The sequence below is a fragment of the Pecten maximus genome, chromosome 16 (genome assembly GCF_902652985.1).
Source record: "Pecten maximus chromosome 16, xPecMax1.1, whole genome shotgun sequence".
Lineage (NCBI taxonomy): Eukaryota > Metazoa > Mollusca > Bivalvia > Pectinida > Pectinidae > Pecten > Pecten maximus.
In genome coordinates this window covers 33328339-33472517 of record NC_047030.1, presented here as the reverse complement: position 1 = coordinate 33472517, position 144179 = coordinate 33328339, and the positions used below count along the sequence as shown (strand labels likewise).

General features: G+C 36.0%; 7 protein-coding genes across 9 annotated transcripts; 4 read left to right on the top strand and 3 right to left on the bottom strand.

The window, feature by feature from the left end:
- Positions 1-6192: 6192 nt before the first annotated feature.
- Positions 6193-10499, bottom strand: LOC117345311 (angiopoietin-related protein 7-like). The gene is made up of 5 exons (XM_033908379.1): positions 10046-10499; positions 8851-8975; positions 8512-8608; positions 7326-7490; positions 6193-7024 (listed from the first exon to the last, which is right to left on the bottom strand). Exons 1-5 carry the CDS (start codon positions 10341-10343, stop codon positions 6747-6749), a joined length of 963 nt encoding a protein of 320 aa, XP_033764270.1. The 5' UTR covers positions 10344-10499; the 3' UTR covers positions 6193-6746.
- A 25443-nt stretch (positions 10500-35942) lies between these two features.
- LOC117314676 (RING finger protein 207-like) lies at positions 35943-53705 on the bottom strand. The gene is made up of 16 exons (XM_033868762.1): positions 53614-53705; positions 52057-52260; positions 51114-51225; positions 50414-50558; positions 49601-49682; positions 48169-48244; positions 47343-47515; positions 46404-46545; positions 45817-45917; positions 45221-45322; positions 44420-44573; positions 43454-43639; positions 42914-42965; positions 42294-42411; positions 41431-41523; positions 35943-39109 (listed from the first exon to the last, which is right to left on the bottom strand). Exons 2-16 carry the CDS (start codon positions 52254-52256, stop codon positions 37627-37629), a joined length of 3219 nt encoding a protein of 1072 aa, XP_033724653.1. The 5' UTR covers positions 52257-52260; positions 53614-53705; the 3' UTR covers positions 35943-37626.
- A 3277-nt stretch (positions 53706-56982) lies between these two features.
- On the top strand, positions 56983-72858 carry LOC117314675. The gene is made up of 3 exons (XM_033868761.1): positions 56983-57117; positions 58517-58599; positions 65968-72858. Exon 3 carries the CDS (start codon positions 66080-66082, stop codon positions 70964-70966), a length of 4887 nt encoding a protein of 1628 aa, XP_033724652.1. The 5' UTR covers positions 56983-57117; positions 58517-58599; positions 65968-66079; the 3' UTR covers positions 70967-72858.
- A 3870-nt stretch (positions 72859-76728) lies between these two features.
- LOC117314672 (signaling mucin MSB2-like) lies at positions 76729-99731 on the top strand. 2 transcript variants are annotated; one of them, XM_033868757.1, is made up of 17 exons: positions 76729-77100; positions 81681-81904; positions 83447-83533; positions 84292-84523; positions 85410-85507; positions 86635-86671; positions 87182-87266; positions 87745-87838; positions 89402-89479; positions 89981-90126; positions 91644-91684; positions 92818-92923; positions 94785-94952; positions 95802-95925; positions 96436-96564; positions 98344-98395; positions 98746-99731. In XM_033868757.1, exons 1-17 carry the CDS (start codon positions 77007-77009, stop codon positions 99648-99650), a joined length of 2700 nt encoding a protein of 899 aa, XP_033724648.1. In that variant the 5' UTR covers positions 76729-77006; the 3' UTR covers positions 99651-99731. The 2 variants fall into 2 exon arrangements, with proteins under 2 accessions (XP_033724648.1, XP_033724647.1); XM_033868756.1 differs by having other exon boundaries at positions 76730-77118.
- A 120-nt stretch (positions 99732-99851) lies between these two features.
- Positions 99852-109376, top strand: LOC117314674 (isatin hydrolase-like). Of its 2 annotated transcripts, XM_033868759.1 has the most exons (3): positions 99852-101646; positions 103139-103322; positions 107167-109376. In XM_033868759.1, exons 2-3 carry the CDS (start codon positions 103162-103164, stop codon positions 107858-107860), a joined length of 855 nt encoding a protein of 284 aa, XP_033724650.1. In that variant the 5' UTR covers positions 99852-101646; positions 103139-103161; the 3' UTR covers positions 107861-109376. The 2 variants fall into 2 exon arrangements, with proteins under 2 accessions (XP_033724650.1, XP_033724651.1); XM_033868760.1 differs by lacking the exon at positions 103139-103322 and having other exon boundaries at positions 99852-101830.
- Positions 109377-111150: 1774 nt separating this feature from the next.
- Positions 111151-130149, top strand: LOC117314673 (isatin hydrolase-like). Its single transcript, XM_033868758.1, is given in 3 exon segments — positions 111151-111495; positions 128122-128365; positions 128367-130149. Coding segments are annotated over 3 exon segments (879 nt in total). The 5' UTR covers positions 111151-111313; the 3' UTR covers positions 128820-130149.
- A 5742-nt stretch (positions 130150-135891) lies between these two features.
- LOC117314777 (putative glycine-rich cell wall structural protein 1) lies at positions 135892-140773 on the bottom strand. Its single transcript, XM_033868875.1, has 3 exons — positions 140672-140773; positions 136940-137002; positions 135892-136695 (listed from the first exon to the last, which is right to left on the bottom strand). Exons 2-3 carry the CDS (start codon positions 136998-137000, stop codon positions 136466-136468), a joined length of 291 nt encoding a protein of 96 aa, XP_033724766.1. The 5' UTR covers positions 137001-137002; positions 140672-140773; the 3' UTR covers positions 135892-136465.
- Positions 140774-144179: the final 3406 nt, after the last annotated feature.

The window sequence follows — 144179 nt, the reverse complement described above, 5'->3', positions numbered from 1 at the left end:
GAGATTTTTTTCAACAATAACTTCTTTTCAGTATCAGTTATATTGTTACATGATTTCCGTAATGGTTTGGGTGCATTGGTATAACTGTTTGCTGATAATCAAGACTTTTCTGTAATACAAACATCAAAATGAATCCGCGGACGTTTTATATTTTCCTTACCTATGCTACGATTGTTTTAACGACACATCAATATTATCGGTAATGTGCTACTGGCTGGTTAGTTATGCTGATGTGATCAATTTCATTGAGCCTGTTTCAAATTAATTGATTTTATGACGAATGACATTAACAATACAACTTTCTTTGCTGCAAGTTGCAATATGATATATCACTTAAACTGTATTATATTATTCTGCTTTCTGATTTGAATTGTTAATTGCATTAAATTGTAAATAAAAATAAATATATATTCATCAAAATATTTGCGTGTGTTGTGATAACAAAAATCCGGGCGCTAGCAGACTAAGCATCAGCCAAAACCATTCGAAGTAATCGACGATCTTAAGTAGTTGGCAACATACTGTTAACAGATTAAGTGTGTTAACCGACCTTCTGACGCCATCTTAAGCTTAACGTAGGATGTAAAATTGCGCCTAAATAAATATCAATTTGTAAAACCATTCGAAACCACCTTAAAGTCAAAAAGGATGAATATGGCGTTGAGGGCGTTGACGATATATCAAACACCTCGGTGCCATCTTAACCGTTTCACTGTGTTTCCACGTGTGGTATAAACTGTTTGTTTATCAACATTTCTAATGGTTATTTCACGCCGTCGGAGTTGAATAAAAATAGCTTTACCGTGATATTTATAATTTTAACAAATTAATCGCTACACTTATTACAAAGTGTTCAACTCTAGCTTTCAATACGATTTATCATCAGATATCAAAAGTACAGGGGATAAGTACAGCTGATCATCTGTACACCATATTAACCATGGCCGTTAAGGCTTCTAAGCCCTTTGCGACTAACTGCGTAATTGTTTAGATAGCATCGAATGGTGTTGCAAGTAGCGAGATATCTCATGTTTAAATCACAACATCGCCCAGTTATTTAATGAAACATCCCTTTATCATTTAATACACCTTGCGCGTACATCACAAATCACAAAGCGGAAACATGTTAAAAACGTGTACAGTAATGATAATTAAACAATGTAGTGAATAGAACCTTTTTGTTTGAGTTCAATTCAATTGATCCTGTAAGTACATGCACCTTGTTGTCAGTACAAAGTAACACCCAATTCATTAAGATTGTTATTAAACGATTGTAAATTAAATGGGGCCGCTGTGGCCGAATTGTTAAGGTGTACCGACACTTTATCACTAGCCTTCCACCACTGGGCTGCGAGTTCGAAACCTACGTGGGACAGTTGCCAGGTACTGACCGTAGGCCGGTGGTTTTTCTCCGAGTACTCCGGCTTTCCTTCACCTCCAAAACCTGGCACGTCCTTAAATGATCCTGGATGTTAATAGGACGTTAAACCAAAATGAAATCAAACCAAATGTTATTTAACTCCCGTATCTTAACTGTAATTTGTTGTCCATAATGATATATCATACCTCGTCAAACACAAATGTCCGCGGGAACGATCAAAATTGTTTAACCTTTAAAACAGTATAAACTGTGTTATTAATGGAGTAACTACCTTTCCATAATATTAGAAGAACAAGGGAAGCTAATCGCACTGTATTATAGCCTGTTATAAATAAAGATTATGAAATATTAATATCAATCGATAGATAACTATACCAATCTGCTAGTCACAGTTATTTCCCTTTGTATATATACAATATCTCTCTATCATTTAACTAGTCTCAGTTACTTGCGCTATCAATTTACACATTATATGTATCAAGGAACCACTCACAATCACTTCCTCTACGAAGCAAACACCCTCTCTTTTATAGAACTAATCACAGTCATTTAGCTTTGGAAGCCATCATTTTCTCTTTCAATGAACCATTATTTTCCACTACAAACAATTAGCACAGGAATTCACGCACCCAACACAACAACGTCAATGTCTTGACATATTTGTATGATGTATTTCGAATACGATATCTGATATCATTTTTTAACAGAAAACCAACCTTGATTTTAACAATGTTTAATAAAACAGAAAATACAGTAAAATGCTATATCGAGAGCAGGGACACGTAGCTATCGAACTTTGGTTCATAATTTAAACAAATGAAGGACACAAAGTTCCGGACTTCGAATACCGCAAATTTTCAAATCAATTTTCCTCTACCACCTCAATTTCTCAAAACGCGTGTTTTTGTATATCAACATCGTTATAAACATTTTTTTCAAAACTATACTTTGTATAAACTTTGCGACGAGAGTAGCTGAATGACTGCTGTTCCACTACTGTGCACACTTGCAGGATACGTATAACAATGTTACAATGCTACGTCATACCACTGAAACCAAATTTTTGCAATCTGACGACGGAGATTTTAATTTGGTTACTTAATATAAGGATTAATCGTCACTTTTTTGCTTGTATTAACTGATGACGGGAAGTGAACCTCGCGATGGTATATGAACTGTTTTTGCAGTTTACTTCGTTTGCACGAGATTAACTTGCCGTCATCAGTCCATATCATCTCTTGCTCTGGATGCATGCGACAGACCTCCCTTATATTTTTGTAAACCAACAAACTGTAATATAATGACCTTCATCTTTTATCTTTCGTCAGTGGAAGTATTCTTCTATTTAAAGCGGAAACATGTTAAAAACGTGTACAGTAATGATAATTAAACAATGTAGTGAATAGAACCTTTTTGTTTAAGTTCAATTATATTGATCCTGTAAGTACATGCCCCTTGTTGTCAGCACAAAGTAACACCCAATTCAATAAAATTGATATTAAACTCCCGTAGCTTAACTGCAATTTGTAAAAATAATGAAATATTAATATCAATCGATAGACAACTAACACCAAGCTGCTAGTCACAGTTACTTCCCTTTGTATATATACAATAGCTCTCTATCATTTTACTAGTCACACTTACTTGCCCTATCAATGAACCACTCAAAGTCACTTCCTCTACGAAGCCGAACACCCGCAATTTTACAGAACCAACCACAGTCATATAGCTTTGGAAGCCTCACTTTCTCTTTCAATGAACCAATACTTCCCATTACAAACAATAGAATTTAAATTCACTCATCCAGCACAACAACGATATTGTCTTGACAAATACAGTAATATGCTATATCGAGCGCAGGGACACGTAGCTTTCGAAATATTGTTCATAATCTAAACAAATGAAGGACACAAAATTCCGGCCTACGAATACCGCAAATTTTCAAATCAATTTTCCTCTACATACTCTTTTTCTCCAAACGCGTGTTTTTGTATATCAACATCGTTATGAAAAAAAATATCAAAACTATACTTTGCATTAACTTGGCGACGAGAGTAGCTGATTACTGCTGTTCCACGATAGGTATAACAATGTTACAAAGTTACGTCATACCATTGTAACCGAATATTTGCAATCTGACGTCAGAGATTTTAATTTGGTTACTTTATATAAGGATTAATCGTCACTTTGTTGCTTGTATAGACTGATGACGGGAAGTGAACCTCGCAAAAATGTTATATGAACTGCTTCGCAGTTCACTTCGTTTGCACGATATTAACTTGCCGCCATCAGTCCGTATCCTTTATTGCTCTGGATGCATGCGACAGACCTCCCTTATATTTTTGTGCAGTGAGGTAGTCACTACCTGCTACAAGGATTTCCCGCCTAAACATAACACTATCTGTTCACGTGGTGATAAACCAACAAACTGTAATATAATAACCTTCATCTTTCGTCAGATGACTTATTCTTCCTTTTAGACATATTTTCCTTAATGTCACAACAAAATGTTAATAATAAAAAGCACATACTTGGCATTGACATTACACACTTGGACCCCGTGATACTGGCTTGTTTGTTTAGTTCTGACCAGCTGTGCTTCATAATAGCACAACAAAATGTTGATGAAATGACAAAAAAATTGACTATGACCTTTGACAAAATAACGTTGACCTTTTGGTCAGTTGACTCTTGACCAGCATTTCATCAAAGTGTTATACCAAAATGTTATTCAGTGCAAAGTTACAAAAAACGATATTTTCCTTTGACAAAGTGACCTTGATTTTCAGTCAATCAATTCCTTATGAAAATCCAAAACAGCATCGCTTCATGATAACAAAACAAAATGCGTATTAATGAAATAATACAAAATAATGCCCTTGACCTTAAGTCAGTAAAATCTTGACCACATTTCAAAATGTCAATTCAAAATGTCAATTCAAAATTTTCATAAGTGAAAAGCTTCAAAAAGTGATATTGTCCTTTGACCCAATAACCTAAAGCAATGACTCAATTGTAGGATATAAGCCTAGCTACATGTACATCTATTACCAAACGTCGTACGGCATTGATTGGCAAATAAGTTAGATAGTGAGGAATATTTTTGAACATTATAAAGTATCAATAGAATAAACCCAACAACGAAATAAAATTTCTATTGCAACAGACATTGTAATACCTAATATTTTGCATACTATCCTCGAGGAAATAAGTCGTCAAGTAAGTGTCCCCGATATGTATACGTACTCCATTTTCTAAGAATAAGTTATTTAACCATTGTTAAGTGGCTGGTGATTTGCTTGTCGAAGGTCGTCACCAGAACAAAAGTTAAAAAAGTCACCAAATCGAGTTAAAAGTGTTGGAAACAGAAGAAAATAGGAAACGCTGATTTCAAACCAGTCATAAAAAACATTTCATTTGTTGTTTCGTTTGTTTGTTTGTTTTTTTCTTTGCAAAGCAAATCATGAAGAAACTATCAGAATGAGTGACGATACATTTTCGTACCTCTTTAGTTACTTAAGGCTGCAATTATCAGCCGCATCGACCAGTTAATTATTGAAAACATTAGCGTTCATCAGAATAAAAAGGCATGTCGATTTGAGTGCGATTTTGGAACTTCATACCTCAGTGAATGTGAAGATGACATACGGTAGTTACCGACAAGTTTTAGATTGATCTCTCCATGAACTGATTGCTCGAATCGTATACATAAGAACTTTGCCCTGTTGGAATTAACGTTTGTATTGCTTGTCCTTTTCCCCGGTTAAGTAACATTATACCTATCGTTCTTCTGTACTGTAGATATTATTATAAACATAAACATTGTACACTATTGTCAACAGTCGACGGCTACTTATCCGATACAGTCATGCCAAAAAGGGTAAGAGAACGCAAAGGAACCGACGACTTACAAACGGATTCTAAATTACAAAGATAGATGTAAGTGATTAGGAAACCACATAGAAGATATATCGGAATGATGACAGCTTTAAATTAATTATTGTGTTCACCGAATGCCCAGCCCCCTGAGTCAAGGATGGTCTAAGCTATGGTAGTCTAAACTTTGAACTTTTCTGTACTTTTGTAAAATAATCCCTCTTGTAAACCACGCCCCAGTCTAGTAAGACTGGTTGAAGTGTTTTTTTAATGAATTTTTCCCTGGGCGTCAAACTGCAACCTGCGTATGGGATAAGATGGCGTCCATTGGTTATTAAACACTTTTTTTTTCTCCCTTGCTCCCATGCTACATGTACCCACTGCGTAAAAAATAGGATAGCTACGAAAATGTGAGACATCGCGAAAACACTCTACAATGCTACAACTTGTATAACATTTAAGATAATTTACTTTCTGACTCTTTGAGCGTCATTTTACATTCCGAGTAAGATGGCGTAAAAATGTTATGAAACACCCTTGATTTGTGAGCCACATGTTACAAACTGTCTACCATGTAAGGTATCTTTTAAAATAATTTTAGCAAATATTTATCACAATATATACAAGAACACTTTTGTTGAATAGATATTTATTCATTTCATAAAATGCAAGGCATACAACAACTAAAATCTCAAAGCAAAAGAATAACATAAAGTTACACTGATCATTCCTGTATTTTCATTACATATGGTGCATGTACATCGTCGATAAAGAGCAGGAATGATTGAGTGAAAATTGGAACTTTAAGCGAAAAAGTGATGAATAAAACCCCAAGAAATTACATTGTGTCCCGCTTATATATTTTGTTTGTAATCTTTGATATGATAAGCAGTCCTAAAAACATTGTTACTGTTATTTTTTTTTATTTTTTTTTGCATTTTCAGTTACATTTATATATCTCTATACAATGCATGCCATTGTATGTATTTTTTCAGAGAACAGTTCATACTCTGTTGGCGATGTAGTATCTTTACCATTTACATTTGAAGTTTTCCTCTCAATAAATATTTACGCATGTCCTGTTCAAATAGATCTTGTTCTTAAAAACTTTATGTCATACGTGTCTGGAATGAGGCGAAATGTTATCGGTTCGAATCAAATTTGTTCCAGACTGAAAACGATGGTACCGAATGCATAGAAGTGCATGATCACTTTTTCACTTTCATCTTCAATAGATTTCCTAATGGTTAAAACGACGGGTTAGAGATGGAAACATTTACACAAATCACGAAAAATCCATTGATACCTTTTCAAGAATTCTATAGAATCTACATCCTTGATATCCCATGGACTATGTTCACCTCTCCATTCTTCAACCATGTAACTTGTTAATGCAAAACCAAAGAAACATGTGCACTTATTCCACAAAGTCGTATTCTTACTGGAGTCAGACGCAGTGATGACTTGGGTGGCCATATAAAACTGGCGTCTATCGAATCATCATCTTGGCCTTTTCTAGTGGATATCGCGCTATGGAAGGGTCTGGAAAGTACGCCCAACGCATTGCGAAATCTCCTCCATAAGTCTGATACGATTTGTATGTATTCATGTCGGCAAGTGTATGATAAACGCCATTCAGGTTTGCCCATGCGCACTTTCTATGCCACCACCCACTTTTTGCATAGGCAGCACAATTACCAGAGCCATGGTCGTGGTCTCTATCGATCGTAGTGAACATGCGGCCGTTACTGATTTCCATGGCATTGTCTAAACAAAATCAGAAGTTTGATAAACAAAAAATATCTGTCAAGTGTTAATAATGTATGGACTACTATATTACTTAACATTTATTTCTCCATAGATATAGACGTGACATTTTAGGCAAAGGCATTCACAAAAAATAGTTAAATAGCTAAATGACGATTTAACTTTTTCCTGCGAAACTATATTAGATTCATCTTTATTCATAGTTTTAATTTTGACAACAGAACTAATATAGAATACGTGTAATACTGTGTTTAATGTACATGAAAAATATGAGCTAAAAAAATATAAATTATGAACTTACATGACACGTTCCCGGAAAAACCATTCACCAGAAGTTTATAATTTTGAGTTTCGTCAGCCACCTGGAAATTCGTGTACTCGGCATACCCCCATGTCCCGTCCCAGGCCTTTAATTGAACACGTAGCTTCCTCGAAGTGTTTGTCAGGAGGTGAAGGTTGTCGTTGCCTGTAATAGAATAGGTTTTGTATAGATGTACAGTAGTAATATAATATTATTATATATGCAAAAACCGACTACTGTAAATGAATATTACAACACGTATATCTGGTTGAATTGTTCACCCTTTTTTGCGCTTGCATCGAAATAATTGCTTCGCACCAATTATTTTACGCCTTACTAAACCTTGTGTACCTTTGAAAGAAATATCATCTGTTGTCACATAATTTAGCTTTTACGTGGAAAGCAACACCGATATTGCCGTTAGCTTGTCAATAATAACGAAAACCACTATTCAAATGCTTAGGATGATGTCTTACGTTATCATAGTCGACATAAAAATATACATTAAGCTTATTTACTGTATACACAATGCTTCCAGCTAAATCGATAATACCACATATTTGCCGCTATATCGAGTACACCTTTAGTTGTGTATTAGTCGTATATGTTAGGCAACAAAAATATCAATAAGAACTAAAATTCATCGGCAAACGGATGCTTCCTTCGAGTCAACCAGGTGAAATGTGGGCGGGGCTTGGTACAGAACTCAGAATTGATTGGCAAGCTACGCAAGAAGTATGCGGTTATCTCCCCTGCCTGTATCGGTATCATATCACGGTTAAAATATTGCTTTAAGGACTATAGAACTTTTTGTTTTATTTCCCCGGACTTTTTGTTTTGCCTCGAGAAATAGAAACAGCCACGGAAAACAATTAACTTGCTCTGCATATCCCTCAGGCCTAAAACTCAAATGTATGTTATCACGACTTTTAAACTAGCGTGGTGTTAAATGGAAATGCATTGTATTATTTATAAAGATACATATATGACATCGGTGGTACATACACTATGACGCTGACTAGTTCGGTTTCTAAGCGCGCCATCTATCAAATAGCTTTATATCTTTTGTTAGAAATTGTGAAGAGGGTGTTTTCAAGAAAAAGACAGACATATCAAATATATAGCCACGATCTTTAGAAAAAAAAGCATGAATCATAATCCTAACCTTGAAATAGCTGTTTCTTACCGATCCAGAAATCTCCATGAATATCACCAAATCCTTTCTTGTAGTCAGCCCATTTACGATAGAAATCAACATCTCCCTTTGTCCGTCTATGTATCACCTGTTACGATAACGAATATATAATTATCAATGTTATCACATACAAATCCTATGTATAATGGAGATGCATTGTAGGAAGTCAGCTTAAACCGAGGGGAAAATAATCAAATATGTAATAAATTGTGTAATTGTAAAATAGATAATAGGCTTATTTACTTCATCACATATACTGATCATTTAATCATTTCGGATTCAGAGTATGTTGGTAAAAGTGAAACATATTTCATATGGATTCATACTCACAGTCCACGGTCCATCGGCGGTGTCCATATCACAGTAGACGTCCAGTTTGGTCTGTTCTGTTGTGGTTATTTTGTAAACACCAGAATGATACATATGCGGAACGTCTGCACAGCTTCTCAGGACAACTAACAATTGAAATTAAAATAAGACAAGTCAAACAAGTCAAACCTGATGATTATATTAAGGTTAAGTACATCGCCCTAGATTTTAATTTCCATAGATTTATCAGTAATCATTCCCGATGAGTCTAGCTGTTGTACATATTATTAATTTTGCTTGAATATTCTATCAATCTTATTAAAGTTGTAGATTCAATGGGATTGACCACTGGATCCTTTTACCGAATTTCCTATAAGAGTCTTGGTTTGGTTTGTTTTTGTTTAAAGTCCTATTAACAGCCAGGGTCATTTAAGGACGTGCCAGGTTTTGGAGATGGAGGAAAGCCGGAGTACCCGGAGATCACCGGCCTACGGTCAGTACCTGGCAACTGCCCCACGTAGGTTTCGAACTCGCAACCCGGAGGTGGAGGGCTAGTGATAAAGTGCTGGGACACCTTAACCACTCGGCCACCGCGGCCCCTAAGAGTCTAGGCGGGATATTCTTTATCAAATTAAATAAATCTATGCCATGGAAACATCAATAATGGATAGGAAGCAATCGAATATCGACATGCATGTATCACAGGATGATAATTGTTTAACATCTGCAAGAATGAGTTTTTAATGGCAGTACACTCAAGATTGATTGTATGATTAATTATGTTTAACAGCCCGTCGAGAGCTATGATCATTTTCTGCTCTGTCTTTATTACTACATACACAATAAGATATATATATATACAGTTTATATCAAAATGTAGTTTTATATATATGCACGATTATTGCATTTTCGCCAATGAAATATAGAATTCTATGTAACTGTCAAAATAGAAATTTTGTAGTGAAAAGATGTTTTTCACCACTCAGAGCAAATCCTTATAATTCACCAACTTGAAACAGCCCGATTTTGCTGTGCTGTAGTTTTAAAATATTCAGACAAGTTTTTGACAAAATATTTTAGATTTTCAAGCCCAGATTATCCGATAACCTGTGCTTTACGTCTGTGCAACTGCTTATGACTTAAACATCGAAATTGAAAATTACTAACTTAAAACTAATTATATTGATTAGCAATCACTATCCAAGAAAATTCCTACCTCTAGAGAAGTACATGGTTGACATGGCTATATCAGCGTCCGATGCCTCCTCAATCAATCGGGAGTAAGTTTCACACGTTTGTTCACCCACCGTGTAGGAGAATGAGAGGCATTCTTCGGATTTGCAATACTTTGCACATATTCCATGGTTCGGGATACCAGTATTTGAACTGAGTTTATACAAACTGTGATTCGCTGCTGGCGCAACACGAAGTACTCGTTTGCTGATCAAAGGAGGTCCGGGTCTAGTTAAGGCCCCGACGGTTGCAAAGAAAAACACTAAAATATCTAGCTTCATTTCTGTTTTCAAAGTGTTTTCCAGGTGTATATAAAAGAGTCCATTATCTACTGTCGATCAGCAGTCATATTGATACAGTAGTTGTAATTTACTATTGGCTTTGACTACATTATATAACTCATCGTTCGTTATTGCTACTCCCCGTTAATTAAACTGTTACATACTACATCCTATCAGTAGAATGCACCGACAGATCACTGCCTGTTGTTTGATTGAACCTAGCAATAGGGATGCAGACGGTAACTACATCAATCATTCATTTTCGGTCGAGCTAATGATGCTGAAACGCTTAGAAAATGTGTGCAGGATAATGTATTCGTGTTCTACGATTGGCTGGTGGAATATTAACGTATGTCACGCGATGATAGCTATGGAAGTTATGGAGGTGTCAATATGATTTTGTTTGGGTACGATTTCTCGCGTTATTAAGCATACCATAATCCATTGATTAACCCCGTTCAACTAGAGATTTTGTTCTTCATTCCCATTTCCCATTGGAGATAACTTATGAGTATAGCTGGTATGAATATTCAACTTCTCAATTATAAGCTAAGAAATGGCATGCGTTGCACATTTAGTTCATACATACATGTACATATGTATGTACATGGGTATACATTTTAAATACCCGGATTTGTTTCCGATATTCTCGAAACAAAAGTATCTGATTTCAATGCATGTTTTCATGATTTTTGTACCATTTCTGTTTGATATATACACACTGGCTATTTTGGACCATGATATATATAGATCAAGTCAAAAGTTGTTGTCTTCCTTCGTCATTTGTGTTGCTAAGTTATATATCTATTTATTAGCACAATGTATCATATACACTATGTGTTGGTGATCCGAAGATATAGATTTGAATTTCCTGTCGTAGTTGTACCGAGAGAAATATATATAATATATGTACAATTCATATCCATGTATGTAAATACATTGCGATCCAGGTATTCATATCATCTTAAAGACGACTTCCACAATCATCATGTCAGGGTATCGGGCCGACCATCACTGTGCCATTGAAACGTTCTTTTTTAAGAACGCCGATGTGGCGCAGCGGTATAGGCTACTGATATTTCTGTCTAGGCGATTGGGTGCCGTAGATCGTAAGTTCGAGGCCTGGTCAGGGCACGAGTCGAAAAGTTGTTTTCCTTCGTCATTTGTGTTACTATGTATATATTATGATGAATATATACATGTATTCTAATGGTGATATAATGTGAAAATCAATGTCATAGGTTTTCTTAAACGTCGCTACCGTGAGGACAAATACAATTATTAAGTAACATTGAAACAGCATCTACGACTTACAGTCAAAGTGAGCCTGTTAGAGCAAATTACAAGATAGGGTAAACGTGTTACCATCATTACAGTGAAAATTCTTGATTTTCATTATAAATGTGTGACTTGGTCGTGTTTGTTTTGTACAAGTGATTGTGTGTTTCGATATGCCAAAACACCCAGAAATACATTCTTGATTCGTATAGATTTTAATTCTCTTATCTCTCTATATATATATATAACTGTGTAAATTTATGTGTGTTTATCATATCTATTACAATGCCGATGGCAAAAGAGAAACGAATTTCCAGAAGGCATAGGAAGCGAACGGAGAAAGCAAACCATGGCACAGGCTGTGATGAACTTTAGAAAAAGCAGAGTGCTTTGAAAAGTGAATAGTGTGAACTTCTGCTATCGGCATCGGAATAGTTTATTTGAATTGTTTATCCATTTGATAATCTATACTCATCAATAAATATTTTTCTATTTATATCTTCGTTTATATTCATTTAAATAGAACCTTGCATATAAGAAGATACAATAAAATATGTTTAAATCAAACATGTGATTGAATATATGCTAAAAAGGTGTGTTGAGTATCTGGTGAATTATCGAGTGCGCATGGTCGTATTATTTGTAATAAATTCGGTCGAATTTCTCCTTTCTGTGTGTCTTGTTTTGGGGGTCACTGAGGTTGTGTTTTTATATCATTTTGGAGAAAAATAATTCATTGCAACATCCGTTTTGATTTTAATGTATTCTTTAATTGTTTATGCGCGGTTTAGGTCGTTATATAGCAGATGTGTAATACCGACTGAAAAGAAATCCCAAACGCGGAAGCCTATATGCATACATTGTTGTCAATTGAAAGAAATCGTCTCCAATCGCATGTCAGCCAATCTGTAATGTTATCATAAACGAATATGACGTACATTTGTACGTGATTGGCTATATTTTGTTTTAATAAGATAGTTTGTGTGTCAATCCTAATGAACAGTTTGAATAAATTATTCATAGTCAGGGAAATCCCTATTTGCATATTACTTATAGGATGAAATAAAACGGACGTGTTTTATACAAAATATTTATGCAACACGAATGTGCGTGTTCATTGATGTTTTGTTTCATACATTGCTTTGTCGCGTCATGGGGTCTGATATGTATACGATAGACCAGGAAGTACTCTTTGTATGTCCCTGGTAACACATCCAATGAATTTAAATCATTTATGGTATTGTACTTCCGTACATCGTACGTGTAACCTCTGGATAAGTCCAGTATTATACTCTCTCCCCGTCGATTTCGACCTATTCCGTGTTTTACTGAACATGTATATATGAATTACGTAAAAAAATAAAAGCTATCTTCCTTCGTCATTTGTGTTACTATGTTACGAATATCAGTACAATAGCATAATATTCATCGAATCATATTACATACACGTAATCAAAGAAGTGATTTTAAGAAAAAAAACTGATAGACGACACAGAACTCGTTTATAATTATGATCTTTCAACATACCTTTAAATTTAGATTGATTTGGACTTAAATTGTGATAATTTAGAATGTATACCTTCTTTGCAAATTTTTAATGGAAACATATAATTGTACTCGATTTTGCTACCCATCACTTGCAATGGAAATTTTCAAATTACACGTACGTTACCTATACAGATACAGGTAATCAATGATCAAGCTTCATAGGACGTAACACTACTGCATGAGATTGTCAACAGCTAGGGGAATGACGAAATATTTCCCATTGTTTTTCGTTAGGTCTTTGTCATACTGGTGACGTATGTATGGGCAGTTCGGTATCATATTTTAATTCCCAAACGAAAGATATGTCCAGAAGCCCCAGCTGTCCTGTTATCAAATGTCCGTGGTCGATCCTGATTGGTCCAGACGGTTCCCCATGTAAAGTATTGCTGTGATACCTGGCCTGTTTGTTCCTAATTGACCTTTGACCGTGATGATGCAATATGATTTTGTAATAATTTCTCCAGTTTTAGGCGATAACAACAGCTTATATTTCAATAATGGTCAAGCGTGAAGTTTGATTTTGAACCGTGATCGATAACCACGATTTAAACACGGAATAACTTTGAGGGTGTGTGATGTTACAGTATGAATCATACACAAATCTTTCCGAGAGTTCTTGAAATATCTTTTACGCAAGCTATCTCGGGCTGACAGGAAATGGGGACACTCATAGACAAATTGAATACTATATTCCATCTTTTAGAAGTTTGGGTATAACTTAGCGTGTAAAGATAAAATTTCTACATATAGGATGGATCAATCCTCCCAGACACACTTGCTTTCGTATGTATAAATAAAACATGGTACAATAACCAGAGGCCTCATTACAACATGCAAGATTCAAGCCAATGTTACATTTGTAGAAGTAATCATAAAAATGTCGAAAATTACCTCAATCCTGGGAAAACAAATGTATCCATCATCACATCAATTGATAAAAGGTGCATTAAAGCTAATTAGGGCCCCGCATCGAGAGATGCAGGTGCCCTATAGTAATCAGGTTGCCCTTCTGTCTGTCCGTCTGTCTGTCCGTCCGTCCGTCCGTCTGTCCGTTTTTTTCTTCTGCACAAAAATGATTGAAGGAGATGAAGGATTTGTATCAAATTGGAACTGATGATTCCTCATGCATCCTAGATCAAAACATTTTTGACATTTTCTTATCAATGAATGATCTTGTTTTTGATATGCTTTTATATAAATTTGAAACATTAGTTATAGCAGATTGCAGATTTGTTTATTACAACTGCTGTGCTCTTTATGGTAAGTATAAAAATGTTTTATTTCATTTGTAGAAGCATGCCAATACTTATGGACGAAATTCATTATATATGAACCATTTCATCATATTCGTGTATGTCAGTTTACTTTAACTCCCTTGACACCTGTGAAAGCTTATATGTAAGAATTGTAATTATAAATTGCACTTCAACAGTTTTCCAATGTATATGCAATTCAATCATGTTATTTTCTATCAACTCAGCATCATATAAGCTTTCACACAGTGATCCGCCTCCTAGTGGTGGTGTCGGTAACATGATATAACCATAAACTAGCTTGCACATATTTCATATTAGAATCAGTGGCATCTTCATCCTGCTTAATTCACCAAATTTTTCTATTTCCTCCTTCCGTTTATGCACATCTGTGGCATGTTCACATGCTTATTCACCAAATTTTTCTATTTCCTCCTTCCATTTATGCACATCTGTTGCATGTTCACATGCTTATATCATGGCTGAAGGATCACAACCTCTGTGGTCCTAACTTCAACTAACATGTTTATCTTTTGTTGCAGATAATGGAGAACGTTGATAAAATTCACCTACTAATGGATGCCTTGGTTGGCATTCACACAAAGTTTGAGAAAGGGATGATGGCCAAGACCAAACTGACGGAGGAAGTGTTAAAGATCAATTCCCAGGTTCAGCAGGAAGTCAAAAAGCTCCAAACTTCACATGAGGTTATTGTCAAACAGAAAGACGATAAGATTAAGGAGTTAGTGAAATACAACAACTTATTATCCAAGCAATTGTCACAAACCAAAAGGAATGTGGGGGAGCTTAACAAGAAGCTCGACGACATGAATTCTTCTCAAGAGACCCTGACTGCCTTGTTTGGAGGTGAAATCATTGACCCACTGGAAACCTCCACTCCTAAGAAGAGAAAGACTCAAGACTTGGCTGCTTGGCCATCAGCCAGTAGCCCCTCTTCATCAAAGACAGACACATGTGATGAAGAGAGTCAATGACATTTTACTACAATCATGATTTTCTTTCATTATACTGTCAATTAACAGTTCAATCATTTTCTTGATTTTGTTTTCATATTGTCATGTTGGCATGCATACATTTATTACAGGTTGTGAGCTTTGGCCGCTGTAGTATGTTGACACATATATGTACTCTCATAATTTAATTACATCATGTATGGCATATGTAAGATTGTACTGCTTTAATGTAATTCTGTTAGGAATGACAGCACAGAATTACATAATACATGTATTGTAATGTATACCAGTATAAGTTTAAATGACATTGTGTATGTTTAAGTAATATAAATCATATAAGCTTTTTGCCATAGTTTGGCAACTTCTACCACACAAAATTACACAACAATGTTTAACTAGTAATTCAGTATATTAATTTGCAATTTTAAGTAATGTTGTCAGCTACCTGAAATTATGAAACAGTTTAAATATGTTGATAAAATGTTGAATGTTGATATTAGTAAAAATTTCAATTTGACATTCACTTTGAAATTTCTAATCTCTACAATTTCCAACAGATATAGTTGATATGAACATTAATATTTAGTTGATGTTTGGCTACAAAATAAAATATAAAGGCTGACCACATTCACTTGAGGAAATGGCTGATATATTTGTCAGGCCATTTCCAGTTTTGATTGTACAAATAAAATTTACAAAAAAATAGTTTCAGATGATGTGAATGCCCACCCCGCACCAGGAGTCCTATATACCTATTTCTAACATCGCCAGCAGAAGGATGGCTGCTTCTAAACAGGTAAATTCAAATATGATTAAGCGAAAGAGGAAAATGCTATAAAGAAGTTGTAGAAATGGAAAACTTTGTAAAATTAAATGAAACAATATCCAGGCTATACATTGCAGTGTAGGTGTGATGTTAATATTTTTGTAAGGAAAAAAATGCTATGAACAAAATAAATTGTTTTGTAAAACTTTTAAAAGAAATGGAAAACTTTGTAAGAAACAATATGCAGACAATACATTGTAGTACAGTTGCAATTTTAATATTTTTGTAAGGAAATGCACTTAGAATTTATTTTTATAGACTATGTATTGAATGTTAATTTTTGACTGTTCTAATATTGTTTTCTTTCCAGGATGCCGCCTCCTCCCAAGGCTTGCTGTCTACTTACTTCAGTGATCAAAGGCATAGGCAACATAATTTCCCAGTGTCAATCCTTGGGAATATTCATCAAGGAAATGATATTTTTCTTGAAAGTGCTGGAAAGCAGTGTACATGTAATTGTTGTATATTCCTCGTGCACATGTTTGCACATAACTCTGGCAACCTCGACTCAACTCTTCTTGATGATATCCTTAAAAATGGTAACAAACTTTACAAGAAACTTTCCAACATTTACCATCAAGGTTATCTGATGATAAAGGAGCTTGAAGGAGTAGTATTATACAACAAGGATTATTACAAGATGACTGTAATTCAGGAGTGGTCAGGATTGACATGTTCATCTTCCAATTTTCAACTTGATTTCAATTCCATGATCAAAACATTCAACTATGGATTTCTGATGTATTCAAGTGAAAACACTGTTGTCTATGCAAGTGCTATTTATTCTGCCGGTGAAAATGTGTATATGTTTGATCCTCACTCACGAAATGCCCACGGATTTCCATCACAATCACCTTCAGGATGTGCAGTAGTTTTGAAGTTTAATAGTGTCGAATCACTCCACCAGCATCTCTCTGCCTTTGTGAAAAGTATAAATGCTTCACTCTATGAAATAGTTGCTGTGGAATTGGAACAGGTTCAGAAAAAACATTTTGAATCGTACATCAGAAAGATTAAACGTACTCAAATTCCTGACAGTAAAAAAGAGATCAGAAGAAAGGATAGGCATTATCACAAGCAAAAAAGGACTGAATTAAAGGAGGAGATGAAACAAAAAATCCAAGACAATGAAACAACAAGTAAACGCACAAAACGTAGTCAGCTTGATGAACAGACAATAAGAAATATATGTGCAAGGGAATCTGAGAATAGGAAAAGAAAACGAACTCAACTTGATGAAGAGACCAGGAAAAACGTCAAGGAGAAAGACACAGCAAGTAGACAAAGTAAGCGCAGATGTCTTGATGTGCAGACAAAGCAAACCATCAAGGAGAAGGACACAGCAAGTAGACAAAGTAAGCGCAGTCAACTTGATGTACAGACAAAGCAAAACATCAAGGAGAAGGACACAGCAAGTAGACAAAGTAAGCGCAGTCAACTTGATGTACAGACAAAGCAAAACATCAAGGAGAAGGACACAACAAGTAGACAAAGTAAGCGCACTCAACTTGATGTACAGACAAAGCAAAACATCAAGGACAAAAACACAGCAGGCAGACAAAGTAAGCGCAGTCAACTTGATGTACAGACAAAGCAAAACATCAAGGACAAAAACACAGCAGGCAGACAAAGTAAGCGCAGTCAACTTGATGTACAGACAAAACAAAACATCAAGGAGAAGGACACAACAAGTAGACAACGTAAGCGCAGTCAACTTCATCTACAGATAAAGCAAAACATCAAGGAGAAGTACACAACAAGTAGACAAAGTAAGCGCAGTCAACTTGATGTACAGACAAAGCAAAACATCAAGGAGAAGGACATAACAAGTAGACAAACTAAGCGCAGTCAACTTGATGTACAGATAAAGCAAAGCATCAAGGACAAAAACACAGCAGGCAGACAAAGTAAGCGCAGTCAACTTGATGTACAGACAAAACAAAACATCAAGGAGAAGGACACAACAAGTAGACAAAGTAAGCGCAGTCAACTTGATGTACAGACAAAGCAAAACATCAAGGGGAAGGACACAACAAGTAAACAAACTAAGCGCAGTCAACTTGATGTACAGATAAAGCAAAGCATCAAGGACAAAAACACAGCAGGCAGACAAAGTAAGCGCAGTCAACTTGATGTACAGACAAAGCAAAACGTCAAGGAGAAGGACACAACAAGTAGACAAAGTAAGCGCACTCAACTTGATGTACAGACAAAGCAAAACATCAAGGACAAAAACACAGCAGGCAGACAAAGTAAGCGCAGTCAACTTGATGTACAGACAAAACAAAACATCAAGGAGAAGACACAACAAGTAGACAAAGTAAGCGCAGTCAACTTGATGAACAGACTAAGAAGCAAATGAAGATTACAGAAAGTATTAATAGGCAACAAAAACGGCAGTCTTCATCCTTGGACTTTAAGAATCATTTCTCCACATCATTGCAAAATTTCCCATTGTTCTTTTGTTGCTGCTGCCATAGAACATGGTACAGATCAAATGTTCAAGTCGTACGTGCAAGCCAGTATGAGGATGAAACCCTTACACATGAATGCTTGACTGATAAGCTGTCATTTGACAATAAGAGATACATCTGTACAAGTTGCCATACCAGTTTACTGAAAAACAAGATGCCAGCAATGGCTACTTCAAACAACCTCCAACTTCTGGAAATTCCCAAGGAGCTGAAAGATTTAGGAGAATTAGAAAGTATTCTCATTTCTCAAAGGGTCATATTTTTCAAACTGTTGAATCTGCCAAGAGGACGTCAAAAAGGAATAATTGGATCATTTGTGAATGTTCCCATTGACACAGAAAGTGTATGTGCATCACTTCCTAGAACCCCTGATCAATCGGGTATAATTCCCTTAAAGTTGAAAAGAAAGGCATTATACAAGGGACACCATTTGCATCAGAATATTCGCCCTAACTATGTTATGAACGCTCTTAACTGGCTTGTGAAGAACAATGAACTTTATAAAAATATCAGTATTACAGCTGATTGGTTACATCGCTTCCAGGAAGAAGATGTATGGACTTCTTTATTCGTGAATGATGATAACAGCTTCAGTGACAATGAACAAAGTCACCATGGCAGCTCCGACTGCAACAATGTAGAAACTGTTGATGAAAGCAACTTGGATGAACCAGTAAATTTGTCTTTGGATTCTGATCGAAGCAACAATGTTAAAACTGTGGATGAAAACCACTCGGATAAAGCATTGGATGTATCATTGGATCCTGATCGAAGCAACAATGTAAAAACTGTTGATGAAAACCACTCGGATGAACCAGTGGATGTGTCCGTAGATCCGGATCCACAAGAAAAGGTTAGAGGCGTTCAGTTTGACAGTTGTCTCCATCCTACAAGTCCCTTAGCCACATCACAGAAGGAGTACTCTATGGCTCCTGGAGAAGGGAAGATGCCACTTGACCCATTTCTAGACAAGCAATCTGAGTCATTAGCCTTTCCGCAACTATTTCCTGATGGTCTTCATTCATTGTATGGTGATAATGAAAAGATTTCAAGGAAAGTAAAACTAACTGCCAAGAAATATTTTATTCAGAGAATTACAAACCTGGATAACAGATTTGCATCATTTGTACCCTATTTGTTTTACGCATTAAACGTTTGTGAACGGGAACAGATTCAAACTTCAATTAATGTCGCCCTCCGAAAGGCCAGGCGACAAGAAGTCACAGCAGGACAGCTAAGAGATCCAGAATTCATTGCTGATATATTTGTGAAAGATCAGGCTTTTCAGTTCCTGCAGCAAATCAGAGGTTCACCTTCCTATTGGCAACACGCTCAATATGAACTGTTTGCAATGGTAAGAGCAAAGGGTGTTTTCACATGGTTCCTTACATTGTCGTGTGCAGACTTGGAATGGCCACAAACAATTCAAGCTATAGGACTACAGCATGGCAAGATATTCAGTCAAGAGGACATCAAGAAAATGCCATATGAAGAAAAATGTAAATGGCTCCGACAAAATCCTGTGGTTGCTGCCAGACAGTTTGACCATCGTCTACAATCCTTTTTCAAAAATGTTATTCAGTCATCATCTGCACCACTAGGAAAAGTCACAATTTGTTTCCAAAGAACAGAGTTTCAGTTACGCGGGTCTCCTCATTGCCATGCAGTTTAATGGGTGGAAAATAGCCCAGATTTGAATTCATCATCAGAATATGAAATTTGTTCTTGGATAGATACTTACATCACTTGTGATATTCCACCTGAAGATGATCCACTTTACAATGAAGTTATGAGTAAGCAGAAACATACCCACTCTGTTGCCTGCACCAAAAAGGGGAATCTTTGTCGATTTCATTATCCAAAACCACCTAGTGATAAAACTCTTCTTTCACAACCAGTTGATGGAGAAGAAGACCCAGCTTTTGCAACTCATTCAAAGGATATATTAGCCAAAGTAAATTCAGTGTTAACTGATGATACTGTGAATGTAGAAGATCTTACCTTGACAGAGATTTTAGTACTTGCCGAAGTACTTGAACAGGAATATTATAAGGCCCTCAGTTATTCAAAATCTGGAAAGTCTGTTGTGCATAAAAGGAATACCAATGCTCTGAATATCAACAATTATAACAAAATCATTTTAGAAACATGGAAAGCAAACATGGATATCCAGTTTGTTTGTGATCCGTATGCCTGTATTTCGTACATTGCATCCTATGTGACTAAAGATGAACGGGAACTTTCTCAAATGCTAAAAGAAGCAGCAAGGGAATTGAGAGATGCTGACGTGAAAGCCAGACTAAGAAAAGTTGGTAATGTTTACTTAAGCAATCGGGAAATCAGTGCCCAAGAGGCAGCGTACCGTCTCCTCAGTATTCCTTTAAAAAGATGTAGTACGAAAATGGTTTGGATTCCGACAGATTTACCTGAGGATCGCATTGGAATTCTCAAGCCCCAGTCAATGCTGGATTCACTGGATGATGATGACACTGGTATCTTTTCTATGGGAATTGTAGACAAGTATCCAATGAGACCTGCCCATCAGTCACTTGAAAATCTTTCTCTTTGGGAGTTTTCTACTTGGTACGGAAAGCAAGCAGAATCAGGATGGGAGTATGGAATCAGAGCTTCCAATAAGAATCACTTTAACTGATGGTGAATCTGTAATGAAGAAAAGAACCAACCCTGCCACACCGAGGTATCATGTGTTCTCTGTCAACAAAGAGTCTGAAAAGTTTTACCATCAGCAACTGATGTTGTTTCTTCCTTGGCGGAATGAAGACCAATTGAAGTATCCAGACTGTGATTTCCCATATGAGAGCAAGTTTGAGGAAGTGCAGGAAACGGTCCTGGCAACAAAGAATAGGTTGGAACGACACAGTGAGTTGGTTGCAGATGCATTACAGAACTTCAGTGAAAATGGGCCATCGCAACATGCATGGGATTTGCTGGATACAGAACATGAACAGAGGATATTGGATGATGTCAGATGTATCCGTGAAGAGGAGGACACAAATAGTAAGAACATTGAAGTATCCAAGAGACCTGTCATGCTTGCAGCTACAACAAGACCAAATGCCTTAAGGGATACTCAGCTACGTGAAATTATACACAATTTGAATGAAAAACAAAGAACAGTTTTTGATCATGTTATAAATTGGTGCAAGAACACAGTTGCAGGAAAAGATCACAGACCTCCTCCTTTTCACCTCTTTGTCACAGGAGGTGCTGGTACAGGAAAGAGTCAGCTCATTAAGGCAATTTACCATCAAGCTTCAAGAATTTTACAGGAACCTGGTGAAAATCCGGATAGTCCAGTCATTTTGTTGACCAGCCCCACAGGAACAGCATCATATAACATTGGTGGGACTACTCTTCATGCTGCCCTCCATCTACCTCGTGGTAGGTACTACTCACTAAGATCCAATCCTTCTTTACTGGCAACATTTAGGACTACAATGTCACAACTGAAGATACTGGTCATAGATGAAATTTCCATGGTAGGGAGGACCATGTTCACTCATATACACAAACGCCTGCAAGAAGCTAAAGGAACTGATGGAAGTGGAACATTGTTCGGAGGTATTATTATTCTTGCAGTAGGAGATTTTTACCAGCTTCCACCAGTTCAACAGCACAAACTGTTTGACACAGTGATAGCAGATTCAGAACGAGTGGACTCTGAAGAATTGTCGGTACTTCTTGCTGGATTATGGGAAAACAACGTCAGTTTGGTTGAACTAACTGAAATTATGCGACAGAAAGGAGATTTAAATTTTGCACAAATGCTCAGTAGGGTACGTACTGCTGACCATTCTCCAGATGATATTGAACTACTCAAGTCAAGGATAATTTCTAGAACAAGTGAGCGCTATCCCAAAGCAGCATTGCATATTTTCCCCACACGTGCAGATGTTGATTCCCACAACTCATCTTTGTTGAATGCACAACCCGAGGAAAAAGTGGATATAGAGGCTATTACGAAATACCCAAAAGTGCTAAAAAACTATGATTGCTCTCAAATCGTTGGAGGACTTTGTAAACATTTAAGACTTTGCAAAAATGTAAGAATAATGTTGGTGAAGAATCTTGATGTAGCCGATGGCCTAGTCAACGGTGCCACTGGAATTATCCTTGATATTCTGTGCAATGAACAATCATCACCAATGCCAAAAGCCCTCATTGTGAAGTTTGACAACAGAAATATTGGAAGGCTAGCTCGCCAGTCATCAAAGATACCACTTCAATCATACAAAGATGGTGTTCCCATTCTCCCAGTCGAAGTAAAGCAAAATGCTGGAAGGTCAGATACATCTCCAGAAATCATTCGCATACAATTCCCTGTTGTTCTGTGCTGGGCTTGTACGATTCACAAAGTACAAGGGCAAACTCTGGACAATGTTGTCATTTCGTTTAAAAGACTAAGGACAAAAGGTCAGGCATATGTTGCCTTTAGTCGTGTCACTTCTTTACAGGGGCTTTTTCTCTTGGATTTCAATTCAGAAGCTATTAAGAAAGACAACAGTGTTTCAGAAGAAATGGGACGCCTTAGAAATGAAAAAACTGCAGTCTTTCCTTCTGATAAGTTAGCAAACAAAGATGATAACAGTATACGGATTTGCTTCTTTAATACAAACAATTTAGGACAAAAACACAAACAGGATGTCCAGCGAGATCCATATCTCAACACATGTGATGCTCTGGCATTAACAGAAACCTGGCAGAAACATGACCAACTAAGGATTGCCGGATTCCCCACTGTAGTTTCTACGGGGAGATCGGTTGGTTATGGTGGTGGAGCAGCTGTGTGTACTACAAGTAACTTCAAGCTAGAGAGAATTCAGCTTCTACCTACTCCCACTATTGACGCTGTTGCAGTTACATTATTGAAGCCAAGCAGGGCCTTTACATGCTCATTATTGCTGCTATATTGTCCCCCAAAGACACCAACGTCAGAAGTCCAGGCCATCATCGGGAACTTCCTACAAAGTGCTCAATTTTCATGTATTATAGGAGGTGATTTTAACATAGATCTTCGAAACTCTTCAAATACGACACTGAACTTCCTTGAGAGGGCCAGATTTACTCAAATTACAACTGTACCGACACATCGCAGCGGCTCCCACATTGATCATGTTTGGATTAGAGACATTCCTCATTCACAAGTGATTCAACTATGGACATACTACAGCGACCATAAACAAACATTTGTAGATCTTATGTGATGGGTAAGAAAGAATATTTACTATGAATCATTAGACAATATTCAGTTCATTGTGTCTTGATATTTTTTTCAGATTTTTTCTTTTTCCTGAGATAAAAGAATGTGACCATTCCACACAGTTAAACTCTAATGGAAACAAAATACTTTGACATGATCAAAAACATTTATACAAAAACTTTTCTTATTTATTGCTGAAGCTTTTTGTTTTAATTCAGAATTGTTTTCTAACACTAACAAATTTAACATCACTGTACTATAACTCTAAAATACAAATATTCATTGGAGCATCAGACATATTGCGGGGCCCTTTCTGATGTATCAGTGTTCTAGTTTCTTCTGAAATAAAGTAGGAATAAATGTGTGTCGTTTCACAAGATCAAACATACAAATGATAATTTTAACACTACACATCAATAATTTGTACGATTGAAGCACTATATCGCAGTAAGACTAATAATTAATGTCATACAAATGTACCTACAAAAATAGGTATAGCGTTGCATCATATATTATTTAATGTGTCAAAATACCCGCAGTAGATAGTGCATAAACTCCAATGATTTGAAGACCAGATGTTAGACAATATATTGTTAGAATCAATAGTTTGGTTTGGTTATATTGATTTAACGTCCTATCAACAGCTAAGGGCGGTCTCCCGTAAGTGCGTATGTGTGGTTTGGGAGGCTGCGGTCTGTTTGTGTCAAAGTCTCCTTGTGACTGGTCGGAACTTTTGCCGGAACTTTTGCCGATTTATAGTACTACCTCACTGAAGCATACTGCCGAAGACACCCAGCAGGACACCCCACCCGGTCACAATATACTGACAACGGGAGGTCTCGAGTAATTTCCAAAAATGTCAATACTGCAAACAGAATGATTTTAATCCAAATATCGATACAATATAGAAAGTTTTCCTTTGATAAAACCTCCAGAAAGACACAGAAGCCCTGTAAAGTCCTTATATAACTTATGATGAAAACACAAATACAGTATCTAAACCAGGCGTTTCTGCATTGTTTACTATTATTAAGTCGCATCAGCACAAATGTGGGGGCTTCTCTTTGATTCAATTGATCGATTCGAGGGCCAAACAGGAAACGGTTGTCCGCACTCATATACGAATAAACAAAAGTATTACTATGTTACACCTTAACTATGATTTATAGGTCAAAATTCAATAGGAAGGTTGGTTCAAACGCCACACTGTTTAATTTCGCATGCCTCAATCTAGCATGGCGAATCTATCATTGGCCTCTTTCCATCATGTAACAATCACGTTTACACTTCACATTGGAGGAATCATTCATAAATATGTAAACACTGTAGCCATGGTTACGGCAAACATTGGCAATATCAAAGACACATTTTTACGCTATACATTAATAATCTATACGATTGAAGCAATGATACCACAGTAACAGCTAAGTTATAGTTGTTGCCATGCGAAGGAACCTAGAACTATATTTCATTATATATGTTATTATTATTATTATCATATATGCATTATTTATGGATTACTAAGGATCAAACCAAAGGTAAATTTATTAAACTCTCACACAGTAAACCGTAAAAAGCTAATGCCATTTATGCAGAAAACTGTATAAACCTATGCAAGAATACTTGTGTTCTTGATGCAGCTGTATATGGCAGACTTATAAACAGTGAAGCTACCAGCAGTCATATCAAATACCTACAATATATCATAAAATGATCACCAAAAACATATTCAAGAAAATGATTTAGATTCCAAAGAAAATATACAGATGTAAATGTAAATATATACAGATGTAGATGTAAATATATACAGATGTAGATGAAGCAGCGACATATGAGTATATCTTATCTATGGAATTAACTTATTTTTTTGTCATTTCAGATGTCACCTCTCCGGCAAAGAGTAAAAAATGGTCAATTGAAATAAGAACAGCCGGTTGCATATTTCATTCAATACCAAATGTACATATATTACGTTATTTCAACACAGCAAATGCTTGATTTTACATATTTCTTTTTTTTTTCAATTTGTAAAAGTGCACACAATATGTATCCACAAAAAACATTCTATCGTTCAATCTTCACATATTGTGTAAGAAAAAATGGTTGACAAGTTTGTTTGTTTGCTTTTCTTCAAATAAATGACCATGACCCACTTTCAAGGTAAAGAGGGTTAAAGGAAGTTGTTGTTGACGATGATGATGATGATGACGATGATGATGATGATGATGATGCAAATTTGAAACAAATCGTTAGTGATCAGGTGGTACAGTGTTAGCACGCATCTAGGCGGCTGGGGTTGGAGTCCCCTGTCAGACGGGAAAAGTTATGGGGTCGTTTTTTCTTCGGGTATTCCTGCATAATCTCATACTTAGACAATTCGTAGGCTTCCAACAGAGATAACGAAGATAATCAATATATATAGGTTGTTAAAACTTTTTATCGTATTTATCGATAAAATAAAGCTTTTCTCGAGGTGTCTTCTTCAATTAATAATTATATTGAAATATGATATTTATATTTTATATTGTATTTGCCTATATGTTATCAGTAAACCAAATAGTATCTATAAGACTGTATAGTATAGTTTACAGTGTAGGAATACAGCTCCAAGTGATGTACATGTATAGGTAAAAAAGTCAATGGCTGCTAGTTACTTTCGTCCTAGAGAGTTTTCAAATGTTACCATTTAGTCTCATAAGTCACCACATAAAACAAGGCATCTTTTTTTTTATTCGTGACACTTAAATTTTATAATATACAATGTAGTTATCACAAAATTATTATAAGCGTTATTCTAGATCTACCAAATTTGTCAACGTTGTCACACTCACGGGGTCTCGTTTCCCAATTTTTCCACTTTCCCTCAGATATAATATACATTCGGAAAGTACGTAAGAACCACAAAATGACCATCGCCTGATTGGCTAATTTATTCACTTCCTGGCTGGTTTTATAATCGAATGTCCTTTAGGTGGGCTAATTACATGTATAGAACTATTATAACTCCTTTCCATTGGGCAGGAGGTTGTACTCGCGGCAGAACACGTGACTGTTCTTGTTAACCTGGAAGGGGAAAGACCTTCACATTGTTAACATATAGTCTGTCCTTCCTGAGGGACACAAGACACCCACTATTTCTGGCTTGTCGGAAAAAGGGGTATAGAGCTCGACGGCGTTCCTCTACCTCCGCGCACGAGGAACTGTTCGTATACCCCGAATAGAGTAGCGCCGGGCCATCATTTGGCCAGTTTCTGCGGAAATGCCCAATGCGCCATCTATAAGCTCCGTAATCAAGGAAGGATGTGTTGGACGGCGTATTGGTTCTTTAGATATGCCCTTCCACTCTAAGGTTTGGGATTTTGTAACTGCCGTCCACGTGTAGCATAGCTTTTTTCAAGACCTTGAACGGTTAAGAGAACAATAGTCACACTGCAGTCTATAACAGTGGAGATTGCTAGAATTGATATCTCCATTTGCATTGGTACACAGATATATGAGATGTCTCTTAGTCCCTAAACATGTCCTATTTATTTTTAAAAATCAGTGTAAGGACATTAAAAGGAACACATCATCAGATGAGACACAAAAGAGACGAAAAACGCAACCACGGGATGTGAAGAGAGGAACACAACGAAGAGGAACACAACTACATGATCTAAAGATACCGCGACGAAAAGGAAACACAATAACCGGATACGTGGAGACACACAATTACGAGAAAACATAACGTGATCGAGGAGACACACAAAGGAGAGGAAGCAAAACAACTGCACCGAGAAACACAACAAACAAGCTGGTCGGGTATTGCTAAAGCAATACATGTCCAAAACCTGCTCAAGCTAAAACTAGTACCAGTGACCTTAACTTTGACCAAACAAACTCCAATAAAGTTACATACCAACTTTCTCAAACATACCTTGAATCATGGTTGCGGAAGTGAAACTGAGTGAATAGACAGACGGACGGGGAGGAAACCTAAAGTACCAGGTAGGGTACAAATAAACGCATCGATTCTCATAATAGGGTTGATAAAGTATAAGATAAAACATCTTACCTCTTCAGAGTAACCATTTTTATAATTGAATGATGTACCCGTCGATATACCAGTGTATTATGGAGCACCAACAATCTAATAAATTACGTCTTTATTGGTCATAGAAAGGGCATCCCACCGTCTCAATGATAATCGTAAGATGTGCACATTCAATACTGACAATTCTCTTGCATTTCAAAATGATATCGAAACAAGTATGTCCAACATTAACTTACAAGAGGAGGGCGGTCATATGTTACTTAAACTAGGCTGATCCGATACCTGGCGATAGAGTGTTGGGATCCCAAAAGGGGATGTTTGCTGAATGTTTTGCTTTAAACCCCTACTCTTTCTTAAACCTTAAGTCGATTATAACGAAATTTGGGATGAAATATCCTTGAGGGAGGGCGATAATATTGTATACAAATGAGGCTAGTGTGACGCATGGGGTCAGAGGGGCTTGGCCATAAAAAGGGGAACTTCGGTGAATGTTTGCTTTAAAACTACTACAGAGTGTTTCAGAAAACATGTCCCCTCTTTAAACCTTAATAAAAACCAAAAATGGAAACGCAAATTTACAAATTGTAGATTATTCAAACGATGTCATCAATACAATTTGATCAGCATGTAAGTTCATTTACAGATCATTTTCATGTTCATATACAAGGCATTTTAAAAGTATTCATTTTATATAATTTGGAAAAATAACGTCATTTCAATACCAACGTCATTATGACGTTACTTTATATTTTGCTCCTAGTGGTCAACTGTCTGTCCCAACACTAACTTTACTCTTTCTCTAAAGTTTCTTATCACATTTTTGCAAGTCTAGCTTGAGGACTGTTTTCGTTTCCCTTCTTATTGCTGTTTTAAATCCATCAATATCTTTCGGAGGTTGGGAATACACATGATCTCGAAGGTAACCCCACAGGAAGAAATATTAAGGATTCAAATACGGTGAGTCTGGCGGCCATTCAATTTCAGTGCGCAGTGATATCAAGTTGTCTCCAAATGTGTCGGACAGCCAGGATAATACTCTCTTAGCCATATGAGTTGCCCCACCTTGTTGAAACCATATTTCTCTCATATAAATCATCCTTCATTTTAATTCAGGAATAAACTTGATTTTCAACAAAGTTAAATAACGCTCTGATGTCACAGTTGTGGTTTCGCCACAAAATATGGCCCAATGATTCCTGAACTACTTGTTGCTGCCCAAACAGTTACTTTCTGGCTATGCAATGGTTTCTCTGAATACAAGTTTGGCGTTTCTTTTCCCCTGTATCGCATATTCTGCTTGTTAACTTGTCTATCTAGCATAAAGTACGCTTCATTAGAGAACCAAATAATGTCGCCAGTGTTTAAATGATCATGCATCAATGTGGCAAATGTATTGTGAGAAAAAATGTCTGTATCTTTCAAATGCTGTATTATTGAAATTTTATATGGTGCCAGCTTCAATTCAAATATTAAAATCCGGTATACAGATGAAGAACTTATGTTGCCATTCAACTATTTGAATGATCCTCGAACAGATTTTTTAGGCGTTTCGTCAATAATATCACGGATTTTGACGACGTTTTCATCAATTGCTGACCCCTTTCGTCTGTCAGATATTGCTCCATGATTTTCAAACTTTGAAAAATCCGAAAAATTTGTTTTCGACTGAAAGGTTTGACATCTGGATACTTCTTTTTGATGAGCTTATTCACCAGTCTCGGAGATTTACTATTGGAGTAGTAAAATTTCACACCATTTACATAAACTTCTTTCATCAAGCTCAGTGGAATTTGATGATGTCATTATAGTAAATTATGATGTCATCAATTCTTGTGTTCATATTTAAACAAATTGAGATTGTATATACTTTCCATAATTGTTTGTGTGATATAATTGTGAAACTTCATTTGGGAGGCCAATCATATCTTATATAAATGAAGCTGGTGTTACCCTTTAGGCAGTGGGACTCCAAAAGGGGAACTTGATTTAATTTGGTTTGATTTGTTTAACGTCCTATCAACAGCTAAGGTCATTGAATGACGGCCTTCCGTGCGTGTAATATTCATGCTTGTGGTGGTTGCGTATGTGTATTTTGGGAGGCTGCGGTATGTTTGTGTGAAGTCTCCTTGTGATAGGTCCGAACTTTTGCGAACTTTATTTAAATCTTGTTCTAAAACTCTACTCTCCTCCTTAACCCTTGGGTGGATTACAACCAAATCTTGTGTGAAACATCATTGGGGAAACAATCATGTTTAAGATTACAGATAGACAGGGCAAAAAGGGGGAATATTCTTGAAGAAGGGCAACCATATTTTAGATAAATGAGGATGGTGTGACCCCTTGGACCGCTGGGGCGGGGCTCCACAAGTGGAACGTTACTAAAATTTTGCTTTAAAACCCTACTCTTTCTTAACCCTTAGTGGATTACAACCAAATTTGGTGTGAAACCTTTTTTTTTTTGGGGGGAAGACCAATAATAGTTTATATAGATGAGGCACCAAAATGGGAAATTTGCTGTAATTTTGCTTTCTATTTATAATGATTCAACTGTCAGATGACCTTTATGGGTCATGGTCCTCTTGTTTTGTTACATCATCATTGCATCCATACATGTATGAGGGATTGAAGTAATTTTGATCCCAGGATCTGGCAAGTTTCAAATAAATCCCACTGGAGAAATTGGAGAAAAAGTTTAAATATTTAGTATACAATTTACCGTTGATCAATACTTAAATTTTAGAATTATTCAACAAACCCAGTTCCTTTTTCATAAGTAAATGTATATAATTTAGAATCTCACAACCATATCCCGTAGGATATCATATTGCTTGATATCAACAATAAATAAATTCACTTTGTTTCTTTACCTGGAACAATGTACCATATGGTAATATCCACTAAAACATAATTTCAAAAATATGTTTTTATTTGCAAAAGACGAAAAATGTATACAAGATACAAATATCAAACGAGGCAAAGCGTGAGCAACATGAAATTAGTCAACATTTCTGTTAATATAAAACGGATCAATAATATAAATAAATTGACTAGAAAGTTCCACTTTTTACAAATACAGTACATTGTACATGTATTTAGTATAATTCAATGATAAAAAGACAATATGATAATAAATTACCTTCATTAATTGACAATAAAGAAAATGCATTTACAAATAAGTAAAATTAATTTTTATTTATACATTTCACAGGGATATGTTTATAATCAACAGCATATAACACAAGCAATCACACAACGGCAATGGCGTGGTCTCAATTACATTCAAACTATATTTTTTATTGGCCTGTAAGGGGTCAAAACCATATGCAGGGATTTTATAAAAATCATAATAACACAGGCTTTGTTAATATCATACTTCTATTGAAGATTTCTTCATCATCTAAAAATTAAGTTGAAAATACATATATGCATGTAAATATAGAAATCGAGTTTTGTTCTGGTATTATAATAGTCTTTACAACTTTGAAAATAACATGAAAATATGTCACAACTCTGGAAAAACTCTGGTATCAAAAAGGCCAACCAGTCTGCATATTATTGAGGTTATGGATGATTTGGTTTGTTTTGTTTAACGTCCTATTAACAGCCAGGGTCATTTAAGGACGTGCCAGGTTTTGGAGGTTGAGGAAAGCCGGAGTACCCGGAGAAAAACAACCGGCCTACAGTCAGTACCTGGCAAGTGCCCCACGTAGGTTTCGAACTCGCAACCCAGAGGTGGAGGGCTGGTGATAAAGTGTTGAGACACCTTACCCACTTGGTCACCGCGGCCCCCTGGTTACGGATAAACAGATTGATTCAATAACCAGCAATGCTATACTAAGCTCTAGTAGAGGATCAATTGCATTCACTGTGGTACATAGATCAGCAGTATGGATAAATCTTTAACCCCATAGTTTATTTTGCTATTGTTCATCAACTTTATTAACAACAGTTATGTTTGATTTGTTCAAACTATAAATCCTGGGATAATCATTTAACGTCACACAACATTTAAATATAACTGGCATTGTAACTGGTAGCATTGAGGAGAAAATATATCTCTGCATATTAAAGAAACTGGCAAATTGTAAATAATATCACATTTTGTCAACGAAAAAATAATGCATTTCATAAAGCCAAGGAAAACGTGTCAAAAATATAAATACATTTTATTTGCTCAAAACAAAATATTCTTAAATATATCAAGCAGTATGTTAAAATATTTCTAATATAAAAAAGAAAATGTCAAAAGATTGACTTCCTCATTATTAATATTTTCCCAATAAATAAATAATTCAATCAATGAATTATTGCATAGACATACAAAAAAAAAAAAAAAAAAACTATGAAATATTTCATTAAGCCCTGCTCGCTATACAGTATATATTACCAATCCTGAAATCAACCATGAGGTACAGGCACTTGCAAAATATTGAAGTTACAAAATGACACATCGTTTGATCTTCTCTATCCATATTATACCTTGTTTAACTTAATAAACACACCTTATGTTAAAAAACGCAAGTAGGTATCTTTGATAAATATTGTATTAATTTGTCAGATATATGAATATGTTATGTGTTTTTGATTAACTTAATAAACACACTATGTGCTAAGAAACACAAGTAGGGTGTCTTTGATAAAATTGTATTAATTTGGCCGATCAAGGAATATATTGTGCTTTAATCAAGCACAGTCATCCTATTTCCCATAAACAAAAATAATAGAAATGTACTTATAAAGTCAATAAACTGCATACATGTGTGTATCGTAGCAGTGCATCTACGAATCAATCTGCATAGCAAATGTTGCAATATTGCTTTATAATTAGATTTTTTGTAAATATAAATATTAAGTACCAAATATAAATAAATATGATCACAACGCTAGGGAATATTAAAAAGGTACCTGCCAAAAAGCTTTGATGTTTAATATTGTTAACTTGTGGAGTAATTAATATAGGCAATTGTAATTTAATACTTGTAACTGTGGAGTAATCTATATAGAAAAAAATAATTTCTTATCGGTAACTGTGGAGTAATTCAAATGTAAAAGTGTATATAATTTTTTTAGCTTAATATTTGTAACTGTGGAGTAATTTCTATAGAAAATATTAATTTAATATAAAAAAATTTAATTCAATATTGGTAACTGTGGAGTAATTTCTATAGAAAATTTTTAATTTCTTGTTGGTAACTTGTGGACTAATGATTTATATAGAAATTCTAATCTATTATTAGTAACCCGTGGAGTAATTTATATAGACAATTTAAATTCAATATTGGTAACTTGTGAAGTAATTTCTATAGAAAATGTTCATTTAATATTGTTAACTGTGGAGCAATGATTTATATAGAAATTCCTTAAATATTAGTATCTTGCGGAGTAATTTATATCAAATATTTTAACGTTTATCTTTGAATGTCACGCATGTAAATATTGCAATTAATACAGATCAAAGGAAGTAGATGATGAAACATATTTCCGTATTATAATGCTATATATAAATATAGGTGATTCTTTTGTATTCATCATACAAACAAATAATTTTAAATCTGAGTAATATTTTCACTTTCTCAACAATGATTGCATTTTAAATGGTTTAGCATACCGGATGCTTGAACATATTTTTTCTTCATTTAGGAGATTTAACATGTATAACTCCCACTTTTTAAGTACGTTTTTACAGAGATTTAAAACAAACCATTACAGAATTTAAGAAACATTCCATAACTAAGATTTCCCCTTAAATTCTCTAATGCTTTCCTATAGGAACATTTTTAAATGACTTTAATTGTTGATGGGCTGTAAACAATGCAAAACTAGAGAAAATATAAGTTAACAAATTTCCTTAAGATATATTTATATACATGTATACTAATATTGTTAACAAGAGATCCCAGAGGGATCTTGGCGCCCACCATTGAATGTTCTTCATAGGTTCCATGTCAGATTGATCTTTTCTCTACTTTTCTCTTCTTCTAAGTCTTACTAATCTGTGTTAATTCAGAAGAAACCTCTAGTAATTTTCAAACAAGGGAAACCTATATATAAAATTTAAGATTTAAGCACCAAGGGGAACCTATATATGGAATTTGAGAAAGATTCCTTCAGTACTTTCTGAGAAATAGCGATAACAAACTTCAATTGTCAAAATCCAAGATGGTTGCCTGTCGACCATGTTGTTTTCTGATTAGTCTCAAAATACAACATGCATAACTAGGCACCAAGGGGAACCTACATATGAAATTTCAGGAAGATCCCTTCGGTGCTTTCTGAGAATTAGCGATAACAAACTTCAATTTTCGAAATCCAAGATGGCTACCTGTCGGCCATGTTGTGTTCTGATTAGTCTCAAAATACAATATGCATAACTTGACACCAAGGTGAACCTACATATGAAATTGGAGAAAGATCCCTTCAGTACTTTCTCAGAAATAGCGATAACAAACTTCAATGGTCAAAATCCAAGATGGCTGCCCGTCAGCCATGTTGCTTTTTGATTGGTCCTAAAATGCAATATGCATAACTAGGCACCAAGGGGAACCTACATATGAAATTTGAGAAAGATCCCTTTAGTTCTTTCTCAGAAATAGCGATAACAAACTTCAATGGTCAAAATCCAAGATGGTTGCCTGTCGACCATGTTGTTTTCTGATTAGTCTCAAAATACAACATGCATAACTAGGCACCAAGGGGAACCTACATATGAAATTTCAGGAAGATCCCTTCAGTGCTTTCTGAGAATTAGCGATAACAAATTTCAATTTTCGAAATCCAAGATGGCTACCTGTCGGCCATGTTGTTTTCTGATTAGTCTCAAAATACAATATGCATAACTAGACACCAAGGTGAACCTACATATGAAATTGGAGAAAGATCCCTTCAGTACTTTCTCAGAAATAGCGATAACAAACTTCAATGGTCAAAATCCAAGATGGCTGCCCGTCAGCCATGTTGCTTTTTGATTGGTCCTAAAATGCAATATGCATAACTAGGCACCAAGGGGAACCTACATATGAAATTTGAGAAAGATCCCTTTAGTTCTTTCTCAGAAATAGCGATAACAAACTTCAATGGTCAAAATCCAAGATGGCTGCCTGTCGGCCATGTTGTTTTCCGATCGGTCCCAAAATGCAATATGCATAACTAGGCACCAAGGGAAACCCACATATGAAATTTGAGAAAGATCCCTTCAGTACTTTCTCAGAAATAGCGATAACAAACTTCAATGGTCAAAATCCAAGATGGCTGCCTGTCGGCCATGTTGTTTTCCGATCGGTCCCAAAATGCAATATGCATAACTAGGCACCAAGGGAAACCTACATATGAAATTTGAGAAAGATCCCTTCAGTACTTTCTCAGAAATAGCGATAACAAACTTCAATGGTCAAAATCCAAGATGGCTGCCTGTCGGCCATGTTGTTTTCCAATCAGTCCCAAAATGCAATATGCATAACTAGGCACCAAGGGGAACCTACATATGAATTTTGAGAAAGATCCCTTCAGTACTTTCTGAGGATTAGCGATAACAAGAATTGTTTACGGACGGACGGACGGACGGAGGGAGGGACGGACGGACGGACGGACGACGGACCACGGACGCAGGGCGATTTGAATAGCCCACCATCTGATGATGGTGGGCTAAAAACAGGGCGTGTATTTATGACAAGCTATGTATGCATTGGAACCTGATGATTTGGAGAGAAAATGGTAACAACTTAAGATGTTAAATCTTCCAGTGTATCCCTACGGTGTTCAATAATACCAACATAAATGGCAAGTTTTTACATATTAACTTAGCAAAATTAACTTGTTCCACACTCAGGTCAACATGTATATACATGTATAGTACATGTAATGTGCCGAGTTGGTTTGTTTTTGTTTAGCGTCCTATTAACAGCCAGGGTCATTTAAGGACGTGCCAGGTTTTGAAGGTGGAGGAAAGCCGGAGTACCCGGAGAAAAACCACCGGCCTACGGTCAGTACCTGGCAACTGCCCCACGCAGGTTTCGAACTCGCAACCCAGAGGTGGAGGACTAGTGTTAAAGTGTCGGGACACCTTAACCACTCGGCCACCGCGGCCCCAATGTGCCGAGACACTTATATGTAAACACAAATCCTATAATTGCTCTACAGGACACATCTGTTAGCATATCAATATGGATTGTACTTGATTAACCCAATAAGCACTCGACTCACCCAATAAGTATAATAACAAGCATGCTGAGTATTGCTTTAACATGTCCCCTACAAGCCCCCACCAAAAATAGTAACAGTGACCTTGATCCAAAATCCCTGAAACTTGAACTTGATCTGTAGCTACTCATACTGTAATCACCAAAATCATACTTTATTTTCATATACATGTATTGTACCTGGTACTTTTTTACCGGTAGTTTATTTTGTATACACCGGTTGTGAATTGTACCTGGCACTTTCATTGGTTGACCTTACAGGTCACCTGTTGACCTTACAGGTCAACCTCGTTTCCACTCGATCGTCTTCCTGTTTGTGTTTTTTATTTAGGTGGTTAATTATGTATTGTATTTACGTTATATTACTGTGATTATTGTGAGGGACTCTGTGTATTGATTTGTACTAACTGTGAGGATAGCAGGCATTCATGTAATAAAATGTCAAAATTTTGAGTGATGTAATTAAGTTTGTTTATAATACTTTGAAGCATGGCTGAGAAAATGCAGAAAACTGAGTGGAAGGACTAACAGACTGACAGACAGAGAGACGGATGGGAGGAAACCTACAGTCCCCCTGTTTCACTAGTAGGGGACTAAAAATACAGTGACAGGATTTATGTGTAGCCATAATTTATTAATACATGACAGGAAGTACGGACTAAACTGGAGAAATCAGTAACTTGTGTATATCAATAGCTAGGTGATACATTCCTACAATGGATAACAGATCTCCTGTATGGCAGGAACTTGTTAAAGAATAACATTTTTTTTTTTTTTTTTTTGGAGAAATGCATCGACCACAAAAAAAAGCTTATTTATCAACCAAACCACGCTAAAAAGATTCAAAGAGTCTCCACATTTTTTTTTCATTGTAAATCCTTCATGCATGAAATTATTGTAGCTTTTGTGAAATGTTTTCAGTAAAAATAGCACTGATATTGCTTCAAAGAAGGGACAATTGTATCTGTCTGTACAGTATGCAAATCAATTTTGACGAACCTTTAAGGTGCCATTGTTATGTTGCAATACCTTTAGTTTACCTTTAATATATAAACATGCAGTATCGAACAACATGAAGAGTTATGAAAATATCAACCCATACAGAAATCTCATCTCTGAAGTTTTAGCACTTTAGGAAAGTCACATCGGAACCTTTGCAAATTTTACAATCAAGTTGAAAAATATGTGTTTTTACATCATGCATGCTGGGCTAAGAATTCTATTAGGGCTATTCTATTAAAATATCTACCTGACCCCAGGACTCAACAATAAATCACTTCTATCCATGGTTGGATCACCTTCCTATTACTTTTGTGTAATTTATTAAATAAATTCTATAGGTGGTACCCCAAACCAAACCTGGAGTCCTGGGGTGGGGTAGATGTTTTACTGTAAAAGCCCTTAGCTTAATTACTCTACATAAAATTTGATTCAGCAGCATAACTCAATCCCCTTAACCCAATATTTGATATTGCATCATTTTACTCAGTGTGATAGACCAACTCCGTGACCTTATTAATATCTGACCCCAGACTGTCACTTACGGATTGGACAGGATTATTATTAATCTGCTCCGATTTGATCCTCCGTCGACGGCGGCCACCAGCTTGACTACCAGCCCTGCTCTGTGTAGACGATTTAATCTCTAGCTCATGCGACTCCATCGTCATGGCAACATCAACTGACCTAGAAGTATTATCCCCTTTATCCGACACTTCCCCATTTGCTACAAATGATGCAACACAATCATTGTGCTTTTGTGACACAACTTTACCCCCATCTACCATTGGTGGTATGCCATTTGATAATGAACCTTTTATTCTGGGTGACCTTGACCCTTGCGCTACAGTATCCTGGGGTGACCTTGACCCTTGTGATGCACTGTCTTGTGGTGACCTTGACCTTTGAGGTACAGTTGTGCCATTGTCTATAGAAACTTTCAGCCTTTCAATCCGAGCTCTGAGCGTCTCTCCGCCAGTCATATCGTCGTCTTGGCCTTCAATCTCAGAAGTGTCCTCGTGGGATAACGTCTTGGACGACTGAGTATCTGACCCCGGGGATCCAGCCCCACACATAGAAGAATCAGACAAGGTTGGTGAAGTGACAGTTAGACTTTCGGGAGATTGGCTTCCTGTCTGACAGGAAATGGGAAGGGTATCACAGGGTATTGCTTTGGAAGGTGGGAGAGTTTTTGAAGATAGTTTATCTGTAGAAATATTCACAGCAGGTTCACAATCAGACACTGTGTTAATTTTATTGCTACTAGTTTGTGTCTGTGAAATTGTGTCCACCTTAAGATTTGATTTTATATGTCGGGTCTCTGAAGCAGATCCTAATGTTGCCGGTTCTAAAGCTTGAACCGCTTCTGCTGAAGAATCCGTACATCCAATAGTTTCCTCTGAGCCAAATTTAGACTTTATATTCGACCCTGAGCATTTTTCCTGATGGGTGATTTTATCCAAAACTTTTGACATATTTAAATCATTCTTTAACGGCAGTTTAGTTGATACTTCGGTAATATCGTCTTTCTTTAACAACAGTTTAGTTGATACTTCAGTAATATCGTCTTTCTTTAACAACAGTTTAGTTGATACTTCATTACTATCTTCTTTTTGACAACTAACTTGAGTTTTTGTGGATGCACAATCTTCACATGAAGACTCAGTAGCCTCTTTTGTAGATGCATCCTCTCCTGTCACATCTCCTATGGAAACTTTAGCACCTGTTTCCATTTCTCCTTGACATGCATTTAAAGTTAAGTCCTTGCTTGGAGAAGGAGTCAAATCCTTCTCAATAGATTCTCCGTTGCCTTCCTTGGTTTCCCGTTTGCGCTGTGTCCCTTCTCGTCGTGCCGATGGAGCTCTCAAGAGCCCCTTTGTTTTAATCAGCTCCTCGTCCATGGGGTTTGTACGATTGGCTGAAAGTGTTTCTCGCTCCTCCTCTGCAGTACGAATAGCCTCAACCCTATATAAAGAACAAGATGAAGTTATTAATATTCATAATGCTTATGACAAGACATATCACCAAGGCAACTTTAAGGATATATTACCTATAAAATACTTATTAAAACAAGTGCTAATTTAATTGTAACCATATGTCTGCCAAATGACCTCTGCAGTTGTAAAAGAGTAGTTGATATTGCAACAGTATTCGCAGTGTCATATTAAACCTATATACCAAATTTCATCAAAATCTCATAATATCTAAATCTCGACCAATCAGAGGACTGGGTGTGGCCGATTAGATGACCAATTAAGATCGACAATATTCTTGTGCATCGTCAGTCATACACAAACATTCATGTAAAATTTGTTGAATTATGCACCAACTTTGTTTGGGGAACATAATAATTGAAATGTTCATGCAGTATTTTACATAACAGAGTTGTATTCAATAGAAATAAAAGAAAAAAAAAATCATTTTGATGCTATTTCTTCAAACTTCCTTGACAGCAGAATAACCTGCAGCATTAGCAATAAATAGTGTTTCTTGTGGATATGATCAGAGCTTCTTTTGTTGTTGTTGTCTTATTTTATTACTATTAGTGAGTGGAGCATATTAAAATTTTCTAAAGTTAAATTTTTTTATTATACAATCTTTTAATTGTAAAGAACATTGTCTCGTACAGAATACAAAGGTGTGAGACCCGTTATACATGTCAGGTGACGAACGTTTAAATCTCATATGAAAATTAACTCTTCAGACCAATGTTGTATGATTTTAATAATATTTTATGTCAGATGAAACATATTTTATTGGATTTCGCTATCAATTCATTTTTAGGTATGACATAAGTTGAAGTATAGAAAATGACCTACATTGAATTTCAGTGCCTGTATCAACAAAAGACCTTCGGGCATCAAAGCCTATGTTTTCATAACATATCAATTATGACAAAATTACAAAAAAAATTTTGAACAATAGAAAATATACCCTACTAATTAAATGATATGACAATCAATACCATATATCTTAATAATTGGAATAAACTAGGAATCTACCCACAGATCACGAGGAATCTCCTATGTGGTGATCCACTCTCTATATGTAAATTAGTTATGGAAAATATGTCATGCACGCATGCTCAAATTGGTTCGTTTTGAATGGTTGCCAGGTGATCAAAGCCACGCATCAGAAACCCAAATTTGAACAGACGTACTGGTTGCTGCCTTGAAGGCAAAAAAAGGGTTGGGTAAAATCACAACTTCCTCTACGACATACTTATCTAGAGTCAACGTGAGTCTGTTAGACAAAAAATAGAGATAGGTTAAATATGAAAAACCATGATTTGGTATTGAAACTACTCAGCATTTTATAAACAAGCATTTATAAGCATTTTTCTGTTTATCATTCGGGATTGTAGCTCGGCGTGTGCAGGGTTGTTCTATTTCTAGATGTTTATTACATACTTTATTTATGAATTGTTCACATAACTGAGCAGATATGTTGGAAATTTAATGAAGGTAAACCCATAAGGGATTATGATGTTCAACTTCATAAAGTTTTATATTTATAAACTAAAACATACAGAGTATTTAACTACCGCCTGAGGTTTTATATATTTCAGTCAATTTGAGTTGTTTTGGACTCACTCATCAACCCCAGGGTGTCAGTCAGGACATTATTTGCATACCATCAAATTGCCATACAATTATTTCAAACAGAAATCAACAAATAAAAGTCAAAAATGTGATTTCCCCAATATAAACTATAGTAAAGTTTAACCTCTCCCCAGTATCATGAAATTGACAATTTTTATAAAAAAAACTTTTAAGATCCTTCCATCTGTGAAAAGTATTTGTTTTTATCTTATTTGGGTCTTGAGAAGATTTTTTTAAAGTACAGTCAATTTGATGCTTTGACGTATCAATCCTAAGGGGTCAGTCAGGACCAATAGGTGCATACCATCAAAATGTGATTTTCCTATGTAAACTGTAGTAAAGTTTACCCCCTCCCTAGGGGCAAACGTAAAACCCCCGGTTCCTGGTATTCATAATACAGCACCTTAATTAAGACCTTTTCAACAATGAAAAGTATTTGATTCTACCTTATTTGGGGTATGAGAAGAAGATTTTTGAAATTTCAGTCACCACTTTTTGCCCCGCTCCTTAGTCCCCATGGTGGATGGTGACCGTATAATACACAATTTTGATTATACTTTGGCCATTAAAGATTTCTGCAAAATTTCATCAAAATTGGTTCAAGGGGTTTCTGAGAAGAAGTCATATACAGCCACAAGAAAGGACTAAAGGCAAATAGAAAAAGGTCACTTGAGACTTTCTCACCTGTGCTGGGAATCAGGTTCCATGGTGTTGATTTGTTCAAAGATAGCAGCTATCTGATTGTCATGGTTACTCTCTTTAGTCGAGGTGGCCAATCTGTAGAAAAAAAACAAAAAAAACCACATCATTTATGTTGTGTTTGCATGTAATGTACAAATTTGGGAAAGACAATCACTTTGGACTTTAATTTTCGATATGAATTATCAGTAAAACTTCTACATTGATTTCTTTAAAATCCAATTAGTTCACAAAAAGAGCAGCTTAGCATGTGTAGTTTAAGGATATATATTATATTCTGAATGGAGGTCTATGAATGAATGTGTGGTCTCTTACATGGAAATTCCAAACCATTGTCTAGTATGACACTGTATTTGAATTTTGCAATTCATATGTATACATTGAATTCAAGAAATTATTATCAATGTGACTTAAATATCTTGGACTGGTATTTTTCGAGGATTTTTTACTTTGTGCAAATTCATATTGATACTTTTGCAAGGGGAGATAATCTGATTTGTAACTGTGCCTTGCTTAATTTTTGAAGAATCATCAATTTCAAAAGAGAAAGCTAAGAGCAGTTCAAAAATGAGACCTCCCTAAACTTCATTATATATTTGTAGTTGGCATTGATGAGATATTTAATTTTTTATATATTTCATTATCATTTTTAATACTTTGATAATTAAGGATGAAGTGAATCTAATACCAAGCAATTATGAATGTTTTATGTATTGTTTTTCTTCAGCACTGAAAAATATTTAGTGAGTGTGAGAAATATTGTGAAATTCAATGAAAATTATTTAAACAGGAACAAAAAAAAATATTATAGGAGGAGTTGGATGGGGCTTCATATCAAACCAACTCACTTTGGAGCAAGCCTTTCTGTGAGGGCAGTAATGGAGGTCACAAACCGGGACAGCTGATTAAGGATAGTCCGGAGGTGACTCGTCTCTTGGTGAATTCTCATCACATCCTGTAGTTGAGCTAGAAGGCAAACACAAGTGTCTTTTAATACATGGTATGTATTTACAATGTCACTGCAGTTCATACCGACATAAATGTACATTTTACTCCAATTTGTGATGAGAAAGATGAAAAAAATTAGATAGGAGTCTTCAATGTGTCATATTTGGTTGAGTTTATGCCTATTTTGAATTCTTGTGTTGCATAAAAATTAGAGGTTATTTATATTGCATATGCCAAGGTACATGTACCTTGTATTAACCCATATTAAGTTGAATACATATTTTGGTATCAAGTCCAGTTTTTGAATATCATGTTATATAACAAGAGGCCTAGAGGGCCTGTATCGCTCACCAGTTGTCACCGGGTGAGCTAAAAATTATCCGCATATCTATTTGCAGATTATATCACAACATTGAATACATATTTTGGAATCAAGTTAAGCTTTAATTCCTTATACACAAAGTTCTCAGTTTTTTTTACCAGAACACAATGCATTGTTTCAAAGTTACTAATAGCACACCTTGATACACTTCCTGTTCGCAGGTTATCCTCTGAACACACTCCTCCCAGTGCTAAAAACAAATTAGGGTAAATGTTAGTTTCATTTCTATATATTTCTTGACGTTAACCATCATTATATTATAATTATTCTACTTTCATGTAAGCATATAGCAAGGAACAATTTTTACATCTGTATCACAATACAGTCTGGAAACAATGAATCCATTGTCATAACAATTGAAAAGAGTGATCTCTACTGTGTTGCAAAAAAATACTACACTCATGCTAATTTTCTCAATACTTTTTGGAGAACAATTATTTCAAAATAAGGACGAAAAATTGCCACATTTCTCTGTAAATGTTCAGTTGCTACAAGGGGAACCCTAATTTAGTTGAGAAACTTTATCTACAAGTAAGAAATTTATTTTTGAGGCATTTTTATTTCACCAAATATCGAAATTTCAACATATTTCTTTTTCAAACAAAAAGATCTTATCATGAGTGAAATCACATAACCTATATTGCAATGATAAATTATGATAAATATGTAATATCTTACCTTTTCCAGGAGAGGTTGTTTCTGCTCAACCCTCGTTTTGTGATTCTCCAGTTCCTGCTCGACTTGTTCCACTTTACCCTGAAGCTCCTCCATGACGGTCTGTTTGGTTAGACACCGACGAAGAGTTAGGTCCCTTTGAAGCTCTTGTAGATGGCTCTTCAAGCGTTCCACCATCTGGGACAGACTCTGAAGGGTAAAATTGAACAGGCGATTAAAATTGATAGAGACAACATTTAAATTTTACATCTAACATGCATCACCTGCACGTGTTGTGTATTAACATATTTGAATAGTGATACAGTTATTGAATTCAGAATATAAACATGAACATTCTTTTGAAATCTAAATCTGAAAATACAGAAATTGTTGAATTATTGGGCCATATTGAATCTCCTGTTTCAGATTACGCCCTATCTTAATTTTCCTCCATTGCCTCCTGAGTCTCAACACTTTAATCCAATAGCATCACTGACAAGTCCTATAAGGACAAAACTGCTGTAGGATGCAGTATTACCCTTTCAACCCTAAGAACTTTTAGTGGACTCTGCCATCCATTCATCATTTGAAGTCCAATATGGTCAGCAGGGGTGAAAAGGTTAATTCTTTCCCTTTGTATCGATATAGTTGATAATATCTTGCGAGTCTCTTGTACAATCATTTTCAATGAGTTATCACATTGCATCAATGTGCACGGAGTCGCATTTCTGCAGTAATTCCTTATATCAGCAAAACCAGAAACTGTCTTTATCATAAGGCTATGTAGGTAAAAGATCACAGATGATGTTTGACCTGTTTTTAATGTTTCTGATAAAAGAACAATAAAAATAGGATGTTTTGTCAATATCATTCATATAATGAAGATGTAAAGAAACTAATGAGGATTTAAAAAATTTAAAAAAATGCAGGAACTGGAGACAAAATTGCTAGGAAATCAATTTTTCAGTGACAGGTATTCTGTACAGTTACCTTATGGGAGGAATCAAATTCCTGACAGTGTTCAGCAAACACCCCTTTGCCTTCTGCAAGCTTTAGCTTATTGAGAGCAACTTGTCGTCTTTCATTCTGCGACAGATTTCCTGACCTCAGTTTAGCTTGTGGAACAGAGAGGTTTTTCTCTAGTCTGAAAGGAACAGAAAACGAAAATCTTAATCAGATTTTGAGTAATATTAATGCAAATCCTAATAAACATACCAACAACAGAACAATCAATAGCTTTATAAACATTGCATTTATACACAGGGATTTTTCTTCAGTTTTTTTCAGGGTCCAGGTCCATTGAATTATGCGACAAAATGTGACATTGGAAATAATAGATGATACCTTTATTCTTTTTTATTTCATTTGGTATTTACATCAATCTATTATTAAATCAAAACTGTCTGAGGTATTTTTACATCAAGCATATTTAATCTTGAAAAATTTACCTTTATTTCAGTGGAGCAATTGGATATTTTCAGTGGCCAATTGGATATTTTCAGTGGCCAATTGGGAATTTTCATAATATTTTCTTTAGGAGAATGGGTCATTCTAACAGACCCAAATTCTATTGTAGGGAAATCCCTCTTACTTAATTTTATTTTACATTATACTCACTCTGCCCATAACTTGTTTTTATTGCAGAGGCATCAAGATTCACCATGATGAATTTGTATTGAGATTATTTATATGTTTGATTTAATTCATAGTCAAAACATATTCCAAAATACCTCACTTGTGACTTTAACTGTACAAACTGAGCATCCCGAGAATACTTATACCAGTACTAACCGTGGAGCTGAAGTTGCTGCTGCTGATAAAGACAGCTGTCCGGCAGCAGAAGAGGACAAAACAGACGACATCCTCTGGGGAAAGAGTAGGGGCTCCAGACACCTACAGCAGTTCAAAGTGTGGATATTACACCATACACATCCTTCAATAAACTCTGGATGTAGCAGTTCAATGCATTGAATGAATATTAATTTTATTTATGATTAAGCCCAGTACTATATAATTATTAACTTTAACCGTTACAATATTTAGATAATATGCTTATATTATTACCAGGCTCGGGGTAATAATATATGGGTAATTATATTAATTTGATAAGTTGCTTTTTTGTTGTTATTTTTTTCTTTATTTAATGTCTAATTTTTTTATCTAATTGCAATAAACTTGGATGGTCTTCTTATCATGCATGGGCTTACAAATTGTAAATTGGTTTTGATATAAACAGTGTATTTTTTTGTTTTCAAATTTACAAAATTTTGAAATTCAAAACTTATATATCATGGCAAAAGGATAGACTTTCCTGTAATATAATTGGTCTAATGCAAAAAGACAGACTTTCCTGTAAGGATTGTACTTTACACAGTGAGGGGACTTACTTGGCGATTTGAACTTTGAAGTCTGTGTATATCTGGCTCCCCTGAGATGGATGTAGAGGATATTGTAGGTGAATAATTGACTTCAGCCTCTCCATCAGTATCTACAAAGATTTTAATGGTTGTCTATACATGTATATATTTTCATATATAAATATTTCATAGCATTCATCCCAGCATACTTTTTCCTCTATTATTTATTATTTTGACAAGAAATATTATCACACAAGAAGAGGATTGTCTTGTATCACTTTAATACCACTATGACGGAATTCCAGGGAAGTTCCATTGACATATCAAATTGACAGAATGTCACTTTACATTTTTTTCACTGATCGGTCATAAAGAACTCACACAAGTAATTTACTGAAGAGCCCTGAAGAAGTTTACATGCTAAACAGCAATAAAAACATCCACTGATGGCCAATAGCTGGATATTTTGTTTTTCCAATCATTCTCAAAATTGAGCACCCCCAACTAAGGAGCAAAGGAAACCTATATAGATGAAATTTGTGAACGATCCTTCAAATAGCTATACAAAAAGTTGATTGATATTTGTATAAACTTCTATTTCGATACACAAAACTTACATAGGCGAGGTCCAAAAACTCAAATTTGTTGGCTGAGCTCGAGAAAGCAGCACATGTGACCAGATGTGTATGTAGTGTAGGTAAAAGTGTCGTTAGACTGGCCAGCTCTTCCGTGAATAACTTCTGTTTGTCCTGGTACTGTCTAGATAATACAAAACATTTTTTTTTTTTAAGGTTCAATGATTTTATTGTTCTACAAAGAAATAGATAAGAAAACACAATATGCTGCCCTCACTCAAGCCGGAGGGGATCCATTAAACAAACCGAGCACTGATCTAGAGGTTAAGATGAAATAGTCTATATTATATTACTGTATCATTTAGAAAGGACATACAGTTTACCTCTCAACTACAGTACAGATTCCAGACAACGTATTGGCTGACGAGGTTGCCTCACCTAGCCTTATCAAAACAATTAATTATTATTAAATCATTAAAACATTATTGGGTAGATATTTGACTTGAAAAGCCTCTTTGACTGTACCAACAACATAATATTGTTTCAAAACGATAAATAATTACTCAAACAATATCATGTTGTTGATACAGTCAATGAGGCTTTTCAAGTCAAATATCTACCCAACATGAGGACTAGCTTGTTAGTTAAATAGAAACCACCAAAGGAAATTTAATCAAAAAATTATGTCATGTTTCTTCTACCAACCAGCATACTGGTACACATTTATTTCTGGAGACCCTCTGCAGGATATACAAAACTACCTACCATATATTTTACTAGAAAACCACTTGATGAAATTTAGAATAAACAGAGTTTCCTTTCATTCATATACTGACAGTAAAATCAACTGTATTTTGCATGCAAAATTGTTTACCCATCCTTTTATGTACATGGATAAAAAATTTTAATACCGCATTTTGTTGACAATTTAAACAAGGTATGTCCTGCACCTCACAATATTATAATGATAACTTGTCTCACCTATCCACCTCCATTAAAAGTGTTTCCTGTTTCTCTGTTATTTCTTTAACCATGGAGTTGTAGAGATCTTTGATGGCAGACTTTTCCAGCTCAGAGTTTTGTGTGATTTCTTCCAGCAGGGCTCGGAGTAACAGAATTGAGTCTTGAACAGAGTTTTGGAGGTCTCTGATAGCCTTATAGAGAAATGAGAAAAGAATTAAGGAAATTATGGAGGTGTTTATCACCAGGAAAGCGACAATACAATACATATCACTAAACAAAGGCTAAAATATATTAATATATATACATTGTATATATTTTTTATATGAAATAGACCCTTAGGTATTTTTAATTGCTACCTTAATAATGTCAGCGCATATTTGGATATCAAAATAGTTTGGTTTGGTTTCGAATTGATTAGCATCCTATTAACAGTGAATGAAATTTAAGGACGATCTCCTCTGTGTGCTGCGGTGGCCGAGTGGTTAAGGTGTCCCGACACTTTAACACTAGCCCTTCACCTCTGGGTTGCGAGTTCGAAACCTACGTGGGGCAGTTGCCAGGTACTGACCGTAGGCCGGTGGTTTTTCTCCGGGTACTCCGGCTTTCCTCCACCTCCAAAACCTGGCATGTCCTTAAATGACCCTGGCTGTTAATAGGACGTTATACAAAAACAAACCAAACCAAATTTTCTTTTTAAAATAGAATATCATTCTGTAGGCCTAAATCAAAACTTAGTATTTTTCTACTCCACAGCACAAAAGGCTACTAGTTGCAATGTTTATTACAAGATGTTATTATGCTACCTTTTCTTGTAAAATGGGAGATAACTCTACAAGGAATGTACCTGCATTCTCTGATCAAGTTTCTTGCAGCTTTGATGGTATGCTGTTTCCATGTCAACACAGTATGAACGACTCTCTCTGAAACACACAGCAACGCCCAATTGTAACATTCATAGGCAATTTACACCAAACGTGACAAAATGATCTTTGATTGTGGAATTGAGTAATATTGGACAGTGACTAGAAAATAAGAAGTCATTCAATGATGTGGCTGAACCTTGTCCAGCTTTGACGCCATTTTCTCATTCTATGGACGGCAGAGAGTAAACTTTACACTTACACTATATACTGTACATAGTATGTATCATTCAAAATACTGAAAAGAAAAAAAAATGAAATGTTTTTCTTTCTCATATATTGTTCAAATGTCAATTTTAACATGATTTTTTTCACAGTTATGTATAATATAGCTCTATAGGGGGAAACGTTCGCCACTGTTAAACTTGCTATCTTTTGTCCAAAAAATGAGGCTGAATTTACCAATGTAGTAATATCTGTATATCTATCCTATTTTTTTAACTAGATGTGAAATTAAAATCTCAGTCAATTATTCCCCAGAGACCCGAGAGGTATTTTACAAATGCACAATGTACAAAAATCACCAGTAAAAGAACTGATTCTTTCAGCACACTGCATGTGCATAATTACTCCAACAATGTTAGAGGTTTTACACGGCGAGATACTTTTGACAGGGCAAAATCATATATCCGATAGAAAAAGACCAGCGGCCTCTTATGTTATAGGAGTAGTGCATAATATGACATACGTAACAGGGCATGCACAACAGGTGTTTTTTTCAGAGGACACAGATTTCTTATTCTGCATATTTTAGTATTCTTTGTCAGCTGTCACTAAATTTCTTTTTTCTTCATCGAAGGTGATCACATTTATTGAAATACAAATTTACTGAATACATTCTTTTTTTTTTATAATTATAAAGAAGATATCATCTTGGCACTTAAACAGCTAATCCTGTATAAAACCATAAACCTCCGATCATATTTTAGCAGGGGACAATGCAATTATACATAAATATGGCAATATAAAATCTAATTAAAAGTTTCCAAAGGGGTTCCTGTAACAAGCAGGAGATGACAATGGAGAGTAGCAATTTCTTTTGGAGACCGGGGTATACGTACATATTCATGAAACTGTACTCGTGTTCAAAGACACATTTTATGCTCAAGTGCAAATAATTTTTGGTGATCAATCTGATATCTGAATGATTTTTTTTTTTCTTCAATGATTTGAAGAATGTTGGGAAAGAATTCAAGTGAGACATTATTTTCAAAGTTTAGATTTTTCTTTTAAACTGCTATGTAATGATTTAAGTGTTTTTAAAGAATGTTGGGATTTCATATTTGAGCGAGAGAATTGTTTCATGAATATTTACCGAATACATTCTACCGTCTCTAACAAAATATACATACTTACATTTTCATATCTCTAAAGCAATTGATACATAGCATTGTTTTCTTTTCCGTAGAAAACAGGATAAAAGGCTCATGGTGAAGAGCTGAATATAGAAAGAATTATTCTTATTGGAAACTAAAGACACATACATGTTACATAGTTCAATTAAGTGAACACAATTTTCTAGTCCACATACCATGCTTGTCTGGTGAAAATATATTTGACCAGATGTCTATATTTTGTACAAAAGCTGTGGATGGATGAAATTTATTTTCTGTAAAATACACTGATTTCACTAACTAAAGGAAGTTGGGTGGATATACATGTACATAGATCTACATTAATGGTGAAAATTTAAATGGGGTACAATTTTTTTTTTCATGCAGCAAAAATTTCATTTCATAAAGCTTTGTGGTTATCTTTGTCAGTAGATATAAAAATCCTTTTTCACTCATGAAAAATATTTCACTTTCTCTTGTTTGACCAATCAAAACACTGCTTACAAACGACAATGGGGTAGATTAAAAGTTGATCCAGTATATTTTGCTATAAACATGAAATAAACAGTACATCTAACAGTATCTTAAGTAATACCAAATATATTTCACTCGTGCAGTGCCCTCGGGAAAAGTATCAAAATACTAGCCCCACTCGTGAAATATGTTTGGTATTAATTACTGAAGACACTGTTAGATATCATCTATTTCTTGATACATACAACATTCTCTTGTATCTCTTCGGTGTGTTTAGACAAGAAGACAATGTCATGTAATGTAAACATCAGTAAACATCAGTAAACATCATAACTTTGTAGACCGATTTCTTTATACTTACAACATTCTCTGTGGATTTCTTTCGTTCGTTTAGACAAGAGGACAATTTCATGCCGTGTAAACATTTTGGCACGATGAGTTTCTTCCCGACAATTTTCACACAACGGCTGTGCACAAGTATTACAGAAATACATCTGTCCCTCACCCTGTTCAACATTAAATAATAACAAAAAATCTGTGTACTGGCATGTTAGAATCATTTTGAAAATTTTGAAAAGAATAATTATCTTTTTGTAAACCAAATGCATATATATCACATTGATTTTTTTTGATTTTTTTATCAAAATTGATTTTCAATGATCTATGGCATCCTGCAGCCATCTTAAATCATCACAAACCAATTTCATTATAATTTATATATTTATATATATGAGACAGCATTTTTACAATTCAAAAGATCTAATATGAGATTTTAAATGTATAAATGTGTACAGATATATCAAATTCAGTATATTCATTAGGATGTTGAAGACAGATTTAGGTACAAAAATATATACAGAAAAATAAGCATTTTTAATTTGATATTGTTATATATACAGTAAAGGTAATTTTCCTTGTATTAAATCTTAATTTAGCACATTTCTAGCTGAAAGCTCCCAGCTAATTCATCGGCACTGTGCTAATCAGATCAAATTTTGTGATGTGCTAAAATTTCAATGCATTATATTAAAATCCATTATATTTACTGTAAGTATAGTTACATTGTCACAGTTGGCACACTGCTCCCTCTCCTCACTGGAAGACATAACTAGGAACTGGAGAAGTTTATCCATGGGAGGTAAACCATCACTTTCTTTGAGGGTCGTGCTTTCCCTATAAAAATTAGGCAACATTAAAGTAGTGTACAGAAATGGTTATCTCTTTTGGTATATAACAACACCTACCTTAATTACTAATCTAGCGTTTTTTTTAACCAAAAACAACCTTCATAACTATTCGTTTCATTTTCAAAATACACATTTTAACCTGTTAGACTGGCCCCAATGTGCTTTTTATAAAGAATTATACAGTAACCAGGGCTTTTTCTGAGGGCTTTCTGGGTCCGTTAATGGGCCCCATTCCCAATTGGAATTATTTCATTTTAAAGCCATATTCCCAAAATTTGCAGTTTACTCCTGAAAAAATCTTTCCCAATTCACCAATTTTCTTCCCAAAATGAGACAAAAAGGACCCTTCCCAAACCAGAGAGAAAAAGCCCTGGTAACTGATCAGACTTCAAATCAGTCAGATCTCTTACTAAATCAAAATTTCAAATCTGATTTTTATTTGCAGTTCTGATATAAATATCAATATAGAGGTCAGTATAATCATTTTCATACAATACATTGCATTCAAAATATGTTTACATTTATTATTGAATGCATACAACATTTTCATTGTAATCATATATACATGCCACAATATAAAATAAAATACAGAGATGTGTGATTTATAGTCTAACATTATCATATATCAACAATGAACATTAAGACTGCTGCTCCATTCAAAGGATAAAATACATTGTCCACTAATTTGTTAAAATAATTCAGACTAGATGAAATACAAAATTGTATAAATGTACCATACCTAATCATCAGAATGATATATAGTACATTTTGTATACCATCCACTACTTTATTGTTATAATTGATAAGCTGACATTACTTGCACAAGGGACACAACATTTTCCCATCTTTGGCTCTTCCTTGTAGGCACGTCGAGCAGAAACTATGGTAACATCCTAATATGCAGGGGTCCTCATACTTCCCATTGCACAAATAACACATAAGTGGATTTCTTCCAATGACATCTACATCCTCCAGGTTTTCTGGAACAGGATCACGCTGAAATATCTCACCAGACATCACCCTACGAAAAAAATGATATCTAACATTTAACCTCCATTGGTCATAAAATCATATATGCGGTTATAACTGATTCTACCATGCTTGCTATGCAACGCCAGTTTTGATTGGTTTAAAACCATGTATTATTTTCCAATAACCCATGCTCGTGCCAATAATACACGCTCGTGCCAATAATACATGGTCGGGAGTCACGGCTGTAACAATTTTATATATCTAATATTCACCCATTTTATTTAAGGTCACCATAGCCTAGTGGGCTCCTGGGTTAGTCTCTCATTAATTTTTATCACGACGCGAGTTCGAATCCTACGGAGGCCCACTTTCTTTTTCTTTTTTTTTATCCCTTTTTTATTTTCAAATTCAATGCCATATGAAAGATGCTCTTGATCGTAGTACCGTATTGCCTGTATATTTCATCAACAAATAATGTAATACTCAAGAAATAAATCACAAGGTTTTCTCAGGGTTTCTTTGCTGTTTTTCTATTAGAAAGAGGTTGATCTAAGAACTAAACAGTACATGGTAGAATAGAAATAATCAACTTTGACTCGTGTATTGTTGCAGGATATACAACTTGGACTCGGATATTTTGCCTGCGGCCTTCGTTATTAATTTAATTGCAAAATATCCTCGTCCTCGTTGTATATCCTGCAATAATACACGAATCATCGTTAATTATTTCTTAAGTATACACTCAAGAAACAAACGAAACATGGATTTCGATATGTATGAAGACTGATGTATTCCCGAATTCCAGCGATTGCATTCAATCTGAATGTCACCCTTCGATATCTATAAGATGTATGTGATCGGATTATGAAGGACAAGAATTTTGTATAGAATTAAAGAGAAACTAAGTTTAACTGTTTATGTCAGTTCATATAGAGTACTTTGGGGTTAATATTATTAATATTAAGTCTTCATATATGGACATATTTCTGACTAATTTTTATAATATTAAGCTAGACATATCATATCTGGTCGTGCACTGCTTAACGTCGCAATCAATATAAGAACAGCTTAGAACACATGATTATCTTTTACATCAACTTTTGTCTAATTTACCCATCCCCGACATTCACACATTTGATTATCCGTGATGTGGAGATAGTTGGATGAGGGGAGTCATGATTTAACAAAACCAGCAGCGACACAGGCATTTGACAAAAATACTGTCACTCAAACTCAATATTTTCAAACTTTGTCAAACCAGATCCAACTTCCAGCAACTTCCATTCAAGTTCATCGTCACGAGGATCTGACTTATTCGCATCTCCATTTCTGATCAAAATCGCAACCTACAGTCATCGTAAATACATGGAATGTTTCAAAATAACTTCAGATGTGTACAGACCTGTATGGAACTTGGAACAACCTCCGTCAACATCAAGGCGAAGCATCAGTCAGCATCAACACACAGGAAGCAGACATCTTGGAAAGCCGCGCCACCTGGATATTTTGAGGGGAGATAACTCAACAAGATGTAATATCAATATTATAATTTATTTCAATTTGAATATCAATTAACTAAATTAAGCTTGTGACTTGAGGAAAAATGGACGGCTAAGATTAATATTGATTAATACAACAGGTGATATTGTAACAAAATTAAAAGAAGATGAAAGAGATTCAAGGGTCCGAGTTCGTCCTTAAATGACCATGTATAGCTGCTGATAGGGCGTTGAATTAATACAAACAAAAACCAACAAATGACCCGTTACAGTAGGTACCAGAAGGTCCTATCATGGTCTATTAACAATTGGACATGAACGCTAATTTCATCGGGTTATGGCAAGCCAGAGTAAACAAACCTCAAACAAAATTCTCAATTGATGGTAAAAAAACGTTCATAATGATTTAAAAATAAGTGACATATATAATAAGTCTATAATGTACGTTCCTGAATGTAAATTATATTAAAGAATATTTTTGTATTATTAAAAAAAAACTATAATATTTTAATTCTAGCTGGCTAACGTGGTTCTAATTATGTGGTATAAAACCGTACGCACATCTGTATCTACATGCATGTCGTCACTTATATTGTAAATTAAGGAAGACATAATAATTTATTAATGATAAATATTTTGATTAAAAAATGTTAAATAACGGAAACTATACTTCAGGGCGGAGGTCTCTCTATACATGGTGTAGCTCTGGAACACTCCTAGAAAATAAGCAGTTTCATTTCCGGAAAATGCTCATGCCATGGGCATAAAATTTGGCAAAGAAATGTTCTAACGCAATATATCTCCTATATACAGTATCGAAAAAGAAAAGAAAAGAAAACCGCTTGAATTCGAATAAAGGATGTTAAATAAATTGATCGTTAAAATAAACCTCCAAACATGAAAACCAAACATAATTCGAATCGATGACTTATAGCGGTTAGGTGTCGTAGATCTTGAGGTCGAGGCCCGGTACGGGTTATACAATTGTCTTACTTCGTCATTTGTGTTACTATTTTTTCATATTTAACTATTAACACAATGTATCGTATACACTAGAATGTGTTTTTGATCCGAGGTAAAGATTTGAATTTCCTGTCGAAGTTTTACCGTGTTGAATACAGTATATATGTTGTATATACATTTCGATTGAGACATTTCTATCCTCTAATAAACGATATGTCACTATAATCCTGCTAGGGTATCATTCCGACCATCGCTGCACCAATGAAACATTTTTTCCCGCAAAACTTGAGTGTGGCGTAGGCATGGATTATCATAGACATTAGACAAGTTTGAACGAAAGGAAAGTCGAATTGTGTACCAAAGTGATTGTTGCCCGAGTCCGCTTAGGTCTACCACAAAACTATTTGTCTTTTTGAAGTATTTAGATATACATGTATATCCCATATATATAAGATTATTTGTATCAATATCTTATAAAATCTCTTTCTGTCTCTCTCTTCCTTCCCCCCTCCAACTCCCCCTCTCTTCCCCTTTCTCTCCGTCTCCCTCCCCTTCTGTCTCTCTCTCTCTTTCTCTCTATTTCTTATAAAATTAGATTGTAAATATGTAAATAAAACTACCATCATGTGAATTTTTTCTCAATGTAAAATTGTATCGGGAGAGGGCTTAATATAAGTTGGAAAACTTGTGCCCAATCCCTTTGTAACAAATTGTAAATGACAAATAAAATATGTTTAAATAAAAAAAAAAGGGTATCATTCCGACCATCGCTGCACCAATGAAACATTTTTTCCCGCAAAACTTGAGTGTGGCGTAGTGCCATAAGCGGTTGGCATTTCTGTCTGAGGCGATTAGGCGCTTGCCACATACAAAAGAGCGTCGATTAGAAAATGACGTTACGTTATAAATTTAATATTTGTTTGATTATGATCGACTTCCACAAAAACTTGTCAAAACTTTAAAAGTTTTCAAGTCATGTGGTCACCAAGTACCTTAAGAATATAAAAAAATAAGACTAAACATATCTGAAGTGAATCGATTAATTACATATAATTGCAACACGAAATGTTGGATATATACTTGTAGCATTTAGTTACTACAACTTGAACCCTACAGCAGTGTAACTATTTCTAAATTGACGTTTCTCAAGATAATGTGCCCTAATTGATATCAATTAAACTGAATAATTCAGCATGACGTTCCAGTATAACGTCACAATGAAAATGTATGACGTCATAATCAAACACAAGTCTATAAGGACTCTTTCCAGTCCATCAATTTGAGAGATAATTATGATAACGCAACTTTTTTTTTCTTGAATGCAATTATGAACCCGCGTGTAGGTATCTTCTGTTTAAAATATAAACTTCAGTTTCTTTTTAGCATTTTGCAACAGAGTATATGTATTCTACGTTAATTTCCAAATCCCAGTTAACATGGATCTTCATATATAATATAGTAACTACACGCAGAATAACTTGTTATCTACATCGTGTAAGCATATATAGAAGTGTGTATGAATGTAGGCCTATATACGCGTATATGCTGCATGTATATATATATATATATGTTATTACGTCATTGGCTACTTAAACTACAATATATACTACACCATCACCCATCCGTATATATGTATATATATACATGTGTATATATACACACTTAACTTGAAACCGAAATTTGCCAAGTCTTCCAACCAATATTAGATCAATAAATTATAATCTATAGATGAATATGACGACATCGCACTTTCATCACGTGCTGTAGATTAACAACGTTTTAATTCAGTTCTGACAGATTCTTAAATCTTTAAAGATTACACTGTAGTCTGCAAGAATTGTTTAAAATCTTGAAAAAAAAAATTTAAAAAAATCCATACATGGATTTATAGCCGGTTAATATATTCAATTAAAGCTGCACGTCGACCATCATTATAAAATTATACAAAGCCTTTCAAGATCGTATAGACGTAGGGTGGGACAATGCATCTTTGTGCATTTGTATATAATCAAACACTAATTAATTGAAATATTCAATAGAAAATCGTACAAAACCAACCCATCAAATCCTATATACATATACATATGTCTGTATTATTGGTGTACGGATGCTTTTGCCTAATTAATAGTGTTATCCGGTATACAATGCAATATGTTTATCCATATGACGAACATCGGTTGCATTCATTGGTATAGCGATTCGCTATTATGTCAAGACCGACTCCGCAACCGCGTGCAGTTTTAACCGATCGGTCGATTTCCCTAAAGCGGACCCAATCCAATCGGAGTTGTTCCCCTTCGCACAGACCGCAAAACAAAAATATGCATCGGATGCATGGCTGTAGCGATGCGTTTCGGAGCGTTGTCAATCAATGATTTTTCCAAGGAATTCTTTGGTGATAACGATAAAACATCAGGACGAGAGAATTCTACACCGAATTGACGGTAAGGACGATATATGCTTTTGTTTATCCCCCGTATTCACGTACAATCGTCGATTGATGTTGTCCGCGGCCGCCGCGAGGTCGAGCTCGGAAGCTGTAGGCGAGAACGGTCTCGCATTATCGGGTCGGATACCAACTACATAGCTGTTGTAATTCTCGCTTAATTTCTATCAATAATGACGTATTTACGTTTGGGGTTTCATTTTGACGCAGATTTGTGTTATTTACCGATGTTCCGAACGGTTTGACGCGGTGCAAAGGCTGGGAATTGCATGGCGGAAGTGGGGATATGATAAACAGTAGCAAATTTTAGTACGCATGCGTCACATTTATCTCGGTCATGAGAGGCACTATAGGGGGAATTGTCTGGTGTAACAGCTGTGTAGCTGTCTGTTGTACGTTATGTAATGATTGTATTGTTGAATGAAATCGTTTGCATAATGGTTTTATTTTCTTCTATAGGAGATCATTAGGATTAAAGAGCACATATTTTTTTTGTTGGTTTTATCTATAATGAAATCTACGTTTTAAATTGCATATTCACCAATGATAGATTAGCTGATTATACTAATATAACAACATATACACGTGGAAAAGCCAAAGAAAAGTTAAATTAGCATAAAATACAACAAATATATTGTTTACACAAATTACAAAAATAAATAAATAAATAATAAAAAAATAAATAAAAATAAAACAAATAAATAAATGAATAAAAATCATAATAAAAAAATTAAATTATTATAATTGTATAGATTTTTATTTGATTGTTGCATTATACACAAGGTGCCAGCTTTTTATTTTGATTTAAAATATTTGTATGATATAAGGGTTATATTATAAGCAGACTCAATTATTATGGTTGATATACAGTACTAGTGTTCACTTGCAAATTGCTGTAAAAAAAATTAAGATAATTATAACTCGCACAAAACGTATCAGGATCAGTATTTACTATAAAAAATATTTCAGTTTTGCCTAAATCATCATTAACATCAGTATCAGCCTCAGATGTTTTCCAATAATGTCATATAATCAGAGATGTATATCGTGTGATATATATACGTCTCTGATATAAGCTAATAAAAACACTGATTTAATCAGTATGCATGCATGAATATGGCACCCATTCATAAATTCTGTAAATCAAAATTTCAAAAGATCTTCAAATTGAATATATGCATAGTCAAATAAGATAATGATTTAATAGTCTGATGCATGATCATATCATATTATGTGTAAATTATAATTATACATATCCTTAAATGTTATCCATGCATGCTTATATAATTAGAGTTGAATAAAACCATGTGAGGTTTCAAAAAATATTATATTATATTACTGTATATTATATTATATTTAATAATTAATGAGTATATATTTATATTTTTTGTTTATAGAAAATGTTCAACATGAAGACCAAAAGATTACTGACAATGAGGCAACATGGACCTCGGAGTTCACTAACTAGATCAAATCAGTAGTAAGTAAAGTATATATATATATTTTTTTTTTTATTTATTATTTCAGTATGTTTTGGTCCAAATTTGAATTGTAAACGTGTCTTTATGAAACTTAAACAATCTTGCATCATTTACAAGCACTTTAATTCTAGTGCACTGAAATTAGGTTGCTGTGACCTTTATTAAAGGTCATCAGTTGCTTGGTCAAGGTCAATTTTTTTTATCTCTTATAACTTGAGATAAACTGAAAACCAATTAACAAAGCAAATTGAAATTAAAGGAGATATTGCCTGATCACTTTTCTGGCCATAATTCCCTTGATCATGCGCTATCTGATCATGAGAATGTGAAATATATTATGGGATGTGGAACTATCATGCATTCTGGCTGGCGGTCAATATTTGAGTCGAAAAGATGAGAAAATTTGTCTCATATGTCAGGAGATATAGCATGTTTGATAACTCTGATAGCTTTAAGTCTATAGTGGCTCTTGTTTAAAAGTATTTTATTGTAACAAATTTACAACAGGATTGGGCACAAGTTATTACAACTTATAAACGCCCTCTCCTAACACAATGATATATAAATAATTACAAAATGCTATAGAATACGGTACATATTTAGTATTGAATAATAGATATATTTTTATAGAGAGAGAGAGAGAGAGAGAGAGGGGGGGAGAGGGAGAGAGATAATTAATGGATGTGCAATAAAAAAAAAAATACAAAATACAAAATAACACAGCAACAAATGGTATACATTCAATAACGTATAACGCATATAACAAACAAGTTGTAAGGATAAACATTATCATTTAAGACAATGGTACACGTTTTACTTTAAAATATAAATTCATTGACTTCTTAAAACCTGAACACATAAGAATACTTCAGAATTAATATTAAAAAATATTTCTTGATTACCATATAACAGAAAGTCTAAATCTATATAAGGGTACATGTAAATTTAAATCATTTAACTTCTGAAAGAGAATGTTTCTTTGAATAATGTAACGGCCACACTCAAAGAAGAAGTGATAAGCATTCTCACACAAATGTCCACACGAGCAGCTCAGAGTTTCCGCAAGGTTATAGTGGCTCTAATTCAAATATCAAGGTCAAATTTTAATCATTTCAGATATTAGAATCAAATTCAATCTTGTTATACTACTATGTATAAACTATAAAGTACCCATACACTGTACAATTAGAAAAACTACACTACTACTGTTGCTTTGCAAGTCCTATATTCATACCGCAAAACTTATGTACAAAGATATCTAATGAACCCTCTACAGATTAAGTTATATCAATTATAAATTTATCATAATTAATATCATTGGACAAATTAATAGAGACATGTAATTTGTTGACCATAATTAAACCATTCCCATATTTGGTCTGCTTGAATCTGTATCTCTAATTTTTCCAAAGGCATATATATATATATATATATCATTAAAAAAATTGAATAGAATGTAAAAAAAAGAAACAAAATGTTTGACATACTGCCTTTACACTCTTGACTCCTGTCCCATCACAGAATTGTAAACTTGTTCAATATTCAACATTGATACTACACTTTGAAGAATAATTCGTCACCTTCATCAGACAAATGACAACTGAAGTTATTATTCTTTTTAACTGGCATGATTATTGGTACATGTATTATACATTGAGGTGGTAACTGTACAAAATGGCTATTTATAGGTCGGGTTTGTGATGTTAGGTATGTTCGTACATAAGTTGTATTCAATACTTAACAGTAATGTATTTATTCATCATTGATCTAGATTATATTTTGCATATATATCTATGTTCTAGGTTACAGATCTAGAGGTCAAAGGCTATAAAATCTTTCAATGACTTTTTCAAATTATTAACCTACATGTATACATGTATATAGCTAGAAGCCCAGAGAAGTTTAATGTTTGGCCAGTACCATGCTTTGGTGAATTAAGGGCTATCAATTTTGTTCTAATGAATAAACTTGACCTGCTTTCAAGGTTACAGGTTTCATGTAATTAAAAAGATCTTTTAATATTCACATTAGGCCTGAGAGACTTGGCATTGGGCATATTGCATGCTGTGTTGAAGTTCTACCAAGTTTGTTCAAATTCCTTGACCTACATTCAATTCAAGGTCGCTGGGGTCAAATATGCTGAAATATTTAAACATTTTCTTCTCAAGAATCAAGAGGACCAGACACCTTATTTTGGGCTTGTGACATTCTGGTATGAAGATCAACATTCAAATAAATGGCCTTGACCTGCATCCACGGTCATCTGTGTAAACATTTTAGCAAAACTTCTTCATCAATAGAAAACAGGCCCAGATATCTCCTATTGGGAGTGTAGCATGCTGCAATTTACATTTTTAAATTTGATCTTCTACAAAATGTGTGTCAGTAGCATGCTGGGCAGAAGTTTGTTCAAATGAATGACCTTGACATACGTTCAAGGTCACAGGGGTTAAATATGTTAAAATCTTTAAATTATTTCTTTTCAATAATAACCAAGAGGCCCAGGGCCATGGTATTGGGCTATGCAAGTAGCATATCCTGCTTGAATGAAATATTACAAAATTTGTTGAAATCAATGACCTTGACCTACTTCCAAGGTCATAAAGGTCAATTGTGTTACAATCTTTAAACAACTTCCCCTCAGTAAGCAAGAGGTCTAGAGTGATGATATATGGCTAGAAGCATAATTGCAAAAAAGCTACCAAAGTTGTTCAAAAGAATGACCTTGATCTACACTCAATGTCATGTTATGGGTCAAATAAGTTAGATTCTTTGAAAAACTTCTAAATTACCAAGAATTTCATAGAAATGATATTGGGCCAATTTTATGCTAGGATGAAGGGCTACTAAACATGTTTAAAAGAATAACCCTCATGTATTTCAAGGTCACAGAGGTCAAATATGTTCAATTTTTTAAGCAACTTAATAACCTATTACAAGAGGTCCAGGGGCATGGTTTTAGAGTAGTGACATGCTCTGACAACAGACTGGAAAGTTTGTTCAGTTGAATGACCTTGACCTTCATTCAAGGTCACACTGGTCAAATGTGTTCATAATCCAAAAACAAAAACATCATCTATCAGTATATATTAACTCAGATGACCATTAGACCCATGGGCCACTTGTAAAGGCACCATAAGGAGCCCTATGGGCGTTGCAATGCCATGTTCTTTCCTTAATTATACATGGTGCCCTATTTAGTAAAGGGTGTGTAAATATCATAATTTCATCATTAATCAATTTGTTCATCTGAAACTCCATAGATCTGTGTGTGCATACATGGCCATGCATGGCTTCATTGGCTTGTGTACTAGATATGTAATGGGTACAGGCAGATTTAGTTTTCACACAACAATATAAAACATGTTGTACATGTTATACCATCAAGTTCTACGTACCACACCTGATCAGATTTTGATGGTCATTGTCCAAGATTAAAGGTCAAAGATTGCACTTGGCCACGTGCACCTTTCAAGTAATAGCTTGTGTAAGGTACCATGTAACTCTTGACCACTGGGCAGGTAATTAAAGCTCATATTTACACCTACAGGGGTTTAAAAGAAAAACATATTATCACTATCGTAGTGTTAATAGACACCAAAAATCAACTAGCCTGAACTGAAAATCTGCTAGCCCAACAATATGGGGACAAAAATCAGAAAATTGAAGATTAATAATCAGTATATTTAGAAAGTCTCTTTTAGCATATACAAAATGTATGTGAAAAACTATGATAATCATTGTGATAATGGGAGGTCTTGCATGAACAATTTGGCATAAATTAATCAGTATTATTCAGATTTACACTTAGATATTAGATTATAGTAAAGAATTCTAAAAGTATGTTTTGGAGACACCTGTAAATAAAATTGAATTTAAATGTTTCGCTATCTGCTGGAACATTTTTGGAAAGTCACTAGCCTGGGCTAGAATGGCTGTAGTATTCACTAGCCCTGTATAGTACGGCTGTAGTATTCACTAGCCCCGGGCTAGTATGGCTATACTATTCACCAACCCCGGTCTAGTATGGCTGTTAGTATTCACTAGCCCAAGTTAAACATTTGGTTACCCCGGACTTCAGGCTAGTGGAGTTTTACACCCCTAATTATATAATTTGATAAGTTAATTTCATTTTTGGTGAACAAAGGTGGCCACTAAGGAAACTCATTACAAATATTATATGAACATAATAAAAAAAAAGTATGCATCCCTACATACGAACTAATACATAAAGAAACAGACAAACTCGACAACTTGTCTTTTGGGTTTTCGTCGCATCAAGGTGATTCTTCAGACTGATTTATTCAAAGTTCATTATCATTGTAAAGTCATAAGTTATGACGTCACTTCCATAGCGATGGAATAAATATTTGCTACATTATTGTCACAACAAATAAACAAAAAATTCGTCAAAAGTTAAGAAAAAGAGCATTTGGTATATTAAAAATTAAAAAAAAATAAAATGTGTAAGTCGGATTCGAACTCACCATCCTTAGCGTTGAATATTGAAATGCTCCTTGGCTTAGATATATATATATATATACATAATAGTTTATATACATATATACATAATAAAAATCAAACCGAAACAGTACTGTTTAAACGGAGTTTATATACATGTACATACATGTATACATAATAAAAATCAAACTGAAACAGTACTGTTTAAACAGAGTTTATATACATAATACATAATAAAAATCAAACCGAAACAGTACTGTTTAAACGGAGTTTATATCCATACATGTATACATAATAAAAATCAAACCGAAACAGTACTGTTTAAACGGAGTTTATATCCATATATGCATAATAAAAATCAAACCGAAACAGTACTGTTAAATGGGGTTGATATACATAATACATAATAAAAATCAAACTGAAACAGTACTGTTTAAAAGGAGTTTATATCCATATATGCATAATAAAAATCAAACCGAAACAGTACTGTTAAATGGGGTTGATAAACATAATACAAAATAAAAATCAAACCGAAACATTACTGTTTAAACAGAGTTTATATACATATATACATAATAAAAATCAAACCGAAACAGTACTGTTTAAATGGAGTTTATATCCATATATACATAATAAAAATCAAACCGAAACAGTACTGTTTAAACGGGGTTGATATACATAATAAAAATCAAACCGAAACAGTACTGTTTAAACGGGGTTGATATACATAATAAAAATCAAACCGAAACAGTACTGTTTAAACACATTTTCAGAAGTCAAATGAATTAAGGTTCTTTAGCCTCATGTTTAATTACATCTGCATCATTCCTTTGATATAAAATATTTCAAAGTCGCCATTAGCTCATTCATGTATATGTCTACTTACAGCTAAAAATCTTAAATAATCCTGCCCTGCAGGTAGGGCGTAAGAATTGTACCTGCTGCCCCCATTGCAGGATCGTAAGTGGTGACTAAATTTGGGATCTTATCTTTTCTCTTCTTTCTTAGCAACTTTCTTCTTCCTAAGGTCTCCCTTAACATTGACTCATTTTTGGCCTTTGGTTGAGCGTTCGCCCCTGTGAGGAAGGCTTTGGGTTCTGTCCCCTGGCCGAGACATACCAGAGTCTTTAAAAATGGTAGTTGCTACTCCTGCTTCTAAGCGCTCAGTGGGACGACTGGTTGGCCCGTTGTCAGTATAATGTGACCGGGTGGGGTGTACTGCTGGGTGTCTTCGGCAGTATGCTTCAGTGATACTTTAACATGAACATACTGCAGCCTCCCAAAACACACATAGGCACTTACCACACGCATGCATGTCGCACGCACAGGAGCCCATCCTTAAATGACCTTAGCTGTTAATAGGATGTTAAACAAAATAAACCAAACCAAACCAAACTTAAATAATTCGTACATATTTGTTGTCTATGTACGGTCATTCTAGTACGTAACTCGTAACCAGTTTGGTAGATTTTGGAACATTTACTACATATTTAAGAAATAATTAACGATGATTCGTGTATTATTGCAAGATATACAACGAGGACGAGGATATTTTGCAATTAAATTAATAACGAAGGCCGCAGGCCTGAGTTATTAATTAAAATTGCAAAATATCCGAGTCCGAGTTGTATATCCTGCAACAATACACGAGTCAAAGTTGATTATTTCTATTCTACCATGTACTGTTTAGTTCTCGACCTCTTTCTAATAGAAAAACAGCAAAGAAACCCCGGGAAAACCTTGTAATTTATTTCTTGAGTATTGCATTATTTGTTGATGAAATATACAGGCAATACAGTACTACGATCAAGAGCATCTATCATATGGCATTGATTTTGAAAATTAAAAAAAAAAGGATAAAAAAAAAGAAAAAAAAGTGGGGGCCTCCGTAGGATTCGAACTCGCGTCGTGATAAAAATATATTGAAAGACTAACCCATTAGCCCACTCGGCTATAGTAACCTTTTATGAAACGAGTGAATATTGGATATTTAAAATTGTAACAGCCGTGACTCACGAGCGTGTATTATTGGCACGAGCGTGGGTTATTGGAAAATAATACATGGTTTTTAACCAATCAAAACCGGCGTTACATAGCAAACATGGTAGAATAAGGCATAAATCACATTACTAGATATCTACAGTTCATATTCTTTTTAACCTTGAAGTTGAAGTTAAAATTGTCTCTTAATTTAATTATATTATATATAAATATATAAAATGACATAAAACATACACATTTACCTGGTACTTATGAAAGGGCGTACATGGTATCTGTTGTTCCCCAGCTCATTTTGTTTGATTTCCATTTAGTTGTTATGCTTACCTCTTCAGTGCCCAATCAAGGCAACACTTTATTGATACAAAACATATATGTGTATAAATATTACTACATGTATATGGTGTAATTGAAAAGACTTTTCTTGGAGACATAGTAGTAACGAAACCTAGTATAATTTGGCAGAACTGAATGCTACCACTTGTTGATTCAAGTGGCGTTCAGAATTGGTTACGATATAATACTTAATATGTGTTCTAATTGATTTATATGTACCGTAATTGGTTGGTCAATGTATATGTAACATCTCAAAATTTTCGCACATGCTTTTAAGAAGGATATGTTACCTTGTTTTAGTTGTGTCTAATTGTGTACTTTCATCATATAGTTCATTTAGCTTGTAATTCATATCTCCTGTTATAGTTATGCCAGTGTAATTTATACAAACCCCGAGTTTAATAATTTTTGGCCTCAAAACAAAAGTAAGAAATTATCGGCTATGGAATTTTACATAGAAATTTTCCTTTTACTTAATTGCTATCAACTGTTCATGTTTTAGCCATGTTTTTAGAAAGTGAGCCAAATATTCACTTTGTATTAATAAATACTTCGATATTTTGTATTTGCAGGTGATGTTACCACTGCTGACCTGAGGTGGATGAACCATGAGAAATTTGTATCCAAGGTTGCCATAGCAGTACCTCTCAGCAATTGGAAGATTACAGTCTGACATCATTAACCATGACCGACTTTCAGGACCTTGACATTCTGTCACTCATCAACGAACGACCCGGTTGGGAAATTGATATGCAAGATGATGACGATTTAGATATTACTGGTGAACTTGATGAGGAAAACCACATTCCGAACTGTTTTGCAAATGATGAAGGGGTTAAGAACCAGCCGTATACTAATTCGGCAATGGGCAGTTTTAACAGTAGTGCACAAGGTACTGGAGATGCTACTGATGAGTATGGTGATAATAGTGATGGAAGTGACGATGAGAGCAACGGCAATGACAGCAATAAACTTAATTCTGATGACGAGGAAGAAGACGAGTCTGATGATAATAAAAACGTCTGTTATACATCTGATGAAGAAGATGCCGGTGAATCTGATGACGATAAAATCAATGATAGAGTTAACTCTGACAATGAGGAAGGGGCTGATGAGCTTGATGATGACCATAACAATACCAAAATTAACTCTGACGAGGAAGAAGAAGGTGATTTTGAGGATGCAAAAAGTCAGGAGATGAATAACTCCGATGAAGAAGAGGAAGATGATTCTGATGATGATAAATCCATTATTAGTAAAGGAAACAGTGAAGATATTCAGGAACAGCAGAAGGATAATGATCAGTTTAGTGACATCAGTGAAACTGATTTTGCTATTTTAGATAGTGATACTGAGGAAGTCAGAGAAGGAAGCAATGTAGAGGCAACCAAAGACGATGGAGAAGAAAATGACTTGTATGATACCAATGACGTCATCGTCGTAAAGTTGAGTGACATTAGTGATGATGAAAGTGAGAAAGATGATTATCTAACTGATAATGAAAATAACCATAGTGATGCTGGTTGCAATGATGATGACGATAGTGTCCATGGCAATGATGGTGATGTCAGCGACAAGGACGACGACGACAGTATCAGCGGCATTGATAAAGTGGAATTGAATACTGTAGGAGATGAAAATGAAATCGAAAGTGACAAATTGAGTGACTTGAGTATGGATGTCGTTGCAGAGGAAAGTGGTGACGATGAAGACATGGGAAGTGAAGATGAAAAAGTAAGCATTATCGATGACCATGACGGAGACGGGGATGTAGAATGGAGTGACGCAGATGAAAATGACAACACAAATGACGTCATTAACAGTGAAGTCAGTGACAAGGAAAATAATGCAAATGTTTACGAATTAGTTGATAGTGGAAAGGAATGTTCCAAGAGCTCCTTTGGTGAAAATAACTCTTCTGTCAGGGACGAACATATGAGCGAGGGACCTTTGCCCTGTACACCTCAAACTGAAGAGAACGACACCAAACCGGAAAAGGACGTTTCTAACGAGGAATCAGATTCGCCGTTTGGGTTTGTCATCGGAGACGTTGTTGGTGTATCACAAGAAGAATTTGACAGACAAGACTCGAATATGTCATCGGATCGGGACAAATTACGACAACAACAGAACCACAGAGAATCTGCGGAGGAAAACCAAGACAATGAAGGTAACGGAAATCGGAGTATCACCCAACCTTTGGAGGAAAAGAGAACGAAAGATGTTGAAATGACAACGCCAAGTGTGTATCCAAGGGTTGAATCCTACCACAGCGATAACTACTTATTCGGTAATGCTCAAATAAAACAGGAACCGATGGACGATGATGATTATATACAGGAGCATGACTATTTTGATCAGAGCAGCATGTTAAACATTGAAGATTTTGACAATGATGAGGTGGGATTGGAGGCAGGGGAACTTTTAACGTACCAGGATATGTTTGATATTACAGCAACGGGCCTGTATAAATGTAAATATTGTTCGGCAAAATTAACCACGTTTAAGTCACTTAAAATGCATATCGACAAATGTCATCAAAAAAGCTACAAGTGTCAGCAATGCGATGCAGTCTTTTCAAGGTCACAAGACCTGGCCGGACATTGCAGAACTCATCGCAAAGAAGAAAGGATATTGAAGGAAGGAAAAACTAAAAAAGGCAAAGGAGGTTATATTGCATTATGTAAACCCAGAGCACGGTCTTCGAGGAGCAAAAACATTGTTGTTGAGAAGGATGGACAACGGCTGTACCGGTGCAGGTTTTGTAAAAAGAAGTTTGACATGACTCAAAAACTGGCAAATCACATGCAGTGGAGTCACAAGGCAGAAAGAGAGCGCGAAGTTAAACTTGAAAAAATCCCGGATGAAAACATTGCAGTTACACAGGTCTCACTATGTGGGGCAAAAATGATAATAAAGATGGATTCGTCCAACAAGGATGTGCCTCAAAGAAAAACACCGGTTTATCACGATACCTACCGATGTTCACATTGTCCTGAAATTTTCAACAAACAACAGGCAATGGCTGTTCATGTGAAAAATCATCACACGAAGCACGACAAATCGAAAGGGAATGAAAAGTCCCCGGGAAGTATAAAGAAAAAGTCAAAGAAGAAAAGTAAGCGTAAACGCCGATTAAGCACTTTCTGCGACGATATAAAAATTAAAGAAGATCATGATGGTTATGATACTTGTTCAACCTTGGAGGAAGCTGTGTCACCAGCAAAGCAAATAAAACTTGAATATACAGTGCAACGCCAATCTCTGAAATGCAAACTGTGCTCAAAAACCTTTCAGGAAGCTAGGGAATTAAAATCACATTTAAATGGTGTACATGCACAGTATTGCTGTAGGTATTGCCCGAAAGCTTTTTATAAAGTGGAAAAGTTCATGTGTCATTCATTCCAGCATCTTGGAGACTTCCGATGTTTCGTTGATGAAAATGGCGAACCGATGTTGAGATGTCGGAAATGCAAGGCGACGATTCTACCAAAAGGCGAAATGACGCTAAAGCATGTCATTGGTCACATCAAAGGTAAAAATCCGGCTGGGCAGGCACTTAGTCTGGAGAAACAGATATTCCTGGAGTGTAGTGTTTGTGGTCAACCTTTCACATCCAGAGAGTTTCTGTTGAGGCACGAATTAAAACACGCCAGATCATCAGGAAAAGTAGTTAATCAGAAGTCCGTCACGCGACCTACGACGGACAATGTCAGTCAAGCCTCTGCGAATTATGTCAGCCAAGCCACTGCGAATGTAAAAACCAGCAGCTCTGCCATAAACTCCTCTCAACTTATCGGATGTCAAGGTTCTGTCGATACATTAACCTTCGTTAATCCGAAGATACCTGCAAACACAACGACAGTTACGTCACAATCAGAAATGGTGGCGCATCCTATGTCTGACCCGACAAACACCAACGTAGGTTTAAATAACAGTAAAGCTGATGACAATAAAAAGGTGCTGCTTCGTAGCCAAGTGATTCACACAGAATTAATATCGGTGACTAAAATACCTTTCAAATGTGGAATGTGTGAAGCCCGATTCCCAAACTCACAGTATCTGCTGCATCACATGACACTGCACATGAACGGTCAGTATGTGTTCAAAATTGAAGTAGACAAAAAGAAAGATGAATTATCGAAAGGTAACGAAAGTTCAGAAACGGATATTCCTAGTTCGAAAACAACAAATCCACCTGTTGAACAACCTTCTAGTGGAAATGAGATGGCTTCATCTATAGTGCAACAGCTTTCAAAGGGATCCAACATGGCGTCCATTATCAGTAGTAATATATCCCCCGAAAGTGGTGTCCTCTTTAACTCTTCTGATTCAAGCAGTGACCACACTTACACCTCAAAGGTTATACAATCACCCCCGAGTTCTTCCGAGAATCCCACCAGTAAACCTTCCGTATGTCCAGTAGTTACGATACCGTCCAGCTCAACACCTCCTGTCAGGAAAAAGTTCATCATTCTGCCAACAAGACCTGTCATGAGCATTCCAACTACGACAACGCAAACGCCGGTCACACCAACCACTACAAAGAAACTACAGGAAATGCTGAGCAAGAAGGATCAGCCACCGGGGAAAACGGTCTTGCCTAATCTAGAAGTGTTTAGGCTCCCATCTTTAGCATCTATTACACCGAATAGACGTGAAGATGGAGGAGCCGATCCTATTGTAGTTAAAGCAGTAGAAAGCAAGATTCGCGAGCTTTTGGAAAATCATAAAGGTCCCTCCGCAAAACCAACGCCTAGCAGTATAGGAGTGCAGACAAAATATACGTCTCTGATATATCCTAAAACTGCTATGTTACAGAAGAGCACGGACTCTGCAGGTCCTACAATGTCTTCACTGTTACAGTCTCCAGAGGACGCTAAAAATGCTGTGACAACCGCTAATGAAACGACAACAAGCAAGCCCAGTACAGCAATTGGCAGCTTTGATGTTCATAACGTAAACGCTGGCATGCGGGATTCGTCTGAAAAGCCATCAACACGATCAGTAGGCGAACAATACAGCGATACGGAAACGCTGAGTGCGGATTCAGGATCGCCAGATACGAGGTCCCCAGGATCACAATCGCCAGTGGTCGGCATGAGTTCCGATTCGGACTCTGACGAGTTGAGTGAGGATGAGCAAGCGCTGTTCGAAGAAACCACAATGTCTGTGTCTCTGCCGCTACCAGCGGTGGAGAAATCAATGGAAATGGTACACGAGTTAAAAACAACAAAGAAAGAGGTTGTTTCCCATAGTAGTTTACCCAAAGTTTCCATCAAAAACTACAAGAACCAACTCGACTTCGCTCATGGAAGTTGGTTCGAGTGTGAATTATGTATGTATTTGTGTAGGACACATAAAGAGTTTACAACACATTTAGATAGTCACAAGAAAGCAAAGAAGATGAAACTAGTTAAATGTTCCGTGTGTCTGAGGAAATTTATATCCAAATGGCATCTCTCGAAACACTTGGAAGTTCATCGTGAAAATGCATACTCGTGCTCTAAGTGTGGCGCCAACTTCCGGACATCTGTAGCCGTAATGGAGCACATGCAAAAGTGTTGTTAATCGTCATAGCGGTAGAGGATGTAGAATGATTTGTTCACCTCATTTTCACTAATGACCGATAGGGCTGCGCTACGCTATATTTTGTATAGTGGAGCGCCGCCCTGGCGGAGAATAGCGAAACCAAGACTACATAATTATATTAAAGTGAAGCTAAGTTTTAAATTGCTGTAGTAATGTTTTAATTTGAACATATCCAGAAGAAAATTTTGCAATTTAAAGCGATACTTGTTAGATCTGTCGCACGTCAGCTGTCATGGAGTCTATATTGTCCTGATTAATAATCGGAACGTCGCGGATGTGCCTTACAAAACACCTTGGATCTAATATCGTTATTAATATATGTTAAAGATTAAAAAAATTTAACATTTTATTCACCGGAAATAATTTATTCTCAGACGGATTGGATGAAAAATACAGTTTATGAGTTGTAAGGATGAATTCAAAATATTTTTAAACATTAAGATTCATACGATTCATATATGAAAAAACAATACCTATTCAGTATTACTATTTCTTTAGAAAAAAAAAAGTATACTTGTTTTGAAAAATAGTTCCCTGGTTACAAAATGGAGGCTTCCTCATCAAGTCCAAGGTCATTTGGCACGAGTCAAATTTGTGGAGTTCCAAAAGCTGCTGTACACTAATATCAGGAATCCCATGTTTATCGGGAAAAACCCTAGTTCGGGATAATCCCCATTTTATATACTTTGTATTACAAGCCTCATATCATTAAAATATGAGCGAGACATTCAAAAGTTTAACGTATTTTTTTTACCACAGCCGTGTTCACTGGGTTCTTTGATGAATTAATATATGTTTCACTAATCCCGTATTATAAAAGCCACACTTCGTCTAAAAGGTCTCACTTTATCGGCAGTATGGGTTTCACAATTCTACTGAAAAGTAAGCTTGTATTTGCGGTCATTAAGCGAATGCATAACTATATTGGCCGATAAAGGTTTTGCTTTACTTAATGATAGTTATGTTAAAAACTACAAAAAACATTTTACACCTTTTAGCTAGATATGCATGGCCAGTTAAAATACTTAAATACAAAACTTTAATGTATCATTGAAGTTGTATTTCTTAAGCAGCATTGAAAGATGTTATTGGTTTGAAATCTGAGAACATGCTTAAGTTCGAAATGAAATAATAATAGTATATTAAATACCCTATTGATTGTACTCCATCGGGCCAGTTGTTCAAGTCTGATTAGGCTAATCACAGTTTAAAATCAATTTTAAAATCCTGATGAAATAATTTCTGGTAAACTTAACATGACGAAATTGTATGAAAATATATAGCACTCGTCCGTTCTCCGACCTTTAAGGCATACACACACTGGGGATTTGAGGTAAAGGATAAATGAAATGTTCGCTACTCCAGTAAACAAGTGATTGAACTACCCGCCTTTTGAACAAGTGGGCCCTGACTTGCTGAATCGTCACTGTATCTTGGGAAATGGATGTTGATAACATACTTACATACTGTGCCATTCGTACATAAAGAAATGATTCCTGTATGTATCACAATCCTCTCTTCTGAAAAATAATCCGCTTGTCATAACTACAGTATGATACACGTGCAATAACACTCGTGACGTCATGAATAGATGACGTCACAAGATTTTTTTTTTTTTTTTGTGAGAAATGTACTCGAGGAGTTCGTGTCCTACAGATTACTAAGAATGCTGTTTTTTAACGCGAATATTAGTTATGTGATAAATAGAATATTGCATTTGTGTTGTGATAGCTCTACATGTATATAATTAGCATGATAAATAATGCTTCTGAATTTAGCGAATTGAATGACATGGTCGGTTACATAAATTAGTTTATAAAAATATACCGCTCTTCGTTAAATAAAGCGCCCTCTATTAATGTCATATGACATATTTGACTTGTATTATTTGTTTCCTAAAAAGGCGATCAGATTTTTGTTTTGCTAAAATTTAGTTTTTAATATAATGCAGCAATTGTTAAGACTGTTTTACCATGCTGATAGTGCATTGTGATGGGCATTGCTGTATTTAGAAAGATTAACTTGTTTAATTTTGAGATGCTACATATTTTTAAAAGTTTAATAGCAGAACTTTTTATAAAAAGCGTTAAGTCTGCAAAAATGGTGAAAAATTGAGTATTTTGCTATTAAATACTAAGAGGTAGGAGTAACTGAGATTGTCATTCTGACTTAAATGGGTAGCTACAGAGATTTATTTTTTTTCTAATTTAACAAAAAAAGTTAGTTCAGCAAGCATCCGTACATATCTGACAACACATAAGGAAGATATTGTATGGATTTGTCCTGTAGAGGTCAAACCAGCAACATTCACTTCAAATCACATCATTTGCCAAATTGGTATCTCTGATCGATCATAGCATAAAAACAACCACGGAAACATATAATTCATCTCGCATGTTTTGCTATTCCAAGTTCAAAAAATGCATAAGAGATCGAGAAAAAGTTATACACGGGATTATTTCTTTTCTTTTACATCATACAACATTCTAAACAGTGGAATTTCAGACTTATTTGTTTTAACCTGATTACAAAATTGTAATATTCGAATAAAACTGGATTTATAAATTTCAACTACTCGTGAAGTACTGTATACAATGTGATAATATTCACGGGATATTTAATTCCGCCATTTTCGTGGTCATTGAATATAACGCGAACATTGCTACACAGCAAATAATTTTACAAATAAATGTTAAGAAATGTTTGCTGTGGAATGTTTACAAGGCGGTGTTGTGCGAAATTTGATACCCGTCAACTTGGTCCGACTGGAACAACCGCGAAATATTGGTCCCGTAAAATTTAACAACTGTACAGTATATACATATCTGTAGTGTTAGCGCCGAATATTTTGTAAGTAGTGGGCTATTTTCAAATTAACGGGGGTCCTTTTTGCTCCGTATGGTTTGAATAGAATGCTTTAAAATAAATTCGATTTAGTCCTTTTCAATTTAAATGCTTCTGGATCCTATTGGGATGAAATACTGCAGATACAAATTCCTAACCTATTTTATTCCAAAACGCTAGAATATCGCTTACTGACATTAAAACTAAAAAAGGTTATATCAAAAATGTCAAAAATCTTTTGAATATTATTTCAGATGTATTTTCGGGTTGTATGTTTTTTTTTAACTTAAAATAATTAAATTGTTAATTGTTTGATTATTTAAATTTTCAAATGTTATTTATAGGTTGTAGTTGTGAAATGTGAATTGTGATTTAATTACAATCTATTGTTGTTTGCGAAATTTCTAATTCGGGATAAAACATCCAAAATGCCGAAAGATATCGGATTTGAATTCAAATAATGGATGTTCTACTTAAATTATTCGGCGCTGTCCTGTGGAGCGTATATATATATTTAAATTTTCTGGATTGCAAACGAAGATCAATCAATTTATGAAACAGTATTGTTTGAACTTATGAAAAAAAAGTATATATGGAAAACTCAGAAGTACACAAGGGGTGATGGGCGATTATGGACACGGGTAATGTAGTACGAAAATGTTACGACACAGAGTCCGGATTAACGGAAATCGTCCGGATTAACGGAAATCGTCCGGATTAAAGAAAATCGTCCGGATAAAAGAAATCTTAGCACTCGGGACCTATATCGCATATATTCATCACACCGGTTCTGGATTAACAAAAATGTGATCACCTACACCGCGTCCGGATTTTAAATTCTCAAGCTTCAAATTAAATGTTCCAAATAGCTCATTTTGTCCTGTTATTTAGCTTACGGCTAGGCTTGTTTGTGTTTATTCATTAAAATTCAGATTCTGTTACGATTGAGAGGAAATGCAATGCATGTTTATCTATACATATACAATGCACTTGCATTAATGCGTATCTGATATTGTCGCTTTAAGAAAATTTATTATAATTACATTGTTTATGTGTATAAAGAATTTACAGAGTTATGTCCAGAAGTTACATTATATTATACAAAAATCAATAAAATTATGAAATTAAGTTTTGTATTTGTTTTTGATATGTTGTCGCCATAGTGCAATCGGTATAGAACGTTAGATGAAATTCCAAGATGGGTGTTCAATCATAAATATGGGATGGTTTGTGTTTCTTTTTCATTTTTTTTCAGCTTTTATTAGTTACCCAGACACATTAAATGCGTTACATGGATTTCTAAATACTATACAATGCGTGGCAAGATGGACAAATAAAAATATTGACATTACATTTATCGCTATTATTACTAAAATGAAATTGACAGAAAGACTTATAGACAGAGAATTTTTTTTCTTCAATAACACAATAAAAACATCATTGCAAACATGATATAAATAATTAATGTATCGTCAAATAAGAAATTGTATAGAAACTCGTGGAGACGGCGATTACGGACCGTCCTGTGATGAATATCTTCTTTATGAGGTTAAGTGATGTAGCCACCAACTGCTACACGGAGAATCCGCCTAAAAGGACCCTGGCTGCTCGCGGGTATCCAGCAAGCAAGAAAACAGTTTATGTTGCAATTGCTTAAATGCATTTCAGATGAGAGAACACATTGAAAATACTAAATGATCGAGTATAAAACTTAAAATTTCTGTTAAAATCGAGAAATAGAATGCTTTATTAGTTTGGCTGGGATATGACATAATCCGATTGGCATTTTTTTCATTTCAACATATTTTATTGTATAACATTTATACAAATGGGTTAGACAGCAGGCTAGGCCTATATACGTCTTCCCCAATACAAACAGAACAATAGCAGAATTATACTCTAACAATTGAAAGTGAAGAAGTATAAGAAATATGTATATAAATTAAGTCAATGGAGATGAAATATCTATGGAGATGAAACATCTTTTATGAATATATTGATTTTTATTGTCAAAGGGGGGTAATTATAATAAGAACTCGCAGTTAGTGGAAAAGGGAGGTAATAAGGTTCTAGTCTATCCTTTGTATAATTATGATAATGATGTTTCAGAGCTATAAAAAGTGTTTGTTCTCAGTTAATAGCTATTGCTTAGATACAGGACTGGCACCCAGTCTTAAATCCAGCAACACTAGATTTCAGGCATAAAATGTCCTTACTCCTCCTCCTGTAGCCATCCATCTAAGTGTGCTACAAGCAAAGCTTTGCTTTGTTAAGAACCCGTAGCATCCGGAGTCGGGCAGGTAATAACCTCGTATTGTTTCACGTGCGAACGGGGAATCGAACCCCGATATTTTCATATAATTTGGGACTAAAACAAAACTATTTATTGCACTTCATTATTTCGCTTTTAACGAATATTTCCAGTAAAAATGTTATTGACTTACAAGTCAACTTTTGACTGAAGATAATGCTACACAGTATTTACACAAAAAAAAAGTACATGTAGTTCGATAGTATGCTGAGATCCAACGTTTTTTCAGGCGCGTCTTGATAAACGTATCGACTTAATCATGAAGTGGACGGAATATGCCGAAGCATAGTCATGTTTTTATTTTCATTGGGACCATCCTTAAATTGATAATTTATAACATTTTCATGTCAGTTAATGACGTATTTAAAAATCAGAAAAGTCCATGATTATTACATGTACGTCACACAAACACACGTAAATATGGATAATGCCTCTACACCTGGGTTCTATAACCATTGTATGGAAATCGTACCCCCCGGGCCGAGTCGTCCCGGCCTGAGTCACTGAGGGATGACGTTTTATCTCGATAAGACTCCCGTTCTTTAAGGATAGTATCTATGTACATGGACACGCATACTGATCGTCCGATAGTTCACCCCCCGGGGGAGAAAAACACCGGGGCACCTTTATATCACGTATAGCATGGACATATTGTTTAAATATCGTACCTGAATAAACGTTAATGTATTGTCATGTTCAAGTTGCTTTACGTATACTCGCTTTGAGCTTTCGTTATTTGAAGTCAGAATATCACTAATACCTGGAATCTGTGGGGGTTTTGCGTCCTACGGAAAATGACGTCTTAGGAAAGGGTGCGACGAGGTCGTTAGGTGTGTATTGTAGAAGAGGTTGGTGAAGATAAAGATGAAAATGGCGATGAGGCTACTGATGTGTAGTGTAGCCGGACTGGTCTTTTGTTCAGGATTCCCGTCGATGACAAAAGGAACGGAAAAGGAAGGTAAAAGTGACAAAGAAGGTAAAAATGTGTTTTTATTTCTCTTAATATCGATATTTGCACTTATTTGTCTTTATAAAGAAATGCTGATATGGTATCACATGTTTTAACTAGAAATCAAATCACAAACAGCTTGTGTTGTATATTTTGTCCCAGTTAGCATGATTATGCATTACTTGCTACTCGATTGTACCCGTGTTTTTACCAAAGTACACCAATACTGTATCAATTTTGGACTTATACAACAATTATACAAGGAAAACAGTGTCTTTAAATTCTACTAGGCTCTCATAAGCATATTTATACCGGAAGTATATATACTATAAGTATGCCGAATTCTAATCAGCATGTTTAAAGCGAAAGAAAATTGTTACATTTAAAAATAGACTACACAATTACGAACCTTTTATATTAATTAACCGGTACAGTGATCTCTTAATGGATGCTGTCATTAATATATAAAAATATATTTTTAATAGTTTCATATTAAAATTGATATTTCACAAACCACTACGCGAGTGATATATACGGTTATACACTACATGTATATTACATATTATACATTTGTACCTGTGGTTTGTGTTAGAGTTAAGGTTATATGCTACCTTACACATTATACCTGTGGTTTGTGTTAGAGTTAAGGTTATATGCTACCTTACATATTATACCTGTGGTTTGTGTTAGAGTTAAGGTTATATGCTACCTTACACATTATACCTGTGGTTTGTGTAAGAGTTAAGGTTATATGCTACCTTACACATTATACCTGTGATTTGTGTTAGAGTTAAGGTTATATGCTACCTTACACATTATACCTGTGGTTTGTGTTAGAGTTAAGGTTATATGCTACCTTACACATTATACCTGTGGTTTGTGTTAGAGTTAAGGTTGTATGCTACCTTACACCTTATAACTGTGGTTTGTGTTTGAATTAAGGTTACATGCTACCTTACACATTATACCTGTGATTTGTGTTAGAGTTAAGGTTATATGCTACCTTACACATTATACCTGTGATTTGTGTTAGAGTTAAGGTTATATGCTATCTTACTTATTATACTTGTGATTTGTGTTAGAGTTAAGGTTATATGCTACCTTACACATTATACCTGTGATTTGTGTTAGGGTTAAGGTTATATGCTACCTTACACATTATACAGGAATTTGTTAGAGTTAAGGTTATATGCTACCTTACACAGTATAACTGTAGTTTGTGTTAGAGTTAAGGTTTTATGCTACCTTACACATTATACATGTGGTTTGTGTTAGAGTTAAGGTTATATGCTACCTGACACATTATACCTGTGGTTTGTGTTAGAGTTAAGGTTATATGCTACCTAACACATACCTGTGATTTGTGTTAGAGTTAAGGTTATATGCTACCTTACACATTATACCTGTGGTCTGTGTTAGAGTTAAGGTTATATGCTACCTTACACATTATACCTGTGGTTTGTGTTAGAGTTAAGGTTATATGCGACCTGACATATTAACTAATCACCTGTGATTTGTGTTAGAGTTAAGGTTATATGCTACCTTACACATTATACCTGCGATTTGTGTTAGAGTTAAGGTTGTACGCTATCTGACACATTATACCTGTGATTTGTGTTAAGGTTATATGCTACCTTATACATTAATTTTAATATTAAAGCTAGCATATAAACACATGTTTTATGTAGAAAAGCATAACTCTAACACAAACCACAGGTATAATGTTTAAGGTTGCATACAGTATACCCTTAATACTGGGATAATGTGTAAGGTAGCATATAGTATACCTTAATACTGGGATAATGTGTAAGGTAGCATATAGTATACCTTAATACTGGGATAATGTGTAAGGTAGTACATGTATATAACTTTAACACTAATCGTATAACAATGTACAATGTATCATACAAAAAAAACTTTCATATAATAACAAATCACAGGTATGACGCGCTAAGTATCCTTTGTAATTAATAAGTTATTCAAAACTTAACTAGGACTTAAAAATTGATAACATCACCATATGACCTCATACTTTGCTTATTAACAACCTAAATAGGAGATAGAACCTGAGGCCCATACTACACCTGCACTCCCGGGGGCGTCTCCACTCAATGTAGTGTCTAGTAATCTTCTGGCCCTGTCTGTCTAGTAATCCGTGTCATTATGATAGTCAGCAGGGGTTTGGTATTTAAACAAACTAATTTGATTATTTCATTTATAACATCGCATTTTAGAGCACTGCAAATGGCAGAAGAATTGAACTCTGTACTGCTTCCCAGCTTCTTCCTATAGTGGAATACATAGCCACATCTCAGCTTCTTACTGTTGTGGAATGCATAGCCACATCTCAGCTTCTTACTGTTGTGGAATGCATAGCCACATCTCAGCTTCTTACTGTTGTGGAATGCATAGCCCATCTCAGTTTCTTTCTAATGTTGAAAACATAGCCACATGTCAACTTCCTACTCACGTGGAATACAAATCCACATCTCAGTTTCTTTCTGTTGTTTAATACAGAGCCACATCTCGGCTTCTTCCTATTGTTGAATACACAGCCACATCTCAGCTTCTTCCTCGTGTGGAATACATAGCCACATCTCAGCTCCTTCATGTTGTTGAATACATAGCCACATCTCAGCTCCTTCATGTTGTTGAATACATAGCCACATGTCAACTTCCTACTCAGGTGGAATACAAACCCACATCTCAGTTTTTTTCTATTGTTGAATACGTAGCCACATTTCAGCATCTTCCTCGTGTTGAATACATAGCCACATCTCAGCTTCTTCCTCATGTTGAATACATAGCCACATCTAAGCTTATTTCCATTGTTGAATACATAGCCACATCTCAGCTTCTTCCTCGTGTGGAATACATAGCCACATCTCAGCTTCTTCCTCGTGTGGAATACATAGCCACATCTCAGCTCCTTTCTGTTGTTTAATACATAGCCACATCTCAGCTTTTTTTCTATTGTTGAATACGTAGCCACATGCCAGCATCTTCCTCGTGTGGAATACAGAGCCACATCTCAGCTTCTTCCTCATGTTGAATACATAGTCACATCTCGACTTCTTCCTCATGTTGAATACATAGCCACATCTCAGTTTCTTCCTCGTGTGGAATACAGAGCCACATCTCAGTTTCTTCCTCGTGTGGAATACATAGCCACATCTCGTCTCCTTCCTTTTGTTGAATACATAGCCACATCTCAGCTTCTTCCTCGTGTGGAATACATAGTCACATTTCGGCTTCTTCCTCATGTGGAATACAGAGCCACATCTCGGCTTCTTACTCGTGTGGAATACAGAGCCACATCTCGGCTTCTTACTCATGTTGAATACATAGTCACATCTCGGCTTCTTCCTCATGTGGAATACAGAGCCACATCTCGGCTTCTTCCTCATGTTGAATACATAGTCACATCTCGGCTTCTTACTCATGTTGAATACATAGTCACATCTCGGCTTCTTCCTCATGTTGAATACATAGTCACATCTCGGCTTCTTACTCATGTTGAATACATAGTCACATCTCGGCTTCTTCCTCATGTTGAATACATAGTCACATCTCGGCTTCTTACTCATGTTGAATACATAGTAACATCTCGGCTTCTTCCTCATGTTGAATACATAGTCACATCTCGGCTTCTTCCTCATGTTGAATACATAGTCACATCTCAGCTTCTTCCTCATGTTGAATACATAGTCACATCTCGGCTTCTTCCTCATGTTGAATACATACCCACATCTCGGCTTCTTTCTGTTGTTGAATACATACCCACATCTCGGCTTCTTTCTGTTGTTGAATACATACCCACATCTCGGCTTCTTCCTGTTGTTGAATGCATAGCCACATAGTCTTCTCTTCTTTTTCATTTAAAACAAATTACGAGTACTGCAATTCACCTATAATTAGCTGTATTTTTAGGTAGTACGAACTCAATCTGTTACAGACACAAGGACTTGACAGTTATTCTTAACCAAAGGTCCCTTTATACTTGTATGTATCATAAAATATGTATGGACATAATGCGCGAGGTTATGCCGACTCCCTGTGTTTACAGCCATATTTGTTTTTATTCAAATGTCATCTGTATGTTTTGTTTTTACGACAATCTCGTGTTTTACGAGTTGGAAAGATTTACATTTGTCATATTTTTATCGTGTGTGATTAAATTGTGTTGTTTATATTCACTAGTGGATGTCTGATATACAGTTAAATCATTCTTATTCCAAAATTCTTATAACACATTGATGAAAAAGACATTACTTAAATTCTCACAAAAAAAACCCCAAAGAAAATCACTAATTCTTATATATTAAAATTTACGCATGATTATCCTTGGATGCTAATTTCATTATTTTAAATTTGTTATTTCATATCAATTCAATTAAGTTTCTTTTGTTTGGAAAATGCTTAATTTCGTATAATTCTCATATTGTTCTAGTTTAATAATTTGTGAGACAACTACACAGCATATCAGTCGGACTGTCTAAAAGGAACAATTGTTTTTTTGCGATCTGCCCAAAATTGATTAAAAAAACATTTATATTTCTTATAAAAGCATTTGATATTTATTTCCACAGAAATTGTTAAAATCAAGCTGATATTTCCAAACAATGGCAATGACGGTAAACATGGCAAGCAAAAACGGTCCTCTGACATATTCCCTCGTACATTGTCTTTCCGGTTCCGGGTCAACAATAATGACGTCATCATGGACCTCGAGAAGAACACAATGGCCAGCGTGCCTCCAATAATGAGAGTGGATAAACTCCGGCCAATTTATGACACCAAACCGGACATACAGGTGACCGGATGTTGTTCATCTTATTTTTGCTTCTTATAACTGGTGAATGGTTTTGTTTTTGTTTTATATTGTTTAACGTCCTATCAACAGCTAAGGTCATTCAAGGACGGCCATTCTTGTGCGCAAGATGCAAGCGTGTGGTGAATGGGTGCGTTTTGGGAGGCTGTGGTATGTTCGTGTTTGTCTTCCTGTGATATAGCGCACGGAACTGATCAAGACTTTATAGTGTTACCCAACTGAAGTATACTGCCGAAGACACCAAAAAGGACTCTGGTATGTCCGGGCCAGGGGACAGAAACCAAAGCCTTCCTCACAGGGGGACGAACGCTGAACCAATGGTCAAAAGTGAGGCATTGTAAGGGAGACATTAGGAAGAAGAGAGTTGTTAAGAAAGAAGGAGAAATTTAGTCGCCTCGTACAATCACGTTATGGTGACAGCAGGTACAATTCTTACCCCTACCTGCAGGGCACGGGTGCATGAAAAAGGGTACAGAGATGTGACTTTGTGTTTGCGTCCTTGTGTTCGTCTGTGCAAAACATGTGAACATAACCCTTAAGCCAAAATGATACACTTGACTTTTTCTACGTAAAAGCTTGTGTATAAGGAACGAGAATCTCTTGAACCTCTGGATAGATTTTATTTTATTGACGAGGGAGTGGGGCTTTTTTGATTTTAGTGAAAATTAAAAATGGATATAAATGACACTATTGCGAAAAGACATTGTATAATTTAACACAATATATATATATATAATCTATTATATCTGCAAAACAGATTTTCTACTACTTGTGTTAATTTTCTACTGAGATAAAATTTTGTTTCCATTTGTTAAAAGTCTCGGTGTAAAAAGGAACATGATTGAAGTGCAGACGGTTTAGTGTTTAGTTATCTTGTTATTGGTTGAATTGGCTCAATATTTCATACGGAGTATTTTACGGAAGTTTCATTTCTAAACTTGAAATAGTTATTCAAAAGAAAGTTAATATTTGGATAAAATGAAATATTTTTTCGATAACACAAAATGATATTTCGAATGTAACGAAGTAAATAAATGAATAAATTTGCTGCATTTCAGTCAAGTGGCTCCGTAAATAGCCTTGTAGATATGTACATCTGTACGCCACTCAAATTTATATGTTAATGCGTTGATATTTTAATGCAATTTGTATTTTTTTTAATTTTTATTTCATTCCAAGCATAATGAAACATTGTACAAGATTACACTGGGAAATAGGAACAAGTGTCACAGACAATTATGTAGATTATGTGAACATATCACCATTACTAAACAGCAAGTTATAACTTCAGTACATGCTAACACCATTCTTCCACAAACGCTCACTCGCAAACGTGTTTACCAATGATTAATGGCAACAACACTAATCTAAACTTTAAGTTTTGGGATGAAATATAAGCATGTTCTACATGTCATATTAATCTATTAAAGAAAACCTGCCAGTTTTAAGTAAATCATTCTGTACAGCTAGAAATATTGTTTTATTATCAGATAACGAAAAATATTCGTCTCTATTTTTTTACAGAGGAACTTTGCGTTATACCAGGGTCTTGGAATGGGTGCCTCGGCCCTTGTTAGATTCCCATTCGACGATATCAGTAAATTTGAACTGGTGAGTTGTCATCTTTTTTTTTTTACTGAACAGGATCCTGCATTTAGGATTACTACGACACAGAAAAAAAGTATTCGCCACATGATGGAATCTACTGTGAGAACGCTTTCATTATCACTTCCACCATAGCTACTTAAATCGTTATTGCCCTCTATTTTTTCTTTCCTGCTGAAAAATACCACAAAAAACAAACAAACAAACATAAAACGCACATGTAGCATGTACTCAAAAATATTAGCGTAATCTTTCATTGGCTTATGTTGTCTCTGTTCATTGTTTGGTTTCCTATGTAAAGGATCATGCATAGCCCCCCTCCCTCTCCCAACCTTATGTTTCAGATATAAACAGTCTTATGGAATGAAACCCAAATCAAAACGTTGTTTCTTTGTGATTGAATCTATTTTAAAGTGGTTTTTTGGTTTGTTTGTTTTTTATAATTTTCAACGTAGCCGGATTTTAATTGTCATTGCAAATTTGAGGTCATTTCTAATCATGTATTTGGGATATCATCATTCTGTGAAAAGGAAACACTTTTTCAAGACTGCGTTCATATTATATTATAAATGAAGTTTGTGCAATTGTATCCGCATTTTTATGCAACGTCGCATAGTAGAATTTTAGGATTAAATCACAAAACCTTTATACTAGATGTCGAACATGATAGAAAATATCGAAGACTGGATAAAATAAGAATGCACAGCTTAAAACATTGTCAGAGAAATAAGTAAACTGTTACAAACATCTTCTTTTCAACAAAGCACGCCAGCTATCAACGCGGATCCGAGTGGTACGCCATCGAACCACTGTCAACTTCCGGTCGCCGGAAGCGGTCCAGCGTGCCCCTTCACACCGTGGAGACTATGCCGACCACACATGCCACCACGACACCACTTCCGGACGCTGACCAGTTGGTTGCTGACCACAAAGTGACCTTGCTGAGCCCGGATATACAGCTCGGTTCTTTCTTTAATGATATCATTGTGATACAAGGTAAACTGTATAGAATCATAAGATAGATTCGTGTAATTTATACTCAATAAATCTACCACCATTGGCCGGATTTATTTTCTCACGAATTTGACAATATTAGAATTGTCAGCGAGTATGAATATGCAACAGTTTTCACACCATCTGACCATTTACCACAACAGAATATCAAAAAAGAAAAAGTTATCAGAGACCTATAGATTGTTATTTGGGCTTCAGATGGCAACGAGAATTTTTCCTCTAAATCAGTTTTTTTTGATGAATTTATGCTTCCTGTAATTAACATACACTTATTGCACGTTCTATAGAAATGAAAATGACAATTCAATTATAAACCGTGTTTTAATAGACACTTTCCAGCATCACGTCATCAGTGGTCGCGTTTTGGAAACGCGTCTCTGTCTGAAATATAGAAAATAAATATTACTTTTTATCGATCTGATAGAATGATGAATTGAGTTTGTGTTCAGACAATTTCAGCAAGAACTGCGTCGTAGGCTCTGGGTCTTCTTATGTATATATATATATATATAGAGAAAAAATAATAGTAGTCCTTGTGGAAGAAAATATATGGAAAAATTAAAAAAATGACTCAGACAACATCTAACGTTTTCGTCCCGTCTGAAGAGTCCCCTAGACGGGACGAAAACGTTAGATGTTGTCTGAGTCATTTTTTTAATTTTTCCATATGTATATATATATATATGTTTTACAATGAATGGATGTTGAATATTGTATTTATTTCATTCGAAATAGTGAGCTTAACTAAGGAGAGATGAAAAAATACCATATCCAACAGTTACAGACGTGTGACCTGTTTATACTGCAATAATGTGTGTCGCAAAATGTTTACATATATAATGAATGTAAATTGCGTCTTCCTTATCAGACGACTTGATGACATCCACAGACAGCCCCCTTGAGCCTTTTCCAGTCCTTCGTCTAGGAGAGGGTCCACATGATATCCCTATGGTAGATCTCCATGCTGTAAGATCAATATCATATACAATTTAAACAACGCTTTTTTGAAAACTGATATTATCTACAATAAAGAGAAGTATCTATACTGTACTTTTTGCATATGATTAAGGATTAGCTTTTTTCTATGTTGTGGATATATAACTAAACAAGAAATATCTTTAAAAAAATAAACGGAATAATTTTAATACTGGTGGTTATAATGTAAAACTGCTGGTGGAATAAATTAACGAACTTATGCGTTTCAGCACAGATAACAAAATTATATAAGTTTGAATCATTTTTGGTGATACAAAGACTGCATTTGAATCAGAAATATAATTTTATAAATGTGTCATTTGAAAAGATATATCCACTTATTCAGCTAGCATTCAATCTTAACTTTGTTTCGTCTTTAACTGTATATCTGCATTTTGCATTTACCGCTACATTGACCAAACACATGCTTCATCTTGACCAGTAACGCCACCTGTCGCGTCATATCCGGGGCCAAAAGAATATTATACGGCTATGCCGAAAAACCGGAGTGTACTCTAATTTACAATTCAGTTTACGATGCACAATCCCCGTGGAAATCCATTTTTATTGATTGACTCTTGTCTCTTAGAAATGATCAAATCGGTGTATCAGCCAATCAAAAGCGACGTTACAAACGGTGACGTCATTTGTTTACATTATGAGCTGATAACATAATTTTTTGAGCCAACGAAAATACTTGTTACAAGTAAATTTGATTATTTGTTAATTGACGTAAGTAATTAATCTAGGGTTGTCAATATTGTACTGGAAATAGGAGTACCAATTAATCGAAAATATAGCCCAAAATATCCATATTATGTATAGATAATGTGTTGTGTTATGGTTACAAGACAGGCCATTTTGTTTACTTGGTATCTCGTTTAGGTCAAATTCATTATGAATGTAGTCATACAACGATGGCTGATATGTTACGTGCGAATTTTCAATATTTTGCAAAATATTTTTCTTCAAACCTATCGTAAACTACATTGTATATAATTTTGTTCTATTCCCAAGTAAGGTTATTTGATTTTCGGTTAAACGGAGTGTGTCATGTCACAGTGTATTTCTGGAAAAGGTAAATTAAAAGAAATAACGTTTAATGCCTTTTTTGACAGTTTCCCGATCAAAGAAAGAAAAGACAGTCAATCTGGGGTGAGTTAATGTCTTTACGCTATTGATAAAGGAAATATTGCTTTGGAAATTTTATATTGAGAAAATGTTAGAAAATAAAAATCATGGAGTGATTACCTTATTGAATTTTATTTCTTGAAGTTTTGTTTATATGGACCTTTTAGAAAAAAATAATCTATAGTTTTAGATCTGAATTGATCAGGAAGAACAATATTAACAGTATTATTTTTGTCAATAAAATATCATTATGTCAGTAGAACATATGCTCATATAGAAAATGAAAGAAGAAAAAAAATATAAAACAATTCAAAGTTACATAGAATAATAGAATATATAGAAAATGAAAGAAGAAAAAAGTATAGAACAATTCAAACTTACCTAGAACAAATATAACATCGATGGTGGGCACCAAGATACCTCTCGGTTCTCACATGAAAAAATAAAAGATTTATTGTTTCGATAGAGTTTTTGTTCCACAAATTACTGTAGATTATTAAGAAGCCAAAGGAAGATAATTCGATTTACTTTCAGATGATTGGGAGCCGAGAGAGCGCCGTCAGGTTTCACAAAAATACGTCGAGTACCTTGTCGTGTTAGACTATGCTAACTTCTTCAAGTATGTATTCATAAAATCTATTTATAGTAATCCACTTCACTAGAGTTTACTTTGCTTTACTTTGTGAATAGATTATACTATAATTTAGAATTGCTTCATGTGACGAATTTTTGTCTGTAATCACGGAAAAAATCCGGAATATTTTTGTGTGTAGTAATTTTACTGTTCACCGGTTGACCTTTAGCTTTATCAGGTCAACCTTGTGCTTTTCATCTTCTGTTGTTGCCTTTAATATATATTTGGTTTAATATGGTAGTTATTTGGGATTATTGTTGTATTTGGGGGGCTTCTTGTGATGTACGCATTAATGGAAGTATAGGCAATACAATATTTAAAATGTAATTGTTTTTGTAGTGATGCAAGTTTGCTCATAAACTTTCAATCATATGTAAAGACCAATAATATACTGTAGATGATACACCCACCATATGTTGAATAATTGTATGAAATAACATTTACTTATATTTCCATCTTCCAGGTGGTACCAGGTTGCTCTTGGTAATACAGAAGACGAGCGTTATAGCAACGCTGTGAACTCGCTGGTCCAATATTATCTGTTTGTCACAAACGGGGTATGTCTGACATTATAAATGTTCATGTATAAAAACGACAATATAGATTTGTCAGTCATCGCGCATGTCTGTCATTGGATGTTCATTATAAAACGACAATATAGATTTGTCATTCATCGCGCATGTCCGTCATTGGACGTTCTTGTATAAAGGGACAGTATGGATATCAAGATAATTGCTACCTTAATAATATAAGCGCATATTCGGATATCAAAATAGTTTGGTTTGGTTTCGAATTGATTAGCATCCTATTAACAGTGAATGAAATCTAAAGACGATCTCCTCTGTGTGCCGCGGTGGCCGAGCGGTTAAGGTGTTCCGACACTTTATCACTAGTCCTCCACCTCTGGGTTGCGAGTTCGAAACCTACGTCGGGCAGTTGCCAGGTACTGACTGTAGGCCGGTGGTTTTTTCTCCGGGTACTCCGGCTTTCCTCCACCTCCAAAACCTGGCACGTCCTTAAATGACCCTGGCTGATAATAGAACGTTAAATAATAACAAACCAAACTTCTGTGTGCGAGATGCATGAGTATGAGGAATGTTTGTGTGTTCTGGAATCTGCGGTGTGTTCATGTTTGTCTCCTTGTGATAGCGCATAATTGACGCCGACTTTATAGCGATATCTCACTGACACATACTGCCGAAGACACATATCCGGTCACCACCATCCAGTCACATTATACTGATATTGGATAACGGGTCGCCCAATCCCAAAAATACTGATCACTAATCAGGAGTAGTAACCACCAATTTGTGTAGATTCTGGTGTGTCACGGCCAGGGGATATAACATAAAAGCTTTCCTCACAGGGGCAAACGATCAATTATAGGCCAAAACATGAGACAGGGTTCAAGGGATACATTAGAAAGCTGCCAGAAAGAAAAGAAAAGAACATTCAAAATCTAGTTGCCCCATACGATCATGCAATTGCGGCATCAGGTACAATTCTTACGCGCTACCTCCAAGTCAGATATTGAAATAATGTGATGCGCTGAGATGAAGCTTTTGCAGAATAATCAAATGAATAAATAATGTATAAGAGTGTAACGAGTAGATAGGTTTTTAATTTACATAAAAAAAATAGTTCCTTATTCTCAGAATTCGTCAAAGCTCAAGTTGACCCGGTGGGATGTTATCGAACGGTTGTTACTTTTATAAAATTATAGTTGATGAATATATGTTCCCCTACGCTTGCGTTAACAGTTTGTGCACCTATCAGCTGTCTTCTATTAAAAGGGATAGTGGGTATTAGCCCAGGATTGGCTACAAATCTATCTAAAAATGGCAATTTCAAGAAAATGGTTAGGCAGTATATCACATTCCTGATGACAGATATTTATAAAAATATATTTAAATTATAATGACCTTTGTGTATTATTTAGCATATAAGCTAGATATCAAAATATTTCGCCATCTTAGAAATAGTATCTGACTAGAACTGCGATGCATACGCCTTTTTATTCCGAATAAATTTGACGATATTCCCTATTTCCTATAACATATCTTAACCTCTCATCAAACATATATATTAACCTTAATGCTTATTCTTTTTTTTTAACTTAGATAGATGTGAGGTTCCAGTCGGCCCAAACATCACAGGGTGACCTCAGAGTGACCTTAGCAGGTTTCGTCATAGCAACCGTAAGTAAACCGTGTAGTGATGGACTGTAGTGTTTTCTCATTAACTTGCAATACTTATCAAGGTATTTCTAACTTGTTCATTTATATCTCTATGAATAGCTGATAACGCTGATTGATTGCGGACGTTAACACAAAAATACAACACAAAGTGATGATATATTTAGATAAATTCATTTATATCTACTTTTGTTTATCACAGCATTTATAATCGTGTTTTTAATTTATCATGCGCAAATGAATAGGATAAATCCATTTTACTTTTATAAACTACCATGATTGGATAGGATTTTCATAAATGATATCATATCTGTTGCAATGTAAAGTTTTAAAGATATATATATATATAATGTATGTTACACAATGATATCAGATTGCATTAATATATACTTTTTATATGTATCTTACTATTTAAATTGAGCGAAAAAACGTTTACAATACATGTGCGTGTATTTTAGATCTTTAAAATGATATCAACTTAAATAGTTCATTTGCAATCATTAGGAGGTATCGGAATCTCCATGGACGGAGAACAACAGAGTCAGCTCCGCTGCAGTGTATGATGGCAAAAGTTTGGAGGATTTCGCAAAATGGATAAACTCGCAGAAATCGTCACTTCCTGAGCATGATCACGCAGCCCTTTTCACTGGGTAACTACATATAAATGACCTGATTCAATATTTTGATGTCTAAATATACCTAACTACATTTCATGCAATTTTCATATTGGTATTTAAAGCTTAATTTCAATGATGCCAGAAAACTCGTTTCCCATTTTTACTTTTAGTAACATTTTCTTTCGCTGTTCATCGACTTTCATTGTACATGTGGATATTGCGTGGTCGCATCAATAGTGGTTCATTTAAAATGCTTCTTGTTTTCATATCTGAAGTGCGTGGTGCCAAATAATCGTCTTGGTTATGGGGCCGCATTATCTCAGTCAGATGAATGCCAAGGGATATATGTATTTGCTTGGAAAAAAAACAAATCTTAACACCCGTAAATTGTATATATTTTTTAAATATTTACTCTGCATTATTCTATCCAAATACACAAGACTCTATATCGTTATAGGACAAACACAATTAAGTAAGATGTTCTCTCTTGGAAGATCACGCTTCTTCTCATAAGCACACTGACAATTCTTTCTTCTATAAACTAAGTAAACAGCATTAGGAGACTAAAAGCATATATATATACAAGTGTACAATATTGAAATAATAAGATAAATGGCATATTAAGTGTTAGATCAATTTCAAAAACAGGTCTTAGTTTAATTTTACATGTAAGAGCTGATTTCTAGATGTCAGAGTTTGATTCTACATGTAAGAGTTTAATTCTACATGTAAGAGTTTAATTCTTCATGTGAGAGTTTCCGTAACAGGTATTAGTTTTAAATGCATGTAGTAATAACGAGGACATTTCTGCTGAATTTAAGACATATTTGTTTAAACTTATACATTTTGCAGAAACTCATACTTTTGAAGTCACCGGTGTTTATTTCATGTAAATCTAATTTCCTCCCACTACATAAACGATTTAAAGCACATTTTATTCTTCAGATACATTCGCTAAATAAAAAACCAGAGTAATTATTCTACCACATATACTATTTCAACAAGATTATTTACAGGTTAATTTAAATAAATTTGTGTATACTAATAATGATTGCACAAAAGACACACCAATCATTAGCATATTTAAATAAAAATCTAATAATAGACACTATATATACCAGCCAATTAATACTCTGAAATAAATAATTATACATCTATTTCATTCTTTATGGACTCGAAACTGATGTCTAGGGGTCAAAAGTGCGAAGGTTAACAAGAGGAATCGGGAAAACCAAATCAAGTCTGGACAAACATTTTAATATAAAAGGGGTGGCTATTAACTCCAATAGCCTAATGAATTTCGTAGTTTTTTTTATATTTGATATCTAAACAAATAAATTGTATACATGTGTATATTTTGAACAAGTGCCACTCCATAACACTACCCGGTAACATGCACGAAGTAACATCTAGCTGCTGGCTAATTATCATGCAAATGTGCGCTCTAGTTTCATTTGGCCTAAGGAACAAATTGAAAACAATCTGTGTCATTGAAAGAAATACGAGCATTTGATTAAAATTCATATATCATTTTCGATATGTTTGAACAGATTTGATCTCGCTCTTTCTGACAAGGACACTTCAACCATTGGTAAGTATCATTCAATATTTTAAATGATGGTAAATCTTGTAAGAATGATTCTTTTCATGATTTCAATGAATGATCTTTATCGCAGTGTGAATGGATTTTTCGGAAATAACAAGTGCATGCAAAACACGGTGTTGATAAAAACTGAGGTTGGCTGCAATCATACAAGTTCAAAACTCAATGTTTCGAAAGATAAAAGCAATCAACACCATCAAGATCTCCAGACTACTTTCTTGATTAATTATTCTTGTCCGAATGTCTTGTTATTTCTTAGTTATTACCTCAGGCTCCAGCATTGGTAACATGGCATTTCTAGGGACGCACAGTTATTTTATATGCCGTCGATAAACCGAACATTTTCTATTTCAGGTTTTAGTTATATTTTATTCATTTTTTTGCATATTTAATATATGGTAGTAGTTGTAGGTAACGTAAACTAGTTTGTAGCATTGAACGTAAAATGGTGTCAAATGGTACATATGTATTTATATATATATATTATCAAAACATATTTCATTACGTCAATTACATACCGAATGACATACATATATATATAATGTATCTGCTTTGTAACCATTTCTATGTTATTTTATATTCATTTTATGTACATGTGCATTTTACAAACCAATATTCATATCAATTATAGCTTACACATTTCTTCCGCTGACAGACTGATCTGTTTTCAATAACTGTCAGTATGTACTCATGTCTACCTGCTTAATAAAAGATTCATATCATGTAAATGTATGCTGTTCAAGATAGCCAATGTGGTACTATGTACAAATCCTGGACAATAATTGTTAGATAGAAAGAGGTAATTATTATTGCATTACTGTTTACGTACACATTTAAACCTACCTTATTATAAACTAAATAAATAAGTGAATAAAAAAGCAAAAAAAAAAAAAAAAATTAAGTTGCTGTTTGCTTATGCATATCAGTACTAAAGTTAGCGATATATTTTTGATTAACGCGGTGCACCTGGTAGATTCCTCGTATTACATTTCACACTGACATAAATTGACGTAATATATGCTATATATTGCTATAGTTGTTAAAGATACACCTTTCTCGTATCATGTTCTAAGTGCGAACGTGCCTATAATAAAGATACGATTTCTTCTAATTATGTACAGGTATAGCCTACCTTAGCCGAGTGTGTCTTTCTTACTCAGCCTCCGTCAACCAGGAACCTTATAATGCCCTCTCCATACACATATCGGCTCATGAACTTGGACACAGGTAATAATGGTTGGGGCGGACAAAATACAAATATCTACTTCAATATCATAAACCTTTACCTGGTGTTGAAAAACTACTCCAGTTAAGTTTCCCAACCCATTGTTGATTTGGCAATCGTAGATTCTTATCAGAAATGTAGCTGTGCATACAGTTTTTTTCGATTATTTCCAGCTGTGATGAAAGCTAGTTTGTAACAGAGAAAATTGATATTTGTATCATTGTTTCCGCTAGTATCCAATCCGGGCCCCTAGCTTGATAGTCGTATGTTTCAACCGATCGAAAAATTATCTCTAGCCTAAAGGTACTATTATAATGCGGCTAGTATTGACCATGGTTACATACCTGTCATTACGTTTGTATGTGTTTTAAGGAATTCAATTTTCATTTGTTCATGGAAGGTATAAATCATTATGTTCTGTATTTAAGACTTTGGTATTTATCATTGTCTTATATATATATCGCAACTTTATTACATTTCAAATTGTTGGACAAATGCACCACAATGTTAATATAGAATGGAATCAAGATAGAAATTGCAACAAAAACCATAAGAAACCTAATTTCTATCATTTGTTTTCATAATCATTTTATAAACACTGCTATTAATATAACTTATTAAACTATATTATTATATGGAACGAAAATTTGTTTTGTTTATATTCTTAAATTTAGATTTATTAAGTTCGTCTTCGTTGCCATATACATGAAAGACGGAACAGCAATTTGTCAAATTTTCTAGGTCATCTGCCTTTGTCTTAAAACATATACACATTATGTATATGGCACAAAAACAAACTGCATACATTAACTGTACAGCGAACACATCTCTCGTCAGTATACCGACGTGGATGCATTTATATATATATCTTGGGACGCCAACAGCCGCAGGCTATTCAAATTGTGTAACAATCCATCTTAAGATTACATATGAGGATAAGATCTCCACAATGCAATATTGTTGTGTCTGATCGCTACGGGAATAAGTGCTGATGTGAGAAAATTTCCATTGGTCGTAAATAGATGATCTCGCGTCTAGGAAAAGATTTGCCGCAAAACATTCTACGATGGGGACAGATTAACAACACACAGTGTACCGTATAATGTGATCTATTCTTGTTCATACATGTGTAGCAGGCCGGGTTTTAATTGTAAATACTGTATATAGTTGTATGGTCGTCTTCTAGCTTCCGGTTAGGGGGAATTTCTCTTTAGCTCAGTTGGTAGAGCGGCGGACCACTAAGCCGAGGGTCGCGGGTTCGATCCCGGCTGGCTGCACACTACTACTCCTTGAACTTTTACATTGGTGCCGCAGACCACTCCAAGTGAAAGCAAGAGGCTTCCTTGGAGAGAGAACCTGGGTTGGTGTGTTCGGGGGCGAACACGTTTGAAGGAGGGAGTAGTGTAGCAGGCCGGGTTTTAATTGTAAATAAACTGTACTGTATATAGTTGTATAGCACACACGGAACCCAGTCGTAGGACCTGAGAAACATCCACTATACGAAAACTGTTACACATGTATTATGTAACATTTAACGTTCAGGATGTATACATTTTCTCTGTTTCATGATTGCTATGGAACCAAGAATATAGATATAACAAGTATCGTTGTATGTATTATTGTTATATCATTGTTGCAAGGACTAACAATGGACGTTTGTTCCCGCGTTACTATTTGAAAGTACTTAACCGCTGAAGAAAGTACATTCGATAATTTCATATGTGCATGTATATCATTAATATATTAATCTGCATTATATATTGCAATATTTATAGACTAAATTATTTCTGCTTACCATTTCAGCATTGGTGCTGATTATTTACCTACTTTTATTAACCTAAGTGCATTATTTTTGTATTTCAGCCTTGGCGCTACCCATGATGCAAGTAGCGCCGGAAGTTGTTCTAGTGCTCTTCACTATGTGATGGCACCACGACTTCCGGACGTTAACGAAACTCTTGCGTCAAATCCTTACGAGTTCTCGTCCTGTTCGAGATCACAGATAGGAACATACCTTAGCAAACTTGGCAGGTGAGCGCGAGATTTAATTTTCAATTTGACAGGTATCTCGATTGTTTTGAGGAACAAGGACGTATCTCCAACATGTAGTGCTTGGAAGTAAAAGGCCGTATCTCAAATTTACCAATTTTTAGATTTTAATAAATTACAACTACGATTAAGATTTTCTTATAGAATTTGAACATTTATATCAATTGAAATAGTCTAATTCTGTTAAAATACTATGTGATTTAAAAGAATGAGACAATTTCCATTGATATAAAGTACGTATTCTATAAGAACAGGTTCGTTGGAATTATAATTCATCGGAAAAAAATAAATAAATAAATAAATAAATTTCAGATACGACCCTTACTTCTGTGGTCTCCATGTTGGAGATACGTCCTTGTTTCTCTAAACAATCGATCTGTTAGACGGATGTTATCCACACAGTAATACCCTTCAGTATAGCAATATCGCCGTAAGACTACAATGTTTCGTCAGTGATAGAGAGTACAACAGACAATACAATATTAACTACAAACTATTTAAAATCAAGAGATGTACAATATGACATCTAGTTAGTAAGCTCAAAATTTTAGTTCCGACTCGCATATTCAAATTCACTGGAGATTAAAGCATCGATAAACAAAATGACGCCAACCTTATTGGAACACATGGTTGCATTATTCTTGACCTTGATCTGTGATCCATCGATTTTGAGATAACACTTTGTTTATATGTACACATGATCTTCTTTTAAATTATAATACGAATAAATACAATCATTAAAGATTTTGTCCTGAAAAGGAACATCATGCCTGAGCGGACTCATTTAATTTTCCATGTTTTGCAAATTTAAAACAAAACAAACAATTTCAGCGACTGCCTGTCAAACATACCGGATATTCTTAGTATGGTTACCCTAACGGAGAAGCCAGGAAATGTATATCCTGTGGATGAGCAATGTCATACACTTCCGGAGCAGGACTGGGTGATATGCCGGGTATGTATATTAACAGTATATATACAAATAAGAACTCGAAGGCAACAGCTTATTACAAAGGGGCAAAATACAACTGGGTGGGTGGTTAGGTGGTGCAGTGGTAATGAATCTGCTTTTTACCTGGGAAATCCTTGTTTGGTTACCAGATTGAGCGTGGATAGTTATAGGGGTCATCTGTCGGACAACGCTGGTTTTTTGCGAATACTCTGGCTTCCTCCCAAAGTACAGCCCCTCCCACGCTTCCATCCAGACCAGTACGAGTGATTATAATATAAGTTGGTATAAATAAAAGTTCCTGATTTTTATCTTAATCAGGTTAATTGACGTCTATGCGGTATTATTCCAATTATGAAGCAGAAAAAAAGACAAAATCCCAAGAACATCTAAGCGTAACTCCAATTGATCTTCATATTATTCCATGTAAAAGCTATTTGTCTAATTCTTTCACTTTCGTTACCGTTAATGATCTAAACTATTTTTGCCTTGATTGATATCATTGATATTATACAGGAAAGCTACGTAAACTATCCTTTGAAATGGGCGACTATTTGTCACCAACTGGAGTGTCGCCGTGTTGGAACCAATACATGTATTAACCGTCGCCAGGCCTACGATGGGACCCCTTGTGGTTATATGAAGGTATATATTGTCATTTTCTCTCCGTTTAATGATGCACTGTGTATCGTATTATTATAAAATCATCTTTTTCACACTCTCTGATTGGCTGAAGTACTGTCACATGATTAACGATAAAAATTCATATTGGAAAATGGATTGATTATGAATTACCTCCCTTCGTTTTTGTCCACCAATGTGAAATATCTGGTCCGATTTTGAAACACGACAAACAATATCTGATTGTTAGGCTATTACATTATCGTCATAATTAGTGTATTCAATTATGCATTTTAATGTGTCTGTTTACTGTTGATTGTGTAGTGTTTAAATGATACAATGATGCTTCACAAATGTTTTTTTATCATTTCATGTACACATGTTTCTTGCATTGATAGCGGCAAAACATCAAAATAATAATTGTATAATAAAACTGTAATATCCTTTTATTTGCGGCCAGTACATGGTTTTATTGACCTAAAAATATTATTCTCGCAGACTTCGTCCTCGGTCGATATTTATTTTCAGGTTAATAAAACAACTTATCGACCTTATGGAAAGGCTATAATTGTGTGATGAGATTTTGTTCGCCTTCAGAAGATGATGTATATTACAGATTATGGAAAGCAATCACAAATCTTCCTACCCTATGTAATGAGTTCGACGAGAATAATGGCTATCCTTATAGATACATTAGACTTGTGATCTCACATCTGTTTAAGTTATAAAAAAGTTGATATTATATTGATTATTATTATTAATATTCCCATTATCATTTTAATATTTTTTTCAATTTAAATAATTTTAACATTTTATATTGTATTTATTCGGACGTTTCAGAAATCTTTCCCCTTAGATATATGTGGATCAAGACATTTTTACTTTCCTATCAGAAAAGATAATGTATCGATGTACTTCAGTAGATTTAAGCACAGTGTGAAATTATTGGATGAAGTAAATTTAATGGATAAAGGGTGTAAAGGCCCGTGGATTTTTGAGGGAGTGTTAATCATATGAGGTTATCAAGTATTTTTTCTATAGAAATGATAGAAATTTGTCCGGTCCAATAATCCTTTAGTGATGGTACATCAATTTTGTGTAAATGATAGGCCTGCTCCGCTCTGCTGACTGAGAGGCGTTGCCCAATATGGAAGTCTTTCTTTCTCTGTATAGGCAATGGGATTTTGATCAACATTATTTTGCAAAATTTTGAATATTGTAAAATTATCTGTAGCAATAGAAGCAGCGGGACGGGTTTATCAGTGAAAGTAAAACTTTGTTGAGTGTTTTTCATCCGAATTTGCTTAGAATCATCTTTGGAATCAGAAAAACCAATTGATGTCTCAAAACGGCAAACTATTTGTAATGTAACGTAAGCCAGAATGCTTTGTAATGATAACTGGAATATCCATGTGAGCTATGTATCATGCCCTCTGGGCCTCTTGCTTTAATTGTTATCATTTAATTTGCGAATGACAGTCATAATAACGATGGCATCATTATTATAGCTAAAGTATTCAAATCTACGAGCTTGTGTAAATAAACTGACATATTTTAGAGGTGATATTAGTTTAGAGGTTTTCACATTGGAAGCCTTCCGCAAAGTTATGATTTCAACGATTACAATGGGACTATATTGTTATTACGGCACGGTGGGTATTCCAAGTCATATTCCCGTTGAAATTTGAGTCCGGCAAAATGGAAACAGCTGATTCAACCTCAGCCAGAATTCCTTTCTATCCATTTCATGATTTGTGAATTTTTTTTATTATTATTATAATTAAATCTATTTTGATATTATAGTGGTGTGAAAAGGGACGCTGTGTGAGTTCTCAACAGTCTGTGTCTAGATCAGGTAAGCTATAGGATTACTGAGCTTTTATACAATTTAGCAATGTTAGCGATATTCACCTTTACAGCTAATTGTACGTCTTCACATCGTTTTCTGTCTGAACCATTATAAAACGATAATAAATCATAGTGCTAAACTGTTCTAACTTTTTCATGCGCTAAAAGAGAAGTAAGTTTACAGTACTTTTTTTTTTTTTTGATTTTGAATACACAAATGTAATACGTTAATGGGTTTTCAGAGTTTTCAAAATTAATTGTTTGATTTTGAGTTTGACTTTTATCAGGTAAAGCCTTAATGATAAATGGTATTGTTGAGAGATCGCCTGTTTTACGCAATATGATTTTTATCCCCAGATACTTGTCCCCTTGGAGACGACCCTACGTTCAATTGTCAGGCAAATCAATGTTCAGCATACAGCCACGTTGTCCGAATAGGAATCTGCTGCAGTACTTGTCTTGAGGCAACCACAACGACACCTAGAACAACTACAACTACCACAACTACAACTACTACTACAACACCTACAACTACTACCACTACACCTACAACTACAACTACCACACCAACAACTACTACCACTACACCTACAGCTACTACCACAACACCTACAACTACAACTACCACACCCAGAACTACTACCACAACACCTACAACTACTACCACAACACCTACAACTACTACCACAACACCCACAACTACTACCACTACACCTACAACTACTACCACTACACCTACAACTACTACCACAACACCTACAACTACAACTACCACACCAACAACTACTACCACAACACCTACAACTACAACTACCACACCAACAACTACTACCACAACACCCAGAACTACTACCACAACACCTACAACTACTACCACAACACCTACAACTACAACTACCACACCCAGAACTACTACCACAACACCCACAACAACAACTACACCTACAACTACTACCACAACACCTACAACTACTACCACTACACCTACAACTACAACTACCACACCAACAACTACTACCACAACACCTACAACTACTACCACAACACCCACAACAACTACACCCACAACTACACCCAAAACTACATCGCCGACAACTACAACTACCACAACGACTACTGCACAAACAAGTACTTCAACCCCAACAACAACAACACCGTCATTATCATCCACAACACCACGAGACACATCAAAGGACCCCATGCATTCCTTTGAGCTGAGAGAACTTGTATCACATTTCATCGCTCTTGCAATGATTGTATAAATAGTTGCCTTTCATCATTTGTATTCGTGGTTAAGTGAACACGAAATATAATAACAAAGATTATAATTTTCATGAATATTGCATGTGATGTTTGTTAAATATATGATTTTGTATTGGTAGATTTTCGAAAATTACAATATTTCATTTACGGAACCTTCATATAGCAACGATGCATATGTTTTATGTATTTATTTTTGCGAATTTATATACATTATTTGAATATATCATTGATAAAAATGTATTTTCTTAATATTTTTTTAACGAATCTCTCATTCAATCCATGCAACTGTAAGTAAATTAGATATTATTAAAGTAGCATTTCTCAAATGTTCTCTTGTAATTATAAGTTCGTTTTTTTTTTGTTGGACTACAACTTTTTGCGAGATGTGACAGGGGCAAAATCTCACTGCATACGTCAGTCAAGGGACTTTAATTTTAAGATGAATAACAACTGTAACTATTTAAAATTCTGTTTGATGTATATGTACATGACAAAACTAGGGTTGGAATGTATTGTGCTACCATCACCTATACATTGAGATATGATATGACAACAGACTTTATATCCAATCATTATCATAATGCGTTATTGTAATCTTGCTGAAAAGTCTGGATATTATAGTATCCATGTATGCAATTCAAAATTTAAATATTGATATTAGGTTTGTATTGAACATAACATTTCACGATTAGTTTTCAAAGCTAACTATACTTTAACTGCCTTTATCTAGGTCATTGTTGTCTGAATTATAGCAGTATTTAAACTGCAGCTCGAAAATTACAATTCAAAAGGCAAATATGTTACAAAGGTGACGCCCTGAAATGAAGCATCAATTCAAGTATAACCCGTATGCACGGAACATAACACTGAGCGATGTCTCGATAACAAAATGTGACACTTAGGAAACTCATCAAATGATACAATCTCGATGTCCTAGCGGATGTGACTCGTTCGTTTGATATAAAAGAAAAAAAAAATTGAAAAAAAAAAATGTTTGTGTTGTTATGACGGTTGCTAAGACCGTGACAAGAATTGTGACACTTTTCCGCTGAAACGGCTGATCTCTCTTCGACGTTCCTCCCTGGTAAAAGCATGAAAAATACATTGTTTTATCATTTGATGATTTAACAGATAGCATAAGAAAATGATCATAATGAAACTAGAAGGAAATGGCCATGGCAGGTTGTGTTTCATGGTGAGATCGTGGATCGTCCTCGTAATAACAAGTGTATCCTTGGAAGAAACAAAATATCTTACCCCGAGCCCATATGACGTGATATTCATAACAGGCTTTCAAAAGATATACAGTAGGGTGTACGATATGGTAGGAGAAAATAATGTCTTTGATACTTTTAATAAATTACATAAATTCTATCTCTGTAATGAATGCAACTATGACACTAAATGTTGAAATGTGAGTATATATAGCGTAGCGCATTCGTGAACCGTCGACAGTTTCCTTAAGGGAGAAAACAAATTTAACTGATAATTTGATTTTGATTGATAATGATACTGTAGTTTTTTTCCATTTACAATATCAACGGGTTGTCGCGGTTGACTGAAACATACACCTCTGTATAATGTTTACACAGGTGAATTAATCGCAACATAGGTCTTTCTGATATACAATCTAGTTTCACACGTGTTTGTAATATTATCGAATTTTAGATGACAATACCTAGTATAGCTTTCTTTGCCAAATCTCTTTACTAAATGGTCCACCATAACGGACTTTAGAGGGTACTAAACACTATTTTTATCTCGTTTGTACGAATTTCAGTCCTTTTCTCATGACCTACTTACATTGACATGCCCTAAAATGACACGGATTAGCTATTGTATGGAGCGCAACCGACCATGACAACAATCCAATTTTATTGTAAAATTGCATCACGTGGTTTTATTCATCGCGAAAGCCTCAGGCATTTTCTCCATCTTTACAGGTTGGTAATGTTTGCGACCTGTCACACTCGCCACAGCAGAACACAGTAGCTTATCATTCTCATGCTATTTAAGATATGGAGTTCCTCATAGCATTTGGACTGTTTTTACAAGGATGTTATAGTCTGAAAATGGTGGATCTTAGTTACGAACTTGACTCCGGTACAATAACTTGGCCTTCCAATCCCCGATTCAATATGTCAATCATGCATCGCGGATTTTGGACCACCCATTTATGGTATGTAATGTAAACGTTCATCAGTGACTGATAGCTTCAGTTTGAATTAATGTCAAATCATAGTCAATATTGCACTGCGCCATTGAAACATTCTTTTATTAAGAACGCCGATGTGGCGCAGGGGTACAAGCTGCAGGTATTTGTGGTTAGGCGATTGGGTGCCTTAGATTGTGAGGTTTCGATGTCCGGCCAGGGCACGAGTCATAAAGTTGTATTCCTTCGTCAATTTTGTTACTATGTCGTATATATATAAATACATATTTATTCTTCGTGATTCATGAATTAAGCCTTTGATATATCATACAAGTATAACGTCAAAGTACTTGTAATCGACCGATGTTCTATTGCACGAGGCCGAAGGCAATAGAGCATCGGTCGAATACAAGTACCTCGGGTCAAATATTCTGGACTATTTCACAGACACCCATGATATACTTGTTTTATTACATAATCACCTAAACATATTTCATACGTGACCGTGCAAAAGTCATTTTACCGTGCAATAATTCAAACTACAGCTTATGCGTATAGTTTAGGAAAGGTAAACACATTATGTAATAAATTCTTCTATATGAAATGAAATGTTTCAAACCATTAGTACATTCTAAATGAGCATTAATTTATTTGTGATTTAATCTATGCACATTCTACGTATGTATATACAGTGCTGTTATTATGTCATTTTTGAGACGTTACATTAGCACATATAGCACATCTGATAATGCATAATCATAATACATGTATGTATGAAGTAAGTCAATTAAGTCATAGACAGAAATAGGGTTCATTTACCTTACATTTAGCAAATTAAAATCATCATAAACCTTGTCACATATATACACCAAGATAAGATATGGAACATTAATCGATATTGATTACGATAGCAGATAAAGGATATTAAATGGTATACTTAACTGTATGACAGTTTACAATGATGCAAATAAGTACATGTTGATTTGGACGTTAAACTGAGTTTATACCTCTGAACGTGTATGTAACATTTCAGAAATATTACTTATATATGTACAATTCGTATCCATGTATGTAAATACATTGCGATCCAGGTATTCATATCATCTTATAGACGACTTCCACAATGATCATGTCAGGGTATCGGGCAGACCATCACTGCGCAATTGAAACGTTCTTTATTAAGAACGCCGATGTTGCGCAGCGGTATAAGCTGCGGGTATTTCTGGCTAGGCGATTGGGTGCCGTAGATCGTGAGTCAAAAAGTTGTCTTCCTTCGTCATTTGTGTTGCTAAGATATATATATATGGTATATCATATGCTTTGGTATTGAATAACATCATTCTCATGCTATTTAAGATATGGAGTTCCTCATAGCATTTGGACTGTTTTTACAAGGATGTTATAGTCTGAAAATGGTGGATCTTAGTTACGAACTTGACTCCGGTACAATAACTTGGCCTTCCAATCCCCGATTCAATATGTCAATCATGCATCGCGGATTTTGGACCACCCATTTATGGTATGTAATGTAAACGTTCATCAGTGACTGATAGCTTCAGTTTGAATTAATGTCAAATCATAGTCAATATTGCACTGCGCCATTGAAACATTCTTTTATTAAGAACGCCGATGTGGCGCAGGGGTACAAGCTGCAGGTATTTGTGGTTAGGCGATTGGGTGCCTTAGATTGTGAGGTTTCGATGTCCGGCCAGGGCACGAGTCATAAAGTTGTATTCCTTCGTCAATTTTGTTACTATGTCGTATATATATAAATACATATTTATTCTTCGTGATTCATGAATTAAGCCTTTGATATATCATACAAGTATAACGTCAAAGTACTTGTAATCGACCGATGTTCTATTGCACGAGGCCGAAGGCAATAGAGCATCGGTCGAATACAAGTACCTCGGGTCAAATATTCTGGACTATTTCACAGACACCCATGATATACTTGTTTTATTACATAATCACCTAAACATATTTCATACGTGACCGTGCAAAAGTCATTTTACCGTGCAATAATTCAAACTACAGCTTATGCGTATAGTTTAGGAAAGGTAAACACATTATGTAATAAATTCTTCTATATGAAATGAAATGTTTCAAACCATTAGTACATTCTAAATGAGCATTAATTTATTTGTGATTTAATCTATGCACATTCTACGTATGTATATACAGTGCTGTTATTATGTCATTTTTGAGACGTTACATTAGCACATATAGCACATCTGATAATGCATAATCATAATACATGTATGTATGAAGTAAGTCAATTAAGTCATAGACAGAAATAGGGTTCATTTACCTTACATTTAGCAAATTAAAATCATCATAAACCTTGTCACATATATACACCAAGATAAGATATGGAACATTAATCGATATTGATTACGATAGCAGATAAAGGATATTAAATGGTATACTTAACTGTATGACAGTTTACAATGATGCAAATAAGTACATGTTGATTTGGACGTTAAACTGAGTTTATACCTCTGAACGTGTATGTAACATTTCAGAAATATTACTTATATATGTACAATTCGTATCCATGTATGTAAATACATTGCGATCCAGGTATTCATATCATCTTATAGACGACTTCCACAATGATCATGTCAGGGTATCGGGCAGACCATCACTGCGCAATTGAAACGTTCTTTATTAAGAACGCCGATGTTGCGCAGCGGTATAAGCTGCGGGTATTTCTGGCTAGGCGATTGGGTGCCGTAGATCGTGAGTCAAAAAGTTGTCTTCCTTCGTCATTTGTGTTGCTAAGATATATATATATGGTATATCATATGCTTTGGTATTGAATAACATCAATAATTGGACGGGTTTAAACAAAAAAGTATGCAGATAGATATATTCCTCTACTGATGAATATTGGTTAACGTGAAAACAATTATACACAACTTAAAGGGGTAGCCTGGATTAGGCACATAATGTCATTTGAAACATGATATTGGTATTTTTCTTGTGTACCTCTCACAATAGTTTGCTATCATAACCAATAACACATACACTCGTCTGAAGCCCTGATCACCTTATTGGTCTGGCAGGTTGTCAGCCGAAACACCTATGTAACACGTATGCCCGAATGTTTCCTAATTGGCAATTAGAAACAAGCTAATTTTGATAATATTCACTGAAGTTAAAAACAAAAATGAATATGAAAATTAACCGTAATTATAATTCAAAGATATAAACACGTAAAATGGCATGGAAACCCTTGAATTAGTACGAAGAGAAAAATACCTGACATATGTTCTGCTTCACTGATGACACCACCCGCCATAAAAATCTAGGCCACATCTTGATTATGTAAAGTACTGAAAATGAGAACCCATTGGAGTTAGAACCACCAGGCATATATATGTCAGGCATGTGTGAGTCAAGGTATCATTAAGTCCCCAAACGAAGTGGGAGACTTATTGGTTTTGCTCCGTTTCTTCTTCTTCTTCCGCCGTGGAATTTTGTCCGGACATTTTCTCGAAAACTGTTTGTCGGATTCTAATGAAACTTTGCACGAGTATATGGGTTGGTTAGGAGGGTGCAAGAGTCTTTTTTTCGAAATTGAGTGAACAAAATGGCCGTTATAATAAGCGAGGCTTCTGATTTGTCGAAATTTAGATATTGTCCGATTGTGATAAAATTTGGTATGTAGGTACATCATGGGACACCGGTCACTCTCGTTACCTCACTTTCATATTTTAACGAAATGGCCGCCATTTCCTGGCCTCTGATTGGTCCGAATTGAAATATTGTCCGATTTTGATGAAATTTGGTATTTAGGTTCATCATGGGACATCGGTCACTCTCGGAACCTCACTTTCATATTGAACGAAATGTCCGCCATTTCCTGGCCTCTGATTGGTCCGAATTGAGATATTGTCCGATTTTGATGATTTGGTATGTAGGTACATCATGGGACACCGGTCACTCTCGTCACCTCACTTTCATATTTTAACGAAATGGCCGCCATTTCCTGGCCTCTGATTGGTCCGAATTGAGATATTGTCCGATTTTGATGATTTGGTATGTAAGTACACCATGGGACATCGGTCACTCTCGTAACATCACTTTCATATTTTAACAAAATGACCGCCATTTCCTGGCCTCTGATTGGTCCAAATTTACATATTGTCGTTTTTTTTATGAAATTTGGTATGTAGGGGTATTAGGTGACTGCAATATCAACTGATTGGGTTGCGTTGCCATAGCAATTATACATAGGCTTCTGATTGATCGAAATTTAGATGTTGTTCGATTTCAATGAAATTTGGTATATAGGGATATTGATGAATGCTAAACATAATAGTACGACTGCGGGGGCGTTTTTTTTTGGGGGGGGGGGGGGGGGAATTCTGTAATGGTTTCCTATTACAATTAGTACTTGTTATTATTTGTTTTTATTTTCGGCTGATCAGACTGTTCCCAATAGATCGAATAAACGGACAAAACCAACCATCTTAATCACACTCCTAAATTTGAATATTTTATCAAGTAACATCGGGAATGTTTAACTTGATAATCAAAACATTTCTGTCAGGCGGTATTCTTAAATTGTTAAATCGTTCGGAAGAATATGCAAATGTTTTTTTGTTTTGTTTTTTTCTAAAAATGTATTTCCAAAAATGAGAATTACCTTTGAAATATATGTGCTTTGTACCTTTTCTATCAGAACAACGAACAAATGCTGTATCTCTTTGAAGATGTTACATTGGTAACTCAAATTCATTTCTTTATGAATTGATTATTTGTCAGAGATATTTCTAACAGCTTCTTTTTTATGTATCCTGACTTTAACGGAAGCGGAAGATTCTTTATAACAAGTTGAAATTAATATATAATTTCAAAAACAACGGACGTTTTTGTGTCTTTTTTCTCACGCCCTGAAGTAAATTAGGCCATATTCGGACGGACAAGTGCATATAAACGATGAAAGTCACCTGTGAAGTAAACTTATCTAGAAGAAATAAAATCACAGTCAAAATTTTCGAAATGGACAATAGCCAAACATTTATTATTATCTTTTACGATTATATAGAATCGCGACATGAAATAATGTAGATTATACCAAATTCACAGTACGTTTGCCGTCGATCAAGAAGACGCCTACTCCCCTAGACACCTGGTCTTGTTCTGTTGGTACTTCAATGCTATCTATGTATATGTGTCGGGATTTTCTGTTTGATTCTACAGTAGTTGTCTTTTATAAATAAATAGTATATTTGAAGCAGAATTAAGAACGTCCATTCGACAAAGAATGCTTTGAAATTTTGAAGTGATATGATATAAAAAAAAAAACCCAAAAAAAACCCAAAAACATTATTAACATGTTTTCTTCTCTACAGGTTGGAGAACAACCGAATCGATTTAGCGGAACATACAGGAACACACATAGACGCCCCTAACCATCTTGCAAACGAAGCTGGGAACTGGAATAATCATCAAATCCCTATCGAACGCCTTGGTGGCCCAGGAGTGATTATCAACGTGAAATCCAAGGCCGAGGCAAACAGTGATTATCGAGTCACTGTTGATGATCTGAAGGCATGGGAGGCACGTAACGGGAGAATACCTTACGGAGCTGTTGTCCTTATGAACTCTGGTTGGCAGAAATACTATCCTGATTATAATGCAGTTTTCAAAACAAACAATATCTCTGATTCAAACACCTACCATTTTCCAAGCTGGCACGAGGATGCAGTTGATTGGCTGATATCAAATCGCGTGGTGTATTGCGTAGGTGTTGACACGCCCTCGACTGATTATGGCCAATCACAAACCTTCCCTGTTCATGTACTTCTTAGCAAGGAAAACATCATCGGTATCGAGAGCGCAGCCTACCTTGACAAATTGCCAGAGAGCGGGTCGACAATTTTCGTTCCAGTGTTGAAAATCAGAAATGGAAGCGGAGGTCCTGCCCGGATGTTTGCGCTTTTGCCTGATATGGATGTCGCCGAAGCTAACAAGGCTGTGATTAATGTCCTGTCACCGATGCTCCAGCTTGCCTTATTGCTTTTGCTCGGAGTACTTCATTTCTGAAAAAACAGAGTATAGTTAGTATACACCGTATCTGGAATGTAATGAGTTGGGATATATTTCCTAAACAAAAGGATGCTTAATAATAACAAAAGGACTCTTAGAAGGAACTGCAACCTAGAGATTACGGCTGGGGAGCTTTAAATGAATGACAAAGATTATAATATCTCTGTCAAGATATATTATTATGTATAGACATTTTACGCTGTGGTTTGACTGCATATACTCTGTGAGTTAAGCTAACCTTTTTTCATAATGATTTCCTAAATTATAAAAAAAAAAAAAAAATAAAAAATTGTACGTAAAGAAAATTTCTTACGGTTTTTACCGAACGTGTCAAAAGGGACTTTAATACATATTCTGTGAAATCACAAAACGAAGAATACACTTTATATTATTATTTTTCCCCTCAAAATATCAATATTTTCTAAATTCAATCCTTTAATATTTCAGATTTTACAGCGTTTCGTATGCCTATCCACCAGGAATATGCCATTTAAAATATCGTTAATTTAGGTTTTAATTTTGAACGATGTATGTAGATACTTTATACACATGCATTAATGTTAATCTTGTTACAACAGTTTCAGAAATCGTTTGTTTACACATAGTGCAGAAAATATGCATTCCTTTGATAAAGAGGGCGTTAATGCTATCAACAGCACAGAAAAGTACTTATTTACGTCGTGAAATGTTTTAAGCCAACATTCTTCAAATAAAAATGAAAATTTCCTTACGAAATCACTGCACATCCTTCTACAAGAAACATCGTATCTCCTCCACACGCCAACACAAAGGGGCGATAAGTGTGTAGCAAAATAATCACTGTCCAGTAGTTTGAATTTATTGTCATGTATAAATATACCACATAAGTTCCATAACAGTGTCAAATATACGAAAGGAATTAATTTGAGCGAAGTGAAATTGCAGTAATCTTCAGTATTTTTCTTATACGGGTTGTGATTTTGATTAATTTTATGTTGTAATAATGCACTGTATGGATTGAAGCTTAAATATTAAGGTATGTTACGTCCTATAAAGAAACAAAAACATATTATGACATTAGATTGTTTTTCACTTTCATTCATGGTTTTACTTAAGGTTTCAACTGGAAAGGAATATATTGTGGTGACATTATGAAACGAAAAAAACGCTTTCTATTATTTCATTTTGTTTTCCAAAATATCAACATTTTTGCGATCTAATTCTTATCAGGAAAAGGAACTTGAATATACCAACTTTTTAAATGTTCACAAGCTATGTGTTTTTTGTTTTGTATAATGATTTATTTTTAGTCAGATCCATATTTACTATTATGTTTTAATCACGAGGATATTTTTTCTATCATAAGCCATTTACGTTAAACGTTTAGCTTAGCATTACTTGTTGGATGACAGAATGCAGACTACAGTTGGTAGTGAAACTTTCTTCAGGGGAAATAACTCCGTTCCAACAAAACTGTATATTTTTCAAGATGATGAGTTATAACCATGGAATATTAAAGTTATGATAATTGTAACTGATAATGAGTTGTTTGTCAAGGTTAATCATGAAATCAAATTTTGACACCCCTAAATACTGTGCTTTTTAAAGTTTGAAAATGACGTCTTTAAAGCGGCGACAAAGACTTTTTATAAACAATGAGATGCTTGTGGGTAAATGTTGCATCCCATTTTGTTGTTCATTAGTGTGTTCATGTAAAATATACATTGTTGTACATTGTTGCAATTTGTACATTCCGATGACGTCATATTGTTTACAGATCCCGGTTGTGTCTGCACTGCATGTTTTTAGTGTTTTTGTTAGTTTTCTTATATTTCAAGTGATCAGGTATGGTAAAACAACCTCAATCAATATGAGGTGTGAATGTTATTTTGAGAAAAAAAACGGCATGTTGCGCAAAATACTTTAACTTTCACATGGTCAGTGCATTCGTGATCGCGGCTTAGATCGGCTGCCATGGCAACGACGAGGACGGTGGTTTTACCACTGTGTTGAATCTACAAACTTGTGTGTTCAACCGAGAACTTCTAACTGTAACTTAGGTCATGTAACACACACCCGTACTTTTCTGATAGTAGACTACGCTTGACATTGCCGACATAATATACTCGTATATATGTCGTATTCGGTCATCTTACACAACAATATTGCCACTTTGATATCCCTCACGGCGGCTCAAAATGTTCTGTTTGAAGAATCAGCAATCCCAATATTCAAACTTTTAGTAGGTTTGAAACCACTCACTGCTCACTCGCGCAGTATCATAGAGGTCATCGCTCAATAAGATTAATATTATCCGATTGCCACGAATGTCTGTATATGTATGTTCGCGTACATCAAACCCCGATGGAGTGAAAATAGCGTGAAGTTTTATGTAAATGTTTGCAAAATCATTTCTGTAGCTCGTGTTTTGAATATCCAGATGAAAAGATTTCGGTGTTACAAAAGATAACATTATTATCATATTGTAAGATTTCAACAGACTTTATTTACGATAACAGGTTTACAACAACTAAACAAGTCTACATTTAACACAGAAAGGGTCGCACAGATCCCTGTTGTAGCCGTCCCCGCTCACAGAGACCCGGAGAGGCCACCAAACGCTCTAATTCGACGAAGTTTATAACAGGGGGAATATTACCACACGTCCTGCTGGTTCATAGCTTGGGTCGAAGAGACCGAATCGCATCTCCCGCCACAGGAAAGTCCACACCAGGGGAAGTAACTCTTCCGAGATTCCCAACAATATATATAGCTACAGATTTCACTACTTTTCTGATTAAAATTACTTAAACGTGTTGCGTAGTTTTATTAACGTAGTCTTTTGTAGCAGTTGAAGTTTGAACTTCCCATGGTTAAATGAGTGCACAAAAGCCACACACGCGAATAACTTCACCGTATTACATAAACATGATCACCGTTGACTTCTTTCTTATCTGATTGTCATCGAGTGTTAACGGCGTAGTTTATCACCTCTTTTCTCCTTTCATGTTTCGGATTTTACCGAGCGTTAAAGCGAGGGTCAAGATCACTGAAAATATATGATACTTTGCTCGTTTACAATTATTCTCTGTGAAATAAACAAGGTAAATATATGTGAAAGAAATTAATCTGGTATAGGGTATGCTGGACAAAGCAGTACAACAACAGTATCGGAGCTGAAATTACAATTTAATGAATACAAACAACAACATAAATTTGTTGTGATAAGAGTGTTGACCGATGCGTGAAATATAATCACACCAAGGACAGTGTTGCTTTGTAAATTTTAAATTCGGTAATTATGTTGTTGATAAAAATGAATGTTTTCATCTATTTTTTAACACAAAACGTGAATAATGCTTGTAAAACTATCTCCAGCCAAATAACCATCCAGTGGCATGCAAGCGATTACGTTTATGGTCACGGACAAGAAGCCGACGTTATAAAGCTCAGAAGTGTTCAGTGCCACGTATGTATAGACTGAGGATGAAGCTTATTGAGCTTATTGTCGTTTTTTCTCTGTTGTTACCTTTGTCTGGAAGTCTAAAATTGGTGGATTTATCCTACGAGCTTGACAGTGGAAGTGTTACATGGCCAAATAATCCAAAGTTCAATATGACTGTCCTGCACAGGGGAGAGTTCTCCAATGCATGGTGAGTAATGCCATATACACTGCCCTCCAAATGTTCTGTTACACTTGGAACGTTTAAATCAAATGGCTAGCCAACAAAATATGAGAAAAAGTGTTGTAATATCAGTAAGATAGTCCCATTTGTAAGTGACGATTGCAAATTATTTGAAAAATACCCCACATCTTTGAAGTTGCAGGAAGAGTGAATGGAGGGGTCCTATTTTCCATAATGTTCAGAAATAAATAAAAATGTGTCTTTTTTTCATTGACACAAATAAAAGTAATTATTTAACTGATTAACAGTAAAAAAAAAGGTAAGAAATGCATTTTTGAAATTTATATTAATCAAAGAGGGAAATTTACAAAACGTTGCATTTTGAGTATTTCTATCGAAACAAATATAATTTTGCACTGTTGTAAAATGAACATGAACATTTGAAAACATGAACAAAAACATCCTAAGAAGTTTTAACAAATTGCAATAAAGACTTCGAGATCAACTTCGCTGTATTTTACGTAATAGTTGTAATATCACTTAAGGAGGGTTTGGTTGTTTTTGTTTAACGTCCTATTAACAGCCAGGGTCATTTAAGGACGTGCCAGGTTTTGGAAATGGAGGAAAGCCGGAGTACCCGGAGAAAAACCACCGGCCTACGGTCAGTACCTGGCAACTGCCCCACGTAGGTTTCGAACTCGCAACCCAGAGGTGGAGGGCTAGTGATAAAGTGTCGGTACACCTTAACCACTCGGCCACCGCGGCCCCCTTATGTATAGTTCATCCATTGTGTTTATATCACAACTGCGCTTGTTTTATAACTAGAATGACACAAGACATATTTCGTTACAGTGTGTTATTGATTTTGTTTACACTCCGCGGTATCCTACCATTTGTAAAGCCTCCGATTGGTCAATTCTGACCAAAAATTCTAAATGACCAACCTCTGGCCTTTGACCACGGACTTCTTTCACTATTATCGCTTTAGCTCGTTTGTCATTCCAAACATCAATCTGGACACGGTTTATGGGTGGTTTGCCGGGGGTCAACTTTGGAATGATGTCGTGAGATGGATGTCCTCAAGGAAAGTTCGATTTAACATTGGCTTTAGTCGTACGAAATAGAACTTGATGATAAAATATGCTACACAGAAGAGGGACTCTCGTTAATTATTGTAAATCAAACCTTACCCCCTCCATGTGATTCTCAATATGCAGTAGACAGTGTCAGCCATTAATGAATCATCAAAACAAAACATAGCAAATGAACGACAAAATGGTTTGTTATCGTAATCCTTAGAATGCAACGGTCGCAGCATCTATTTTGTTATAATGTCGGAATAAGTGGTAGGTCGGTATCACTCTGATTCATACTAGAATTCCACACTTTGACACCAAGTGGGGGGTGGAGGAAGTGGAGCAATAATAGTAATTATAATAATGGTAACATACGGAGCAATATGTCTCTCCTAACTTTGTTTTGGTGACATAATGATATATAATGGAAAAGGTAATGCGATACACACATCTATATATATCTATTTGTGAAAAAGGGCTGTTGACGGAGACGTGAAATATGATGTGGTGCATAGCGCTGCATTGTACGTCTTTAAATACAGAAATCGTGCGCTGATTTGCAAACAGGTTTTCATTACAGTTTCACCTTGATAAACAAATAAACAGCATTACAATGCTTCATACGAAACCGGTTTAAACTTACTTCGACTTATTTTTTCCCTATGGAATGACATTTTTGTGACTACATTTAGCCTCGTACATGGGTAGCTGTCGTTATCAAACCGAACGTGTCCAGAATAACATTTCTTAACATGCGGATGCAGTTTATTATGACTTTATTGTCATTTTTAGTGAGTTGAAATTTTGTATTATTCCAGATTGGCAGGACATACCTAGCATATTTTATAATCAGTCTGATAAAATACAGCAGTAAGTTTTAAGAAAAAACAACAGAATTCCTCCATAAAAAGAAAGCGTTATTTCAACTTCAAATGCTGGATATTCATTTGCATTTACTTCTCTTACATCTGTTCCATCAAACAATAAAAATCGGCTTTGCTGTATGAATAGCCGAATATTTTGGTGCTGAAATCATCTTTAGTCGCCATGTTGTTTTACAGCCTTACCATCATTTGGAAAAAGGCGTATCTATATTGATCATCCATCCTTTGGTGATTGGTGATTTTGATAGGACAGATAGATCGGCCTTCGCTTTCAGGATATTTGGTAAAATATCAACTCATAGAAATATCTATTTTGGAAGACAATTAAGGATTGAATAAAGTGACGTTGAGGTGTATGAGGGTATAAACCTCAATAGGTCTTGAGACAAATTCAATGAACTGCGAAGCAGTTCATAATAAATATATTTATATTTCCACTCAATTCAGACTCAATGAACCTACCACAGTTAACTCAAATCATTTTTCAATGAACTATATGAGACAAATTTATTATGAAATGCAGTTCAAAAGATTTCTCCCAAGACCTATTGAGGTGCATACCCCCATACACCTCAACATAACATTATTCAATCCTTAATTGTCTCAAGACCTATTGAGGTTTATACCCCCATACACCTCAACATCACTTTATTCAATCCTTATATTTATATTTTTTGATATTTTTGTATAATATTTTGTCCTTGACAAATAGGGACTTGTGCAAGTCTACCACGGAACTTACCGAAATGTACGTCACCACTCTTCGTCTACATATGCTTATTACTTTCAGGATTTCTTTCATGAACAAACTTCATAACGAATTAAAACAAATATGATTTTTAATTGAATTTATTTCATATAAATATGATCATTTTTGAAAAGGAATTAAGAAATATAGTCCAAGCTCGACAAATGTATTCCTACGCCGGACTTGATATAGTTCATTGAAAAATGACTTGAGTTAACTGTGGTAGGTTCATTGAGTCTGAATTAAGTGGAAATATAAATATTGGCAAGTGATCGTTTCCTAAAGCTAACAATTTCTTGTTTTAAACTTAAATTTTAGAACAATATTTGTGTCAGACGAAAACTTGAGATGTTTAAGTACCATATACTATACAGACTAGGGGAGGGACTACTGGGACTTTATATTCCGTTTCGAGGGGTTCTCGCCAGTGCTGGCTGAACTTTTGACCAGGGAACTGGTCAGGTACTGAGATCCTGCGTGGCGCAACGCATTCCGGTAAGTTGGTTTAAATTATTCCTATTCGGCCTGGGTCGCTAATGTTTCGGTGTTAGGTTATCAGCGGTATCTAATTTGGGGCCGCGGTGGCCGAGTGGTTAAGGTGTCCCGACACTTTAACGCTAGCCCTCCACCACTGGGTTGCGAGTTCGAAACCTACCTGGGGTAGTTGCCAGGTACTGACCGTAGGCCGGTGGTTTTTCTCCGGGTACTCCGGCTTTCCTCCACCTCCAAACCTGGTACGTCCTTAAATGACCCTGGCTGTTAATAGGACGTTAAACAAAAACAAAACAAAACAAAAGCGGTATCGGCTGATTCCCGGCTGAAGTCTAGGTAGGAACTGGTCGGATACAGTTAACTTATAGTGGCCAATATTAAAGGTAAAGTTGGTCGAAGGTCAGTCAAGGTCAGCAGGTCCACAAATATAGTACCAATGGAAAGGCCTTGTCACCAGAAACACACGTCAAATACCTAAGTTGTATCCTCAATATTGACACAACACGGTTTTATTAAAACTTAAACCTAGCTGTCTACGGATGCCGAAGCCAGGGGTGAATAATTATAGCAATATCTATGAGATTTTATATGTACTCATATATGTTATTATTTTATAAAACGAGTCAGGCACCTGTGGTTGAATGTTTGTTTACGTTTTCACATGCAACGAGGTGTAACATACGCTGGTTACAACTGACAACGTTTTACTGAACTTAACGTAGTATTAGCGGTTTTCACGACTTATTTAATACAATTTTGTGATTCCTAGATCTTGATTATGGTGATTTCGGATGTTAACACAATTGATTATAATCATTAACAGTGAAATACTTATATTATGATCTGAAAACTTGTAACTCTCACGGCGTAAATCACATAAGAAATGGTACTTTCTATATACGAGAATAAAGAGTAGGGTCTTGAGGTTTGGAAAATCAAAAATATATTTGTGTAAAAAGGCGGGAATTCCCCAGGTGGGGGTTCCCAAGTATACTGTAAATGTCAGGGTTACTGTCTTTCGAGTACCCGTGTGCTCTTATATGCCATTGAACCTATACAATAACAACATTTTTCCGATAGAAAAACTTCAAACTTTAATTTGATATAAATTTCACATAATTTGAACTTCAAACGAGCGAATAAAGGGATGGGGTCACTAGTAATAACATATAGTAAATTATTTAGTTGTGTGAGTCCTCTATGTGTCCGTCGTCTATTTCCAGTTATGTCCCTTTGTCCGTCGTCTCTGTTAGGGAAACAACTGTAGACCTAGTCGGACGTTCTTGTTCCGTGCATGAGAGAGTGCAGCATGTGAGTTTCTTGTAAATGTATTTGTAGGCCTTGTATTGTTGAGTGTTCTGTTTAAATTCCTGTCGTGTAAATAAATTATGGGTGGCGGAAGGGGAAAAAATCAAAACCAATGTCAAACATCATATTGAGTTGTTGTTGAGAAAAAAATGATATCAATATTCCTGGTACGCCGGGGGATCGTGTCCGGGTCCGGGTCTGGGTGCGGCGTACACGAAATCTTGGAACGATGCAGTATGTCATTCCGATGTTTTTGATGCCTTCAGATTTTCGTTAGCACTTCTGGTTCATGTAGTACACCATTTTGATAATTTTCCATGATGGCGCAATCATTACTAAATCTTTAAACGAAAACTTTTCCATAACCCTGACCCACAATCAAGAGGCCAAGGGACTTGATATTTGGCCTGTAGCATGCTTGGATAGAGGCTACCAAGTTTGTTCAAATGAATAACCTTTACCTACATTCAAGGTCCCAGGGGTCAAATCGGATAAAATCTTTTAAATGGCTTCTTCTCAAAAAGCAAGAGTCACAGAAACCTGACATTGAGTTTGCAAAATGCTGTGCTGTAGAACTACAAAATCCGTTGAAATGGATTAACTTCATTAAGGTCATAATATCCGTGGGTATCGATGCTTCAACCATTTGAAGACTGGATTGTGATATTACATCACGCATTTATATTGTTAATGAACAATCATTTAATATTCTATGTATTATGGCGGATTTTATGATATTTATTCCATCACCGTTAGTCACACAGCTTCTTTCATTTATCAATCTGATGAAGTACTGTGCAACTCATATCTGCCGTTCGAACGAAGGAATGCCCCTTTAACACAGGTTGACTATCTAGGAGTGCCTTGATGTACTCCAGACGGAACATTAATCAATCAAAGTACTGAAAGTACTGAATGCTCCGATTTATTATGACATTATACTGCTACGGCTTCAATTTCCGGATTATAAAAAAGATATGGCCACCGCCATTTTCTGGCGTCTCATTGGTAAAAATTTAGATTTTGACGGATTTTGATTGTGCAAAGATGCCTAAGATAATGGCAATACATTTTAATAGCCCGGTTGCACTGGAAATGAATTGGGCGTCTATAGTTGGTAAAAAATTAGATGATGTTTGATTTTGCTGAAAATTGGTACATTTGTAAGTAAAGGATTTACGGAATGCTGAACACGATGGCAGCATTTTCGAAAAGTTTGGTTGTATTGGTAATGAAATGAAAGCTTCTGGTTGATCGAAAATAAGGATATTGTCCAATTTTGTTGCAATTTGGTTTGTTGGTTATTCATTGTATTCATACCTACACACATACCTTATTTATTTTCTTCGTGATACATCTGTATCAATTGGATCTTTATGTTTCCATCTGCCTAATTATTTACCTGTTATTTTATCTAAGTAATTTTTTTTATCCAGAAGCTAATTGGAATACACTTAACACATGGATTGCTTGTAAAATCGACTGTTCGTCCCTAACAAGGGGTTGCGTGTCATCAACAAACATAATGATTGCTGTTTTGCTATGATTCGGGAGTTTAATACCTTTAATATTTCCTCTAGTAAAGCAAGCTTATGGTTCCGCTTTTTAAAACGTATACAATCGGAGCTATCGGCCAGTATAGTATTATATAGATATTGTTTTGTACTATAGTATAGTTATATGGTACAATTTGTATTGTCATTTATTGATATGGTACAGTATCATGAAATATAGATACAGGGGAAGTATTATACAGACTGGTGACCACTAACATTGAGGGGGACGTAGATACAGAGAAGTATTATACAGACTGGTGACCCCTAACATTGAGGGGGACGTAGATACAGGGAAGTATTATACAGACTGGTGACCCCTAACATTGAGGGGGACGTAGATACAGAGAAGTATTATACAGACTGGTGACCCCTAACATTGAGGGGGACGTAGATACAGGGAAGTACTATACAGACTGGTGACCCCTAACATTGAGGGGGACGTAGATACAGGGAAGTATTATACAGACTGGTGACCCCTAACATTGAGGGGGACGTAGATACAGGGAAGTATTATACAGACTGGTGACCACTAACATTGAGGGGGACGTAGATACAGGGAAGTATTATACAGACTGGTGACCACTAACATTGAGGGGGGACGTAGATACAGGGAAGTATTATACAGACTGGTGACCACTAACATTGAGGGGGACGTAGATACAGGGAAGTATTATACAGACTGGTGACCCCTAACATTGAGGGGGACGTAGATACAGGGAAGTATTATACAGACTGTGACCTCTAACATTGAGGGGGACGTAGATACAGGGAAGTATTATACAGACTGGTGACCCCTAACATTGAGGGGGACGTAGATACAGGGAAGTATTATACAGACTGGTGACCCCTAACATTGAGGGGGACGTAGATACAGGGAAGTATTATACAGACTGGTGACCCCTAACATTGAGGGGGACGTAGATACAGGGAAGTATTATACAGACTGGTGACCCCTAACATTGAGGGGGACGTAGATACAGGGAAGTATTATACAGACTGGTGACCCCTAACATTGAGGGGGACGTAGATACAGGGAAGTATTATACAGACTGGTGACCCCTAACATTGAGGGGGACGTAGATACAGGGAAGTATTATACAGACTGGTGACCCCTAACATTGAGGGGGACGTAGATACAGGGAAGTATTATACAGACTGGTGACCCCTAACATTGAGGGGGACGTAGATACAGGGAAGTATTATACAGACTGGTGACCCCTAACATTGAGGGGGACGTAGATACAGGGAAGTATTATACAGACTGGTGACCCCTAACATTGAGGGGGACGTAGATACAGGGAAGTATTATACAGACTGGTGACCCCTAACATTGAGGGGGACGTAGATACAGAGAAGTATTATACAGACTGGTGACCCCTAACATTGAGGGGGACGTAGATACAGGGAAGTATTATACAGACTGGTGACCCCTAACATTGAGGGGGACGTAGATACAGAGAAGTATTATACAGACTGGTGACCCCTAACATTGAGGGGGACGTAGATACAGGGAAGTATTATACAGACTGGTGACCCCTAACATTGAGGGGGACGTAGATACAGGGAAGTATTATACAGACTGGTGACCCCTAACATTGAGGGGGACGTAGATACAGAGAAGTATTATACAGACTGGTGACCCCTAACATTGAGGGGGACGTAGATACAGGGAAGTATTATACAGACTGGTGACCCCTAACATTGAGGGGGGACGTAGATACAGAGAAGTATTATACAGACTGGTGACCCCTAACATTGAGGGGGACGTAGATACAGGGAAGTACTATACAGACTGGTGACCCCTAACATTGAGGGGGACGTAGATACAGGGAAGTATTATACAGACTGGTGACCCCTAACATAGAGGGGGACGTAGATACAGAGAAGTATTATACAGACTGGTGACCCCTAACATTGAGGGGGCAGGGGCGTAGATACAGGGAAGTACTATACAGACTGGTGACCCCTAACATTGAGGGGGGGGGGGGGGGGGGGGGCGTAGATACAGAGAAGTATTATACAGACTGGTGACCCCTACCATTGAGGGGGACATAGATAGAGGGAAGTATTATACAGACTGGTGACCCCTAACATTGAGGGGGACGTAGATACAGGGAAGTATTATACAGACCGGTGACCCCTAACAGTGAGGAGGACGTAGATACAGAGAAGTACTATACAGACTGGTGACCCCTACCATTGAGGGGGACGTAGATACAGGGAAGTATTATACAGACTGGTGACCCCTAACATTGAGGGGGACATAGATACAGGGAAGTATTATACAGACTGGTGACCCCTAACATTGACGGGGGACGTAGATACAGGGAAGTATTATACAGACTGGTGACCCCTAACATTGAGGGGGACGTAGATACAGGGAAGTATTATACAGACCGGTGACCCCTAACATTGAGGGGTTGGGGGCGTAGATACAGGGAAGTATTATACAGACTGGTGACCCCTAACATTGAGGGGGACGTAGATACAGGGAAGTATTATACAGACTGGTGACCCCTAACATTGAGGGGGACGTAGATACAGGGAAGTATTATACAGACTGGTGACCCCTAACATTGAGGGGGACGTAGATACAGGGAAGTATTATACAGACTGGTGACCCCTAACATTGAGGGGGACGTAGATACAGGGAAGTATTATACAGACTGGTGACCCCTAACATTGAGGGGGACGTAGATACAGGGAAGTATTATACAGACTGGTGACCCCTAACATTGAGGGGGACGTAGATACAGGGAAGTATTATACAGACTGGTGACCCCTAACATTGAGGGGGACGTAGATACAGGGAAGTACTATACAGACTGGTGACCCCTAACATTGAGGGGGACGTAGATACAGGGAAGTATTATACAGACTGGTGACCCCTAACATTGAGGGGGACGTAGATACAGGGAAGTATTATACAGACTGGTGACCCCTAACATTGAGGGGGACGTAGATACAGGGAAGTATTATACAGACTGGTGACCCCTAACATTGAGGGGGACGTAGATACAGGGAAGTATTATACAGACTGGTGACCCCTAACATTGAGGGGGACGTAGATACAGGGAAGTATTATACAGACTGGTGACCCCTAACATTGAGGGGGACGTAGATACAGGGAAGTATTATACAGACTGGTGACCCCTAACATTGAGGGGGACGTAGATACAGGGAAGTATTATACAGACTGGTGACCCCTAACATTGAGGGGGACTAGATACAGGGAAGTATTATACAGACTGGTGACCCCTAACATTGAGGGGGACGTAGATACAGGGAAGTATTATACAGACTGGTGACCCCTAACATTGAGGGGGACGTAGATACAGGGAAGTATTATACAGACTGGTGACCCCTAACATTGAGGGGGACGTAGATACAGGGAAGTATTATACAGACTGGTGACCCCTAACATTGAGGGGGACGTAGATACAGAGAAGTATTATACAGACTGGTGACCCCTAACATTGAGGGGGACGTAGATACAGGTAAGTACTATGCAGACTGGTGACCCCTAACATTGAGGGGGACGTAGATACAGGGAAGTATTATACAGACTGGTGACCCCTAACATTGATGGGGACGTAGATACAGGGAAGTATTATACAGACTGGTGACCCCTAACATTGAGGGGGACGTAGATACAGAGAAGTATTATACAGACTGGTGACCCCTAACATTGAGGGGGACGTAGATACAGGGAAGTATTATACAGACTGGTGACCCCTAACATTGAGGGGGACGTAGATACAGGGAAGTATTATACAGACTGGTGACCCCTAACATTGATGGGGACGTAGATACAGGGAAGTATTATACAGACTGGTGACCCCTAACATTGAGGGGGACGTAGATACAGGGAAGTATCATACAGACTGGTGACCCCTAACATTGAGGAGGACGTAGATACAGAGAAGTATTATACAGACTGGTGACCCCTAACATTGAGGGGGACGTAGATACAGGGAAGTACTATGCAGACTGGTGACCCCTAACATTGAGGGGGACGTAGATACAGGGAAGTATTATACAGACTGGTGACCCCTAACATTGAGGGGGACGTAGATACAGGTAAGTATTATACAGACTGGTGACCCCTAACATTGAGGGGGACGTAGATACAGGGAAGTATTATACAGACTGGTGACCCCTAACATTGAGGGGGACGTAGATACAGGGAAGTATTATACAGACTGGTGACCCCTAACATTGAAGGGGACGTAGATACAGGGAAGTATTATACAGACCGGTGACCCCTAACATTGACGGGGACGTAGATACAGGGAAGTATTATACAGACTGGTGACCCCTAACATTAAGGGGGACGTAGATACGGGGAAGTATTATACAGATTGGTGATACCCTAACATTGAGGGGGACGTAGATACAGGGAAGTATATACAGACTGGTGACCACTAACATTGAGGGGGACGTAGATACAGGGAAGTGCTATGCAGACTGGTGACCCCTAACATTGAGGGGGACGTAGATACAGAGAAGTATTATACAGACCGGTGACCACTAACATTGAGGGGGAAGTAGATACAGGGAAGTATTATACAGACCGGTGACCTCTAACATTGAGGGGGACGTAGATACAGGGAAGTATTATACAGACCGCTGATACCTAACAGTGAGGGGGACGTAGACACAGGGAAGTGCTATGCAGACTGGTGACCCCTAACATTGAGGGGGACGTAGATACAGGGAAGTATTATACAGACCGGTGACCCCTAACATTGAGGGGGACGTAGATACAGGGAAGTATTATACAGACTGGTGACCCCTAACATTGAGGGGGACGTAGATACAGAGAAGTATTATACAGGCTGGTGACCCCTAACATTGAGGGGGACGTAGATACAGAGAAGTATTATACAGACTGGTGACCTCTAACATTGAGGGGGACGTAGATACAGGGAAGTATCATACAGACCGGTGATACCTAACAGTGAGGGGGACGTAGATACAGGGAAGTATTATACAGACTGGTGACCCCTTACATTGAGGGGGACGTAGATACAGAGAAGTACTATACAGACTGGTGACCCCTAACATTGAGGGGGACGTAGATACAGGGAAGTATTATACAGACCGGTGACCCCTAACATTGAGGGGGCGGGGGCGTAGATACAGGGAAGTATAATACAGACTGGTGACCCCTAACATTGAGGGGGACGTAGATACAGTGAAGTAATATACAGACTGGTGACCCCTAACATTGAGGGGGACGTAGATACAGTGAAGTATTATACAGACTGGTGACCCCTAACATTGAGGGGGACTAGATACAGGGAAGTATTACACAGACTGGTGACCCCTAACATTGAGGGGGACGTAGATACAGTGAAGTATTATACAGATTAGTGACCCCTAACATTGAGGGGGACGTAGATACAGAGAAGTATTATACAGACTGGTGACCCCTAACATTGAGGGGGACGTAGATACAGGGAAGTATTATACAGACTGGTGACCCCTAACATTGAGGGGGACGTAGATACAGGGAAGTATTATACAGACTGGTGACCCCTAACATAGAGGGGGACGTAGATACAGGGAAGTATTATACAGACTGGTGACCCCTAACATTGAGGGGGACGTAGATACAGGGAAGTATTATACAGACTGGTGACCACTAACATTGAGGAGGACGTAGATACAGGGAAGTATTATACAGACTGGTGACCCCTAACATTGAGTGGGACGTAGATACAGGGAAGTATTATACAGACTGGTGACCCCTAACATTGAGGGGGACGTAGATACAGGGAAGTATTATACAGACTGGTGACCCCTAACATTGAGGGGGACGTAGATACAGGGAAGTATTATACAGACTGGTGACCCCTAACATTGAGGGGGATGACATACAGGGAAGTATTATACAGACTGGTGACCCCTAACATTGAGGGGGACGTAGATACAGGGAAGTATTATACAGACTGGTGACCCCTAACATTGAGGGGGACGTAGATACAGGGAAGTATTATACAGACTGGTGACCCCTAACATTGAGGGGGACGTAGATACAGGGAAGTATTATACAGACTGGTGACCCCTAACATTGAGGGGGACGTAGATACAGAGAAGTATTATACAGACTGGTGACCCCTAACATTAAGGGGGACGTAGATACAGGTAAGTACTATGCAGACTGGTGACCCCTAACATTGAGGGGGACGTAGATACAGGGAAGTATTATACAGACTGGTGACCCCTAACATTGATGGGGACGTAGATACAGGGAAGTATTATACAGACTGGTGACCCCTAACATTGAGGGGGACGTAGATACAGAGAAGTATTATACAGACTGGTGACCCCTAACATTAAGGGGGACGTAGATACAGGGAAGTATTATACAGACTGGTGACCCCTAACATTGAGGGGGACGTAGATACAGGGAAGTATTATACAGACTGGTGACCCCTAACATTGAGGGGGACGTAGATACAGGGAAGTATTATACAGACTGGTGACCCCTAACATTGAGGGGGACGTAGATACAGGGAAGTATTATACAGACTGGTGACCCCTAACATTGAGAGGGACGTAGATACAGAGAAGTATTATACAGACTGGTGACCCCTAACATTGAGGGGGACGTAGATACAGGGAAGTACTATACAGACTGGTGACCCCTAACATTGAGGGGGACGTAGATACAGGGAAGTATTATACAGACTGGTGACCCCTAACATTGAGGGGGACGTAGATACAGGTAAGTATTATACAGACTGGTGACCCCTAACATTGAGGGGGACGTAGATACAGGGAAGTATTATACAGACTGGTGACCCCTAACATTGAGGGGGACGTAGATACAGGGAAGTATTATACAGACTGGTGACCCCTAACATTGAGGGGACGTAGATACAGGGAAGTATTATACAGACCGGTGACCCCTAACATTGACGGGGACGTAGATACAGGGAAGTATTATACAGACTGGTGACCCCTAACATTAAGGGGGACGTAGATACGGGGAAGTATTATACAGATTGGTGATACCTAACATTGAGGGGGACGTAGATACAGAGAAGTAATATACAGACCGGTGACCACTAACATTGAGGGGGACGTAGATACAGGGAAGTGCTATGCAGACTGGTGACCCCTAACATTGAGGGGGACGTAGATACAGAGAAGTATTATACAGACCGGTGACCACTAACATTGAGGGGGAAGTAGATACAGGGAAGTATTATACAGACCGGTGACCACTAACATTGAGGGGGACGTAGATACAGAGAAGTATTATACAGACCGCTGATACCTAACAGTGAGGGGGACGTAGACACAGGGAAGTGCTATGCAGACTGGTGACCCCTAACATTGAGGGGGACGTAGATACAGGGAAGTATTATACAGACCGGTGACCCCTAACATTGAGGGGGACGTAGATACAGGGAAGTATTATACAGACTGGTGACCCCTAACATTGAGGGGGACGTAGATACAGAGAAGTATTATACAGACTGGTGACCCCTAACATTGAGGGGGACGTAGATACAGAGAAGTATTATACAGACTGGTGACCCCTAACATTGAGGGGGACGTAGATACAGGGAAGTATCATACAGACTGGTGACCCCTAACATTGAGGGGGACGTAGATACAGGGAAGTATTATACAGACTGGTGACCCCTAACATTGAGTGAGACGCTGACCTCTAACATTGAGGGGGACGTAGATACAGGGAAGTATTATACAGACTGGTGACCCCTAACATTGAGGGGGACGTAGATACAGGGAAGTATTATACAGACCGGTGACCCCTAACATTGAGGGGGACGTAGATACAGGGAAGTATTATACAGACTGGTGACCCCTAACATTGAGGGGGACGTAGATACAGTGAAGTAATATACAGACTGGTGACCCCTAACATTGAGGGGGACGTAGATACAGTGAAGTATTATACAGACTGGTGACCCCTAACATTGAGGGGGACTAGATACAGGGAAGTATTACACAGACTGGTGACCCCTAACATTGAGGGGGACGTAGATACAGTGAAGTATTATACAGATTAGTGACCCCTAACATTGAGGGGGACGTAGATACAGAGAAGTATTATACAGACTGGTGACCCCTAACATTGAGGGGGACGTAGATACAGGGAAGTATTATACAGACTGGTGACCCCTAACATTGAGGGGGACGTAGATACAGGGAAGTATTATACAGACTGGTGACCCCTAACATAGAGGGGGACGTAGATACAGGGAAGTATTATACAGACTGGTGACCCCTAACATTGAGGGGGACGTAGATACAGGGAAGTATTATACAGACTGGTGACCACTAACATTGAGGAGGACGTAGATACAGGGAAGTATTATACAGACTGGTGACCACTAACATTGAGGGGGACGTAGATACAGGGAAGTATTATACAGACTGGTGACCCCTAACATTGAGGGGGACGTAGATACAGGGAAGTATTATACAGACTGGTGACCCCTAACATTGAGGGGGACGTAGATACAGGGAAGTATTATACAGACTGGTGACCCCTAACATTGAGGGGGACGTAGATACAGGGAAGTATTATACAGACTGGTGACCCCTAACATTGAGGGGGACGTAGATACAGGGAAGTATTATACAGACTGGTGACCCCTAACATTGAGAGGGACGTAGATACAGGGAAGTATTATACAGATTGGTGAAAAACTCCAACAAATCTTTAAATTCACAGTAATATAGCAAAGATTGTTTCCATAATTAAATGATGCATATATATAATACACCCCACTGTGTCCGCATGATAAACAATATATATTACATACCATGGTACCATCAATGCTTCATAGAAACATTAATACTTTTCAAGGGAAAATATCTTACATGTTCCTGGAAACGCTTCAGCGGAGTTGAGTTTCACAAGATTACTTGAAACGGACCCGTGATAGCTCAGTCGGAACAGAATCCGATAATGTAACTCCATGTAAAGATCCGAGGTTTGATCCCTTCCCGGAACGTTTTCCGTTCCTAAAGGAACTTGAGATCAAGAATCACTCTTTATTACTTTTTCCCCCTGTGAAATATCAAAATTTATTCATTCTTTAAAAGTGATATTTTTTCACTAGTGAAAAATATATCTTTTCTGATATCACTTCTTACAAACGACAATTCCAAAGGATAAAGTGAGCAATAAAGCTGGACTCCCAGCCATAGCTCAATTTATTGTTAATTATATGACGGTAAATAATTGGTTGCAACTGTATATACAATGGTTTTGTGTGCGAATCGACAAGCACTTGTTTTCAATGATGTGGTATATCTGTTTGTCAACTAACATTCGGAGTTTCTCTGTACGTATCTGATACAGAGTTAATTAAGTCAAACTTACCGTTATCTTCAAAACGTATACATGTACCTGTTTGTTGTTATGGTTTAAATATCATTTGCTTAATGAGCTGTCGAAATCATTGTTAACCTTTTTGGCTAAAACATTATGAGCCATAACTTTTGTTGAACTACTTGGGGCATCAAAATGAAAATTTAAGAATGGATAAATGTAACACAAGCACTAAGATAAAAAATTATATTGTCCAAAAAACTAATTGCTTAAAATTTAGATGTAATCTGGTTTTTATAGATATTGGTATATCTGTGTTTAAGGGATGCTGAACACGATGACAACAGTTTCGAAAAGTTTGGTTGCTATGGTAATAAAATGGAAGCCCCTGATTGGTAAAAACTATCAATATTGTCCAAATTTTGATGAAATGTGGTATGTTAATGATTCACGGTACTACAATACAGTTAATTTTCTGAATCTAAAAAGGACTCCCATTTTGTAATCAATTTCGATGAAATATGGTATTTAAAGGTATTCTTTCATAAGGAACAATAGTGTGGCTTCTTTTAGCTTCATTATCAACGGCGGGGGTAGTTTAGGGGACGTAGGTTTCGAACTCGAAACCCAGTGGTGGAGGGCTAGTGATAAAGTGTCGGGACACATTAACCACTCGGCCACCGCGGCCTCATTTCTGTAATGCATTTGGAGTATATACATTACAGAAAAGAGGCCGCGGTGGCCGAGTGGTTAAGGTGTCCCGACACTTTATCACTAGCCCTCCACCACTGGGTTGGGAGTTCGAAATCCGTGGGGCAGTTGCCAGGTACTGACCGTAGGCCGGTGATTTTTCCCCGGGTACTCCGGCTTTCCTCCACCTCCAAAACCTGGCACGTCCTTAAATGACCCTGACTGTTAATAGGACGTTAAACAAAAACAAACCAAACCAAAAGCATTACTGTAATGCATTTGGAGTATTTCGTTTATTTTCTGTAGTGTAGCGGGCGTAGATAAAAATATATTTTCTTGAAGTGCATTTGGAGTTGTTCTTTATATTTTCTAGTATGCAGGGTGTATAGTTCGTTTATTTGCCTGTAAAACAATGAATTCCCGTGTGTAATGTGGACATATCGCGGTACCAAAAAATGTCACAACGAACTGTACGAATAAAAATAAGCAGGTTTTTCGAATCTGCAGTGATATGTTGAGTCCATCAGTACTGTAAGGTAATTTCATGTAGTGATTTTCATTTATGTTTTTTCCTACACAGGTTTGAAAACAACCGACTCAATTTTGCAGAACATACAGGCACGCACATAGACGCACCAACTCATTTAGCACATAGAGACGGACAGTGGAATCTTGACCAGATCCCTATCGAACGTCTTGGTGGTCCAGGAGTGATAATCGACGTGAAATCCAAGGCCGAGGCCGACAGTGATTATCGAGTCACTGTTGATGATCTGAAGGCATGGGAGGCACGTAACGGTAGAATACCTTACGGAGCTGTTGTTCCTAATGAACTCTGGTTGGCAGAAATACTATCCTGATTATAATGCAGTTTTCAAAACAGACAATATCTCTGATTCAAGCACCTACCATTTTCCTAGCTGGCACGAGGACGCAGTTGATTGGCTGATATCAAATCGCGTGGTGTATTATGTCGGTGTTGACACGCCCTCAACTGATTACGGCCAATCACAAACATATCCTGTTCATCTTCTTCTGAGCAAGGAAAACATCATTGGTTTGGAGAGCGTAGCCAATCTTGACAGGATACCAGAGGTTGGAACGACTATCTATGTTCCTGTGATGAAGGTCAGAGATGGAAGCGGTGGTCCGGCCAGGATGTTCGCCACATTGCCGGATGACGATGATAAGGACGAAGCTAACAAGGCTGGGATGATTTTTGTTTCACCGATGATCCTACTTTGCCTATCGATGTTGATCGCAGCACTAAATTTCTGATTAACCACATTTTGTACATCTTCAGGTCACGGTATGGTACGAGTTCATTCATCGTGCAATAACAGTCATACTCATCTGTAAAGGAACTTTGAACTCAACATCATAACATGCATGAGAAATAACATTACAGTACTTAATGAAAAAGCATCAAAAATGACTGCTTTCGTAGAATTTTGTCATCCAATTAAACTTCCTTCGGTTTGTTCTTAGTACTGTGATAAAAAAAGATATATTAGTTTGCTTTTGTTTGATATGAGATTTTGTGAAACTTTTCCTGATATTTGTATTTTGTTCTTTAAAGATGCTACACCTCCGACCAAGTGTAATAAATTGTTATTATTTTGACAATAAATGACATTTAGTTTATATATGTATGCCTATTTAAGACATACAAATAAAAAAATCCAATTTTATAACGTCAAATATTGTCGGAATGAAGCCAAGAAGATTCGAACTTTTGAACATTTTTTTAATCAGCTGGGGCAGCTACATGTATATATATTGCCTGTTGCCTAACTTAATTAATTGCGAAATTTTAATGCAAATAGCAAATAAATTAATATTTCAATATTATCCGTTGGGAAAAACCACGACCATGTGTATGTTGTACGTCGCCCACGAACGGAAACGCTTTCTTAGCTTTACCCCTTCGGCTTCGGCCCAATTCGCTGGATTGATACAGGCGTGATTTATCAACTTGTTTAAGCTGATGAACTATCAATAGTGAATATGTAATCACTACATATCACAAAATCGCATCATATGCCTAGAGTTGTCAGTAAATATGACAACAGACCGAACGTTACACTGCGTACGTGTGTGCGTTACACACTTGCATCTCCAAAAAAAATCAACTGTGTCATTTCCGCATGAGTTCCGATTCCATTGTCGTTTATAATTCCACCGGTCTGTGCAGTCTCCGATTGAAATCCTTCCCTTTCTTCTTTCTCTTTTCATAATTTGATTTATGCTTCCTTCTTTCTGGAGATGTTAGGCTAGCACATGTTGCCTTCCTCGCCTCGCCATGTGGTTCCTACTTTCTATTTTCAGCGCATGCGTAATCAGCATTTCATTCAATATGGAGGCGGAGCGAAATGGAATTTCTTCGGGACGCAATTAATTATTTAATTTGTTTAAATTTTAAAGATAAATAAGGAGATGAAACTTTCCGAGAGTGGTAATAATGTCAAGTGTGTAACTTTTATTCCTGAAGAAAAATACATACGAGTCTATTCGTGTTTTTAATTGATAAAAAATACTATCTGTCGAAGGTGCAGCACCTTTAAGGCTCGCAAAGAAAAAAAAAAAAAAAAAAAAAAAAAAGAAAAAATCAATTCATCAGTCTTGCATGAAATGAACACTTATTTCAGATTATATATATATATATTATACCTATGTATTATTAAACTTATTGTTAACATAACATACATATGTCATGTGACAACAATTCAGGATGATATACTGTAATGTTTCAGGTTGTTAAAGGTTTATAATGCATTTATCGATGGAGTTAACGCAGAACCATACTTATTTAATTGGTTCTCATCTGAATTTCACAACAAATATTTTGAAGTATAAAGTTGATCACAATCATCCATTCGATTTTAGCATTATATCCAGTGTGAAAGAATGATGGTAAAAATAACAAATACAGTTATTAATCATAATCATAATCGGCCTATTATCCACTGAATTAGCTCATGTTATGCACATGTTTTTCCATATCAGTTTTCTGAAGTATAATAATCATATTCACCTAGGCAGCCGGGGTTCGATTCCCCGATTGTACGTGAAAAGGTATGGGGTGACCATAGCCGGACCACATGAGTTTTCCCTGGGTACTCTGGTTTCCTCCTACACTAAGACCCCTCGCGCGCTTCCATCCGGGCCAACAAGCGAGATTAATATAAGTTGATATAGCTTGTTTCGTAATTGCTGTAAAATAGTATACTGTAAGTATATGATGACAAGTATGTAAAATCGATTTTCATTTCATATGGAACAATAACAGTAACTCTGATATAAATTCTAGGAATATTACGTAGCGTTTTGTATATTTAACCAAGTGTTTATAACAAAACTAAAACACATTAAACAATTAACACGTATTTATTTTTGTTGTTGTTAAATAATCAATTATTGAAAAAATAGTTTAGGCCTTTGTTTAGTTATGACGACTACTTGTCATAGTGAATACTTCTATAATGCGAACGATAGCTTAATCGCTTTTAGGGTATAGTGCGCGTCGAATTTTGATATGTATAAGACAGTGTATTAACCTTTAAGGTATTGTCACAAATGCCCCTCTGAAGTATGCCAGGATCAGTGCAGCAACCATTAATCTCCTGGAAAGTAGATTCACATGCGTCAGACAACTCAAAAACATGTCTGGATTCCATCAGCTGATAGAGATGACACTTTTTGGGACTTAACTTCAAGCCTGCAGATCGCACGCAATCGAAAACTTGCGTAAGATAATCTTACTCTTGTTCAAATGGTAATGTACATACAACCACACCATCCGAATACACCAGACCAAGCTTCCATGTTAACCTATCAATACCTGCTCAAATGTGGCAGGGGCGTTGCAGAGACCAATGGGCATGACCTTGATTTGCCAAAACCCACCATAACCAGTTACAAAGGCTGTTTTCTGTCGGTCCTTCTAAGCAACATCCACCAGCCAGTAACCAGTCTTCAGATCCATTATGGAAAGCCATAAAGCCGTAAGTAACCAGTTTCATTAAAACCCTCTTGGGATTACTACAAGTCCCCGACAACTGTGATTGGCTAAGATGAGGTTCATTTGGGACCGCCGAATCCCCTTGACCAGTACTAGTATACTCCACATGAGTGCTACAGCCCAACGGAACATGAGAGTTAGGTGGGAAGATTCGGTCTGTCGAGGTGGGAGGTACACCAGCTGGTAGGCACGATATCCAAAAAAAAAAAAAAAAAACTACTCTTACCCAGTTTAGCTAGCACATTCTGCAGACACACGGACATACTTTTTCGCCTTACTATGGATTGCACTGATTTCCTTCTTGAGCTCGAAAGTTTTTTTCATTTAAAAACTATATCTCTTTTCTGATGTTAACCAACTCGTTCAGAAGGTAGGTTGTTGTCTCCAAAACGTCGTTAAACACGGACCGCATTTCAGCTTGAATGTCTGTGACGGCACATGAAAAGATGTATGTTTTGTCTCTCAAACATCACTATGATCATCTCCGGGGCCAACCTGTTAGATGTTGAACGTTAATATAATCACGAGGAATATTTGGAAGACTGAGACATATTCAATGTTTACACCAACGCATTCACTGTTTTACACCGACACATTCACTATATACACCGACGAATTCACTGTTTACACCAACGCATTCACTGTTTACACCGATAAATGCACTGTTTACACCGACGAATTCACTGTTTACACCGACAAATTTACTGTTTACACCGACAAATTCACTGTTTACACCGACACATTTACTGTTTACACCGACATATTTACTGTTTACACCGACACATTCACTGTTTACACCGACACATTTACTGTTTACACCGACATATTTACTGTTTATGCCGGCACATTCACTATTTACACCGACACATTTACTGTTTACACCGACATATTTACTGTTTACACCGACACATTGACTGTTTACACCGACACATTCACTGTTTACACCGACACATTCACTGTTTACACCGACACATTCACTGTTTACACCGACACATTCACTGTTTACACCGACACATTTACTGTTTACACCGACACATTCACTGTTTACACCGACATATTTACTGTTTACACCGACATATTTACTATTTACACGGACACATTCAAGGTTTACATCGACACATTCACTGTTTACACCGACACATTCACTGTTTACACCGACAAATTGACTGTTTACACCGACGCATTCACTGTTTACACCAACACATTCACTGTTTACACCGACACATTCACTGTTTTACACCGCCAAATTCACTGTTTACACCGACACATTCACTATTTACACCGAGACATTGAATGTTTACACCGATGCATTCACTGTTTACATCGACACATTCACTATTTACACCGACACATTTACTCTTTACATCGACACATTCACTGTTTACACCGACACATTTACTGTTTACATCGACAAATCATTGTGTACACCGACACATTCACTGTTTACACCGACATATTTACTGTTTACACCGACACATTCACTGTTTACACCGACACATTGACTGTTTACACCGACACATTCACTGTTTACACCGACACATTCTTTGTTTACACCGACACATTTACTGTTTACATCGACAAATCATTGTTTACACCGACACATTCACTGTTTACACCGACACATTCACTGTTTACACCGACACATTCACTGTTTACACCGACACATTTACTATTTACACCGACACATTCACTGTTTACACCGACACATTCACTGTTTACACCGCCACATTCACTGTTTACACCGACACATTCACTATTTACACCGACACATTCTTTGTGTACACCGACACATTAACTGTTTTACGCCGACACATTCATAAACGAATAGTATATCGAGTATACCTTGTTTTTTAATGAAGTATATGTAAGAAAAATGCCATACTTCCGGCAATCTAAGACAACAACTATTACAAGATATGTAAAAATATGTTTAAAAACTAGCAAGTTTGAATATACTGAACAAACAGCCAAGTTTTAGCCGTAGTTTGTTGGTTCGAGTTGAAAGGTTATCTTCCTTCGTCATATGTGTTAATGTTATACATCCAATGATTAACATATATTATAATATGCAATACGTGTTGTTGATCCGAAGTCAAAGATTTTAGTGTCCTGTCGTATATATTTCTTTTAAAGACATCATGTCTTTTTCATTTTACGTCATTGACTATTGTTTGCAGATATAATTAATCATTTACAAGCTAATCCTATACTGGTTTGTAAGTTATGTAAGGACATACAGTTTATGTTTTCTATAGCTTGCTAGCAGAGTCAGGCGTATCCGGTTACCTAAGGCATGAAAAAGGAGTTAAATAAACGATATATAATCTACCAAGGACATCTTGTCAACGTTTCAGGTAGTGAATTAATGTGAAAATGTTAAATACATGGATGGTAGCATCTTTTCGAAAAAAAGGACAGCATTTTTTTTTTTAAAACGAATTGCACCTGCTCTGTCTAAGTTTAAATTCATGTAATACTTCAAAATACAGTTTTCAAAAACACCTCTATGTAGAAAGACAAAAAAAATTACTCGTTTATGTAAAAACCAAGTTTGAATAAGAATAATGGTATTTAATGGTAGGTGTAATATTCTTTTAGATTAAGAAAAATCGTTCGCGATGACCTGAGATAAATATGACACCACATGGTTTACAGCAGATGCTGTCTTGTTGTGTAATATATGCGATACAAATCAGCTAATTATGTCCCCCTGAAACATGCATTTTTCTCTTGTTTTTTTTCTTCAAAATTTACAAACAGCTTAACAAATTATAATTATGTCAACAGCAAGTCCCACGGTTTGCCATGATACATACTAAAAGTTCATTATGTTACTTCCGTTAAATCGCACCATAGCAGGAATTTATAGCCCTGTAAAATAAAACTGTTTTGACTTGATTTGCTTTTAAGATTACACTTAGGCAGAGTGTCACGTTTCTGCTGTATTTCTACTGTGCTCAGGACTTCATCAGTTATGTTCCTGTTAAGGTAGGTAGAGTGTTCCCCCCTTCCCAGTTTTCCTATGTATACAGGCCTTTGTAAGTCATTTTCTTGTCTAGGTAGAGTGTTCCCCCCTTCCCAGTTTTCCTATGTATACAGGCCTTTGTAAGTCATTTTCTTGTCAAGGTAGAGTGCCCCCCCCCCCCCCCCCCCCATCCACATTTTCCAATGTATACAGGCCTTTGTAAGTCATTTTCTTGTCAAGGTAGAGTGCCCCACCTTCCGAGTTTTCACTGTATGTAGTGTTTATGTTTTTAATGTAATGTACCTCTTCTATCTGTACTTTCTCTAATGTGTTTGACTTCAATGATAAGAACAATATTATTTCCACTTACATCTGTGATAAGTTAGCAGAATTAAGGATATGATTCGCTGAGTATTTCCCCATTATATGCAGAGGGATTTTATATTGTTTCCATGAATATTAAAGTATGTTATGTATACATTTACGAGATGGAGTATTTATACACTGTCGATAAGGGCCGGCAAAATACTATTGTACGTATTGTACATGTATGTACATGTTAATAATGCGCCATTCTAATATACACACATACTTTTGTCAATAGCGAACATCTGATTGTTTACAAGTACCGTTTAATGACATTACCTATCTGAACGTGAGTATAATTAACTGTGGTAATGTTTAAGTTGTAAATAGTGGTATTTTTCATTCAATTGCACATATAGCTATACCTGCGAAGTGTTATAAAGATGTATATTAATAACAAACACCATATTGACCTTGTCGATCGGACGTATACATATACTGGAGTACTTGCAATAAAGGATGTTACAAGCTCTTCAATATCAGCCGCTTACCTCTGTCGTAACTTATGACGAAACCAGCAGGGACAACTTACAACTAAGCCTATATAATAAGTGTGAAGTTTTTAATTTCCCATTTGTAACGTAAAATTCTATTTCTGCATAGTTATATTCTTGATTTCCCAACCGACGATATATACATGTCCCAGTTGATTCGACACTCAAGGTCGACATAATGTATTATATATTATTATTCCTTGTGCGATATGATACCAGACAGGTGACATATGTTGATATGCTTATTGATTCCATTGTTACAACCATAGTTATTCAAAAATGTGACTAAACCCGGATTCGACCTAAATTTGTTTGTTGGGTGTCGCCGATGAAGCAGTTGTTTATTGGGCACGTTTAATCGATTCTGTGCTAAGAGTAACGGTTACAAGATTTGTCGACTTGCCTTGTTGTTTTTCTTGATTAGCAAGATTCATAATGACCTGTATAAGGTTTTGACAATAAAAAGAAAGAAAAAAAAAATTGTAATTAGAAAATTTCAGTACATGACTGGTAAAATCCTTTACCCAAGACCTCATTAAAGTGACAATATCACGGGTTTAATGAACTGATGATCATCCTTACGTTCCGATACGATTCATATAAAAATGAAATTATTTTTTACACACAATTTGCGGTAAATGCATCAATTTTGTATTCACTTCGAACTTTATTATGAGACAATGTTGATCATCACATCAAGATTGAATATATTAACTGCTCAGATACACACGTGTGGCTTTTTCTTTCAAATTCTCATTGTCATGAATTCCACACTTATATATAAGAGACCACACTATCAGATGTCTATTTAGTTCCGAGTCCTTTCCAACGCAACAGAAATTGATAAGACAACAAGGACTTCATGGCTTACACGTATACAGTTCACACAATTCCATTTCCCTCTACGTCAGCTACCGGCATCGCCGTCAGAGCTACAAACCGCCATAGCCTTACGTATAATAGCCAATGGTCCATTTACTTATCAGGTACACAGGCGTGGTTTTCTTTCCAACTTGCATTGTCATTACTTCCACACTTCTGTATTGACTTTTACCAACACATGACGTCAGTTGTCTAGTTAGTTCCAGTTTTTCACCAGCATGTAACCAATAGTTGATAGGACAGCCAGGACGTCATAGCTCACACGGATACAATCCACACCATTTTTGTTTCCACCTGAGCCGCTACCTCCTGTTGAGCCACTGCCGCCAGACGAGCCGCTGCCACTAGAGGCAGGAGGGGCGCCACCACCACCACCACCACCACCACCACCACTAGCAGGAGGGGCTGTACTAGCCACTACCACATCTGAATTGATTTAAACAGAGATATAAAGATATCATGATAAATTCTTTACAAAAGATACATGCAGGAATAACAATATTACGACCATAAATGAACAAGAAGAGGAACAGGACCAGGCGTTTTTGAGGGTGAGCGTCTTCTGTCACCGACGATTGAAATTATTTGTATATATTGCTTGCATCATTTAAAAGAGATCAGCTAAGATTAAATCAGAACTCTTATATCAACATTTGACTTGTATACTGACCTTCGGAAACAATTACAAGTATCGTTAAAGTCACCAGGGCAGCAAGTACCGCTAATTTCATCTAAAAAATATAATTAAAGAAAGGAAAGAAAATTAAAACGAATCCGTAAATACAATTCAACGTCAACGTTAACGCTGAGTGCATAGATCTATGATTGATTTTTAGGCGATTTTTTTCTATTCTTTTCATAAATTCATGAAATCATATCTTGTGAACTTTTACGCTTTCAGGGTTGTATGAACACAATAGACAGACGGTTGTTCCTTACGTTCATTTCAACGGCGGCCGCCATGTAGATTAAGAAAATAAATTTCATAAATTTCATAGTGCAGGCGTTATAAACAAAGTTTATTATACATTTTCATTGATATCAATTCCATGATGATCATAGCCAATCGATAACTGTGCTACATGGAATACAAATGGCCGGTCCTTGGCATTGGATTATATACGAAACACAGCTGACAAGACGATTAGATTTCGCATCAATACTTCATGAACAGTTTAGTCATTACAGCACTGACGGTAAATGGAAAAAATTCTTATTACAAATTTTGATTTAATGCCGATCAAAGTATATTTCTATACTGATGATATTTTGACTCATTGTCATTACATGAAATAATGTTAAAAAAAATCTGTACAATCATATTCCCTTATTGTAAGTTGATAAGAGTTGTTTCCCTTTAATTATATAGGCTTCTGGTTGCTGTATATTTCAATTTATATGTTACAAAAATCAATAATATCTGTCGATATGTAAAATTTAGTATTGTTATGACGTCATACCGGTGTTGTGAAAGTGAATCCCACCTATGGAAAAATAATCCCACAATTTTTGGAAACCAAAATATCGACACTTAAACAGAACCTAGAGTCACTAAAAAGTTGAGCGAAGTTGACTCAACATTCAACATATGACATTTGACATTCAGAATTAAACTGCCGAGTCAAACAGACATTCAACATTCAACGTACAGAATTTAAATGTTGAGTTAACTCAACATTTGACATTAACATTCAGATTATGATTAGTGAGCCAGACCGATATTCGTGAGCCAGCAAGACATACTAAATTCAACATTCAGAATTTTAATGTCGAATCTGCTTAATATGTGGACAAAACGGAAAAAAACGGAACATTTTTTTTTCGACTGAATTTGGTTTGAATCATCTCGGTTGTAGACTAATCACAGTCTAACAACAATTTTAAGATCATGATGAAATATTTTCTGGTAAAACTACATAGACAAAGTTTTAAGAAGCTATAACACTCATTACGTCTCTTCCTACCTGCCTATTTTAAGGAATTAACACACTGAGGTTTGAGATTATCACAAGTCTAGTGATTAATCTAATCACATTTTAAGCAAATGGCCCCAGATAGCTAAATGTTTATTAAAGTGTTAACTTCCGTGTATGGTAACTGAAAACTCCGATCCGAAATTTCTACACAGGCTCAGTGTTTTGCCATGATCACAAAGATATCAAGTTTAACGATACAGACCCTCTGGGCCTCTAGTTTGGAAAAAAAACTTGATTATTGTTTTTCAGACTGTATAGGTAGAATATTCATGGATAGGAAAGGCTGACGGGCGGCAATTGTAAGACGTTTTTAGTTGTAGTTTGTTATCGCAGTTTCTAGGTTCATGATGAAAAAAAGGAAATGCATGACAAGTAAGAACAGATCAGTCTTACTAGGGAACAACCAACCAGATGAATAAAAAGACTTTTGAAAATCCCCTGTGTATAAAAAGTTGAAATGTCTGGCAGCCACTGATTGGCCCTTATGTTATGAAGTAACAAAATAGATATGTAGACTGATAGGTAACTATCCACAGGAAATATTGATATTAATTTCGTAAGTCCGATTGAATTTTTATTAAAAAAAAGTAATAATAATTAACAGGTATACATTTCAGATTTTTGAGAATTTTTACTGCGAAACTCACCCATTTTCAAAATAGCTAACATGAAAACAATTTGAGCTGAAGGACCCAACCTTTTTTTTAGTAAATGAGACCCTAAACTTTTGTTATCGACCATACTTGCCATATTGAATTCAAGAATTTTAATGATATACAAAATGTACTCCAAAACGTTAACACTACAGTCTATGGAAAAACAATTGGTTGGTTGTTCCCTATACTAAGATCCAATATAAAGATCATTCAAAGGTAGCCGCCGGAATCGCTCTAGGATAATCATCTTGTTTTCTTATACCGAATCAGTTCTCATCAAACTTTGCCTATATACCCTGCACTATGGCTGTTTGTACATGTTCTCATTTGTTTGAATGCAGGTTAAACAACTAAGATATTCATCACTGTCTGTGATTGAGCGAGATCATATCCAGCAATAATTTCTGTTTTATATGACAGAATATAATATTTCAAAATGACACTTTGAATAATGTTTTTCATGCAATTGGTAGCTACTTTCTGCGTTAACGTAAGTTCAATTTGCCAATGAAGAACAGTTGATGTATACTTTCGGGTCAAAAGTCTTTCCGCAAAATTTGATTTTACTAGAATTCATTTTTATTTTCAACTTTATTCAATCATTCGGCCTGACTTCATTCATGGTTGTATTTAATAACGTTTCGTGTGTTGATAATGGAATATATAGATATTCCCATGTCTAATATCGGTGCATAATACCCCGTATATTAAAAGAAATTAAAATTAGCAACAAAGTCAAATTACCCGTGACACTGTCAACATTCATACAATTACCAAAATATCATCACAATGAGGTTGCGAAAATTCATGTAGTGAATAACTTTTGAATTTTAATGGCAAAAGGCAACGGAAGTAAATGAAATCATTATAAAACTGAACTTGAAACTAATATCTTTGAGTGTAATTTTTTTTTGTTGAAATCGGTTTATCAACAAATTCCGGAAAGGTCTTTGAAAAACAGTTTATATGGTAAGATTTTATAGCAGAATCAGATTTTGCTGAAAGACTTTTCGACCCAGAAGACGTAGATACATGCATGATACCTCGGAGGACTGTAAAGGCATATTGGCTTAAAATAAATGTTTATATTTCTTTTCATCATCGAGAATAGAACCAGAAAATGTTTTAAAATTTCATCGACGACACATGCCGTGCAAATATTGGTCAAATCCTGGTTTGATGGCAACAACAGAACCACAGGCACCAAAACAACTCCACATCACATAAGATTTGTATTTTGTTTCGAAATTAAATCATTATGTCTATAACAAAATGTCCCAATGGTCTTCATTTACCTGAAATCCTCGAAACCTTCTGTTGTTAATTTGTCCGTCAGTAGTTGTCTGTCGAGGTTACTATTCTAACGTTTGAACACGAAAACAAGACGATTTGATCCCGAAAAAAATCACTGAATTCTACAAGTATTCGTAGGTACATCCACAAGAAATGTATGAATTTGCACTAACAACGAAATCCGAATTAAGTCCTTTTATAAAAGAGAGAGCCGGGATGGTGACAACAGAACCGTTAGGCTTATAAGCCGTGTAAATACATCAGAGTAAGAGAAGATGATTTCCCGTGATAGTGTCCAAGGATATTTTGCATACCTTCATCTTGAGAAGACACAGTAAGATCCATTTTTGAGCTGATTTAATTATGTACGTGACCGACATTTCATCATTGGGTTAGTTAATACATGATATATTGTCCTTAACATATATGTCTAACAAATATAAATTAGTTAAAAAAAAAAAAAAAAGATCTGTTACCTTTATACTGTGAAGGGCTTCCGAAAAGGTTAGTTGATGGCTGTTAAGTTCACCAGCTACCGTGCGCAAATTTGGCAGCCCCAATCTCGAGTTTCAGCTTTTTATAGTGGACCTTATCCAAACTATAATATACCAGCCGGTGATTAATGGTAACAACTGGGTCGTTCATGGTTGTTGGTGACGCTACCTTGTGTGATAACATACATATATTTATCCTAACCTTTATTGGCTTTCAAATACATCAGAACAATTTATCACAACCTAGTCAGTCTTCTACTCAATTCCATAACAAAGAAGCGATTAGGATGAAGGAACAGAAAGCGTTATATCGTTTGAGGTAGTGTAGGTTAGCATTTGAGTAAATCCTAAGTGAATTTAAGGGACCGTTATATAATACATGGAAGAACGTTTTAGGGGGAACCCTTTGGTATCAGTGTTTTTTTTTTTTTTTTTATTACACTTTGGAATTCCTACACCATATTGTATGTTTTTTTTTAACTGTATCACTGTAATATGCTTTCATGTTGGTCATCATACTATAAAAAACACAATGCTTACTGTACATTATGGAAAACAAATTTATAATTTGTGTTTGTCTAGAATCAATTTCTTTGAATCCTTGAAAAAAGACGCAATGCATCACTGTTAATTTATAATGCATTTATATAAAGAAATAATTATGGGGAAATTTGGGTAAGTGTGAATCTACATGTACCACCTTTAGATAATTCCGTTGTTTTATCCCTAACACGTACAAACTTAATATATCTGACTCTTAAGCAGTATGTATTGCTGGATACAATTGTTATACTTATTGTTGACCTGACCGCTATTTAAGGTCATAAAGGTAAAATGAACAAGACTTAAAGGACATATTATTATTTTGTTTGATCGTATGAGTGTAACGTTTCAAAGCCACCATTGAACTTGACTTTCGTTCAAGGTCACAAATGTGAAATGATCAAAAAGTGAAGAATACGGGGTGGGTCATAAAATTAGACATAGGTATGATATGTAAAATCGACCGTCGTATTGGGGATAACACGTTTAAATCATTTCCTAGATGATCATGATCAGATCTAGTGTGTTATATGTTTTTATTTAAAATATCATTTGAACTAAGCCAGAAGCCATGTGAAGGTAGAGGCGATTGCTTTGTATATCGTTTTAACTCACGGGTAAACAATATATGTTCTATAAAATGATGCACTATTTTAAAGAGATGTGCATACACCTCGATTTCCAGTACTGTATGTTTAATGGCTTTTCAAATTCAAATGTAATACCACAATGATAATATTTCTTTCTTTGTGCGACTGACTAAGTTACACTCGCGCGATAAAGTATACCCCCGTTTTGAACTGGAATGCATTCCATTTTTATTCCATGTTACCTGAATTTGTGGTAAGCAAGGAGTGAACAAAGAGTTTACATTGGGTCCTTTTTAGTTGTTTTGTTTCTGCTAAAATCACATTCGTGTTGACATAGGCTTGGCAGCGTTGAAATATATTAGAAGTCACAATTTAATCCCAAACACTCAGAAAAGGTCACAAACCAGAGGTAATACACGGAATTCTAAAGGCGCTTGTTATCATTTCACTTGATACAATCAAAACATCAAAGACGTCTGGCTGATACGAGGGGTCATAGTGACCATAACGTGATCGAACAAACATATTATCGTGCAAACTTCTTACCTCAAAGAGAACCCTGAGCTATTCCTCAGAGACAAATCGCTTAGGACCTAAGGCGCTATATGTAAGGGTGAGATCTATGAAAAGTTAGAGCATACATGGCAATCAAATACCAAAGTAAGTAATATTATTTTACCAGCATTTGAAATTAAAAAAAAAAAAAAATAACAAAAAAAAAAAAAAAAATAAATAAATAAAAATAAAGAAAGAAAGAAATGACTCAATTTAACACGATCAGTTATTTAAAAAGTCTACAAACAAATGTCATTTCAACGTAAGATCTCCTAGAACGTGGCTGTAACTTCACTGTACAACACATTGGATACAAACCAGATGCCATGAAGTGTCCTAATTAGGCACATCATCGTCAGCACTATTGTGATCAAAAAATGAATTAGGTTCCTGGTTTTACATACAAACTCAGTGTGGAGGACGCTCAGAGCGCTGGGACTGACAGGCTTGGAAGGGAGAGGAGCAGTACAGAGGCTTGCCCAAGCAGCAGAACGTGCCACCAGTTGGGTTTGGAGGAAGAGAGAGGGGAGTACATGGAAGCCAACCGTTGGAGCACAGTGACTGATCACCACTGTGGACCCCCCCAGAGTGTTCCGAGCTAGAGGTTGAAACATTCAACGAAGGATGGACTCGGCTGACGACTCCAACGGAGCGACAGTGCCGCACACCATCAATGGCATCTGTATTACGTAAGGTGGTGGAGAATATACAGTGTAATTTGTCACCAGGGATTGGCCTAATCTCCTTGTCCTGATGATAACATTATTATATAATATATCGTCCACCCACTGGTAAAAATCATGCACTTTTTACAAATACTGGTTAACGTCATTACACGTCTGAACTTAGGATAGTGAAGTACGGTTCCTTTTATGCGTCATAACGTTATTCTGACTGGTTACTTCTCATACTAAACTGTTAATATTTGCCGTGATTTTATGAATGACCAAAAGATGTTTGAAATTTGAACATGTTTTTATTAAATTTAAATGAATTATTGTCAGCATCCTTGCCTTCATGACAAAGGAAATTCCCTGAGTTCCAAATTTGAGCAAATTGTAATAAAAAATCGACACGCAAAACAATTACATATTTATTGGTTACTTTTAACAAACACTTGATATTTCGTATGATGAAATATACATTCACTGCAAAGCAGAAATAGATAAGATAAGATAATGCTGATAATTTCATTCAATGTTTATATATAATAGATGATGTTATATCTCACATCTAAAATTGTGTGATTAGTCTTTCAAATTGGAATTGTCATAAATCTCACACTTATGTGTTGACTTTCAACCAGACACGACATCAGATGTCTAGTTAGTTTCTGGTCTTCACCAACATGTAACCGACACTGAAAAGAACAACCAGCAGCTCACAACTCATGCGGATACAATCCACACCGTTTCCTTTTCCACCTGAGCTACCACTGCCAATGGACCCACTGCCGCTTGTACCGCCTGTCGAACCAGTGTTATTTCCAGCCGCCATCACATCTAAATTAATCGTAAATAGAAACGTAAGCGAAGAATATAAAACACTAGATACAAATAATGAATATATAATGTAACCATAAAACTGCTTCTTCCTTCATCATGGTAAGGAACTAAACGTGTGGCAGTCCAGAATGGGAGAATGCAATGGACAATGGACGGATCAGCTTATTCTTTAAACAAACAAGTTATTCCAACTTGATAACGAGATCCTATGTCGGCAAATAAGTTAATAATCGACGAATCAAATTGAATCGTTGAATTGAGACCCAACCCCAAACCCAACCGAAAAAAACAACAAACA

What these genes read in the sequence shown, in the direction of transcription:
- LOC117345311 (XM_033908379.1), bottom strand. Translation starts at nt 10,343, where the DNA reads ATGAAGCTAGATATTTTAGTGTTTTTCTTTGCAACCGTCGGGGCCTTA. An exon ending in CCGCCGATGGACCGTGGACT is followed by an intron (nt 8,609 to 8,850) that starts GTGAGTATGAAT and finishes TTATCGTAACAG; the next exon opens with GTGATACATAGACGGACAAA. An exon ending in TTTTTCCGGGAACGTGTCAT is followed by an intron (nt 7,025 to 7,325) that starts GTAAGTTCATAA and finishes GATTTTGTTTAG; the next exon opens with ACAATGCCATGGAAATCAGT.
- LOC117314676 (XM_033868762.1), bottom strand. Translation starts at nt 52,256, where the DNA reads ATGTCTGGTGAGATATTTCAGCGTGATCCTGTTCCAGAAAACCTGGAG. An exon ending in ATGTTGTGTCCCTTGTGCAA is followed by an intron (nt 51,226 to 52,056) that starts GTAATGTCAGCT and finishes TAATTTTTATAG; the next exon opens with GGAAAGCACGACCCTCAAAG. An exon ending in GAACCTGATTCCCAGCACAG is followed by an intron (nt 39,110 to 41,430) that starts GTGAGAAAGTCT and finishes TTCTTTATATAG; the next exon opens with GGTTGAGGCTATTCGTACTG.
- LOC117314675 (XM_033868761.1), top strand. Translation starts at nt 66,080, where the DNA reads ATGACCGACTTTCAGGACCTTGACATTCTGTCACTCATCAACGAACGA.
- LOC117314672 (XM_033868756.1), top strand. Translation starts at nt 77,007, where the DNA reads ATGAAAATGGCGATGAGGCTACTGATGTGTAGTGTAGCCGGACTGGTC. An exon ending in CACGCAGCCCTTTTCACTGG is followed by an intron (nt 90,127 to 91,643) that starts GTAACTACATAT and finishes ATGTTTGAACAG; the next exon opens with ATTTGATCTCGCTCTTTCTG. An exon ending in ACAGTCTGTGTCTAGATCAG is followed by an intron (nt 98,396 to 98,745) that starts GTAAGCTATAGG and finishes TTTTATCCCCAG; the next exon opens with ATACTTGTCCCCTTGGAGAC.
- LOC117314674 (XM_033868759.1), top strand. Translation starts at nt 103,162, where the DNA reads ATGGAGTTCCTCATAGCATTTGGACTGTTTTTACAAGGATGTTATAGT. An exon ending in TTTTGGACCACCCATTTATG is followed by an intron (nt 103,323 to 107,166) that starts GTATGTAATGTA and finishes TCTTCTCTACAG; the next exon opens with GTTGGAGAACAACCGAATCG.
- LOC117314777 (XM_033868875.1), bottom strand. Translation starts at nt 137,000, where the DNA reads ATGAAATTAGCGGTACTTGCTGCCCTGGTGACTTTAACGATACTTGTA. An exon ending in ACTTGTAATTGTTTCCGAAG is followed by an intron (nt 136,696 to 136,939) that starts GTCAGTATACAA and finishes AAATCAATTCAG; the next exon opens with ATGTGGTAGTGGCTAGTACA.